The 144,179-nt window shown below is 39.6% G+C and overlaps 1 protein-coding gene across 1 annotated transcript; it reads left to right on the plus strand.

Moving 5' to 3' along the window:
• Positions 1-27,504: 27,504 nt before the first annotated feature.
• On the plus strand, positions 27,505-96,293 carry bcl11ba (BAF chromatin remodeling complex subunit BCL11B a). The gene is made up of 3 exons (XM_036593514.1): positions 27,505-27,688; positions 45,852-46,241; positions 94,198-96,293. Exons 1-3 carry the CDS (start codon positions 27,631-27,633, stop codon positions 96,186-96,188), a joined length of 2,439 nt encoding a protein of 812 aa, XP_036449407.1. The 5' UTR covers positions 27,505-27,630; the 3' UTR covers positions 96,189-96,293.
• Positions 96,294-144,179: the final 47,886 nt, after the last annotated feature.

Below are 144,179 nucleotides of genomic sequence, written 5' to 3' on the forward strand. Positions count from 1 at the left end.
GTTAATTGAATGGATCCCCTCCATGATGGGAACCTGTTGTATGAAGTTCTTCAAAGAATCTTGTTGAAAATGGTTCTACAAAGCACCAAAAAGAGTTCCGCTATCAGTTCTGCTTTTTTGGTACGGTGTAAAACCCCCATTTCTAAGAGTGTAGTGTTCATATAAAATCATGCCTTTGATTTCTCTCATTATACGTTAATACGGTCCTAAAATAAGGAAAATAATAATAAAATAATAATAACATGAGTTTAATTACCTTATATAAATAGCTCATTATTCAAGAGCATGATGTAAAAGGAACATCACATTTGTCCTGTTGAACTGTGTCTGTGTCGTAAGGGGAAAAAAAAAACTCATCAAAGTGAAATCAAATTAGATTGTGACAAACTAATATGACATTTCATTTTTATGAATAATTACTGGCTCAAAAGTCCCCGGCGGCCTTGCCTGAAGGAGATCAAACTTCTAATGCTCTTAAAATTGTCTGCCATTTTTTATTTATGGCATTTTATATACTTTGTTGCCTGAAGATCCCCTGGAAATACTTTATTGTATCTGATGCAGGCTTTCTATAATAGGATTCTGGCTTTTGTAGTTTGTGTAGTGGTGGTCCTGCTCCGTGTGTTTCTTCGTAATAACTGAAGTGTAATCTCTTCACTTGTATGGAGAGAGAGGGGAAAAATGAATTTTGTGTCTATCTTGAGATCAATATATATGAGAGCAGAAAATAGCATGTAGGAACAGTCAGAGACAATATGTGCTCTGTTTGGAGTCTGCACAGAGATTTTTAGTGTGCCTTCAGAGCTGCTTTTCTCTGACTTGTCTGGGGAGGTTTTGCTCACATGAAGGCTTGGACATCTTTCTCCTGGACCCTGACCTGTGAGCACCCAGAGCACGTTTGACCTGGCTGAGGAACTCCCAGAGGTAGACAGCTTTCAGCGCAAAGGGACAGATAGGAAGTGCTGCTTTTTTATGCTTCCTTTTGTTTACAGAAAATGTCTGTATATTTCAGTCTCACTTACTGTCCATCTATACCAAATCATTTAATTCAGTGTTTATATAGGGGAAACCCTCAGACTCTCAGAGAAGGCCTAATGATGTCTAGGAACTAAAAAATACATGTCCGTAATTTTTTTTTCTCATCATACTTGTTGTATCTAAAGTACAAGCGCTGTAATAATTCTCTTATTTCATTGTTATGTTTTGGCTGGAAACATTTAAGATCTTGAAATGCCCAACCAAAAATGGTCCAATCAGAATTTCTCTCCCATTGGTTAGGCCTTCAGGAGCTGGACGGAAGGCCTTATGTGTGAACTTGACAGAGGAATCAATCAATCACATTTTAATTTACAGTGGGACCAATTTTGAGAGAAATGTCACTGACTGTGAATACGAGGGGTATAAGGGGTTTCAGTCAGCTGCCAAAAATAAAAAAAATAGTGGCAACTATAGGCCAGAGCTCACTGTAATGCTGTGTAAATTTATCTATCTATCTATCTATCTATCTATCTATCTATCTATCTATCTATCTATCTATCTATCTATCTAAAAGCTTCATATGAAACATAGGGAATGTATTTCACAAGCTACAAATTTGATCAAGAATGGGCAAAAATGCACCAGCATTAGCACGAACATATTATTAGAAGTCCTGAAGGGGCGCTAGCAGAAATTAGTATTATCATTGGCATGAGGGACTAACTTTAGCTCAACACTGAATATTTGGTATTATCTTTTCTTTATCTTATCTTTATCTTTATCTTTTCTATCTAGATCTTTCTATCTAGATCCACAGGTTTAACATTTAACATTCATACACTGCTGGACACTTGAAATTGTATCTGGTCAGCTGCAACTGACTAGGGTCGAACCATAGCTATCGGAACTAGGACTTTGGATTGGGCTATAAATATCAAATCTCTGTCAAAAACATTTTTAAAAAATTAAATCAAAAATAAGAAAAAAACCTCTGCAATTATGCTCATTTCTGCTAGTGCCCATATGGGATTTCTAATTCTGTGTTATGCTATGATAACACTGGGGCATATAAAGTTTTTTGACCAATCTGATTAAACATGAACACATGAAACATTCCGTATTTTTATTTCAGGTTTGTAGCAGACAGTAACACATATTTTACCTTGTAGAAGTTTTCAGTAGAGATTCTTACCCTAGAGCTGCCACTGGTGCTGTACATTTTTAAAAACTATCCCAAATCTGGTTAGACTATGTCTCAAATTCACAGGGAGTGACTTCCAGAAGGCTCACGATAGTGGTCCCATGCCAACAGATCACAACATGATTGGTTGATTTCACGATTACTTTTTCTTCATGCTGGAAGTTAATCTAACATGTAAGGCCTTCAGTTCAGCTCCTGAGGTCCTAACCAATGGGAGAACTTCTTTGACTGTATCTACCTAGATACCACAGAGAAAAAATCCTGGTTGGAGAAATTTCAGTCGGCTGTTTACAAGATTTTGTCCTTTTTGTTTTCAACCAAAACTTTATAAACTACACATTACAGACACTGAGGGTTCCCCTTTAAACTAACCAGTAAGGTAGAGAGGGAGCTGGGAAGTTATACATGACAACAGATGGCTTACAGTCAGCTGTGTACCTATGTGGTGGCTCTATAGTGCAATAATTAAGAGAGGTTAGATTAGAAGGAGGATAAAGTCATATATGCAGTGTTTTTCACTGTCCAGCCACGACCACCAGCCATGCTGAGATAGTTCAGTCAATGTGATCGTCTGCCCTGTCCTGTCTGTGCTGAGATATGTGTATATATACATAGAAGAGAGAGAGAGAGAGAGAGAGCGCAGAATCAGTTTGGATCAAGTTTGATTCCTCACGCTGTGCCGATGAACTGTACTTTTTGCAGTTGGCCCACAGTGAAGTGGAGATGCTCCAGTGTCCGACCAAATCTCTGTCACTCGCCCCCTCCTCCCTGCAGCCTGACCTAGAAACAGGGCAGCGTGGCGTGGTGGCTGACCGTTGGAAAAGCGGAGGCCCGCTCAGGTGGACGCAGCGCAGTGCGGAGCCGAACGGAGAGTGAGACGAGATGACTTCTGGCACACTGGAGCTCCAGCCGGCCCACTAGCCACACTGTCAGAGCTAATGTCTGAGGAACAGGGAGAGGGAAAAGAGGAGAGAGAGAGTAGGTGATGAGAAGAGAAGGATAGAGAGAAGACGGAGAAGGAGAGAAGGAAAAAGAAAAGAAAAAGAAGGAGAAAGAGAGTGTCCGATGACAGAAAAAGAGAATGATAGGAGGAAAAAAGGAGAGCAGGGTTTGAGAGAGAGGAATGAGAGAGTGAGAGAAAAATGAGAAAGAAAAAGGGAAAAGAAAGGGGGAGAAGAAAAGGAGAAAGACCGAGGGGGTGAGAGAGAGAGAGAGGAAAGAAAAAAAATAGAGAAAAAACAGCGATAAATGAGAGATATAAAGAAAGAGAAAAGAATAGAAGAGAGGAAGAGATAGATGAGAAAATGGAGAGAAGGATAAGAAGAAGGAGAGAGATTGAGAACAGAAAGAAATGAGTGTGGATGAGAGAAAGAGATATAAAAATAGGGGGAGAGAGAGAAAGAGGGGTAGAGATAAATGAGAGAGAACTCATCTCTCCCATCTCTAAGGCAGACCTGTAAGTGATGACTGTACAGAGGTATCAATACAATGTAATATAAGTTCTAGTAAGCACTGTGAATTAGTTTGTAGTGGTGGTTTCAAAGCCAAACAAAGCCACTTTCAACGGAAACTTAAGTTAGTTAAAGAACTCGTGTAGATTGTGGGTAATCTTATCCAGGAGTTACTTCTTTTCATATCAGTGTTTTCTGCATTTCCTGTAAATAAAAAAAAAATGTTCTTATAATTATAAACCTGTGTTATTTTAACAGCAACATGGTGGTGGCAGTGGGTAGCGTTGTTGTCTACAGCAAGGTTCAATTCCCCGAACGGGTGACCAGGGGCCTTTCAGTGAGGAGTTTGCATGTTCTCCCTGTATCTGCGTGGGTTTCCTCCCACAGTCCAAAGACATGCAGTCAGGTGAACTGGAAATACTAAATTGCCCCTAGGTGTGTTTGCATGAATGTATATGTCTATGTGTCTGCCCTGTGACGGACTGGCAGCCTATCCAGGGAGTTTCATGCCTTCCACCCAATGAGTGAGATTCTCTTTTCTATGCTTTGTGTTTTCTTGTGTTCTCTTTGTCTTTTATTGCATTTTGTGTGAGAATCTGAAACCATTCAGTACAACAAATATGCAAAAATAGAGGACATTATTTATTCATTCATCTAAACTGCTTATCCTCTTGGGTCACGGGGAGTGCTGGAGTCTATCCCAGCACTCATTGGGTGGAAGGCAGGAAACACTCTGGACAGGTCGCCAGCCCATCACAGGGCAGACAGGCAGACATCCACAGTCACTCACACCTAGGGGCAATTTAGTATTTCCAGTTCACCTGACTGCATGTCTTTGGACTGTGGGAGGAAACCCATGCAGACAGGGGGAGAACATGCAAGCTCCGCACAGAAAGAACCCTGGTTGCCCGGCCGGGGAATCGAACCCTGTGAAGCGACGATGCTACCCACTGCTCCATTGTGCCAAGGAAATCAGGAGAAGAAAACACTTTTTCACTGCGCTGTGCTACCTATTGTCTAGTCACTGGCATTTTTACCGATTTCACCAATTTCACCAAGCAAACGAGTGCAGTTCGTGGATGCACTGCAGAACTGTGCAGGTCTGATGTTTGTTGAATCCACCCAGCATTTATTTATTTTTTTTTAAACTGAATTGTTATTAGTAAAGCCTAATTACATTACGCTCAGTCCAGGCCCTTCACGGTGAGGGCCTTCTGCGGTAATTCTCTCTATTCATAGCTGATACGGCCCAACGCCTGTTGACATAGTGATGTTCGTTACAGCTTGATTAAAGACTTGTACTTTAACAGGAATTAGGCTGCTGAACTGTACACCGACACTGTTCATCTATTATTCAGCGGCCAATTAATATTTAATTGTGCTTTCATATTGGTGGAATGGCAGCCTTTTAAATGTGGCTGTGCTACCTCTGCTGTTGTTAATTAAATTAAACTATAGGACCAAAACCACGCAGCAGCAGGAGTTCTAAAGACAACAAACATCAGACAGTTCCTGTGGATGACACAGTGGGAATTTTCAGTCTTAGAAGTCTTCGATGTGTAATATGTCATACTGAGCCAACGGTTTATGGTTCTGAATATCAATTTAGCCTGTTTTTATGTGAAATTGTACATTAAGGGAGAGCAAAGCACATTAACACATTTGTGTAATAATTTTAAAAGTGTTTGAGATTAACCCATAGGCAGGGTTATTTGTAACAATCTAGTTCTAACAGTCATTTAAAAGTCTGGTAAATTGTTGCAAACACAGTTAATTCAACATAAATCCCTGAGGTTTGAACCAAACAAGCACTTCTGTGTCAATGCTGGACTGAGAATAGTCCACCAACCAAAAATATCCAGCCAACAGCATCCTGTGACCACTGATGAAGAACTAGAGGATGACCAACACAAACTGTGCAGCAGCAGATGAGCTATCGTCTCTGACTTTACATCTACAAGGTGGACCAAAAAGGTAGGAGTGTCTAATAGAGTGGACAGTGAGTGGGAGCACTGCTGTGTCTGATCCACTCATACCAGCGCAACACACATTAACATCCCACCACCATGTCAGTGTCACTGCAGTACCAAAAGATCCTCAAAAGCTAGACATCACGCTGCGATCCAAAGAAATTCAGGAAAAAATGAGAAACAAAGTAATTGAGATCTATCAGTCTGGAAAAGGTTATAAAGCCATTTCTAAAGCTTTGGGACTCCAGCAAACCACAGTGAGAGCCATTATCCACAAATGGCGAAAATATGGAACAGTGGTGAACCTTCCCAGAAGTGGCCGACCGACCAAAATTACCCCCATGAGCGCAGCGACGACTCATCCAAGAGGTCACAAAAGACCCCACAACAACATCTAAAGAACTGCAGGCCTCACTTGCCTCAGTTAAGGTCGGTGTTCATGACTCCACCATAAGAAAGAGACCGGGCAAAAATGGCCTGCATGGCAGAGTTCCAAGACGAAAACCACTGCTGAGCAAAAAGAACATAAAGGCTTGTCTCAGTTTTGCCAGAAAAACATCTTGATGATCCCCAAGACTTTTGGGAGAATACTCTGTGGACTGACGAGATAAAAGTTGAACTTTTTGGAAGGTGTATGTCCCATTACATCTGGCGTAGAAGTGACACACCATTTCAGAAAAGGAACATCATACAAACAGTAAAATATGGTGGTGGTAGTGTGATGGTCTGGGGCTGTTTTGCTGCTTCAGGACCTGGAAGACTTGCTGTGGTAAATGGAACCATGAATTCTGCTGTCTACCAAAAAATCCTAAAGGAGAATGTCCAGCCATCTGTCCGTGACCTCAAGCTGAAGCGCACTTGGGTTCTGCAGCAGGACAATGATCCAAAACACGCCAGCAAGTCCACCTCTGAATGGCTTAAGAAAAACAAAATTAAGACTTTGGAGTGGCCTAGTCAAAGTCCTGACCTGAATCCGATTGAGATGCTGTGGCATGACCTTAAAAAGGCGGTTCATGCCCGGAAACCCTCCAATGTGGCTGAATTACAACAATTCTGCGAAGATGAGTGGCCAAAATTCCTCCACAGTGCTGTAAAAGACTCATTGCCAGTTATCGCAAATGCTTGATTGCCGTTGTTGCTGCTAAGGGTGGCCCAACCAGTTATTAGGTTTAGGGGGCAATCACTTTTTCACACAGGGCACTATAGGTTTGGATTTCTTTTTCCCTTAATAATAAAGATCTTCATTTATAAACTGCATTTTGTTTTTACTTGTCTTATCTTTGTCTAATATTTAAATTTGTTTGGTGATCTGAAACATTTAAGTGTGACAAACATGCAAAAGAATAAGAAATCAGGAAGGGGGCAAACACTTTTTCACACCACTGTATATAGTGAAAAGAGGCTTTTAAATGCTGAGAAAAGAACTCTCTCTCTCTTCCCCTTTTCTTCAGTTCATGGCAGTGTGAAAGTACAGTATTGCCAAAGCAACAAATAAATTAATTAATAATATCAATATTAATAACTGTAATTGTAATAATAACATTATTATTATCATTACAATTATACTAATAGCAAAATAATGATATATTTCCATTTTTCTTACATACATACAGTGCGTAGAGTTAAGACTCAGTAGCGTTGGGGTGTGGAAGGTGTTTCCGTCTCTCAGATGGTGACAGGTAGTTATATATTTAGCCGTGAGGGGGCTGTGCTTCTCTCCAGGAATGATCCGTAATTTTTCGATTAGTAATTTGTTTTAGTTTTTGTGTTAGTTTTGCAAAGTTTGGGATCAGCTTTTTTTTACAATTGTGAAAACTTCATCTGAATTTTTCACAGTGAAGAAGAAAGTGCAGCCCTGTCTCGACCTTACCTGTCATACAGCGACCTCACAGTCTCCCCTCTCTGGGCAGCCAGGAGGTTTGGTGTCGGCCCTTTTCTACCCCCAGGCTGTGGTCACTGAGTCTGTACCTGGTCAGGATGCATCTCTGCTTTGTATCTCTGACAGTCAGGAGATACTCTACCAATTCAAACTCTGTTTTCAGGGCCCGACAGTTTACACTGAATTCTCATTATCATTTGTTTCACTGTTTTTAATAATGACTCTTACTGTTTTGTGATGATGTGATCAATGTTTAGTTTGGGCCGTAAAGCAGGGCTGGAGCTGGTAGAGGGGTTAAAAAGCGGTGGGAACTCTTTTCAGCGTTCAGCTCTTGGCTATGTAGTGCCTTAAGATGCAGCATTTCTCTGGGATTCGACTTTAAGTGCTTTCAGCAGTACACACTTAAAACGATTCAAGGGTTCTTTAGTAAAGAAAATGGTTCTATATAAAACCATGAACATTCAAAGAGTCCTTTGCATGATTAAAGTGTTCCTTGCATTGTGAAAGTTCTTCAGATTGATGGACGATTTGCTTTAGATGGTTCTCTATAGAACCTTATTGAAAAGGGTTTGCTTTACATCTTAAAAATAGAAGAACCCTTTTTAAAAAAGGTTCTATATAGAACCATATACAACAGATTCTCCATCAGTCTGAAGAACACTTTCATGATGCAAAGAACCCTTTGGTCATGCAAAGGGTTCTTTGAGTGTTCATGGTTCTATTTAGAACTATTTTCTTTACTTAAGGACCCTTGAAGAACCATCTTTTTAGGAGTGTAGACTTAAAGAAAACCAATCTCTTTATTTCAAGTGATTTGATGTGATTTTGTCCTCTTTTATCTAAATGCATGGAAAATGTGTTGTGCACTGTTTAGATGACCCCTCAATGACTAAAGCTTGGGTCAAATACATTTCTGAATCACTAAGTGACAAACCTTTTTGAAATATATTTGTAGTTTGTCTTTTAGAAATGAGTAAGTTTAATCATTTTTCAATGTTTATTTCATGAGAAATCTTGTCAAATATCCAGCAGATGTTATATATACACATATATTATGTTATACACCGATCAGATATAACATTAAGACCACCTCCTTGTTTTCTACGCTCATTGTCCATTTTATCAGCTCCACTTACTATATAGGTGCACTTTGTAGTTCTACAGTTACAGACTGTAGTCCATCTGTTTCTCTGCATACTTTGTTAGCCCCCTTTTACCCTGTTCTTCAGTGGTCAGGACCCCCATGGACCCTCACAGAGCAGGTACTATTTGGGTGGTGGATCATTCTCAGCACTGCAGTAACACTGACAAGGTGGTGGTGTGTTAGTGTGTGTTACGCTGGTCTGAGTGGATCAGACACAGCAGTGCTGCTGGAGTTTTTAACATCTCAGTGTCACTGCTGGACTGAGAATAGTCCACCAACCAGAAATATCCAGTCAACAGCGTCCTGTGGGCAGCGTCCTGTGACCACTGATGAAGGACTAGAGGATGACCAACACAAACTGTGCAGCAGCAGATGAGCTATCGTCTCTGACATTACATCTACAAGGTGGACAGACAAGGTAGGAGTGTCTAATAGAGTGGACAGTGAGGGGACATAGTGTTTAAAACCTCCAGCAGCACTGCTGTGTCTGATCCACTCAGACCAGCACAACACACACTAACACACCACCACCATGTCAGTGTTACTGCAGTGCTGAGAATGATCCACCACCCAAATAGTACCTGCTCTGTGAGGGTCCATGGGGGTCCTGACCACTGAAGAACAGGGTAAAAGGGGGCTAACAAAGTCTGCAGAGAAACAGATGGACTACAGTCTGTAACTGTAGAACAACAAAGAGCACCTATATAGTAAGTGGAGCTGATAAAATGGACAATGAGCGCAGAAACAAGGAGGTGGTCTTAATGTTATGCCTGATCAGTGTATATTACATATAACCAGCTTTGCCATGCTGTCCACAATGCAAAAGGATGCTACTGTTTTTTGGTGGAAGTGATTCCTAATATTAACAAACATTTAATATAACATTCAGGAATTCTTTGCTTTGCTTTTTATTGGTTGTGTTGTATAAACACCTGTGACCAAATCACAGCTGTGATGTTATTGGTGATGCCACACCCCCTCATTGCTTAAAAAATGAAAACATATTCACAAGTGAAGCTAACTAGCAGGAAAGATAGCTAATTAGCTGGATTAGAGGCTTTTAGATTTTTAGATTGCCAAAATGGCCAAGAAAATTAAATCATTATTCACTCACTATAATGATGGTTCTAGCTATCTCAAGCAGGTGGGAAATGACCTAGAATCAAAACTGTAAGTTTTACTGGTTCCTGTTTGGGTCAGCTCTTGTTGTTGAACCTGCAGTGGGAAAACAATTGTGCATCAGGAAAATGACAAGGTACAGGGTTTCCAGTAAAGTGGCCAGCAAGTGTAGATTACCCCACACAAACATGTTCAGCCAGAAGAGGGCAGTGAAGGGCAGTTAATGAGTTTAAAGCATAATTAATGAGGGGATGTGAGTGACCTGTGATCCGCAGCAGCATGGACAGGAAAGTCGGAGTGGAACGTGGTCATTACACACAATGTCAGTCTCTCTGATTACAGCAGTGGTGATATTTTAAAGCTGTGGAGCTTTTCTGAAGCCCACAGTGGGGTTTTGTAGTGAAAAGCATGGAAATAAAGTGATGCGTTGAATTTATTTGATTCCAATGTTTGCATAATTTTAACACTAATAAAATGCATTGTGAAGCAACTTTGTATGTTTGATAACTTTTTGGAGAGATTATGTTGATGTAATCTATTTTATTCACCTTTAAATGACGTATATATTTAAATCAAGTAAATTCTGTGCATCACTTTTATCATTTGGCTGCTCCTGAATGTGCTAATGAATTTAATCACAGAAAAAAGGAGTCTCATTTGTTACTGTGTAGAGGAGGAGGAGGAGATATGATTACGGTTGCTGCGAGCGATGCACACTGTATTGTGTGTTTCCACCTTTTTGGACTGTGAGGCATGTAGTCTGTTGAGGAGCCATTGATTTTAATTCCAGATAACAACGGATTGAAACGATAATCACAATTCTGCCTAAACTAATTTATCAGTCACCTCTGCATAATTAAGGGCGAGCATGGTATTGATAATGGATTAACTCTTATTCAGATACAAGGCTCTACATTTCCTCTAATGAATGTATTAGACGAGCTGCGGCTCCACAGCCTCGCCGAACATCAACAGACCACTAAAAGGTCAACTGACAGAAAACGCCGATGGATCTGCTCCGCAACGCAGCGTCAATCACTTCAGCAGATCATCACAACGTCTACATCTCTCCCTCTCTCTCTCCCTTCTATCTCTCTCCCTCTCTCTCTCTCCTCTATCTCTCTGTCTCCTGTTTTTCTCCTTCTCTCTCTCTCTCTCTTTCTTTTTGCTCCCTTCTATTTCTTACTTTCTTTAAACTTTCTTTTTCTCAATTTTTATTCTTTCTTTCTTTCTGTCTGTCTTTTTCTTTCTGTCTGTCTTTCTTTCTTTCTGTCTGTCATTCTTCTCCCTTCTTTAAACTCTTTCTCTATTTCTCTATCTATATATACATATATTTCTTCTTTCTTTCTGTCTTTCTTTCTTTCTTTCTTTCTTTCTTTCTTTCTTTCTTTGTCACTCATCTCCCTTTCTCTCTCTCTCTCACTCTCCTTTAAACCATCTTTCTTTCTTTTTGCTCTCTTCTGTTTCTTGCTTTCTTTAAATTTTGTCTTTTTTCTCCCAATTTTAACTTTCTTTCTTTGTTTCTTTCTTTGTTTTTCTTTGTTTGTTTGTTTGTTTGTTTCTTTCTTTCTTTCTTTCTTATATATACATATATACACATTATTGTATTCCTTCAATCCATTTTAAACTCTCTTTTTCTTTTATATCGTTGTTTCAGTCTCTCTCTTTATTCTATTTCTCATGCCATCTTTGCTCCTCCCTTTCTTTCTTTCTTTCTTTCTTTCTCCCTCTCTGTTTGTTTCTTCCTACATTCTTTTTTTCTTGCTCTCTCCCTTTCTGTTGTGGCGTATTCAAGTCTACATGCATAATGTGCTTGTTAGTCATCTTTGACTACTAAAAGGCATTAAAGGGTCTCTCTCTCACTCTCTCTCTCTCTCTCTCTCTCTCTCTCTCTCTCTCTCCCCTGCAGTACTGTGGTTGGATGGGACCGGTAGGGGATGACATTGAGATGGTAGATAACGCTCAGAGACGGAGAGGCCCTTTTGCCACCGATCCCGCGGTGATGAATCGAGCGGCCGGGGAGAGACGGGCGAGAGGAGGAGAGAAAGAAATGTGAAACAAGCAGATAGCCGCTGGAAAGGGCCGAATTAAGGCCCTGTCGAGACGGCGGGGTGAGGCGGGACACGGCCGGGCCTGCGAGGGGCCGATGAACAGCCAGGAGCGCTGAGCCGCCGCCGCTGCTGGTGATAAGAGAAAGGTAGAACTTAATCTTCTAAAGTGCTGATGGAGCTGGATGGCGAGGAATAGGGCCAGAAGTGCCGCTTTCCAAAGAGGACACCATTATTCAACATCGGAGAGCGCTGGGCCCAGAGCTGCGTGTGCGTGCCTGTGTGTGTGTCTGGAACATGTGTTTGTATATGTATTATCTTTTCATAAAACACTAATCTCCAGATAGAAAACTCATTCTACAAGCAAAAACATGCTGAGGTTGTGTTGGGGTCACTGCATGTGCCACTGCTGGACTGTTTAACACAGGACACTAAAATACTAGGATATTAATAAGGTCCAGAACAGAGTGGACAGTGCAGAGTGGCACCACTAATGCCATATTCTACTGCAAAAAAACAAATAAAAAAGACATATTGGCAAGTAAAATCATCTTAAACTCTTTCTGCAGGCCACCTAGTGGCCATACTGATGGACTGGAAATAAGCTCAGTCACTTTAAATTAATATGATAATTATCAATAATATCATCACCCTGGCACCCACCTACCCCCCCAACAACAACAACAACAAACATTACGGTGATGTTTTCATAATTCAGCTAACCACTGCGACACATAATCTGTACAGAATATACTGCACACCTGCCATAGACGAAGATCAGAGAAACTTTCTCTTCAGGTTAGAGTTAACTTAGCTGCTCTATGCTAACTTTATGTCATTTTAGTGCATATTTTTACTGCAGTGAGACGATTTGAGGCAAACTGAAGTTCCAAAGCACGTCGGCATTCATTTCAATTCCATTCATGTAAAGTAAATTAATCCAAGAATGCTATCTAAGAATCCATGCTGTAAAGATAGCATTTCAGTTTTATGAAACCTCTGTCTCTCTCTTTCTCTCTCTCTCTCTCTCTGCCTGTCTGTGAAACAGACTACTGGAGTCCACACACTTCTTAAACATAAACCCCAACATATTAATTAAATAAATGAATAAATAAATAATGATCAACATAAATTTGAAGCTGTTTAATGGTAAATTAGTCCACTCTAATTCTCTCTCAGTTCTTTTACCAAAATGCCGATTATCACCTTTCACACATTGTCATTGGGTTACTTGTCCATCATCAAATTGAAATTTTTATATATTTTTTTAGGTGAATTTACCAGTAGAACTACTTTGCAAAGGCTGTTGTAGTTAACAAGTAATGTATATTGAGTGATTATATTATTTTAGTATAGTATAGTATTATATTATATTATACAAGGCTATTATATTATCGATGTATGTCTTGGGTTTTTTTTTTAATCTAGACAACACATCTAATATTTATCTCTGAGATTGATATTTATTGATATTGTAAGATATAGAAGAAGTGAATTCCATTCTAATCAATGAGAACGAATTGGACACTGGATAGATGGACATCTGAGGTTGTCATCACTATCTGAGGTTGTCAATATGAATGCATATTAACACTCCTGCACATTTGAAGGAGAATTCCACCAAAGTTTTTACATTTTCACAAATTCAGAGGTAGAGATACAAACAAAGGCATTCAGAGTGGTTGATTGTGAAATAGTTCCTTGAAGAGAAACTTAATGACTCAGATTTCTTTACAGTGAACCAGGGGTCACAAACACAGTCATTTTGTTTAATAACCAGGGGGAATATTTCGCCTTTCTACGCCCTGCATGTACCACTCTTTATGTTTTAGGCTAAAACCTTTTCTCAGAACAAATGGAAAACAATGTCTCAGGCATCAGGCAGCATTTTCTTAACCCTTTTATATAATAATTTATAGTGATGAGACGTTAAACTCTTCAGATGTCTGGTTTCTATCACCACCACTGTGAACAATTCTGACTCAGTAACTTTCTGTAGAATGGAGCATTTCTCACCAAAGTACTCTAAATGACTTTCTGCACAAGTTTCTTGTTAAGTGTGCTAGTCCAGTGGCTTTGGCAGTAGGAGGCCACAATTTGAAGAGCTGATGCCATATAATTTTGCTAATTTCAAGAACGATTTTTAGAAAGTTTGAAAACAATCAATTTCACTAGATAACATTACTGGGAAAACAATTTTTAAAAATCTAGAAAGAAGTTAAATAATCTTATAATATTTTACGGAGTGTTCATAAGGCTACAGGACAGCTACACAAACCTTTTATAACAATAAAGAGATAAAAACTTGTTTTATATTCCACCAAGTGTCAGCTGTCATAAGACTTACTGAGACGACAATGGACACATGACACATGTTGGAATAAGCCTTTATAAAAGTTTATGTAGCTTTATGTCAGTGGTTATGAAAGGCTTGTGTAGGTGTCATGTAGCCTTATGAATGCCTTTCAGTAAAATGCCATCTCAAAATTAGACATATTAGACATATTGACTAAATTTAAGATGTCAAGATATCATTGTGCCTCATTCACCAACCGTCCTTAAAAAGAAATCTCCTGTTAAACCCACTTATACAGCTTTTATGAAGATTCTGACACTCACCAGTGTTTTCTTATTTGGGATTTGTTCTTAGGTAAGAACAGAATCTACACACATGCAAGAGTACAAAGGTGAGAACAGTTCTGCGGTTTAAGAACACGTCATGAATCTGATGTAGACTTTTTTCTTCTGACCTTTCTCAAGAACAGATTTAAGAAAAACCTTAGGAAGATATTGGTGAATGAGGCCCATTGTTTGCGGTGAAGCAACTTTTGCAGTGTCTGGGGTGAATCTAAAATTTAACAGTAGAGGCGGGGCAGCAGGGTTGCCATGTTTGAGACAATCTTGCATACTGATACATCTAAAATGGCAGGACGAGCATTGCTTATAATTGCATCACAACAGCTCAGCCAGAAGAAAGCCCCAATAGGATCTGAAGGGGCTAATTTGTGTAATAATTAACATGTGCATACAGTAATAGAGGCTGGTTCCCTGCTGAAAGTATGTGATGAGCCTTTTGATATGATATACAGTACGTAGCCTTGAACCTGCCTGCAAGCAGCGTGACGGAGGGCCACCCCCCACACATGCGCGCTCAGATACACACGTTTGCCGTCAGCTCACGTAAACTGGGCTCATGTTTGGCTCAGGAGCGGCGCTATCAGTTTGAACCGGGAGTGGCTTCTGTGTAAGGTCAGCAGGACCTTATTCATCACTGTATTCCTCCTCGCTTTCACTCTGTCTACTCCTCTCCCTCCAGCTCCCTTACAGGCCTCACTCTGTTTTACTGACCTGGTCAGCACTGGAGTGAGAAGCTGTGGAGAAAAAACAGTTACTTTGCTATTTTTCATCAAACAGTCCTTTTAAATCTCATTGAAGCTTATGAATCTTAAAGGGACACTCTTAAAGGGGAACAATAAACAATCTAGCAATTGCTACATCTGTTTTAATATGCTGAACTGCATCCTACAGTGCTGTTCTGGAGTCTCTAGAGTAATATACCACAATTTAAAGACTAGAATAAAACTTCTGATTATGTGTTTAGAGGTGGGGGAAAATGTACTGGTGCTTTTGAATGTTTTTGTGTAGATTTTTTGTAGAAATTGTTTACAAATATTTATTAAAATGGAGAGAGTGGGTTACTCCGATGACAGAAATGACTCCCAGGACAACAACCTAAAGGCCAAAGTTAGCTACCTGGCCATCTCGCTGCCTTTCCTCTCCTTTTCTCTGGTGGAAAGGTTAGAAATCATGTGTTTACTGTGTCCATTTTGTGCCAAATACAGATATAATTGCTGTGTTCTTTACAATTTTGTTTGCCGACTGAGGTCAGAGCTAGCGTGGTTGTGTTTATTAGCCCATATCAGTGGCTTAACTGCATCCTACAGTGCTGTTCTGGAGTCTCTATAGTAAGATTTTGCAATGTAAAGACTAAACATCCCTCTCATTATGCATTTTGAAGGTGGGGGAAATTTACAGTTGCTTCTAAGTGTTTGTTTTTAGATTTTTCATAGTAATTGTTTAAAAGTCTTCATTGAAATGGAGAGAATGGGTTACTCAAATGACAGAAATGACTCCCAGGACCACAAGCTAAAAGCCAAAATTAGCTATCTGGTCATCTCAATACCTTTCCTCTACTTTTCTCTGGTTGAAAGGTTCATAAACTTGTCTCTAGTGTCCATTTTGTGCTCAATAAAGATAAAATTGTGGTTTTCTTTACAATTTTGTTTTCTGACTGAAGTCAGAGCCAGATTGGCTGAATTTATTAGCCCATTTTAGTGGCTAGGCTAGCAGTTAGGATTGGTTGGCACCACAGGGATCCACAATGATTGAAGAATAGACCAACAAAAATTCCCCCAAAACTATATATTAATACAGGGAGATTCACTCAGAAGAGGCGCCGAATATTCTGTAATAACCCTCGCTAGGATGAAGCAATCTGAAGAAAACAATGCAATGTGCACCTCAGTATATGGAGCTTCGAACAAGCCGGGATGCCCCTGCATCGGAGAGATGAGGTAGGCGCAGGACAGCCGTTGTGGCGTTTAACCTCTGTTTGCCTTCCGCGTGCAAACCCCCATACAACTTCATGTGTCTGGCAGAAAATGGAGATCACTTGTGATGCAATTGATTACACATACGTTGAGGTATGTAGCGTATTTTTTTGGTTCAGATTGCTTTATCCTAACGGGAGTTACCACAGAATATTCGGGGCCTCTTTCAAGTGAATCTCCCTGTATATATATTTATCATTAACAAACCTGCTTTAGTACCAAATATTTAATTAAAAACTTTAACAATTACAGTAGGTGAGTTCTAACAAAATCCAATTTTGTGAAATTAGCTCTGTGTCCGACCAAACAGGCTCTGAATCTCCTGCGAGAGGTGAAAATAAGAGGTTTTGTTATTTATGCTCGATATTTGTGAACGTGTAAAAATTCTGTTGGACTGGTGGTTTCATTTAAAGCGAAACAAATGCAATAAAAATGTCTAAAGACAGCAGCCACTCAGGCCACAGACGTAATTTCTAAAGGCCAAAATTGAAATGTTTTCACCAAGGGCACCAGATAATATGTACCTGTGGCAAAACTGGTTTTATACTCATGAAAACAGTGATTCCAAACTTCTGAATGTTATGTAGATGTGAGAGCGAAGAACCGCAGTGTGGACCCACATACAGACTCAGCTTAGGAAGCTCTTTATGACTGATTTGTTTCGTGCTTCATCAGTGACGTACAGCAGCTGCTTATTTGACTGTTTTCATATGATGTTCTTGTCTGAGGTTCAGTTTGATTTAGTTCTAATTTAGGCGAGATAATTCAGTGCATTATAAACACTATAACAGTGTCCCATATTCTCTGGCTGCGTAATCCGATTCAGAAAGCCCCTCACTGTCCCTGATACACACTCACCCCCCTATAGAGCCCGTACAGCTAACACCACGCTGGATCGGAACGCTATTACAGAAGAGTCTGAAACTCCCGCGATCTCCACATCTCCGTCTGCTTCCTTTAATCCCTGAGAGTCATCAGCGCCAACTCTCTCTCTCCTGCGGCAGTTTTCAGCCTATAGTCCGTCACTGTGGAGCATCAGGCCTCAGAGCTGCTGCACAAAGCGAACTCCGCTGATTGTGTTTACATGTTGGAGGTGGGAAGAAGTTGTGTTCAGCGCTGGAGTATTAAAGGCTTATGAAGTTGCATGCAGGAGTTCAGCTTATCTGCTTTAGTCTCTCAGATAGGACGCCACTCTCTCGCAATCTCTCTCTCTCGCTCTCTCTCTCTCTCTCTCTCGCAATCTCTCTTTTCCTCTTAAACATGCTCTCTTTTCTCTTTTTTCTTTCTCACCCTCTGTCTCTCTCTCTTTCTCACTATATCTGTCTCCTTTCATCTTTTTCTCTTATTTTTCTCTCTTTTTCTTTCACTCTCTTCCGCTCAATTTTCTTTCTTTCATATTCTTCTTCTCTCTCTGTCTTAAACTGTCTCTCTTTGTTCTATCCTTCTCTCTGTCTCTCTCTCTTTCTGTCTCTCTCTCTCTCACTATATCTATCTCCTTTCGTCTTTTTCTCTTTCATTTTATTTTTCTCTCTTTTTCTTTCACTCTCTCCCTCTCATTTTTCTTTCTCTTGTCAATGCTTTGTTTCTCTCTGTCTCAAACCATCTCTTTCTTCTGTCCTTCTCTCTCTCTCTCTCTCTCTTTTTTCCTCTTAAACATGCTCTCTTTTTCTCTTTTTTCTTTCTCACCCCTCTCTCTCTCTCTCTCTCTCTCTCTCTCTCTCATTATATCTATTTCCTTTCATCCTTTTCTCTTTTATTTTATTTTTCTCTTATCTTTCTTTCTCTCCTCCATGCTGTTTCTCTCTCTGTCTCAAACCATCTCTTTCTTCTGTCCTTCTCTCTCTCTCTCTCTCTCTCTCTCTCTCTCTCTCTCTCTCTCTCTCGCCTCCTTTCTGTCTCTTTTTCTCTCATTTTTCTTCTTTCATGCTTTCTCATTTACTCTTTATTCTATCTCAGTGTCTCTTTCTTATATTCTTTATCTCTCTTTCCCAATATTTATTCCTCACTTTCTTTTTTCCTTTCTTACCCTTTCTCATTTTCTCTCACTTTTTTACACTCTCTCTCTCAGTATTTGTTTCTCATGCTTTCTCTTTCACAATCTCTCTTTTTTTACTATTACTCTATTTTTCTGTCTTACTCTCTCTTTCTCTTATTACATCTCTTTTCTTCTTTCCTTTTTCTATCTCTCACTATCTTACACACTCACTCTCCTTTTTCTTTCTTACTCTTTTTTCTCAGCATCTCTCTGTTGTTTTTTCTCATTCTCTTTCTCTATCTCTCTCTCTTTTCCTCCTGCACACTCTCTCTCACCATTTCACTCACTCTTTCTCTTTCATGCTTTTTATCTGTTTCACCACCTTGCTCTTTTCCTCTTACTCTCTCTATCTGTCTTTCCTGTTTTTCCTTTTTCACTCTTCCACTTGTTTTATCTTTCATGCTCCATTTTCTCTGTCTTTTGCATTCTCACTCTCTTTTTTTGTCTCACTTCATTTCTCTCTTTTCTTCTATCACCCCATCTCTCTCTCTCTCTGTCTCTCTCTCTCTCTGTCTCTCTCTCTCCTCTACAGACTCAGTGAAGAGTCAGCCGGCTGTAGTGAGTGATGTGAGGGCCTGGCGTTGAAGTGAAAGAGAGCTGTTCCTCTAAACAAAGCGGCCGATTAGATAGCCACCTAGGGGACGGATAAGCGAGGGGCCGGGACTGAAAAGGTAGCTAATTGTCGCGAATGCGGTGCCTTTGGCAACGTTCAACTTTTCAATCTGATGCCAGGATTTTGCGGGGCCTCGCGCGCGCTCTCTCGGGACGAGCGGAATCAAGCCTATGTCCGACTGCCAAGCAAACCGATTTAGTCACACTCCGTTGCCATTTTTCTTCTCAAACAATCGCGTTTCCCTCCTGTATCCACGCGCCTCAAAAAGCAGCCACCGCCATCCCCGAGGGGATCAGTGAGAGGGGCTTCCTGAAGAGAAGCTGCAGGGTCTTTGCGGGGCAGCTCTAAATGTACGCACATGCCCACTTCCAGAAGTTCCATCATTAAAAGAGTGGAGAGAAGAAACTGCTGAGTCTTAAAGCTTCCAGAACAGGGGTGCCTAAAGTTTTTGCCTTGGGGAGCCAAAGTGCAATGTTTATTGTTGGCCAGGGGCCAAAAACACAAAACAGCTAGTTACAAAATCCTCTTTATGTTTTCTCATGTTGCCAGTATATCACTGCTGTCGGAACAAAACCTAGCATCTCCATTTTCCATGTTTTTCAGTTTTTGACACAAATTAAAAAATAACACTATAAAGGAAGAATTATAAGGTAAAAAATAAGAGGTTCTATAAAAATACATGTTTTGTCATCGGCTGAGGGAGTCAAGGATTAGGCAACCCTGGCCTAGAAGCCTCTTGAAGCTGTGAGGACGTCCACTACAGACAAGTCAAACCAAGCGATCTCTGAGGAACATACCTGCTCTTTCATTGACACCTGCAAGAACCAAAAGTCTACAGATGTCTTTGGAGCATTGCCACTTTCGGTTCCCTAAAGAACCTTTAAATAAATGGCTCTTAAAAGGATAATTTTTGTTAATGAGATATGCAAGAGTGAAAAAAGGTTCTATATAGAACCATAAACACACACTAAAGGGTGCATCAAGAAAGGGTTTTTCAGATTGATGGAGAATGCGCTGTAGATGGGGTTCTGCTATTGTTATGATGTCAAGCCTGTATCAATAGATGAACCCTTTTGGGTGAACCAACTCCACGTTTAAAGTATAGAGAGTGTATTAGGCTTCGCAGTATAAGAAGATCTTGACTGGAGTAACATAAATGTTTTGGAGACAGGTTATTTATTTATTTATTTATTTATTCATTCATTCATTCATTCATTCTTCTGTTATAATAACGAGCTAATATAAAACTATTGTGCAACTACTATGAAACTAATATTTGAGTTCTGTAGATCTGAGAGTGAAGAGTTGAAGCGTGGGCTTTCTTAATCTTGCTAGGAGAGGCTACAACAAATGTATGTAATCTGCAGAACTTTTCTGAAATAAAATCAACATAGATTAAAAATGTAAAAATTCAAAAAAAGGTGCTTTATAAAACTTCTTAATCAATTTGTTTGCTAACAAATCAAGACAAGCATTCCTCTTTTAACAGAAAATCACAGTCACAACATGAAAATCATAACACTAATTACAGTCAAACGTTTGGGCATCCCAGGTCAAAGTGCATGTTTTGTTGATTTTCTAAGTGAAAGTAAATTAACACGTCCTTTATGCAGAACACACTTCTGGACATTTTCATGCACGATTACTGTTTATTGGATTAATTTAACATGTTGGGGAAAATAAAGCATAAAAAGTGGTCTGTTCAAAGGCTATAGCACATTTTATATTTTATTTATTTATTAATATGTAGAAAATCAACCAAATGTGTTTTGGCTGGGGCTGTTCATGCTCTGCATTAATAAGGTGGAAGCACCTTTATTCCAAACAAATAAATAAATAAATAAATATATATCACAAGACTAGTCGAAGTAGGACATTTTCATAAATAATAATTTTAACACAACTATTATTACTTTTCAAGTTTACAGAGCTGAAGGGCAGCCAGTCTTTAAATTGGCCTTCAGTCCAGGGCTGAATGATACCAGGAGGCTGTTACAGTGCAGAGGGCAAAACAATGCCTTTCAAATTTATCTCTCTTCTTTATTGAGAAGCAATTAAGAGTGACATTCCTTCAGATTCTGTGGATTAATGCTTCTGTCTCTCCTGCTGAGAGGGACAGAGAGTGGACACTCAGACTAACTAGTAGCAAATCTACAGGCGTATATTATGTTTAATGTCTGCATTTTTAATAGGAGTAATTGAGTCATTGAGCACCTGGGTGGGAGCCTGTATGTGTGGGAGTTTGTACAAGAAGTGAGAGGAGAAACGTGACTGCATTCATTATTTAACATGTTAAAATCTTGATGACGCATATTAAACTAACAGAGTCTAATGACAGTTAATGTATTTATGGAAATACATGTTGGTTCATCTGCAGTTCATTTAAATCACATGTGCCTCAGCTTCATAGTGTCTGTGCACAACTGTAACTCAGTGATCTATAAAATAGCCTTGTTTAACAGTTTTTTATACATAGATAGATAGATAGATAGATAGATAGATAGATAGATAGATAGATAGATAGATAGATACAAAGTACAGTAAAGAGCAAAACAAGAGCAAAAGTATTGTTGTGCACTAGTATACAGATGCATACATAGAAGAAGTAAAGATATATACTAAGGTATCCTAACACAACCATAAAATATAATGATATAAAATCATATAAATATTATGCAAGTGACAATGCAGTGACGCATGTCCAGTGGATGAACAGAGTGACTAAACACTGTAAATGATAACATATGTTAATAGTTGTGCAATATGTATGGATGTATAAACAAAGTGGCAGTGCAATATGCAGTATTTATGAATGTATAAACAAAGTGGCAGTGCAATATGCAATATTTATGGATATATAATCAAAGTGGCAGTGCAATATGCAATATTTATAGATATATAATCAAAGTGACAGTGCAATATGCAGTATTTATGAATGTATAAACAAAGTGGCAGTGCAATATGCAATATTTATGAATGTATAAACAAAGTAGCAGTGCAATATGCACAGTAGCCATAAAATGCTATTTCTAAAATTTCCTACCTGTTTTGGTAGGAAATTAATTGAATTATGCATTTTTTTTCTTCAATAATGTTCCCAAAATATATTTCGATGAAAATGTATATGATTTCCAGAACAAACTGGATGTTCATCTTCATAAGTCAACATTTATAGTATTTTTATTGTGTTTAAATACTATTTTTGTGTCAGTTCTACAATATTTTGATATAAAGAAAGTTGTCTGTTTTATCTCATCATGGCCATCTCATGGGTTCTCACTCCTCCTCTTACACTCTTCATTGCTCACTAGCAGCTCAACACAGTCACCACATCTCACACACAGAGAGACAACAGCGTGCTAGTTCATCTGATAGCAGAATAATGGGGAAGATGTTTTAATTGTTGATATTAATTAAGAATATCTCCGTCAATGACGGGCTGAGTGGCCACTAGAGAGCCTGCAGAAAGAGGCTGAAAGGGGAAGAGTGAACATTGGAGTGTTGGGTGCTACGTTTTCGCATTTTCTCTTTAAAAAGAGTCACTGTGACTTTAACGTTTCTTCTCTAAGCTTGAGTGTGCATTTACTGGTACTTTAATGTGTCAACTTCACAAAAAGCTAAGGTGTGAGAACATTTCAACATTTCACAATGTTGTTTTTTTCCAATAGGGTGAAATAAATCAACACTGTTGGACTGCCAATTAGTGCTCTGCTTTAAATAGAATTACATAAATCAACAGTTCACACAGGTTGGACAGATTATTCATGTAGATGTAGTGTAAGAATAAAAGAAGGTAAAACATATGAAGTGAGGCAGTGTAATCTGGCTTCTTCTTACTTTTATTTTTATTAGCCGTAGTAGCAAATGGTCCTTCATGGGTTGCTCAGTAAAGGCAATGGGCATAAATAGAACTACGAACACTCAAAGAACTATTTGAATGCATAAATAATTCTTTGCATGTTTCTATATTGCACCAAAATGTTCCACTACAGCCCAAGAACCTTTTTTTTTACTACTATATTGAACTGTTTTGATAAAAGTGCAGTAGTAATGGCGGTGTGATCAATAGTATTATTAATATTTGTTTTATTCACTGTATTTGGTGCTTTAACAAAAATTTGGGCGGCCAAATTACATGTTTTGTGAACAGAAGCTAACACATCCTTTGTAGAGGGTGTTAAATGCACAATTATGGTTTATTTGCTGAATTTAACATATTGAAAAAGCACAAAATGTGGTCTGTGCAGATTTTAGAATGTATGCTTCAGAGAAAATAAAATAAATTATACAGTAATATTTGCAGGAAAATGCCATATTAGAGTTTGTATGTATTTTTTGACTTTTCGCTGCTGTCAGATCAAAACGTCATATCTCCAAAATGGTAACTTTACAGGAGATGGAAAAAACATACTTTACTTTTAATGTAAGTCAATGGAACCAGATTTTTTTTCCCAAGTCGTTTTGGGACGTTTCTTTTGGTCCGTTCCTCATGAAATTTACACATAATGTAAAGGACAAGAGGTATTTTCAAATTATGTCAAAAACTGAAAAATGTTTTTTTCCGACAGCAGTGATATGTAATTTGACCAGGAGTGTTCGCTACACATGATATTAATTTAACAGAACAATTATGTGTATTATATTCTGTCAGTGTATTATCTGAAGTTATATAAATTTTGTTGGAGGCCCTCATTAACTTATTTTTTTCAGTTAATAAATTGGATCACCAATTTTGATATTATTATTATTATTATTATTATTATTATTATTATTATTAATAGTAGTAGTAGTAGTAGTAGTAGTAGTAATAGTAGTAGCAGTAGTAGTATTACAATTACCACTACTATTAATAAAACAATCAATCTTTTTCCACTCATTTGGAGCACACACTATTTATATTCACTTTCTATATTTTCATTTTGGGAACATACTAAAGTGACTGGTCTTAAAAAGGGAGACCAGCAGTATTCAGTAGATGCATGTTGTGCTCCTGCAGCTGAAAGCGCGTGTCTCAGTAAAGCCGGCCCTGTGGTTTACATCTGACACACTGCTAGCCAACAGAGGGTACTGTTGCATTACAAGTCAAGTACACGTGGAAGGGTCCAACAAAGCAGCAGCCTGCCTAGTCTGACTGCAGCGATGTGAAGGCCAATCAGTTCAGCTCTTTCACAGCCCGCTGAGTCCTTTTAATTCCTGCTTTTGAAACCATACTAAGCACATCACTCAGTATGAGTGTCACTTTATTCAGAATGATCATATATGCTGTTTACTGGTAGCCTCTATCATATTTTTATAGCATGAATCAAACCAAAGGACAAGGATGTGAATAGACTCATCTCTTCCAAAAGCTTTTAATCAAGTAATCCAATGTAAACTTACTTCAGTGATAAAAACGGCTGTTTAAAGCTGTGAGTGTGTGGATATGTGTGAATATGTAGCACATTTTGGGCTGTTTTTCATCTTTTAACATTTTTTTTTCAACTGCAATGCCACCTAAAAGAGTCCATTTTCAGAAACAGTGTGTGATCTTGAGAAATGAGAAGGATTTGAGGCATTAATGTGGAGAAGTGAATAAAGCAGCCTACTCTACGCATCATATAGAACACACTATGATTCTCAGCTGGGGGAATTCACTGCTTTTCATATCATATTTCATCTATTTTCATATTTTTACAGGGTAGCTTTTACAGGGAAGGGGAGATATTACAGCATCACAATATATCAAAGCAGTGAAGTGCTGTAATATTTGTTTAAAAGGTTGAAACTTGTTCTAAAACAGGAAGAACGTGTGTTGGAAATGTACATACTGGTCTTCTTTTGTATCTAATAGCATCTATATGAATACATATGATAATATAAGAACAAAAAGGGACTTGTGACTCCCATTATGTCAGACAGTAATGTCACTTTAATGTAGAGTGACACTCAATTCTTCTGGATCTCCTATAAACTTTTCTTCATCTGTCTAAGGCTTGAACTTAATAGGCTCATACAGAAGCATCAGTGATACTGCAGAAATGTTCTCAGCTCACAGCAGTCCTACTAAAATAGACTCACTTATGCCCACTCTAGCTCATCATGCCCCCGTTGTAGATCTGACAGTGGGATATGCTTGCTTGTGTTAAAGTTTAGGCTCCTAAATGGATTGCTGGACATTGTCAGCAGATAAACACATGCAGCCCAGCTCATCTAGGTTCTCTATGATTTTCCTGATCCCTCTCAGTCACTTAAACAGGGAAGATGTCCGTGATCTTCCTCCTGCTCTGGCTGGCACTGCTCAGACACCACATGCTTCACTCCTTCAATTTTTTTTAAAGGGAATGTTGTACATTTGTATTAAATAAATAATGCCAACTGTTACTAAAACCTAACCTGTGGGAAACATTTCACTGCGGACCTCTGAGCTTCCTTTCAGCCAGTTAGTCAGGGTTATTGACAGTAATGTCCACTCCTAAATAGCCACTAATATATCAAGACCTTAATCAAATTATCATAAAGACATTTTTTCATTTCCAGGGTTTTATATGAAGGGGTGCGGTGGGTGCTCTTGTTTAGAAGCATTTCCCTCCACATCACAGACTTTAACTCTTACAAACAGCCTGAAAGGATGAACATCCATTCCTTTATTTGGTGCTCCTTCTTTAGTTTAAGGTTAAACAGTTTAAGAAGTGCCTCAGTTAGGTTTGCAATTAGTGCCTTATTCTGGTAGAAACTGGATCACGTTATAACATCTAGTTTTTTATGTATTAATTAATTAATTAATTAATTAATTAATTTTTTTTTATTTAATATTGCTATTTATTTTATTTAGCCTGAATATTTGAAAGTGTGTAGGGATCTGTCTGTCTGTCTATCTATCTATCTATCTATCTATCTATCTATCTATCTATCTCTATCTATCTATCTAATTATTTATTTTCTTTTATGTTGTATTTTATTTAGCCTGGACATTTCAAAGTATGTAGCATCTCAAAAGGAGGTTAAAAAAAAATTGGTACGTATCTGGTGCTCTCACTAAATTTCTTTCTTTTTTTCCTACAAAAACTACAGACTTTGAAATGTAATGTCAGCCCATGACTTGAATTAGGTGACATGTGGATAAAAATAAATCACATTCCACAAAAGTCCAGACTGACCACACATACAGGTGACCCCCCCTTCGCCCACTTTTAGTAATGGTCAGTAGTAACACGCCCCACAACAAACCCATACACTTTTATTCCGTTACCATTCCCTTCCATCACCTGTATCAAGGTACCACTAACCCCTCACCCCACCCCACCTCCTATTATAGTCCTTTTTGTCCGAAACACCCCTTTAGGTCACTGTAGATTAAGTATCGTGGCCGTTTTTGTGCAGGAGGCCGCTCGTAACTATGTTTGGAAAAGTAGCGCCCAAGCGTAAAAGCGCGTAAAAGCGCGTAAAAGCGCGTACAGCAGCTTCGCTGTCCGCTCCGTCCCACAGCTGCAAGGAGCCACCGCTAGTCGCCCCCAGTGCACTTGCACACGCACCACTCTCCCTCTACTCTATCTCCCTTTCTCTCTCTCTCTCTCTCTCTCTCTCTGTCTTTCCCACCGTTGGACTCAAACGTCACGTCCGCACTTGAACTTGAACGGAGGCAGCCCTCACACACACACATACACACACGCACGCACGCGCACGCACACACATGCACACACACACACAGAGGAGGAGGGGGAGAAGGAGGTGGAGGAGGGGGGCGAAACGAGCAGGACCGAGGGACTGAGCCGCCGTCTTCAGAGAGAGAGAGAGAGAGAGAGAGGGGGAGAGAGAGAGAGAGAGAGAGAGAGAGAGAGAGAGAGAGAGAGAGAGAGAGAGAGAGAGAGAGCGTGTGCAGGTCTGCTTTAGCCAGTCTCGTGCGCCACGCGCTTTGGAGAGGCTGCAGAGGCGAAACTCGGGGCCATAAGAAGACTCGCCCTCAGCTCGCCTCATCCCTCACATAACACGCGCACACGCACGCACGCACACACTCAGCCTGATCGCTCAGCCTGCCTGGCACCTCTTTCTCTCTCCGGCACCTCCACGCAGACCGGCTTGGTTGGCACCCACCAACTGGCACTCGAGGGCACGAGGATATTTTTGAATTGTTTTTTTTTTTCTTGTTCTCTCTCTTTTTGTGCGCGCTGTTTTTTTCTTTTTCTTCTTTTTTTGTTTCTTCTTCTCCTAAGATTGAATTGATGTCCACGGGGCAAAGAGTTGCAGCGCTCGTGCCACTCACGTTGAGCTGAGTGTGGGCACGGGGCAAAGAAAAAAAAGAAAGACTCTCGACTACTACAACTCTCGCTCTCTCTCGCAAGCGCGCGCGCTCTCTCTCTTACTTTGCCACTTTTTGAGGTGCTGCTGCGCGTGCCGGGGCTGCTTTTTTGTTTTTTAATTTTTGCTTTTTTTTCGAAAGTACGAGGAAAAAGTGAGTGAAGAGGAGAAAGAGGGAGGAGAGGAGGACAGGAGGAGAGGAGGAGGAGGAGGAGGAGAGGCGGAGGAGGAGGAGGAGGAGGAGGAGAGGCCACCTCGCCGTCCGTTGCGCACCGTCTCCGGGCGATGCCAGTGTAAATGCCAGGGCAATGTCCCGTCGCAAGCAGGGAAACCCTCAGCATCTGTCGCAGAGAGAGAGCAGGACGCGTGAGTAGCTCCGGGCTTCAGTGCCTTTCCATGCACTATCACTGCTATCAGTAGTAGCGTTACGGGGCTGTTATTAGTGAGGAGGGGAAGTGCAGGTTTGTTTTGTCGCGCCTCATTTTACGAAGAATTAAAGTGAAAAATCTGAGCAGTGTGCTGTCGTTTTCCTCGCGTCTCTTAAAAGGAAGTTATACACTTAAAAAAAAAGAAGAAAAAGGAGAGAGATGGACAGGCGAGTGAGTTTTGTGTGCTGCAAAAAAAGTGGCAAATAATTGCTTTCACTATTAGCACTACTTTTATTTATTTGCTGTTATTCTTGTTCTTATTTATATTTATATTTATATTTAAATTATCGCAAGAATCAGACAAGTTTCGAGCTCGTCTGCACGGTGTGATTCTGTGGCCACCTTAAAAAATATAGCGTTTATTTTTAAGGACAATTTTTTTGAAACTTTAATTTTGAAAAAAAAGTCCCCTTTTTCAAAACCCTAATTTTTTTTTTACAAAAAACTTTAATTTTGTAGAACAGCGTGTTTTTTAAACCTTAATTTTGAAGAGTAGCACCTTTTTTTTAAATGGTATTTCTGCGCGCACCGAGTCACGTGGAGAAGTTTGTGTGTTAGTCTATGTGTAAATATGAAGCTGGTGAAGCGCTGGAGGTGAATTAAGATCTCTATATACACGAACAGCGCGTTAGACTCGTGTAGGCAGCGCTACGTCCCTCTTCTACGGCACTGTGGAGTGTTTTGGTTGCAGGTTTGATTTGCTGCAGCCTTTATCTCACCTTCATCTCCCGTGCTGAACTGGCTGGACGCTCCGGCACGTTTTAGTAGATTTCAGAGAAGTTTTGCTCTTCTTTCCTCCCCGAGGGTGGCACTTGCAGTGCTTGCAGTGGGAGAGGGTCCCCTGCAGCTTTGCTTGTAGGATTTACACGACTTGAATGGACTGAAATGCAGGGTGTAATGGAGCTGGAGCTCATCTGCTCAAAGGTAGAGGCTCCTGCCTTTTCCCTTTTTTTTCTCAGTATCTCAGTTGTCATGTTTTGCTATTTCTCTCCCTGGTTTAGCAAACCATTCTCATGCAACCGTGCAGTTTTTTTTTAGAACTGAGAACTGAGGCCTGCTCTTACCTCTCTGCACCAACACAAAGCACCTTGATGATTAAACGATTAAACCCCCCCCCTTAAAATGTGCAAATTTGCAGCCGTAGGAGAGCCGCTATGGACGCTGCACGATGCAAGGCAAAAGTGGTCACTGATTCAAGAAAGAAAATGCTTTACAAAGTTTGTGCATCACTTTTTTCCACCCCCAAATCGGAGCACACAACCTCAGGCCACTTTTAGCCAAAATATTCAGCTATGGCAAGATTATAATGATTATAGTAAAGCCATAGTAGCCGTATGTTAAACAGCATACAAAGGTATACATTTCCCAGACCACCTACTTATACGGATTGTTTTTTTTTCTAGATTTGATCTAAGGGAGGGTTAAAATAACAATGACTTCAAAGGCAAATGTTTTTTTTTTCCTTTAATATATTCCAGTATTTAAGTATAGTCTTCAAGCCTTAATCCAGCTAATTCATAACAGAAAGCAGTGATGTAATGCCACCCAAATCTGCTTTGTGTTGTGCAGTTAGGACTGTGTACGCTGCTCTCTCCCACACACCGTTCTTTCACTAACGGCCTAATCATTTTCTCTAAGCGTACGCACGTGTAGCTTCATTGGGGAGCCTTTTTTTGTCGACTGGTTCTATTACTGACATTTATGCACTTGAACTGTAAACATTTTCTACAGCAGAGTTGTCATGAATTTAGCTTCAGAACAGATGATGAATGAAATTTTTTGGTGCATATTCCATTAAACTCATACAGAATAACAGTCCAGATTTACAGAAATGAATTACAGTCTGCTGTATTTGTCATGTGCCCTTGCACCCTTGCATGAAAGTGAGCATATGTCTTAATGGGAACGAGCTCTTGATAGATTTGACGTTATAGTAGCGCTCTCGGTCCATCATCATCATCCTCATCAGCTCGTACGTTTGCTGCTGTAACTAATTTGGCCTTCGGATACCAGAACGCTCCGATTACACCGAGCAACTCGCCTCTCACACACACTTACACACGTACACACACACCGCAGCAGTCACCAAAACTGACACTGAGTGTTCTTTTTTATTTTGAGAGGGGGAGAGTGGGGAGAGAGAGAAAGAGAGAGAAAGAGAGAGATAGAGAGAAAAAGTCATATCAGATACTCTTACTACATGTCTTTTTTTTGTCCGCTGTTAGAAGCACTGAGGGCCTTCACACTGAAATGAATGAAGACCAGCGTGTTTTATTTTGAGCAGGGCTCACGCCGGCCAGGTGCTGGCAGATACTCATCTGGGCTCAGGAGTGTGTTCTTCCTGAGAGTTCATTGTTCTCCTTAAAGACTTCATGTGCGAAAGAGAGAGAGAGAAAGAGAGAGTGAGAGAGGAGAGAGTGTTGTTAGGACAGATGTCATGAACGTCTTTGTTTATAGTGTGTAAGATAGATGTAGGATGTAGACTTACATGCAAAATCGATTAGACCACACACACATATATATCTATATACAGTGAGCATGTATGTGTATATCTATCTATATATCTATATCTATCTATCTATCTATCTATCTATCTATCTATCTATCTATATCTATATATATATATATATATATATATGACATGTATAGATAGATATATACATGTGTGTGTGTGAAGTCTTAGACACATAAGCAATTTATTTTATACCATTTATCTTGCCAGTATGTATGTTTTCTGCCTGTTAAAAAACACCATATAACTTTAGAATAAATACAAATGATCATAAATAAACCTAGTTTTCTCCTCGATGCTCCAACTGTCACATAGTTTTGTTCAAATTCCTTATTAGCATATCAGAACCATGTATTGTATAATAGCTTGACGTAATACTGAGCTGCTTTCGGGAGACGTTTGTAAGTTGGTTAAACAAAAATATTGACAGTACTTTTCGTGCTAATGTTTCTTTTATTTGTAATTATTCAAACATAAGTACAGCTTTCTAAATGTAGTTTAATCAGAATCAGGTGCCAAAGACTTGTGCACAGTACTGAATACACATTGTGCTCAGCTTTGCCTCGACTGAGCAGATTAATAAGGAAGTGTATACGTATATAAATAAGATGATTTGTCAAAATTCACATTTGCTCTTCACTCCGTCTCTCATGGCCCGGTTTAGTTCAAAAAGATGGTGTAGACGAGTCTGAAATAGTGTGGGCTCTTTATGGGGACGTCTTTAGAGTGCACAGACTGTGTGAGTATGAGAGAGAAACTCTGTGTGTGTGTGTGTGTGTGCGTGTGTGTGTGTGTGTGTGTATAATGTCTGGTAGTCAGCATGTATTCTGCGGTATTTAGATTCTGTTAACCGCGTGCCGTTGCTGGATTACCCCATGTCAGTAAAAGGCAATTTCTCTGTGTGAAAGAGGTTCAGTAGCAAGTTAATTCAGCACGAGTGACAGCAAAGTTTGCACTGCTGCACATCAGTAGTTTTACTGGCTTAGCATGGAGGTGGTGTGTGTGTGTGTGTGTGTGTGTGTGTGTGTATATATATATTTTTGCTCTTGAATGTGGTGTGAAATATGATCAGCGACTGTGTGAATGTGTTTCGCATGTCTGTCAGTGTATCTTGGAAACTTTAGAAAGGCCTGTGAAGGAACCACACTGGAATCTCATGTATTTCTACCTTTTTTTCTTTCTTTCTTTTTTTCTTAGAACAGGCATGTGCTCATGTTTAAGGTCACTGTCTTATGGGCCAGCATGCGTGAGCCTTTGTCTTTTTAAGAATTTCTTAGGCGTAACAACGTTATCAGGTGTACATTTTACTGTGAGGGTGGTAGTGTGAAGTGTGGCCTTATATACACTACATTAAAAAAAAAGTTTTTTTTTCTAATTTTTCCTAAATTTGATTGATTTGTTTTTATAAAGCGTGCCTTTTTCAGCTCAGTTAAAAAAAAACAACAACAACCAGAAGTCAGTTCACAGATCTCATCCTCAAACGCAGGAAATCAGCTGAAAATGTGCGAATGTTTTCTAGCGCGGAGTTATGAAGTTGTTCTGTGAATTTCAGATTCATGTTTCACGTTGGATCCACTCGAAACTCCATTTTTAATCCTTAAATATATTTTAAATAGATTTAAATATGTACATGAACAGAATTAAGCATAATTGACGCTTCATGGTTTGTGTTGTTGAGCCGTTTATTTCCTTCATTTCTGATTTTTTCCTTTTTCTGCATTCTGTTTATGTTGTGCCTTTCATCGTAACCTCATGATTTAAAAACGACCCGGTAGAGATTCATACTGACACCGACGCCGACAGACCTGTGAATCGTCAGCCAACAAAACGTACAGAAAACGAGTGTGTCTAGAAGCCGAGTGGAAGGTGTACCATTTACACTTTGCACCATTTGCATGGCTGGCCTGTAGGTGAGAGACACAGGGAGCATCTTGAAAGACTTTGTGAATAATTTAGTGCGGGCCAGCGGCTTCGGGAAGCACGTCCTCATGTGCCTGAACTTGTCTTTGTTAGGGATGTTTTGTTGTGTGCTGTTAGAATCAATCTTGTGTTCTGTGTTTATTTCATTATTTTCTCCCGGCGGAGTCTGGCTGTGGGTTTGCTGGATCAGACCTGCTAGGGGGAGCTCTAAGTCTGTCACAGGGGGGGTGGCAGGGAGCTGTGAAAAAACTGCAAAAACATATTTCCTAAATGATCTATAGTGGGGGGAGGGGTGAGGGTAAGTTGACTGAACTTCTGGGCGGTGGCTTTTGACGACTCTGCATAGATGTTTCAGATGATATCACCATTAACAGCCATAAGTTTACATCAAACTGTCAACGTCTTAAAGCAGCAGCTGGTCTTACAACATTCAAAATCTCTCTCTTTCTCTCTGTATCTCTCTCTCTCTGTATCTGTGTCCGTCTTTCTCTTCTTTCTTTTCATCTCTGACTGCAACTTTCCACTTTGGTGCAATAAAGGACCAGTTAGAAACTCGTTTTATGTATATATAATGCTCTGTTTACATATACATGATACTAATTTTCTACAAATGGACCTATAATATTAATGTGAATAACATTTCAACAGCTTTAAGTAAATTAAAATTCATTCTTATTCCCTATGAACAGCATCCCACCTCTCATTTGTTTGGCTGAGGAGCAGGATGATAAAGTGGGCTTGAAAACTTGAGGGCATTTTGGAGTGAGGGGCCCATTGTTCTCGCTATCTAAATAAATAAATGTGGCTCTGCGATGTAAAAAAAAAAAGAAACGGGCGACTCTGTGGAGTACATGCTCTCCCCTCTAACAATGGATGAGACGTCCGCCTGGCGATTTTGATTAATACGCTTGCAAATTCACTCCTCTAGCTTTCAGGTGCCTTTTGTTTGCATGGAGTGGAGAGAGTGTTTTTTCCCCCTCTCTCTTTCTGTCTCTGATGTTATGCGAAGGAGTCTATGCTTGTCTGTCAGTGTAAATACGAGCCAGCAGAGTCCCCTCCGACGCTTTCAGGAGGGTGCGCTGATGTCCACGCGTGTTTTTTCGTTTTTTTTATTTTTTCCCCGTGGTTTGATTTACGAGACTCCGAGGCTTTTAATAACGGGCCGGCCGTTTGACATCCCACAGCTGGCTTAAGGCTGAGTGCCCCTCAGCGTGGAAACACACTGCCTCCTGAGCTGCACAGATTTCTATACATGTAATGCTTATATGTTTTGAGGACAGAAATCTTTGTAAAGATCCGCGTTTCATTTGTTTTTTAAAAAAGCTGAAAGAGCAAAACCATTTCTTTTTCACTCTTGAGGTTAAGATTAGGGTTAGGCTTAGAAAAGTCTTACATATGGGTAGTTACATATGTATAATACATATATGACATTCTTATTACATATAGTTACTTGTAATTTGAATGGGATATATTATGTATAGATAATTGCATATATAATACCATTTCTTTTTGATTCTCAAGGCTAAGATTAGGGTTAGGCTTAGAAAAGTCTTACATATAGGTAATCATGTATGCATAATACATATGTGATGTTGTTATTACACATAGATACCTGCATGTAATTTGAATGGGACATATTTTCTATAGGTAATTGCATATATAATAGCATTTCTTTTTGATTCTTGAGGTTACAATTAGGGTTAGGCTTAAAAAAGTCTTACATATGGGTAATTACATATGTATAATACATATATGACATTCTTATTACATATAACTATTTGTATACAATACATATGGGTCATATTATTATTATTATTATTATATATGATATGTACTTACTTATGTACATGCATGAATGCATACCAAAATGCTCCACTGCCTCTGTTATTAGCTCTGTAATGTCTGCCATTTGCCAGCACTGTGTTGTTATCTCTTTTAGAAGAAGACGTAGCTTTCTTGGCATGCCTTAACCTTTTGGTAGCGTTGGTTGCCCTCTCTGGCTGCATGTGAAAGTGATACAGTGGTAATACCCCTTCTCTCTCTCTGTCTTTCTCTCTCTCTCTCTCTCTCTCTCTCTCTCTCTCTCTCCATATGAAAATATTAGGTAATGCCTCCCTGATGAGATTTCCTGATAGAGGGTTAGCAATGCTTAGACTGGCTCCCAGTGGACGCCTTCGTGTTAATCTCATTTTACCTGCAAGAAGACTAATTTCCCTCTTCTTTTTCTACTCACTCTCTCTCCTTTTTTTTAATTACACCGCACGGCCATGTAGCCTCCTGTTAAAGCTCCACCGCTGCATTCTTTAACGGCTTCATTTGCACATTCAAAGTTTCGCATTTCACACTGCGCAAAGGTTTTCCCATCCATAGCGGATGCATGGATGTTGTGCATGCTTTTTTGCAGTGCAACAGCCATTCGCCTGCCCTTTTTGGAAACGTGTGCTCTGTGTATTACATATTTACTCAGTAGTAGGCAATGCAATTACATACAGAGATATGATCGTCTTAAGCAGAGAAAGGAGAGGAAGAAGCAGCTTTCTCTGAGCGCGTCAGCTGCGCGGCGACTCCGCCGCTTTTGCTCTGAGTGCCGGCGTGCTTTAATGTAGGTTACAGATTAATGACAGCCTAATTAATTCCTGATAGATTCCTGCGAGCAGCGTGGCCGTGTTTGATGAGCGTGAGCGTGTGCCAAGGCCTGTGCGGTGGTTTCTGCACACATGACGGACATGTGGAGAGAGAGAGAGGAGGCTTACTGCTGCTGCTGCTGCTGCATGGGCCTCGTTACCTCTGTGTTTGTTTGTTTGTTTGTTTGTTTGTGTGGAACCCTGCGTTCCCCCTGCATTTCTCCAGTGTTCATTGTTAGCACTGGGCCGCTACAGCAGTGGTTTCAGTCAGCGTTTCACCCTGGAGCAGGAGGAGGTTTAGGCTGAGGAGACAAAGAGGAAAACTAGTGCACAAACAGTAAACTGCAGCCTTTTATTGTTTGATTAAAGTTTTTTCTACGGCTTTCATTCTCCGCAGACTCTTCCCTCAGAGCACAGGCCGCTCTGAATGGCTTTAATTGGCGTGGGGGTAAATCTTTATATCTGGACAGCATTGTAAAGGCTTTCAAGATTTAAACGGGGAAATTTATGGAGCTAGTAAAAAAAAACAGTGTGGAATGGGTAAAAAATGGTGTCTAATTAGCGCTTAAGAGTCTTGAAAAAGTGAACAAAAAAAGCTCTAAAGTTTAAATGTTATCAGATTTGGTCTCAACGGGTTGCTGTCCTTTTTTTTTCTTTCCAAGCGGAAAGTCTCGATAGTTTGGTTACATCACTGCCAGATAGTGGAGAGTGTTAATGATGGGTTTGCGAGGTGATAGTCTCTCCGAGCGAAACTTCGCTAAGCTAGCGCTCGGCGGCGTTATGTCACGCAGAAATCTGTAGGTTCCTTTGGACGGCGAGCCAGACTGTAGTCCGATCAGCCAAATACCTGTCAACAGCAATTTCACTCCCCTTTCAGCCTCACAAAGCCTCACGCAGGTCTGAGGAATTAGAGCGGCCTCGCCACAATGGCGCTCCCGTCCCAAATGGAAATGTTAAGAGGTGCATTGTGAGTTGTTCGTTTTTAGATGCTCAATTTGCCTTGCTTTTGTTCTTTGCACCAGCAAACGGAAATCCTATTAGAGCGCACTCTGACTCATCTAGCCTTATTAGGTAAATTAGGACATCGTCAGGAACCGCTCACATCTATCATTCGCGACGGGCCGCGAGCGAGAGCGGCCTCGTGCGACTGACGCTGCGATGTTTAGCTAATTACGTGGGAGCATGCGAGAGCTTACCGGGACCCTACTATATGTTTTAGAAAGGAAGTGTATGAAATGAAAGCTGTGCGTTTGAAATAGAAGCACAGCTGAGTCTAGCTCTGCCTCTGTCTGCCTGGCTGCTGGAGAGAGTGCTCGATAAAGACAAATAACATTTGACATTTCCGTGGCCCTGATAGAATTATATGGAGTATTTGTTGAGGGATCAGAGAAAATGATGAGCCGTAATGTTACCTTGGTGACAGCATTGTTATCGCTGGTGGATGAGAGAGAGAGAGAGATGGCACACTCCCTGCTCTTTGGCTAGACCAGTGAAAGGGAACACATACTCATACACTGGTGGATAGGAATTCTTTTGGCTCCTTTGGAGAGAATAAAATAAAAAGAAGGAAGAAACATATTTATTAAAGTGCTTAAACACTTTTTTTCAAGTATCTGTATTTTTACTAAGGATTTCCATTTTTTCATTTCACAGTAAAATATCCAACTTTTTTCTCCACTGTGAAGTAGAAACTAGATATTACTCAATACACAAACATGATGCATTTTCATTTTCCTTCAAATCAAACTAATCCTTGTGCACCTTTCACTAAATCCCTCCCCTTAATACTTAGCAACAGTTACTAGGCCCATCAAGCTTTCAGAGTAAAAAAAAAAAAAGTGCCATAATGTTGTGAATTTCAATTGTTTAGTACATTTAAAAGCAAGTACTTTTTGTACTTTAATAAATAGCGCACTTGTATATTTGCTTCAGTAATATTACGTCTCTGCTTTTGCACATTCTGGATTTGTGCACAAATTCCATTGCTATTTTTTCAATATATTTTGGAGCTACACAATTGGGAACATAGCATCACAACCAACAAATGAGAACTGTTCTCAGTCTCAGGGTTGTGTGTAAAATGTGTGACGTAGCGTTACAACAAATTGCAAGGATAAGGATTGCAGTATATCTTTGCTGTTGGAAGAAAACCTTGTAATTCCATTTTTGTATTACCTGGACATTACTGGTTCCATTGACTATATATATATATATATTGGAACCAGTGTATATATATATATATATATATAGCTTTTCTGTGTAGAAAATGAAAACGTTTAGTTAGCCTGTACAGAAAAACCCAAAGGAAAGCTGATTTTCAGTTTTTCATAATGTATCTCAATATTTCATTATTTAAATGTGAGTTCATTAGAATTCTGTTTGCACAGCCAATCAGATACACTACTTTGTTCATAATTTATCGCTTCTCATATTGTCTTCGTGATAACCAACAGCTTTATTGAACATTACATTTTAGGTCCATATCGCTCAGCCCTAATACATTATACTGCCAACTGCCAGTGTCTGATTACAACACCTGGTATGTGCATGTGCGGAGTATGTGTGGGGTTTGGGTTTGGGGGAGTTACGTATTTTCTTTTAAAGTGCATAGTGACAGCACTGCATGCTAGCAGTGTGCTTCCTGTGGTTGGCAAAAAGAGAGAGAGAATTTGAGCTGCACACATTTTTTACCGGTCTGGGCTTTAGCTCCTGCTGTCAGTGTGATTTGGGCCTGTGCTGGACCTGTGACACATTAAACTAATGCTTTCCACCATAGCCTCACTCACACATTCTTCTGCGGCCTCATATTCCCTCTGCACACACTCGCACACACACACACACACACACACTCTCTCACACACACACACACACACACTTTGAGCCTGCTTATTAACAGTGTGTAAGAGCTGATTATACCCTGAAAAAAGAGGTGCGTTGAGTTTACTCTTCTTTTCTACATGAATATATATATATATATATATATATTGACGCAGTCATTGTCAAAAGAAAGTAAACAGAAACACAAAACTGTGTTGGTGTGTCTTATTCATGTGGAAAATTTGTAAAAAGTTGCATAGTTCAGTACTTTTGAGTTCCAGTGCTGCAGTTTGGCGAACAGTTCACCTTTAAAAAAACAAAAAAGAGAGACTGAAAATAACATGTACAAATATAATGGTTGTGATAGTACACGTGGTGTCGGTATCAAAACCAAAATGGTGGTACCGTGACCACCGTACTGTATACAATTCAGTCAAGTAAATTGCTGCTGTTGGAACAAAACCATGTATTTCCAATTTTGACGTTTTTCAGGTTTTGACATCATTTGAAAATGTCTGTTGTCCTTTATATTACGTACAAATTTCATGCTGAATGGATCAAAAGAAACGTCCCAAAATGACTTGGAAAAAGGTCTGGTTCCATTCACGTACATTAAAAGTAAACTATGTTTTTTCCTTCTCCTGTAAAGTTACCATTTTGGAGGTATGAGGTTTTGTTCAGACAGCAGTGAAATACGGTGTATTACATCTTTCAATGCACATTATCGTCGCTGTCACTGTCACTGTCACCCCATATCAAAACCACATGTCACATGCACTGTTCAAAAATACAAAAAAACGAAAGATGTATCTAATTCTATTATTATTTTACATCATTTAAACACAGCATCCATCCTTTGAATTGCATGAAAATTTGGTTATGAATGGACCAATAGAAATGCTCTAAAATTACATGGTATAAAATATTGTTTAAATATCTTTCATTGAAAGTAAACTAAAGTTACCATTTTAAAGATTCAGTGAAGATTTTTTTCCACCTCATTTGCAAAAGCCAGCTACCCTGAAGGCTTCACAGTGAATGGACCAATAGAAAAGCTCTAAAACATTAACTTACATTAAATGTTAAGAACATTTTAACTATCCACTTTAAAGTTACCATTTTAGATGTTTTAATTGTTATATATTTTCATAAGGCTTTTATTTGTCACTTTTTAATTTTTTATTAGAAAACACCAGCTGTCCTTTACATTGTGTTAATGTTATGATGAATGGACCAGTAGAAATGGTCCAAATTGACTTGGAATTGTATGTTGTTACATTAACATACCTCAACAGTAAGATTTTAAACCCTACCGTTGCCTTAAAGTCACCAAGCAAGCTTTCTTCTAATTTGGAAAATTGCAGCTTGGAGCTTTTAAATGCATGGTGAATCCTGTTTTTCTTTTTTTGCTTGTTTGTGTAGTGTATGAATCTATCTATCTCTGACGGAATGATGATACACACACACACACACACACGCACGCACGCTGCCTCCCCTCCCTTATCTTGCTTTTGCTTCGACGCTGCTGCAAGTTCCCAGGATGTACACACACACACGCACATACACAGTGTATTGCACATGCAAGTGCTCACAGACTCATGCATGAGTTCACAGGTGCACACTTAGTGAATATGTAGACAACAGCCTCTGCTTTTTGCTCCTTTCTGCACAGTCTAACAGTCAAGTTCATCCTCGTTTTCTTTACATTAAAAGATGCTTCGTTACAGTATACGTTGGGCCGATATCTGCACTTGTTCAGTGTAAGCAACTGCGTGCCTGTTTATTTCCATAGATGAACTGCTAATTTAATGCACAGATGGGCTGATTTTGCCTGAAGGGGGTCTGTACGCTCCCCCTATGTCCCCCCCCTCGTATCTCTGAGTGGGGGCAGGATTAGTGGAAGATGCTCTATTGCTCATCATAGGTTAGGCCTTTCATTATAACACCTGCACCTGAGGCAAAAACTACATGCACACCAACATAATCACCCAGATTATTATTATTATTATTATTATTATTATTATTATTATTATTATTGTTACATGACATTTTAAGCTAGTCCCTTTTGGGTCTCTATGTGGGTCTCTCTCTCATAGCTGCAGAACGTATTATAATAACATATATTATCACTTTCACGACAAAACCATGTATCTTATAGTAGATCTCCATAATAGGAAAAATGTTCTTAACTTTAAATGGAAGTTAATAGAACAAAATTTTATTCCAAGTAATATTTGGAGCATTTCTGTTGGTCAACTCATCAAAAAATCTTAAGACATTTAAAGAGCAGTTGACATTTTTTAACTATATAAAAGACACAAACAATGTAATAGTTATATAAATATATTAAATGTTATATGAAAATTCATGAATAATCTTAAGATTAATGACAGAATACTGAGCCTGAAGATTAAGGGGTTTATGTAATAAAAAACAATTATGTTCAATTTATGGTTGCACTGAATATGAATTTTGTGAATTTTTATGGCTGACCGTGATTTTCTTTACAGTGATGGCTATTTTTTCGGCCAATTTTATAAGTTTTAAAGTTTTTAAGCCCAAAGCTCACGCTGTGTGGACAAAAAGTACACAAGAAACAAACTAGCGCACTTCCGGCACATTCTCTTGGCCAAAGCTGCAACATACGTAGCTTTTATTTGCTCTTTAAAGGATGAAACTGCCAATGAAAAATCAGCTTCCTGTGTAAATCACATGAATCAAATAAAGCCCTCCATCGAAAGTAAGAGGTGACTGGCTGTTTAGCACAATGAGTCATGCATAATAATGTTATGACATTTTGGTAGGTGTAGCATCGGCATTCACTTGGCTTTATTTACGTCAAGAAACTGCAACACATTTGCCAAATTATGTCAAATTTGGAGTAAAACTTTAGCTGCACGTCTTCACTGTAAAACTTTATCAGGACCCTCCCTAACAGAAAGGTGGGGTTATCACATTCTCAGGGCTGTCTGACATTACAAATCTGTCCACATTTGTAATTTGGACCGCAGACAAATTGCAGATGGATGCGCAGGCTGCTCGTAATTTATCATCCAAAATTAGTGGTGAGGCGAGTCCTGTGGGAGATGTAAACATGGCTACCTGTGTTACGTGCAAAGTCGTCCGTGGCTCTGTCTGCGTCTGTGTCTCTGTAAGAGCGCGTCTCTGTGACTGATTGCCTCATATCACAGCATCGTTGCCTCATGCCGTCGCACCTGTGCTGTGTCCACTTTCAGAAGCTAGAACTAGACTCCAGACTGAATGGTGGACCAGAGACATGGGGCTGTTCTTGTACAGTCAGGTACTGCAGTCCTGCTTGTACTTTCCTCTGCATTTTTAAAGGGCACATATCCTGCATTTTTCTTATTTAGGTCCACTTATAACGTTTGAATGTTTTTTTTTCTTTGGCATTTTTTTGTGGTCATAATGCATTTTTTACATAGACTTTAAAATAACGCTGTTCTTGTTATTGTGCCTTTAAGGCTGTATGCGAATAAGCTCTATTTTGATTGGCTGTGCTTCATTCAACAGTCAGAGCTGAAACACTCCTTAGAACTTCAGTGTGATGGGTGATGGGTGAAGGGTGGGGGTGGCCTAAACTGCTGTATGCTGAATAGGCGGAGATATGTAAATGAGCTTGTGTGACATCACAGAAACAAGAATTCTAACCAGCATAGTTTCCATATATTGATGGGTGGTGAATGGTATGTTTTGAAACTTTAACAGTGTTTACATATTAGTTCAAAGTCATTTATTGAGAAAAAGAGAGAGAAAAACAGGGAAACTGTGCTATTTAGAATTCTTGTTTCTGTGATGTCACAAAAGCTCATGTGCATACAGCCACCCATTCACAGTACAACAGTGTAGCCCACCCCCCACCACTCCTCCACACCATCACACTCAAGTTCTAAGGAGTGTTTCAGCTCTGAGTGCTTTCTGGATGTAGCATAGCCAATCTTATGTGACGTCACAGAAACAAGAATTGTAAACAGCATAGTTTCCGTATACGGACGGGTGGTGAATAATATGTTTTGAAACTTAAACAGTGTTTACATATTATTTCACACTCCTTTATTTAGAAAAAAGAGAGTGAAAAACAGTGAAATTCAGTGTTTCCATGATACAGACCCTTTAAAGACAGAGCCCACGCTGATCTCTGTGTTTGCTAATTTCCCCGCTTCCCCTCTCTCTTTCCTTCAGATTTATGTGCGCATCAAAGGTCCCCACCTGCTCGTCGCCTTCATAGCTCACATCGCTGCTGTGGTAGATTTTCTTTTTCTTTTTTTTTTTCTTTTTCTGGTTTAGCCCAAATCATGCAGCGCGGAGTGAGCTTGAAAGCGGTGACAGGAAGCCGAAGAGTGTAAAGTGGCAGTCAGAGAGGTGTTTGTCTAGATCGTGTGATTAGTATGGCACAAGGATAAGCTGTCACATGTAACATCAACATGGCCTGTCTTTGCGAGGGTCTCTAGGGGGGCTTCGTCAGGGGCCTCCACTGTCTTTGATAAAAAAGCAAAGAAGTGCTATAGCAGAGGCAGCTCTATAGAAGGCCTGCGACTACAAAGGCCCGGCTGCGGCCGAGCTCTGAAAGGTGTGGGCTGGTATTTCAAAATGGAGGCTGTGAGGGTGTCCGGCGTGCCTGTGGTTTCAGACCCCGCCTGAGTTCACTGTTTATCTAAAGGTGACATCGCCCTCGCCGATATCTGCGAAGCCTCACACTCTCGTGGCTAAAGGGCTCTCAGGAGTCATGCCAAGGAAGTAGGGTTGGGCAATACACCAAAAATACAATATCGTGATACTTGAAGACGTTCTTTCAATCACGGTATTTTGTGTTTTTTATGGAGGGTTAGATTTAATGTTTCTGATCGAATTGTTGCCCCCTGGATGCACATTTTTAAATTCATTGCCTATGGAAGTATCCATAGAGTTGCATTCAAAAACTGGGTTGAACTAGGAATTTTGGAAGAGGTTATGTAACATGAGCATATAGAATATGTTTGATTTGCATGGGGCCCTTGGCTCATGGGGGGCCCTAGGTGGTTCCCTACCCTTACTCTAACCACCCCTGTTTTTATGAAGTTTTGATAAGTTGGAGCTGACAGACGAACAGTATAAGCACTTTTACTGAATGTGTGTCCACATTGTAGCATCATAAGAAAGTCTCGTGAATCAGACACAGACTACTTCTTCTGTCATTAAAGGTGTCAAATCTGCATTTTTTTGATGTGTAATAGCCACTGTGATGTAATTTATCACAAATGATAAGACATTATCACACCTAACACCCCTACAAGAAAAAAATAGGCACCACTTTAAAATAAGACCTTTACAAAGAGTTCATGAACGGTTTAAAATGAGTTGATTAATGGTTATTGATTAAGTCATAAAGACCTTCAAATCATTAATATAGCCTTTACAACACATACATAAAAAGGGCCGCAGTGACCTTTTGTTTGGTTAATAGTGAACGCTCATACATTTATACTCAGATTTTGATGTTTCCTGATCTTACTTTGTCTTCCTCAGTCAGCATTAAAGCTGTCAGCTTCATCACACATTCATATACATCAGATGTAACAGCTCACTTTTGCCCTTTTTATTAATGTGTTATAACTGCTTATAAATGATTTTTGAGTGGTACCAAACAAAAAAACCCATAGATAAAACTAAGTAGCTTTTAATTTAAAAAATCAAAATAAAAAAAAATCAAACAATTAGTAGAAATAAATAAATGAAATAAGATGATGTCATTATAGGCTGGCAGCCAATCAGCCACTTGCTACTTTGTGGTTGATGCATGTATGATGCATGCAGTTGTTTGGTGTTCTAGAAGTACTGACAGTAACCGTTCTATACTCAGAAAAACATATTGTGATGCAATTCATCACAATAACATTGACTATATGTCATAATTTTGCCCACCTGTACACCACATAATGTAAAAGTTCTATGCGGATGTGTTTTTTCCTCTACTTTCTTTAAGAAAGAGGGTCTTCAAGGGTTCCTTAGGAGAGACAATGCTTATATATAGAACCACGTTTACAATTACTTTGATGCTCAAATGGTTCTTCGTTATTATTGTGTACCTGTTCTATGTGGTTCTTTAAAAAACCTTTTTTTTTGTGTGCACCAACAACCGTTCCCCTTTTGTTACAAGCCAAGGAGCCTATATTTGCTACTATACAGAGTATAGAACCCCATATCCGAGCCAAGAACCGTTTAGGAACCTTTATTTGTTTAGTTAAAACATATTCAAGGCAAATATTTCCCGCACCCAAAGCTGCCCCTCACCCACTGTCTCTCTCTCTCTCCTTCTCTCTTTCTTCTGTCTCTCTTCACGTCCTCTTCTCACTCCTATCATAGACCGTCCCTCTTGTTTTTTCCCTCCACTCTCGGCCTCACAGGCACTGTATTGTGTATTAATAACAGTGTGGTTGGGTCCTGGCCCCACATATGGATGTTTATCAGGAGTTGGCCCAGAGCAGGACGGAACATGCCGGAGAGCGAGCTGCGCCGTGTGTGTGGCCGGCGGGATGATTAAGTGGGGAGTCCCTTTTTATTCTCCACTCTCCGAGTTTAGAGGGACTGTCATGGGACGGAGGTGAACTGTAAAAGCGGCCTGGGCATTCGTTCCCTTCATTTTAACAAGCTGCCGAATAACTAAATGCTGTACGAACTGGACCTGAACCCGGGAAAAATGTGTGATTACGTCTCGAGTTCCACATAATTTATGTTTTATTTCAGTTTTCCACTATACGCTGAGATGGGCCTCTCGTATGTGAGCCACACTTGTTTCAGTTCGCTTATGTATTAGTTTCATAGTAGTTGTCGAATAATATGTAGTAGTTATTTAGAATAATTCAAAGGCTTTGAGTGTATTGACTCTAACATTGATACACAGAGCCCATATCACTGCTGTCGGAACAAAACCTTATATCTCCATTTCTGTCGTTTTTTAGTTTTTGACATAATTTTAAAATGCCTATTGCCCTTCACACTGTGTGTAAATTTTATGATGAATGGACCAAAAGAAATGACCCAAAATTATTTGGAAAAAATGGTTCCATTGACTTGCATTAAAAGTAATGAATTTTTTCCTTCTCCTGTAAAGATACCATTTTGGAGATACGAGGTTTTGTTCTGACAGCAGTGATATCCTGCATTCTTGTATTTTCTCTTCCTTAAAGTCTGCTGATGATGTCTGTGTGGGTTTATGACCATTGTCCAACCTCACTTTATCCATTAGGATTAAACTGGCTGTTTCTGTTACTGTGAATGTAAGACTTCTTTTAGCTATGGGCTGAAATATCTACATGTGCTGTTTTTTGTGACATCACAAAAAACAATGAATACAGATGAGTAATTGATACATTTTGAAACTTTAATAATATTTACATACTACATTGACTTCATGTAAAAATGTCCATGATATGGGCCCTTTAATCTGAAAGTGATGATCTAACACCACTGAATAATAATAACGCATTCATTCATTTTCTTGTTATAATTCATATTGCCTATATTCCACATCTGTTGCATAAATAGTTCATGTCTATTCAGTGTTTTCTATTTAAATAATTCCAAATCTTAACAAAATAATACAATTGAATAAATTTGTGGAGGAATTTGAGATTTTATGGTGCACTTAATAGTTGTCATTAATAAACATTCAATAAAGAACCATAATCGAGAGTTTCACTTTCCTAGTAGTGTAATAATTCATAGTAGCTGCGGAATAATAAGTCTCAAGGTAACTGAATAGTAAGCTCAGTGTTTAAAATGTTAAAGGGCCCATATAATGGAAAACTGACTCTCCTTCGCTTTTTTCTAATCAAAGAGTTTGATATAGTATGTAAACATTGTTCCAATCTGTACAGTCCATATATGGAAACTATGCAGCCCATTTTAATTTAATTGTTTCTGTGATGTCATGAGAACCAACTCATTTGCATATGTCTGTCTATTCAGCCTACAGCAGTTTAGCTCCACCCTTTCACACTGAAGTTATAAGAAGTGTTTCAGCTTGCACAATACAAGGCAGCCATTCAGAACAAAGCTCATTTACATATGTCTATCATATAGAGATATAGAGGTTAAATCCAAGCAGGAAGGTGCAGTTTATGCTAAAGCCCTGCTTTAGGATGATATATTGAGACATATTGCTGCTTAGCTGGACGTTGAGGTGATGGGCAGTGCCCACTAACGCTGCCGTGTGTGTTTGTGCCCTGCAGCGGACGCTGAGCATGTGGATGCGGGAATGCCCGTGGCCGAGCTGCCCCCACATCCCCACACGCTGCTGGAGCCCAGCATGGCCGGCACGCTGCCCCCCGGCCTGGGGGACCACGACTTGCTGACCTGCGGCCAGTGCCAGGAGACTTTCCCCCTAGGGGACATCCTGCTCTTCATCGAGCACAAGAAGAAGCAGTGCCACGGCCTGACAAGCAGCCACGGCTGCTACGACAAAACGGTGGACCGCAGCAGCCCCTCTCCGCCGCGGGCCGAGCTGAGGAAGGTGGTGGAACCGGTCGAAATCGGAATCCAGGTGACACCCGAGGAGGAAGATGAGAGACTGTTGACGCCCCCGAAAGGAATTTGCCCCAAGCAAGAGAGCGGCCTGCCAGGTAGGTCCCATATTTCTCCCCGAAAAGCAGCCTGACTGTCTTAAAGGAGGCTTTATTATGGACACTGAGCAGCTAGAAATTATATTAGCAGCCTTGAAACTTGAATTTTGTTCATCTCAAAACATGAATTTTGTTCCACAGAGGGTCAGACACCACATAAGCAAAGCACTGTTGAGATTACTTAAGTTTTGAGGCAAGTTTTTGATGATTTAGGCATGCAGCACAAAGCTAGATAAGACAGGAGTATTAGTTTCATTTACTCGTTAGCTGGGTTAGCGTTTTTCCTGTGAAACAAATTAAAAAAACTTTAGACACTAAACATGTCTAGGCAGATGGATTATCTTTTAGGTAAGGGAGACATTACGAGATTTTTTTTTACCAAACTATTCCTTTAAACCTTTATCCCCCTGATAAAGGAGGCTTTAATATGGACAGAAAATACACTGAATAGCTAGCAGTTGGCAAAGCAACCATCTTAAAACATGAATTTCGATCCACAGAGTATCAGAAGCCAAATACGCAAGTCTGTTTGAGATTACTTACCATCTCAACACAGTTTGAGGCACGTCTATTATGATTTAGGCATGAAGCACAATGCTAATTAGGCCTATTAGCTTACGTGGTAGATAGCTTAGCCTAGTAGCTCCACAGCAAACCAAGGTAAAGAAGCAAACTTCAAAAAACATTGTGTAAAACTGATTTTTCTCTATCACTTGAAGGAGGCATTAACATGGATAGAAAATACATTGATTGGCAAAAAAACTGTCGTAGCAATTTTTTAATTGGGATTTTTAATTGGGATTTTTTTCCAATGAGTATCAGTAACAACATAATCAAGTCTATTTGAGATTACTTAACAAGAGTATGATGACCTAGGCATGCAGTTTTCACAGTGCTAGTTAGGAGTATTAGCTTCCTTTTCCTTATTCTTTGGCTTAACCTTGTAGCTCCTGTGCAAAAAAAACTAGAGAAGCATTATAGGTGGCTAAAACCGGTAGCGGCAACCATATTGAAACATAGTGAGTGACAGAAACCAAATAAGCAAGTCTATTTGAGAATATTTAATGAGCAGATTTTAATGCAGACATGCAGTTTTCACAATGCTACTTTGTAACATTAGCTTCCTTTACGTGTTAGTTAGCTTAGCCTCATAGCTCCTATGCAATAGACTGAAGAAGCAGGCCTCGGACAGCAAACATGTCTATTCAGATCTGCTGCAACAGGGAGGAATTTGTGTACATTTTATTTTTCACCAAACTATCCCTTAAAATCTTTAAAAAGGAGGTTTTAACATGGACAGAAAATATGTTGAGTAGCTAAAAATGGTAGCGCCAACCGTATTGAAACATGTTGAGTGACAGAAACCAATAAGGAGGTCTGTTTGAAAATATTTAATGAGTGTATTTTTAATTTAGGCATGCGGTTTTCACAATGCTACTTAGCTTAGCCTCATAGCTTCTATGCAATAACCGAAAGAAGCAGGCCTCAGACACCAAACTGTGTCCATGCAGATCTAGTACAGTTGGGCTAAAGATGAGCTTGTGTACATTTAATGTTTTACTGAACTATCCCTTTAAACCTCGTTATTTTACACCTGTACCGTTGCCACGAGGCACCGGGTCGGCGCACATGCGCACGCCGAGCCCGAGCCGCAGCTTCAGACAAAGGGAGATGCGCTCATTTCCCTCTGCAGGACTGTGGGCATCCTGTAGTGATTGTGATACTGCTCATCTGCGAGCCTCGAGAGAGATTGTTTTTTTCCTTCAGCTGATTTCATTAGGGGAGCCTGTGCCGTGCAGAGTGAAACATCACATTACCCAGTCAAAGCCTCCAAAAACCCCCTGAAGGACTGTGGTAGTTGAAACAAATTGTGCAAAAACGTGACAGAGAGAACTCACCCTACTTTTCATGGAGAAATCCAGCCTGAGCCATCTGCTTAAAAGGTGAAAAGCTCATTAAAATTCAAATACTCAAAATGAGAGAGAGGAAGAGAGAGAGAGAGAGAGAGGGAGAGGGAGAGAGAGGGAGAGAGAGAATAGAGTAGGATTAAAAGAGCCAGTTTGCTATTGAATAGGGGTAAAGAGGCAGTTTAGCTCGGTCCAGCTGCAGGGGGAGAGCTCCCTCTCTCTCTCTCTCTCACTCTCTTAGTTATCTTGCGAAAAACAGCGCAGTCAAGTCCCTCACAAAGCAGCCGGAGGGATCTTGGGAAATGGGCCTCATAAAATAATATTCCGGCTTGGACAAAGTTAGCACGGGGAAAGGCTTATGACACTGGCTCTGGTTTTAATAACCTCTTTTTTTTCTCTCCGCATTCCTTGTTTGTAGAGGTTTCTTGCGGCATCAAAGACAATTTATTCGGTGGCACACATTTAAATGGCCTTAATAATCAGGACTAAGCTAAATTAGTTAGAACCCCACACAGCGCCGAGCCCAGGCCGACCCACGGCGCGCACAGAGAGCCACCGACGGCCCTAATGACGAAATATGATGAAAAGGCTCGTCTCACATTTCAAAGTGTCCCGCTACATACCACTGAAGTGCTATCATTCGAAAGCTCAGACAGATTCGCTTAGTAAGAGCCACAAACGTGTCTCACCGGTTCCCTCACTGTGTGTGGACGAGCAGTTGTGATGTAGGCTGTTGTTTCGAGTTACTTTTTGATTTATGGCATGGAAGAATATCATGTTTATGTATATGTATGTGTATACAGGGGAGGGCAATATGAAGATGTTATTGTTATCATGCTAAATTTTGTCATGAATGCTTCTCTGAGTATTTTGTGGAGGTTGTCAAAGCTTAAAGAACACAGGTCAACTGTGTGTATCATTACAAAGAGAGCGTACTGAGTCCTGTTTAATAGGATTTATTGTAGAACTGTATTTAATGTTGACTGATGAGAAGCACTGTGCTTATTGATTTTCTAAATATGGTGGGTTTTTTATTTTGTTCCTCAACAACTCAATAAGCATCAGAAAAATGAAATATGAGACATATTGTGTATTGTGAATATCTTAGGTATTGTAAAGTTTTTTTTACTTCTCTCTCTCTGAGTGTGTGTGTGTGTGTGTGTGTGTGTGTGTGTGTGTGTATATATATATATATATAGTATATATATATATATTTTAATATATATATATACACACACACATTTTGTCTGTCATATAAATCAACTAATTAATATATATATATATATATATATATATATTAATTATGTATATATGTGTGTTTGTGTCTATACATATATATATATATATATATATATATATATATATATATATATATATATAATAGTTGATTTATATGACAGACAAAATGTGCACAAAAAATGTAAACTTTTTCAAATTTTTGTGTTATATGTTACTGTATCTATCTATCTATCTATCTATCTATCTATCTATCTATCTATCTATCTATCTTTTTTTTCAGCGGGCAAATACAATTTTCCTTGTATTCCGGGAAATATGAATATATATATTTAATACACAATACTCATATATCACAAAATCTATTTTTACAAACATGCCAAGTCATTCAATCTGTCTGGATTTTTAAAATTACTTTCATAATAAGCCAAATTCTATTTTAAACTGCTTTCTTAATAAGCTGTGATTTGAAGGGGGATAATTTTTAATCTTATTTAAACTTCAGCGTTTAAATAATGGCTTATTGAAATGAAAGATGAACATTTGCCTTCCCTGAATCATATTGCAGTTAGTGCGAGTAAATTTTACTCCTTTCATTAGTTCAGGTTTGGAGAGGGAGAGAATTCGCAGGCTGAGAGAATAAAGGCACAGATGAAATGTCCTCCGAAAATGATTAAGAAGCTTGAATGTCAGCTTGGGCGTGCAGCTAAACATGTGCAGGCCGCCTTGTATTCATAATTGCCTCCCAGCAGGTTAAAGTATTCTTTTATGCTAAACCTTTCCGCACCCATTTGTTCTCCACGTGAAATAGAAAATGACACGCTGAAAAACACTCTGCACCCCCCCCCACTTTACCCTGAATATAGCAGAGCTGTTCATACTCTCAGAGCACAGATCATTTTTCATAAATTTGTTTTTTTTTCCCTTTAATATATCCATCTGTCAGCTTCAAACGGAGAAACAGAGAGAGACGGAAAGAGAGAGAGTGAGAAACAGAGAGAGAGAGAGAAGTAGAAAAAATGAGAGAAGCTAAGAGAGAGAGGAAAAAAATGAGAAAGAGAGAAAAAATAGATATAAAGAGAGAAGAGGGAGAGAGACAGAAATAAATAGAAATAGTGTGAGAGAGGAGAGAGAGACTAAGAAAGAGAGACGGAGAGAAAGAGAAGAGAGAAACAGTGAGAGAGGAGAGAAACAGAAGGAATGAGAGAAAGAAAGCAGAGAGATTTGTAGAGACAAAGAAATAGAGGAGAGAGAGACAGAGAAGAGAGAGGGAGAGAAGAGAGAGAGAGACAGAAAGGGAAATAAATAGAGAGAGAGGTGTAGAAAAATTGAGAGAAAGAAACAGAGAAAGAGAGAGAGAAAAAAGATGATCATAAAGAGAGAGAGAGAGAGAGACGGAGAGAGAAGGGGGACAGTAAAATAAAAAGAGAGAGGAGAGGCAGAGAAACACAGTAATAGCAGGGAGAGAAAGGGAGAGAAGATGAGAGAGAAAGAGAGAGAGACTAAGAAAGAAAGGGACTGGGAGAAAGAAAAGAGAGAAAGAGCAAGAGAGGAAAGAACGAGAGAAGGAAAGAGCGACTAAGAGAGAGAGAGAGAGATAAGAAGAAAGAGAAAGGAAGAAAGTGAAGAGAGAGATGTAGAGACAACAAAATAGAAAAATAGAGAGGAGAGAGAGACAGAAAAAGGGAGGAAAGGGAGAGAAGAGAGAGAGAGAGAGAGAGAGAGAGAGAGAGAGAGAGAGAGAAGGTATTTATTTGTTTCTAAGTTTGATCTTTTCTCTCTCTGTCTGTCTCTGACATGTGAGCAGTGTTTTGACAGGCGTTAAACTGCGCTGCTTCATTCACACACGTCAACCTGCATCACATCATAACCTACACACACACACACACGCACACACACACACTCCTCCCTAGTCTTCACAAGCAGCTGGAAGAGGAGGGGCTAATTCTTGACATCACTTCCTTCAAAGCGTAGCTAAACAACTCAGTTTAAGGGATTATTTGCGGTTGTATTTGATTGACAGATCAGTCACCAGGGATATTCACTGCTGTAGTTAATACTTTAAGTGCCATATCACAGAAACAATAACATTACGTAAGCATTGTTAAAGTTTCAAAATGTACCATTTGCGTCCCCGTCTGATTTGAATGCTCTGTATTCACATATATTCATACTGAAGTTATAGGGAACATTTCAGCTCTAACTGCAAAGAAAGCTCATTTGCATAAATCAGTTTTAAAGGCACAATAACAAAAACCGCCTGTTTAATTCTGAGGGATAAAGTGAGGTTAAAAACTAAATATTTGATGTAAAAATGAATTATGACTCTTCTCGGTACATAAAACCACGCAAATGTTATAAGGGGACCTCAGGGAAAACATAAACTCATGAAAAATGTAAGATATGTACCCTTTAAATAAACAAAACAAATCCACATCGGACAGATGTTTATTTCAAATTGGCATTTGTTGAACGAGCAGTGAAACGTTTAGGCGATGCTACTGCGCTAAAACATCTGCGTTTTATTCATTTTACTGCATCTGTAACCCTACAGAAACACTGGCTGTGATGCTAACCCAGATAGACGGAGCTCCAGCTCCTACATATTAGAAATGTTAATGTAATCGGCGTCGGCAGATACGTACACAAAAAATACTGGATATTATGACATATCGAGCCCGTAGTGGTGCATCCTGAGAACACACTTCACAATTCAGTGGCATTTTTTTTGTTACTCTGGTGAAACAAGTGAATAATAAGTGTTTCCATAGTGATGTGAATTGCATTTTAAATGTGTGTGTATATGTTCGCTCGGTGCATCCAACTATAAAGGCAGTGAAGGAAAACACAGCAGCTCACAGAAAGCTCCAGTTCCACATGCTGACCAGCTACTATGGGGGCAGATTTTATCAGCGAAAAGAGACCAGCACAGTCTCTAACTGTATCGCTAGTGAGAAGTGAGGTAAGACAGGGTCGGCTGCTTTTTTACACATATAGTGATAACAAAATATGCGATCTTGAAGTCTTATAACCAGGAAAAAGTAGCAAATAATGAAGAAAGATATACAGCAATTACTCCAAGCCCCTCTCAGATAATCCCCCTCTTCCGTTTATTAGTGCCTGTGTGGGAAAAGTCAATGTTATCTGTGAGAATATGGGCCAGCCAGTGAAGAGGAACCACTCGAGGGTTGAATCCAATATTTCTCACCTAAATATCAGCAGGACACAAGCTTTCCTGCCACCGCACTGTATTGCCACTTAGCCGTCTTAAGTTCCAGCTAAATTTAATTATATTTAATAGCCCTAATTAAATAAAATATGACATTGCGCATAGCCGTAGGCTAGAGGAGTAGCTGCTGGGGACAAAAGGGGACGTCTCTGGTTGTGTGTGCGTGTTCGTCTCATGTATCTCAGCCAGGTTAAAGCTGCACTGATTAGTCTCAGTCACACAGTGAGGACGGCCTGGATGTTCCACTTCAGCCACTGTGCTTTAATGAGCAGTTCAGAAGAAAGCAGTATATACATCAGCTCAGTGCATATAGGGGATTTGAGAGGGATTTTTTTTGTTATGGATGAACTATTTCAGTAAATGAGATGTAAAGAACCTCTTTAAAGTTGAAAGAACCTCTACATAATGTAAAGGTTCTAGAAAGAAGCTCGAAGCTGGTGTAGAACCTTTTGGTTTCTTAAAAAAAAACCTTCATTTAATGCTTCTTTAATACACCGTATTTGTAAGTGAGAACCTCTTTAAAGAACCTAAACATGCTGTGAAGGTTCTGGGAGGAGTGCTTGAGTTAGTATTAAACCTATTCGTTATGTGAAGGTTCTTCAAATCCTTAAAGTTTCTTCACACTTCACAAATTTCGTAATAATAAAGGCCCCACAAAGGGTTCTCTGTGATTTCATAAAAGAACCCCATTTGGCTCCCTAAAGAACCTTTCAATGGATTTTTGTACATGAGATGTACAAGTATGAAGAACCTTTTTTAAAGTTTAAAGAACGCTGACATAAGGTAAAAGTTCTAAGAAGGCAATCAAAGTTTGTATAGAACCTTAACAAACATTTAAAAGATTCTTCATGCTCACAAATTTCTTGGAAATAAAGATGCCAAATAGGGTTCTCGGAGCCATAGAACAACCAATTGATTTCGTAAGATACTTTCAGTGTTCTTTAATGAACGATGCAAGCTTGAGGAACCTTTTTAAAGAACTTCCACATAATGTAAAGGTTCTAGGACAGAGACTTAAATCAGTATAGAAACTTTATATGAAGGTTCAATAAACATTTACAAGGTTCTTCACACTCACACATCTCTTTTCAGACGTGGCGTCGCTCAAATGGTTTGATCTGTGATTTTAGTCATGTTGACTGGACTTTTTATCCTTTAAAGCCTCAGTTATGGGTGATGATAACAAAAGCACTATATGAATTATTTCTTGCTTGTAGCTCATTGACTCAAGTGGTGAAACTCTGTATGAAGTGCAGATTCTAAACATTTATTTGTGGTTGTAAGGAGGAGGAGATGTTTTATTTTGATTAGAATTTGTGCAACGTCCTTCATTTTTGCTATTTCTTTACAATGATACAATCAGAAAAAATTAGAAGTGTCACTTTTAACCTGGTAATATGAAACAAAAGTCTGAACCTCCCTGGTAAAATTGCATTTTTGTTGTCTACAGAGTGCTTAAATAGGCATTTTTCAGTACATTTTAATGCATAAAATCTATTTATTTGCTGAGTTTAACATATTTGGAAAAAAAATAAAACAATAAATGTAAAATGTGTTTAAATTTTTGCACAGACCACATTTGTTTTATTTATTCCCCTTTTTTGTTAAACTTTCCCCCAGTATGTTAAAGTCAGCAAATAAACAGCAACTGTACAGTAATTGTACAGAAGTGTGTTCTCTGTAGAAAATCAAACATGTCATTTGACCGGGGGTGCCCAAACCTTTGCATACAACTGTGTAAAACAACAGTAACAGTACACAGTGATAACATGAGGGTTAATGTATGGAGGAACGCTTTAAAGCTGTGAGATCTTGTGACTCTTAAGCGAGCGAGTGGAGGCTGTAAATAGATAAATCAGCATGTTTGGATAAAACTGATTGTCCTGTTGTTGCTGGCTGTAGACCAGTCGGCTTTTTGGCAAGGATTATTTCAGAGATACGCACAGCAGCACTGGTGGTGGAGCTGTTCTGAAAGAGAAAGCATAAGGAAATCCCACTCAGCATCTCCGAAATCTAACTCAACTCGACACGTTAGTGAGTAACTGTTAAAGACTTGTCGTCTATTATTATATTCATGCATTGTAAGTGGAGTGGGCGGGACAAAAACTAAAAGTGGAGCCAAGCTGGAGCAGCTACTGTGGAAGCAAAGCTGTACATTATGCAGCATTTTGGGGTTGAATTCTGTGCTGTTCACTATGATGAAGCCCTTGTTGGTTAGTTTGTGTGCTGATTCTTGTCATGCAACTCTGGAATGATGCTACACTTGCGGTCGGCTTTCAGAGACACTGCAAAACGAAAACTTGAGAGCACACATTTCACAAAAAATTGTTTTGATTGATTCGGTCTGAGCCGATATGCCGTATAGATGGAGTTCCTTGAACTACGTTGATGAAAAAGCATCCACACGCTTGAGAACTTGGGTAAAAGCTATTGTTCATTTTAAGTGAAAACAGCAGAACGCGATGAGCTTCCAGACAGCATCAGATTGGCGCTAACGGATGCGCTAGACAGGTAGAAAGTGGCGTCTTCTGAATCAAAACAGTGGAAATAAAATCATCAGACAAAAAAGCTTTAATGTCGAATGTTAAAACTCTCTCTCTCTCTCTCTCTGCGTATCGCCATAGGAACGGCCACGTGCTGACATCGGCGGAGCTGTAGTTTGGGGAGAGAGGGCCTTGTTCATGTCAGTTTTGCGATGTTTCTCTCTCTCTCTCTCTCCCTCTCCCTCCCTCAGTGCTCGCCCCGGCTTGGCTGGCTCACAGAGCTTTACACGTCTAACAAGTGCAGCGACAGGGGGAGTTATTTCTGACCCTTGGCTCGCCAGATCGCTGTGGTGAATATTTCATGAGACATGCTATATTTATAAAGATATTTACCTCAAACACGCTCCGCTCTCCCCCAGCAGCTTCGCTCCCAAATCCCAGCCGCTCTCGCTCGCTCTCAAGCCGGGGCAGATCATCACCACCACCACCACCACAGAGTGGCCCTTAATAGTGTTAGTTAGCTTTAATAAACCCACTGGAGATAATGAGCGGACTGAATTATGTCAAAGCTTCCAGGCTCTTTTTTCTTTTTTCACTTAAACTATTATTTACTTTATTATTAATCATTTATCTTAAGGCGTGTTATGCAGTAAATACTGCATAGCTGTGGTTATATCAAAAGACCAGCTGCTCTTTGCACCTCATCACATCACATTAATACTCAATAAAGCTAAGAATGTCCTTTATTTCTTCTATAGAGTTATATTATTTAGTAACTGCTGTAAAACTACTCAAAACCTGCTATAACAGATGTTTAAATTTGGCCAATATTTCAGTCTGATATGATGAAGGAGGAGACCCTCACTTGCTCTGCAATAGTCCAGGATGGATGTTAAAGAGCACTATCTTCAATTTAAAGGAATGTACTGGCAAAATAAATCAGATTTAGACTACTGGTGCACATTAATATCGAAATCATATCAATATTGGCTGAGAGTTTTTAAAAAAAATGACCGATATTTCAAACCGATATTTGATGATGCAATCCAGAGGAGCAAAAAGTTTAGGTGACACTGAGCTACTTTGCTAAAATATCCATTTTGCTGCATTTTTAACTGTACAAAAAATCAATTCTATGTCAATTTGTATCTTCACTGGCCGAAAATGTAAACAAAAAACACTGGATATCAGCATTGGCCCATAATTCCCATATTGGTACGTGCTTAGTTCAAATCAGCCCTAAAGACATCCTTTTTAGATTGATTATCTACTCTAGGACCACTTCACTCTGTGTCTGGTATTGGTTCCCAGAATCTTTGCTAAAACATCACTGAAATTGGGACTGATCCCAAGATTGGACTGTCTGAGTCCAAGCCATGTTTTTGCTACCTGTTTTTGAGCTCCTGTCCAGATAGATTTCTATCAGAGTGTTTGCTAGAGAATCCATGCAGACCTACTTTGAGGAATATGTGTAACTGAGTAGAAGATTGTTGCCATGTGTGTGGGATATTAGCATGTCATACACACAGAGTGTTTTTAAAAGGGACCCTGTTTCTGGAACATGGGCACTAAAAATATGTCATACTGCTTGTAGCATTTCATTTTTGTAGTATTTTCTCTTATTTTGCTTCCAGTTTTTTCTCTCCTCTCCTTAATGAAATATCTGAAAGGGCACCATGCTGTGTGTGGCGTATACTGTCCTGTAAACAGAAAGGAGGAGGTTTTAGTACAGTTATTAAGCAGACAGTGCTTTGAAAACAGAGCTGGATGTAGGGAAGAATAAACACATGCATGCATATGTGTATACAAACAGACACAGATTTGGTTTTAGGGAATGTCAGGACATAGGATATGTATAGTTTGTCATTATTGACACTGAAAATGACTTGTAAATGTACGAAAACAAGCACAAACAAACACACACACATACACACGCGCTGGAGCGAGTTCACAAACACGATCACAGATATTTTAACCCTCACTCGGTGCGGAGGACATCTCAGTTGAGAGTGCGTGTCTGTGTCTGCAGACGCAACACGTTCGCTCAGAGCGCTCTTCAATAAGTAATGATGCAGCGCGGGCGCGGGCACAGCGATATTGAAAACATGTTTCCATAATATGACACACATGCCTTTTTCCAATTAAAATTCACAAAGGCCTGGTGGGGGGACGGCCTGGTGCCGGGGCCACGCCAGAATCGATGTGAGGAGATTACGTGGTGAGGTGAATGTGCGTTTGATTTAATGTGCTCTTTTAGAGCCATTATTCCTGCTGGTCTTCTTGTTTTTTTGTTGTTTCAATAAAGCCAGGAGAGCCGGGACCAAGCAGCCGCTTTTGAAGTGGTAATTGGCCACTTTTGTCTAGTTATCCGTCTATCTCTCTCTCTCTCTCTCTCTCTCTCTCTCTCTCTCTCTCTCTATCTCTCTCTATCTCTATCCATCCCCATTCTCTCTCTCTCTGTATCTCTCTCTATCCATCCCCATTCTCTCTTTCTTTCTCTCTCTCTCTCTCTCTCTCTATCCATCTCCATTCTCTCTCTCTCTCTCTCTTTCTCTCTATCCATCTCCATTCTCTCTCTCTCTCTCTCTCTCTCTCTCTATCCATCTACATTCTCTCTCTCTGTTTATCATCTCCATTCTCTCTCTCTCTATCTCTCTCTATCATCCCCATTTTCTCTCTCTCTATTATCCCCATTCTCTCTCTCTCTCTCTCTCTCTCTCTCTCTCTCTCTCTATCTTTCTCTATCTTTCTCTATCCATCCCCATTCTCTCTCTCTCTCGCTTTCTCTCTATCTCTCTCTCTCTCCCCTCACTCTCTCTCTCTCTCTCTCTCTCTCTCTCTCTCTATCCCCATTCTCTATCTCTCTGTCAATCTCCTTTCTCTCTCTCCTCTCACTCTCCCGTTTCTCTATTTTCTCTTTTTTCTTTTCTTTTTTTCTTTGCTCTCTCTCATCTGTCTGTCCTCTTTCTCTACTCTCTCTTTCTCTCCTTTCTCTCTCCCGCTCTATCTATCCATCCACATTTACTATCTCTCCCCTCCTCACTCTCTCGTTTCTCTATTTTTTCTCCTTTTTTCTGTCTCTTTCTTGCTTTTCTTTCTCTTTTTCTCTCTCTCTCATCTGTCTGTCCTCTTTACCCTCTCTGTCTCTCTGTCTCTCTCTCCGTCTCTCTCTCTGTCTCTCTCTCTCTTTCTCTCTCTATCTATCTGTCTCTCTGTAGCCCCTTTCTTTTTTCTTTTTCTCCCCTTTTTCTCTCTCCTCACTCTCTCATGTTTCTGTTTTTGCTTCCTTTCTCTCTTTCTCTCACTCTCATCTGCCTGTCCTCTATCTCTACTCCCTGTCTCTCCCTCTCTCTCTGCCATCTTTTCTCTCCTTCATCTTCTCTCTGTCTTTTTATCCTTTTAGCTATTCACACTCTCTCCCTTCTACAAAACTGTTCTATTATTATTATTACTATTGTAATTATTACTATTAGTATTATTTTTTTTTATTGTCTATTTTTATATTTAATGTTTCAAATAAAAGATCATCATGCTTCACTCGATGTGAAGGTTATGAGGATGTAATTGGGCCAAAAAGGCTCAGCCTAATGTAGCTGAACCCAGAGAGGGAGATGGAGAGGCAGTCAGAGGTAGACTGTAGATTTCGGTTCATATTTCTTGGCGTTGCGATGCTCGGTGCTGCGTTTAAGCCTGCGAAAAACATGTAAACATGGCGGAGCGGCTGTTTTAAGTGACATGTCTGCTAATCGGCATCTGATTGCGCAGCCTTGGCTCTCCTGCCTGTGCTAAGACATCCTCCCGCGGAGATTAGATGGCCTTACACATCGCTACACTAGTTCCCTTTGGTGAAAACATACTTTAATTTCTCCCTCCTGTGTGCTTAATCCACAACTGCTCTGAAATTCAGCAAAGTGCTACCTTTACTCCGGGCTTCAAAATGCTTTCCAAAGCCTCGCTCTTGGGCTGTGTCCAGCAGCAGAAGGAAGAGCAAGGAAAGAGACAGGAGAGAGAAAGGAGGAGAGAGAGAGAGAGTGAGAGAGTGAGTGAGAGAGAGAGAGAGAGAGAGAGAGAGAGAGAGAGAGAGCAAAACAGTTTTAGCCATTAATAGAGCGTAAAAAGCGAAAGCTGCATCTATGTACTTCTTAGCATCTTCAAATCCTTTTCAGATTTTTGCCTCGTTGCTTTTTTCAGTTAATCACTTTGCATGCACTCATTTAAATATTAAAATTTTCTTTAATCATCAAAGGCAGGGAGCCTCATGCATATTCATATCTTCAGCACCCCCCAACACCCCCCCTCGCACTTTCCCCAGAATTACAGGTTCATTACCTCGCTCCAAAGCCAAACAGTCATTACCAAGAGCCAGCTTTTTAATTGCTGATGCCTGGCCATCATCGCCTTACCGCTCAGATTTAAAGTTCCATAAGAAAAAGAAAAAAAAAAATAAATAAAAAAAAAAGAAAAATCCCAAGTTTAAAATAACTTAACATTCTTGTTATACATCCTCTGTGCCGGGAGAGAGAGAGAGAGTGAGAGAGAGAGAGTGAGAGAGAGAGAGAGAGAGAGAGAGAGAGAGAGAGAGGGAGAGAGAGAGAGAGAGAGAGAGAGAGAGAGAGAGAGGGAGAGAGAGAGAAAAACCTGTTCTCTGGCTGGAGCTCTGAATATTTGTCAAGAGGCTTGACGAAAGTTGCATTTGCATAATGACTTTGTAGTTCTGCATTAATAAAATTTGCATATGAAGCCGTGTTAATTACTCCTGATCAGGCTTTTTTGCATTCATGCATGGTAATTTTCTGAGACTTGCGAGAATTGATGTCCTGGCGTCAGGGCTGTGATTGGTGGCGGTGGCAGTTGTTGAGGTGGGGGTGTGCGTGTCGGGGAGGGGGTCATAAGGAGAGAGAGAGGAGGGGAGGGAGAGGGAGAGGGAGAGATAGTGCTGGATGGAGCTGGAGAAAGAGAAGATGGCATGTTTTGTGTGTTTGTGAGTTTGTTCTGCTGCACTGCTTTCTTACCATTTACTCGTTTACTCAAGTAGGTTCTGGTGTCCGATATCAGAAAAGAAGCTATAATAAACGCAGCAAAGCAAAAAGAATAAAACACCCAATCACAGACTGAATGGACAGCGTCATGTTCTCCTCCTCTAATTCTTCATTCTCTTCATTTCTACCTTCTTCCTTTTTATCTTCCTCTTTTTCTGATTTGTATTCTTTTCGTTTGCTTCTTTTTCTTCTTTCTTCTGCATATTCATCTTCTTTTTGTTTACTTCATCTTTGTTTCCTGTTGTTGTTGTTCTTCTTTTCATTTACAACTTTTGTTTTCTTGTTCATTTTTTTCTTCATCATTTTCTTCTTTTTTCTCCTTCTTCTTCTTATTTTCATTTACTTTATTTTCTTGTCCTTGTTCTTTTTTTTTTTTACTTCTTTTTGTTTTCTCCTTTTTCGGTTTCTTCTTCTTCTTCTTCTTCTTCTTCTTCTTCTTCCTCTTCCTCTTCATTTCATTTTCTTCATCTTCATTTTCTTGTTCTTGTTGTTCTTCTTATGTTTCATCTTCTCATTTTTTGTTTTTGTCTTCTTCTTCTTCTTCTTTTATATTTTCATCTTCTAATTTCTCATCTTTTTTCTTCTTTCTTCTCATCCTTATTCTTTTCCTTTGGTTGATATTTGCTGTTGTTGTTGTTGTTCTTCTTCCTCTGATTCTTCTTCTTTTCATTTATCACTTTTTTGTTTTCTTATTGTTCATTTTTTCTTGGTCTTTTTCTTCATCATGTTTCTCTTCTTGTCCTTCTTTTCATTTACTTTTTCATTTTCTTGTTCATTTTCATACTTTTCCTTTTCTTTCCTTCTTCTTCTTTTTGTCTTCTTCATTCATTCATTTTCATCTTCATTTTCTTGTTCTTGTTGTTCTTATTTTTCATCTTTGTCTTTTCATTTTTTGTCTTCTTCTTCTTCTTCTTCTTCTCTTTCTCTTCTCATTTTTCATCTTCCTGTTTTCATCTTATTTTGGCTTTGTTTTCTTCATCCTCTTCTTCTACTGCGCAGAGCAGCTTTGCTTTTCTCTGTAGGCTTCAGTTTGTCCTGTGTGCTCTGTTCTTTTTTGCTCTTCACAGTTTCATGGTACCTTTTTAAGGCCGGACCTTTAAAGTATACAGTTAGATTGTTAGATTTAAGGGTGTAAATCGGGAGTCCTGAGGGGATTAAGGATTGCCTCAATTCTTAATTCTCACAGGTCAATTTGTACACCTTTAACTGACGCTGCCTTTTTTCCACTGATATTTTCCCCTCTTTTGTAAAGACCCTGCTGAGTTCAAGCGTTTGCCTATGGAATTTTGGCCCCTCACTTGTGGTTTGGCAACAGCATCACACACTACCCTGTGTGTGTGTGTGTGTTGTGTGTGTGTATGTGTGTGTGTCGGCACCAGCAAAAGCGATATGTGTGTTTATACGTGTGTATGTGTGTGTCTCTGTTTCTCTTTTTTTCGTAAGCCGGCGGTCTCCTGGTCGTTTTAGTATAACGACAGAATTAAACACAGAACTTTTACCAGCGTGAAGATTCTGGGGCGGCTTCCAAAACAAAGAGATCGTTCCGAGCACACAGACGCTTAGCACATGAGTGTTGGAGTGTAAGCGCATGACAGCTCTTGGCACGGCTTCAGCCTGGCTGCTTTTAAACACCGACATGTGTGTCATCAGTGTTGTGATAATTGTGGAGAAAAACGCACAGCACCTTTAAACCTTTAAAGACGATCTAATCATGTCTAATCTATAAGCCAATTCACATCACATCCTTCAGAGGAGACGAGGGAAGGCCGAGCGATCACGTCTGCTGTTTTCTTTGGACTGTTAAGGAACAGATCTCAGCGGTGTCCTTTGGATGGTGGATTAATACAGTACTCGGCCTTTTTCAATCCTTAATTTGTCAAAGGGAGACGACAGCGAGTAGTGTGTGGTAGACAGAAGAGTTGCTATGAACACAGATCCCTGGAAGATGATTTAATAGAGCCTGTTTTTGTCTTTTGTGGAGGATTGGAGTGTTATTGTGTCTTGTAAATCTGATTTGTTTTGTGTAAGTGGGAGATATAAAAGTATACAGTGTATATAAATGTATCATCACTGTAGTAGCAAAACCTCAAATCTCCAAATGTTCATAATTTATAATGAAATAATGTACTTGAATGTAATGAGAAGTAGTTTTGGAGCATTTCTATTGGTCCATTCATCTTACAACCTTCACGCAATATAAAGAGCAGCTGGTGTTTCCAGTTAGGTAAAACAATGAAAAATAAATCGCTGCCCTCAAAACAAAACCTTGGATCTCCGAAATGGTAACTTTACAGGAGAAGGAAAAAACCTACTTTACTTTTAATGTAAGTCAGTGGAACCAGAATTTTTCCCAAACCATTTTGGGCCATTTCTTTTGGTCCATTCTTCATGAAATTTACACACAATGTAAAGAGCAACAGGCATTTTCAAAATTTGACAAAAACTGAAAAACAACAAAAATGGAGATACAAATTTATATCTTCATTTTTGTTGTTTTCCTTTTTTTCCTTCTTTTTTTTAAACCATAATATGAAAATGCCAGTTTTGCTTAGCATTGTGCTAAAATTTCATGATGAATCGACCAATAGAAATGCTCCAAAATTGATGGGAATTAAATACTGGAATAGCTCTTCTTTGACAACTTTATTGGAGACTGAATAAATGTTTTTAACTTCAGTAAAACGTTAATAAGAGATTTTGAACCATTTCTGTTGGTCCATTCGACATGAAGTGTTCGCATGATATAACAGGCCACTTGCAGCTCCAACAAATCCATTAATAAATAAATAAATAAAAAAATAAAAAATGAAGTCTTATAAGTCATAGCGTGTTGAAAAAATCTAATTCAGAAATTACCATATATTTTTTTAAACTTCATGGAAGTTTTCCTAAGCAAACATGCTATTACAGGACTTTTATTTTGTCATAAAAATGAATTGAGCAAACCCTCAGCTTCATTGTGTGCTAGCCAATATGTTCAAAGTGCAAAATGTCTCTTTACTGTAAAGTTGCTAAGCACATTTTCTGAAGCAGTGAGAGTTTAACGCGTCCCACATGAAGACATCAAACGCTCCCTGTGCCACTCTGTGGTGGCGGCCTGACGGCGTTTCAGTCTCTCTCCACCGCAGGCAGGGAATAAACTTGTCGCCGATTTGGATCGTGAACGCTGCCGAAGGACTCTACACACGCCCGTGGCTTTTGCCCTCGCGCTGATCCCATTTCCACCCCCTTCTCCCCCAAAAAACTCTCTCTTCTCTCTTTTTATTGTCAGCGGAGATGTACTGCGAAGCAGACACTCGCCGACTACACCACTGCGCTTTTGCAGAATTATCCAAGGTAACTCGCCGTTTTTAAATCCTCTTAAGGTTCAAGAATTGAAACCACTTCTCCAGAAATGACACAGTCGTTTTTTTTTCTTCTTTCTTTTCCTTTTTCTTTTCGGCCCTGCCAAAAGCTCGCCTTTTCCTCAGCTGGTTTGAAGGCAGGCCTTCTTTGCAGAGCTGGAGCACCTTCGCCGTTCGGCTTTTGCATGTCGTTACAGTGGCTCCGTCGGCCTGACACTGTTTGTGTTTTTTGCGCGCTAGTCTAGTGAGCATGAAAGATTTGAATTTGTAAAGCGGGGGAGAGTCTGCGGAATTGTAAGCCCCCTCCGGCAGGGCCCTAAGCAGGCCTAGACGTCGGGCCTCTATACCTCGCACTAAAGCGGCTTTGGCGAGAGTGGATCGGAGCCGCAGACAATGGCACGCGTGTAGAAAGCAGTGGACAGGATGGGATTACCAGGTTAGCGCAGGTTCCTCGCCGCCGCTCACACGCTCTCTTGGGTCGCCTGGGCTTTTTTGAGCTTTTTTGACACGGAGAGGCTGAAGGAATTAGTCCATCTCAGGCTGCTTTAAATCCTAACTGTCTAATGGAGCCTCTCAAGCCTGGAGTATTCCCGCAAAAGGGGGACGTCGCTATTTAGCGTGAGAAATCACCACTTAGCCCGAGCTAATTTTTCACTCTGTTAGTCCAGGAGGATTAAGGCCCAATGCAAAGTTTGGGATGGCGCTGTAGAGAGGTAGCGGTGGGGGGAAACGGTTAGCTGAGGAATTAAAGCCCAATTACAAGCGACGGAGGGTTTGTTTGTTAGCAATGAAGGTGGGAAGTGTGTCTGAGATCGTGCGCTGGTGTGTGCTGGAGGGCGATGCAGCCTGACGAATGCGTGTTGATCCTCTTGTTTAGGGGGGTTTAAGGCTGCCCAATTTCACATGCTAACGGCTGCTGCACAAACCCCAGACGCTCTGCCCAGACCCAGTTACCACTCCAGAGAATTAAAGCCGCGACGCAGCCTGCAATATTGATATTTGTCCTCTGTGGTCACTGCCTGTCTCTTTCTCTGTTTCTCATCCTTTTAACCCTTAGAAGATGCAGTTATGGATAACAAAAGCATTGTTTATCACTCGTAGCTCATTGAAAACAGTGAAGAAATTCTCTGGAAAGTGCAGATTCTGAACTTTCAATCTGTTTGTGTTTGTAAGTAGATGAGGAGATATTTTATTATGATTTGAATTTTGTTGAAAAGTGAAAAGTTGGTCTCGTGTGGAAAGTAAAGAACTTGTTTTTGTCAAAAAAAAACAAAACAAAAAACTCTCAATACAGAATGTAAATGTAATTGCTTAACTCATTATGTAATTACTACGTAATTACTAAATCAAATTTCAAGTGACTAGGAAAACGACAGTAATAACTCTTGACGTCTAAGGGTTAAAGTCCCCTCAGTGCGTAAAGCAAGAGAATGCCAGGCCAGTGTGTATATAGGAGCCCTGTAATCACGCTTCTCCTGTAGTAATTGCTCACGTCTGTGGAGTTTGGAGAAAGTGCTCTATCAAAGCACAGGCTGAAGAGAGGGATCACTAGTTGGCATTGCTCGATCATCCAAGAGAGTCACTCTCCTTTGGTTTAACCCCTTTAACTGCAGGCTTATTATTCAGTAATTACTTTTAATTTTTAATTTTAATTTTTCTAAAACTATTATGTAACTAATATGTAATGTTGAGAATTGGGGAAAAAAGTGGCACATCTGAAAAAGTAAGTTTTGTTTGGGGATTGTTTTGCCTACATGTGCCTTTTTGCCATGGATGTATTTAATAAATATGTTTTAGGACAAAACTTTGTATCAAAACTGTCATAAAACAATATCTTAGGCTTCAGGCAGTGTATATGTTACTATTTCTTGTTATAGGTTCCTGTTAGGAAGCTTGTAGAGGCTTTGGATGTCTGGTTCCTATCACCATCACTTTGAACAATTCTGACTCTATCGGGCTTTCTAGAACAGAGACTCAAGTGATATATATATATATATATATATATATGTATACAAAAAGCCTGGTTCCATCAACTTACATTAAAAGTAAAGTACATATATTTTTTCTGTCTCCTGTAAAATGACTATTTTGGAGATATAAGGTTTTGCTCCAACACCAGTAGACTGTATAAATCTTAAGATCTTCAGTCTTAAGTCTTAAGGTCTTTGTTCTTGTGTTATTCTATTCTAGTCTGCTTTTTATCAGGGACTGAAATCATTTTCAATCCCCTTTCCCCATCCCTCCATTCTCCCAGGCCCTCTTTCTGAATTTCCACACACAGCGTTTAATGTTCCTCCCATCATGGGACAACATGGCAGTGACTGTGGTGTTATTTTCTGTTTACTGTGTACGCTGAGTGTTCTGGTCGGTAGTTCTGTAGTTCCGAGTGTGTGTCTGCTTTCAGTAAGGAGCAGATTGAGTTTCTCATCATGGTTTTAGGCCTGAGCGTTTACTCAAAACGCCACTTTATCAAAACACGCCGCACTCACCAAACACAGCAAATTATTCACCCCGAACAAACGTAATCACTGTAGTGCACTGGTCCTATTGATCTAAGCAAAGAGGGCCGCGTAAAAACGCATGACTTAAGGAGCGTTCGCTGGCCAAAAAAAAATCAATCAGACTTCTTTATGATTAGGTTTTAGCTATTACATAAGAAATCAGTAAGTGAAAGCTGCGTGAGTTTGATAATTTTATTTCAGGGACAGAAACAGCCCTTGTTGCAACCTGTTGGAAGGCCAGACCAGCCCACTGGCACGCTAATTTATTTGATAGCTAGAGGACCTTTAAGCTGTAAACAATGCTGGATCTCAGCCAAAAGGGAGCCGTCTGATCAAAAACAAGCAAAATAACTCACTGTTTGGCTTTCGCAAAGCCAGAGGAGAAACCTGTGATCGATTCCAGCAAAATCTCAAACAGTTCCTGAGCAAGGAGCAGCAGCGAGCTGTTGTTGTTTTAAGATAGCCCCCCTGTTGTCTGTATGGAAAGGTGTTAATGTAGCTGGCATTGGTTGAAGGCGAAACAGGAGATGAAAGGAATGTCTTTGAGAAAATTGCAGGTTGGATCATTTATTTATTTATTTTTATTCCTTTTCTTCGCTCTACCCTCTCCAACCTTTAATTAGGTGAGAGTTTTCGTTCCTGTTACGATGGCATTAGGGCAGTGAGCACTAGATTAGGCCACCCATGCTCTTAATCCAGCTTCTGCTTCTCTTGCCGCCTACATTCTTTAAAAATGAAGGGTTTTTTGGGTCCCTAAAGAACCGTGTTTAAAAATTAGTGTGAATTACTTTTTGCAAGTTACATAACATGAGCATCTGTCCCAGTTTGAGAGTTTCTTCATGGATAGAAAGTGAGATATGTGAGTGTGAAGAACATTTTAAGAGTTTAAGCATAATAATGTACATAAGATAAAGGGCCTTTATGTTCTTTAAACCTTTTAATGAATCTTCAAACTCAAGTATCTCACTCTACAAAGAACCAGTCTTAAAAAAGTTCTGTATAGCACCAAAAAGGTTTCGCCTTTATCACAAGTCAGTGGACTTTTTCGGTACTATATAAAGCTCTTTTTGTTAGAGTGTTGGAAAAATGTTTGCTAGAACCTGGTGTAGAACCTTCACCTACATCACATGGTGGTTTCATATAGCTTTAAACGGACAATCACACATCAGATTCTCTAATGAACCATCTATTGAAAGGCTTTTTAGGGAACCGAAAGTGGTTCTTGCTTGGCTTTGCACAAAGAACCCCTTTTGCACTCAGTGTACTCTCTCAAAAAGGGGTTCTTTTAGGCTTTAAGTAAAGGCAATGGTTATATGTAATCATGAGCACTCATCAATGTTTTTTTTTTTTTGCATAGTTCTTGGACAGAAAACCTACTGTATATGGTTCTTTTAGAGAACATGCTTCTGTATAGCACCCAAAAAGGTTCTGTCAAGAAAGTCAAGGAATGTTTTTTTGGTACTATGCCCAATCCGTTCTGCTAAGAGTTTAGGAAAAATGTTTAATAGCACATGATAAAGAAGGTTTACGTCACATGGAGGTTCTTTAAGGTTCTTCGCTCTCACACAGCTAATCAGCACAAATGATTCTTTGAAAAACCATCCATTAAAAGGTCATTTAGAGAACCCGTGACATTACTTCAAATACTTTTATTTTGTTTACACAGCTTCTTAACGTTCTGGCTGGCTGAGGTTCTCTCTCCATCCTGAATTTGAAGGAGAAAGCTGGGGATGTCACTCCGTCCACAGTCTGTGGACCCCTTGTTGTTGAAAAGGATGCCATTCGGGCTTTTGCCGCTGGCGGAACTTTGGCCATCTGCCTAATTCGAAAGTGAGAGGTAGCATGAGAAATTAAATTAAATGGAGGCCAGTGCACCGGCCCAGTCTAATTGGTGGCTTCAGTGCTCTCTCTCTCTATCTCTCTCTAATCCTGCCAGACTGCTGTTCTCGGTGGCTGAGAGGCAGGCTGGACGCAGCATCCCTTCTCACCGCTCACACGAGCCCAGAAATCCGATAAGAATCACAGGGCCAAATGAGCATCATTAAGGCTAATCAGCGGCGCTGAAACAGAGGGAAAAGGGAGCAGGTCTACGTCTGTGGATGATAGTGATACCAATCAACCACGTTAGATCCAGAGGTGTGAAACGAATATGAAGCCTGTCAGTGAAATCAAGAGGCAGCGGTTGAGGGGAATATTGCTTTCTGCAGCCCTCTATCTTCTTATCTAGTCTATGATACGATAATGCAAACAGATCATATTGTTATTATGGAAGGATAGTAGGGCGGCACTATATATTGCTTGTTAATCATTATCACAGTAACGCCTTTTGCAGTGCTGATATACGCTAACCAGTCGCGAGAATCTGCAGTGGTTCCACAGTTTCTAATGAGTCGAGAAATTAATAGAATCCAACATTAGCAATTTTGGTCAAAATAACGCAGGCTGGTCTTAAACCATGTCTACCAGTGTGACTGTAGTGTTCAATACTATTTAGTTCATATTTTTTTCATTATTTGTTCATTAATTGGTTCATTTTATGTCACAATATGTAGTGAAATGTGATGTTTGTCTGTATATTTTTCCCTTTTAGCAAGAAAAAATTTTACACCATAAAAATTGATTTTTCCTCATGCAGTTCCTCAAAAGAGTTCTTTTAGTGATGCAATAGAAGAACCACTTTTTGTTCCCTCAAGAACCATGTGTGAAAAAGTGAGTTGTGAGTGTGAAGAACCTTTTAAATGTTACATAACACAAACGTTCTGTACCAATCTGGGAATGTTTTAATAGATGATTTAAGAAATATTCTTAGAAGGTTCTTAGAAAATAACTCTTAAATTGATATAGAACCTTTAAAAGGTTCTTCACACACACAAATCTCTTTGGTTCCAAAAGTGGTTCTTCTCTGGCATTGCTCAAAGATCCCTTTTTAGCGCCTATATTTTTAGAACCCTCAATAAAAAGTGGTTCTTCAAGGGATTTTTAGTAAAGACAATGGGTCTATATAGAACAGTAAACAATGAAGAACCATTTGAATGCATAGATAATTCTTTGCATGATTCAATGGAAAACCCAGTTGTATATGGTTGTTAAAGAACCTTTATGAAAATGGCTCTATACAGTACAAGGAACTCAAGTAAAGGTTCTAGAACTGTAGACTTAAAATATACATTAAGGAGCCGTATACAACAGGTTCACTTAAATGAGTGGGTGTCACCTAGTGCAGTACCACTCACTGCTCATGGTTCCTTCACTTCAAAAGAGGTTGACCAGTCAGCTGACCCTGACAGCTCATTGCTGCCCAGTACAATGCAGTCTCTGCCAGCCTGTGAAAAAACTTTCCCCTGCCCTCTTGGCTGGCACGTCTCCTGTGCCCATGTTCCTGCGCCACACATAACAGGGACCTTTTATAGTGCCCACTTCTCTTTGTGGAGGGGATAGTGAATGCCCAGCTTTTTATAGTTACATTTAAAGGGGAGTTGGATGCCTGGCCCAGCTGGGGCTCATTATGGTATACTCCATCCAAAAATGCACGTGTAATTAATTCACTCACACAGACCCCCCCAATCTCGTCTTCCCTCCACTCCCAGGACCCTCTCGGCCCCTACTCCTTGTACGAGAACCTTGGAGGAACTCAGCTGAAGCCTGAACAGGGATCAGCAAGAGATCAATAACCCGCCTCAGGGATAACAGACAGCACATACGCAAGCGAACCCCTTAAATCGGGCTCGCTCGCCGTCGTCTCCGTTTAATTTCCGGTCGATGTGGGTTAAAAATGGAATGAATTATCGTCCTTTCATTTTAAACAATGTCCTTTGTCTGTCATTTTCTGCTCTGTTTTGTCTTTGCGATCCTCCGCCGCTTGGCGTCCTCTGCCAAGGCTCTCTGGACTGCGTTAGCTTAGCGGCGGGGCTATCAGAGAGAGAGGGGGGGGGCCCTTTTTAACTCCCACTGCCACCACTCTGCACCCAGCCACTGATGTAAATCCACTCAAATGAAATGAATAGCTTTGCTTATGCAATTTTCTGAAGTCCGCACTCCAGTGAGGCAATGCCAGGAAACGCTGCTTGCTCTTTGTCGGCCGTGAGGTTTTTCCAGTTCTTTTGCATTGTCTCTTCACTCTCTCTCTCTCTCTCTCTCTCTCTCTCTCTCTCTTTGTGCATGCTGGCAAGCTCAGACTCAACTTTAGACCTTTTAGTGGGTTTACCTTCTCATTTGCTAGCGCTACACTCACTAATTTGACCTGCGTGTAAAACCAACTAAAAAAAAAAAGCACAGCTTGAAGAAGCAGAGCAGCGTCGTGCTGGCACGTTTCCGCCCTGTTGTTCTAGATACTCATTAATGTCTGGGACACAACACCTTAATTACCTTTTCTAACATTTATTTAAGCATCTTAGGTCACTCAGGTCGTCTTTGGCCCTCTACGACCAGCGGCACCAAGCGTAAAGGTGAAGTGTTGGTGTTGCTGTGGCCTCCCTGTAACAGTGGTGGAGTTTTGAAGTCTTCCCTCGACTGAATATGGGGGCTTGCGGAGGGCTGGCGGTGGAACAGCTCTGTTTCTTGCAAATGAAAACAGATTGGACTGGTTATGGGAGAGGGCCTGCTTTCAGTTAAACTGGAGACAGGCGTACTGTGTGAATGCCATACCCCCCACTACTACCACCCTCTCCTCCGTTTACAGCTTCTGACATGCTTTTTCCAGCACTGCTTTCTGCTGCGCTTTTTTTTCCTCTTTCAAGCTTCCCTTTCTTCGTCCCTTTTCTGGCCCATATTTTTTTCGCCTGGGAATTAAACAGAAGGAGAGTACCATACTCTCGTGATCTCATTTACCGTTTTAAAATCATTTGTTTTGATTGTCGGAGGGAACGTTAGCACAGGTAGCATTGAACAGTAAAATCCAGAGCAGTTTTTGGCATCGTAACGTGGTCTTTGAGACTCGTTTGAGGGCCATCTTTGTTACTTTGACATCAGAAACAGCTAATCAGAACATAATCCTTGCTTTGTTGAAATGATAGTTTAATGGAGTATGTAAACAGACCATATATGGAAACAAAGCTGCATTCTGAATTTTTGTGATGTCACAAAAACAAACACATGTACTAACATCAACCTATTTAGTCCATAGCAGTTTAGCCCCTCCCACTCAGAAGTTATAAGGAGTGTCTGAGTCTCAATTGCATTTTAAATGAGGTGCAGTACAGAGCAATCAGAGCACAGTTCATTTACACATATCAGTCTTAAAGGCATAGTAACTGAAAAAACAGCCTGTTCAACTCTAAGGGATAAAGAGAGATTGGAAATTTGTCATTTAAATCGTATTATGATAATGTAAACAATCCATATATTGAATTAAAGCCGCATTCTGATTTTTTTGTGACGTCACAAAAACAAACTCATGTACACACATCGACCTATTTAGTCTACAACAGTTTGGCCCCTCCCACTCAGAATTTATAAGGAGTGTTTGAGTCCTGGCTGCTTTTTGAATGAAATGCAATACAGGGCAATCAGAATACAGCTCATTTACATATATCAGTCTTAAAGGCACAGTAACTGAAAAAACAGTCTGCTTAGTTCTAAGGGATAAAGAGAGATTGGAAAATGGCCATGTGAAGGGAATATGACTGGTACATAAAACCAACGAACATCACAAGTGGGGAAAATATAAAATATAAGAAAAATGTTGGATATGGGGCAATTAAGCTCTTTACAAATAAAGAACTTTGTTTAGAAAGATTCAGACCCCCAGTGGCGCTTATTATTTTGAATAGAATAGCAACCAGGCTGGACTCCTTCAAGCTGTGCTTTCCAGAAATTCCAGAAAACAACTTCTTGTCAGAAAACAAACCTCTGTATTTTGTTTACTAATTACAGCTACATTATCCCCCTCCTGCCTCGCGGATCTATAAAAAGCCTTCAGTTGGAGCATTTTTTGTTGCTTTGCCCTAAAATATGCACCCAGAGTGCTCGGGAGTGCGAAGGAAATCGACTGATTGTGTAATTAGTGTTATATTTCCGGCCGTTTCCCGGCCAGGCTGAAGAAGCGAATGGGCCGGGGCACAATGGCTGGCACCGTTATAGGGTGCATTTGGTACGGCTGATTACATTTTACAGGTGCTTGTTAAAGGGAGCCTTTCACACTCGTGAGTGCTTGATGATGGGAAGCACCTCGTGTACCGGTTGTGTGTGTGTGTGATTTTATGTGTGTGTGTCCAGCAGCCTTAGCTGTCCCTCGTCTATGTGTAGTCCATCAGTTGCAGCTTGTGTGTAATCAGAGCCTTATAAGGGCCGTTTGGGATGGCGTTGCCCCTGTTCTCCCCCCGTCTCTGGTCTGGATATGTTCATCCAGGCCACAGCCTCGCTCTGCTGCTGCAGTATAAACACATAAACCTGGGCCAGAATGCGCAGGGGTTCCCAATCCTGGTCCTAGAGTATCCCGGTCCTTCACTTTTGAATAATTTCCCTGCTGGAGCGCACATTGTCTGTCCACAAATGCATTCTTTCATAGCAACTGTTGCCAGGTTGGACGAGCTTTATGCAACGTCAGTAAAAATCCCAGCCAACTTCATGAGAATCTTAGTTTTTCGCTGCTGTTGGGACAAAACCTTTTTCAGTTTTTGACATAATTTGAAAATACCTGTTGCCCTTTATATTGTTTGTAAATTTAATGATGAACGGATTAAAAAAAGAAGCTTTTTTCCTTTTCCTGTAAAGTTGTCATTTTGGAAATACGAGGTTTTGGTCCGACAACAGCATTTTGTCAGATTCACCTAAATGATTAACAGACGTTTACAGTGCTTGTGCTGTGAGTAATGTTCAGCGTACAGTTTAAACCTGCTGCACTACTTATACAGAACTCACAGAAGAACCATATTTGGTTCTCCAAAGAAGCTCACAATGAATGGTTCGTTAAAGGCTTCTTTTTGTGAGTGAAATGTGCAAATGTAGAACATTTACAGTACCTCCACGAAATGTTAAGGTTCTGTACCAATTAAAAGTTTTCCCTAGAAATTTACAAGCCAAGAACCGTTCAGGAACCTTTATGCTGTGAACCTCTGATATAGACTCGACTCACACACCTCCTGCTCCTCCTCCTCCTGTAGTTGTACGCTGTTCTCAGGATCAGTTCAGAGGCACAAATGCCAATAAGCTGACATGCACATCAAGGCTGGTGGTGTATGGTGCTCTTGTTCTGCTCTGACTGTGGCTGTTTCCCCTCAGCCCCTCGGCCCACCGCTCCGCTCTCCGTTTGATAGTAATGAAGAGTGCTTCAAAGGTAATAATACCACCAGGAGGCTGAATGAGAAGGCTGCATATTTATAGGATGCTGACATCACTGGACCCTCTCTCTCTCTCTCTCTGTCTCGCTCTCTCTCCTCTCTCCTCTCTCTCTCTCCTTTACCCTACCAGTCTGTAAACCCTGATCTCTCTATCTCCCCCATCTTTCTCCTGTTGTTCTCTCTCTCTCTTTATTTTCTCCACCACTTTCTCTGTCTCTCTCTCTCTCTCACTCTCTGGTTTCTGCTCGATTGTTTTATCTCTCTGTCATTCTCTCTTGTTCTCTCTCTCCCTCTCTCTCTCTCTCTCTCTCAATTCTATATTGCTCTAACTGTTTCTTTCTCTATCCCTCTGTTGTTCTCTATTTTCTTTCTTTCTTTCTTTCTTTCTTTCTTTCTTTCTTTCTTTCTTTCTTTCTTTCTTTCTTTCTTTCTCAGTTTTCTCTTCTCTCTTTCTCTTTCTTTCTCTCTGTTTTTCTCTATTTTCTCTATTGGTCTTTCTTTTTTTCTTTCTTTCTTTTTTCCTTCCTTCCTTCCTTCTACCTTCCTTCCTTCTTTCCTCTCATTTCTTTCTTTCTGTTTCTTATCAATTCTTTTCCCTTTTCTTCTCTCTCTCTCTCTCTCTCTCTCTCTCTCTCTCTCTCTCTCTCTCTCTCTCCCTCCCATATTTCCTCTGCATGGCGTCTGTTACTCTTACAGCTGACTGCTGGGTAAATAAGTTTGCCCAGCCTCGACCAAAAACCTCATTTTTACTCTTCAGCGGGAGTCATTCTCGCCTCGCGGACTCACGGAGGAGTCCACAAAGCAATCAGCCGGGCAGTGAGTGCGGAGGGAGGAAACCGTCTGATTTCGGGGGTCAGCTCATTCCGATGCTGCCCAGACAATTCCCACTGTCAGCAAACGGCTTGGCAGCTCAGCCAGTGTATATATGACAATTCCGAGGCCTGGTCCGCAGTTTAAAAGAGTAATTCCATATTATTTAGAAAATAAGAAGTGGAAAAACAGCCTCTATATATCGCTCGATGCCACAGGTTATACTGTAAGCCCTCGTGTTGCCAGTTCTGTTTGGCTAGCCGAGCGCAGCGCTGTTACATCAGAGATGGAGAGGAGAGCCAGAGAGGGAGGAGGCTCCAGGCGTGTGTGATGTGGGGATGCACCCACTTGGCCCAGTCCACTTTGGACTCCCTCACTAAAGGAGTAGTGGGGGTGGGGGGTTTGGGGGAGCTGGTGATGGTGCTGGACTGGAGAGGCTGTCCAAAAATCTGTTCGCTTGCCATGCCGCTCAAATCAGGCTCATGGCACGTTCACGGCGGATGCACCAACGATGGCACGCAAGCACCCGTTTATGGAGCTCTCTTATTTAGATAGCAACATGACATCATATGGCAGCAAAACAAGCAAACCCCACCACCCAATTAGACGTTCGGCTTATAACAGATGACAGTGTTTGCAAAGATGATGAGGCAGTCCGTGTTTGCCGAGAGACCCTGACCAATCGTGGGTGGTTTTGGTTCCAGCTAAAAACATCCCAGTTCCAGCCAGGAAATGTAATAAATCCCACCTTATGCTGAGTTTGGGCATGAGTTATGGGTTGGAAACTCAAATGTATAGAATTTATTAGATTTAAATGTGTACATTATTTCCATGTGGATAAAATATATCACATCATACACAGTTTCTTACTGCCAAAAGTAACCGACAGTCAAAATGTGTTGATGTAATTTGTTTTCTATATGTGGAAATTGTGTATCACAATTCAGTACATCATTTTTTTTTTCAACGTAATGATCATTCTCTAATTAGCAAAGTTTCTTATTTTATTTCATTTTATTTCATTTTATTTTTTTTGGATTTTCCCCAATTTTTTACCCCAGTTTAGTCATTTTCAATTCCCGACTACCCCAATCATACGATACCACCAGTGCTAGGAAGGTGAAGGGCCAACGCTTAGATGGTTGCGCTACTCAGGAGCCCCTAAGTTTCTTATTTTTAAGGAAATTACATCTTTTTTTTTATTTTATGCAATAAATTTTAGGCCAAAATTTCATCTCACAGCTGTTGTTATGCGACGTCTCAGTGTATTCATAACCATTTCATGTAATATCTTTCTATGAGGGAGATTTTAGAGGCGATAACCAGCAGTTCTGACTCTCTGGAACATATTTCACATCAAACCACTCTGTTTACATCTAAACCATTTAATTATACAGAAGGAGCAATGGAAAAAGAAAGGCCCTGTCGCCCCCTACGCTTCCTGTAGTGTACTGCAATTTGTCTGAATGATAACACGCATCATATGAGCATATATAAATTATATAACACCTTTATTTTTTAAATTAGTGACGTATCAGCACATTAACGTTTTTCTCTAATCAGCATCTCTGGCAACTAATTGACTTTTTTGGCTAGTAATAAAGTCATTTATTCATTGGCTTGCTTGAATGCAGGTAGTGCAGGTGGAGCAGCATGTCTCTCGCCACTGCGCTCTGTATAGCAGGATTAGTGTGCAGGGGGGCTTGGATTATTCCCCCCTTCCTGCCCACTCCAACACCCCCCCAACACACACACACACACACACACTCCCCCAGTGCTGACCAGGCCCAGCCTAGCGCCACAGCTAAGCCACGTCTGGCACTTTCACTTCTAATCCTTTTAATTTGTTAACATGACACAGGCCTTTTTAAGGCAGAGCTGCTGACATAGGCCTTCTATATGAACCAGTGGCCCTCATCCATAAACTCGGGCTGAAAGCTTCCACCTTTTACACACATGCAAGTGCGCGCGCACATACTTATGATAATTTTAAACCTTATTTGAAAGCTCAGTTCACTGATGTTCAGTGGTTGGAATAAATCCAGTGGGCTGGTGATGACAGTTAGACGTTTACCTTCGCACAGCTGTGGAGGGGATGAAGGCCTGAAATCTTCTCTTCTCTGTGACCCACTGGGCCATGGCTTTCTGACGTGATCCTCAAACATTAACTGTCTGAATCTTGCCCCCCCCCACACACACACACTTATAACCTCTCTTTCTTTCTCACATGCACACACACACACACACACATTTGCACACAACGCACACACGTACACATGCGCTCCTTCTTCATCTCCCTAGGCTGGTTTTGGAGTGACATGCCCTTATTGGACGGAACTGCCTAATTCTTCTCTCAGCCCTGCCACTTTCCTGTCACCAGGCGAGGGGTAATGAATTTAATTCATTCTGATTTTGCTAAGCTGCTCGGTGTTAGCTTAAATTCATAAAAAAATAATAAAATAATGCCCCCACCCCTCAACCTCCTACTTCTTTTTACCCCCTCCCGACCTGCTTAATCCATGCCTCTTTTAATCTCACGTGAGGAGACAGGCCACTGCTGCCATAGGCACCGGCCGAGAGAGAGAGAGAGTGAGAGAGAGAAGGGGGGAGAGAGAAAGAGAGAGAGAGAGAGAAAGAGAGAGACTGAAACTGTCTTTGTCAGTCAGGAGGAAAGCTTTAACACAGACACTCATATAAATGTCAGTTCTCATGGTCACACACTTTCTCTGTCAGAGATGAAAATAAAGAAGGTTCCTGCGAGAGAAAATAGGAAAAGACAGCCGGACTGCGTGAAGGATAGAAGTACAGGAGCGTTTGTGCTGTTTGCAGAACAAATCTTGAAAATAAACTTATAAAAAATAAAAAAAAACTAATTTTTTTGGAGTGTTGCCATAGAATAACCACTTTTGGTTTCCTAAAGCACCTTTCAGTGGATGGTTCTTCAAATAACCAGTTTTGAAAATGAGAGAGAGTGTAAAGAACCTTTTTAAAGTTTAAGCAACCTCCCAGTAGTGTTAAGGTTCTAGGAAAAGCCTTTCGATTGGTATTGAACCTTTATGTTATGTTAAAGTGATTTGATTTTTTTTTTGTAAACAGAAGCATAATGAACTTTTTTAAAGTGTGAAGAACCTCAACATGAGCAAAAGGTTCTAGGAAAATAAAACCTTTATATTCTGTGCAGGTGAATCAAATTCTGAAAAGGCTTTTCACATCTCTTTTCACGAACTTTACAACGGACGTGTGAAGAATATTTATAAAATTTGAAGTTCCTCAAATTGTACCTGTTCTAGGAAAAGCTGTTTAATCGGTATAGAACCTTTACATTAAACTCTCACGTCTTTATACTTGCACAAACAAAGTTTAAAGAACCTCCACATAATCTACAATGTCTAGGGAAAGACCTTTGAATTGATATAGAACATTTACATTAAGTGGAGGTCTTTCAAAAGATTCTTCACCCTCACACATGGACCATTTTTGTGAAATGTAAAGAACCTCCACATGGTCTGAATGTTAAGAGAGACATTTAATTGGTCTAGAACCTTTCATATGTGAAGTTTCTTCATACTAAAAATGTTCACACTTGCACATCTCCTTCACAGCAATGGTTCCATCCTTTGAAAGGTTCTCGAAATGAGATGTGAAGCATGAATAACCCATTTAGAAGTTCAAAGAACCTCGACCATAATCTGAAAGTTCTAGGAAAAACCCTTGAATTGGTAAAGAAACTTTACAACATGTGAAGGATCTTCACTCTTCCACACCAGCACGTCTCACAGAAAGGTTCTTTACTGACTCAAAAGTGGTTCTGTGGCATGGCTCCAAAGAACCCTTTTGGCACTCATGCTTTTAAGAGTGTACTGTAATGGACTGTAAAGGACTGCATTATTACGTTATGGTGTAAAATTATACATTGCTCCAAATATAAACGTCTGCTCTTACAAAACGAGGTCACAAAAACATATTAGTCAAAATGCGAGTCTTGTGGTGGCTTTGCGGTGGCAAAACGCACTTGTCAGCATAGACTGAGTCTGGGTGTTTGTGTGTGTGGTTAAGGAGGCTGGCGCATTGTCCAAACTGCAGAAGTATATTTTATCCTCCTGAAGAGAACGTGTCCAGTCGGGGATTTGGCCAGTTGGAGGAGGAGAATGCAAAGCAGATGTTGCGTGTGGGAAATAGCTGTGCGCTGTCCACTCCGGCTCTGCGCTAGTATGTCAAACAGGCTGTAAAAAAACAGCTGCTTCCAGATTCCGTCGCCTCATTTACACTTAGTAAATCACCCATGATTCCCTGCTCCCTCCGATCCGCCCACCGCCTCTGTGGCAGACGGCTGTGTTGCTACTGAGCATGCTCAGTACCCGGTCTTCTGCTGAGATACTGAGATAGTAAGCAAGCGAGTCTGCAAGCATTTGTTGCTGCATAGATGTCTGGAAACATACTGGCACATAATGTACAGTGTACACTAGGGGGCGTTGTCACATTTATCGGAAACATAAAAAAGGCAAGTTTTGGACCTTACGAAAAGTCTGACATCGTGCTAATTGGATTGTGAAAATGGTAAAATGGAGAGAATGGATAGAAGATGGACTGTGATGTAATGTGACAGTGCATCGTGAGTAGAATAGGGATTATTATACCATCAAATTGTTTCAACACTAGATATTATAAACAACCAACACCAATAAGCATCTATCCCAGTAAGTTCACGTCATACGCCACACCCCTCCCGCTTCTATCTTGTAATTAGTAAGGTGTGCAATATTTTACTTCATGCAAGTGTTGCTCAAAATATAGTGAGAATCGTGAACCCAGTATTGTGAACCAAACAGTGGGCTGAGTGGATCAATACACCCATAATAGAAGAAGTAAAGCAGTGGATACGATAAATAAGATATTAATCATGCCGTATTTTGTTTAGTTCTGTTTTGCGTCAGCACTAATGGGTATACGTCCCTTCTCAACCGGTCAGCGCTGTCATAATGAAATCTCAGGAAACCTCTGAAAATGAAACTTTATAGAAAGAAAAATGTTCCCAAATTTAAGGTATGTTTACGCGATGGGATTTCACTTCAACCAATTTTAGACCATTTCTATTGGTGCATTCAATGTGAAGTGCTCTGCATGCCCTATTTTGACTTCAGACCTTTTATTTTACTTCTCTTTTTAAAAAGGTACAGTCATGTGCAAAAGTTTTGGACATATTACACGATTTGTTGAAGTAAAAATCGGAGCTCATCCACTACAGAAGGCAAACTTCTGCACATTTTGATGCACAGCTGCTGTTTATTCACTGAATTTAACATATTAGGGGAAAAATAAAGTAAATCTAAAAAGTGTTATGTGCAAAAGTTATGGTACTTTTTCATTTTGTTTTATTTTTCCCCCATATGTCAAACTCAGCATACAAATAGAAGTTGTGCACTAAAATTAGCAGAAAAGTCAATTTCAACGAAACAAACTTTTGCATACCTGGGAAAGTGAATGTAGTGCACTGTAATGTACACAGTTGGCCCAGTTTGTATCGTGTAGGACTAAAATGCACCTGCGCAGTTCCTTTTTTGACCATGTGTGAGGTTTCGGTATGACAGCGATTCGTATGAAGATGTCTACGAAGGCCTTTGCGAGCCTCTGCAAGCTATGATCACTCATAAACCCCCCTCCCATGTGTTTATAGTGGAGAAGCGGGGAACTGCACGTTCAACTACAGCCGCCTCTTGACTGAATCGACCTTTGAGAGCCGGTGCGTCTTTATCTGCAAAGCGCACGTGATTATCGTAGCACGTATAAAAGCCAACGTTGTTCTCTCTGCGTGCGAATGCGAAGCAGCTGCGGAAAAACCGGACTCCTTGCTGCTTTTGTTCGCAGCGGCACAATGCGGCGGGAGCTGATTTGCATGTAATTGTTGCCTCCGATTTGCTATGATAGTCATAAACAAGACATTAGCAATTCAAGGTGAGGAATTAGAGGCCTGGGAGACTTCCAGATCACACACATGGTAATGAAGCCCCTGGCTTAATAATGCAAGAAATGTCAGGAAACTTTCCACAAGCCGGGCGGACGGAGGGAGCAGTGGAGGGAGGGAGGGGAGTAAAGGGGAGGGGAGGCTCCGTGTGCCTAGGGCTCGTGTCATCTTTGTTCTAAATGCAAATCAGTTTGTCGTGACATTGACTCCATCAAATATGGAGCATCGGAGGCGACCCCAGGCCGGGGCAGCCAGGGGCCGGGCATCGTCTCGCCCCCCCTGTGTGTTGCACATAATGGCTTTTTCAGGTTATCAATACGTTTTGCATCATTTTTTTTTTAGCTCAGCAGAACTCTCATGGAGGTGAGCATCAGCCTCCTCAGCCTCTCCTGGGCTGGAGAAGGTATGAAATATAATGAATACAATCTTGACCTTAATAATTTAAGAACCTTAGTGCTGGAAGTGCGGCGCGGTTCAAAGCGTCAGGCGGCTGTGGCTTAAAGAAGTGAGCTTCTAAGGCTGGGGAAATTCCAAGGTTATCTGAATAAGTCCTGGTTAACAGGATGTCCAGTTTTGAAGTGGGATTTGCCGTCCCATGTGACCAGTTTCTTTTGCTCTCCTTTACTGGTCTCTGGCATGAAAAGCCCGAGCCCCCCAAAAATAACTCAAAAGGTTAAGATATTAATTAAGCGCGCGAGGGCTGAGGAGGAGGATAATGAGAGACGCTCTCCACAAACAGCGCTCCACTCTGAAAGCCCGGGATGAATGAACATACCAAATCAGTCCGCTGCTAGTCTCCGCAGTCATTACAGGAATTACCTTCCAGCCCCTACTAGCAGCCTGCACCTCTTACAGCTGTCATAAGTAGCCCTGGTCATTAGAGCACGCTGCCTAATCAGACGGAACAAAATTCATCCTCGGCAATTAAAAAACACCTCCAGACCGGTGCATGCTAATTGAACGTGTCTCCAAGAATCTGGACCTTCCAAGTTTGCTGAACTGTTTATATATGTGCGCATGAACTTCTTGAAATTCTTACTTATCATGAAATGATATTATGACGAATGTTTCCGGCGTTCAGCCCGGCGTGCGATAAATAACCTTTTGATTTAGACGCAATAAAGCCAGAATACATTTCTCTTATTTTTGTTGTGCGGAGCCTGGCTGGGGGAATGAATGTTATAATTTGATGGCCTTGACACTCGTGACATTAATCGTAAACTGTCTGGCGATTGGCACTTCCCCAGTAATTGTACGTGGAGTGGTAAGTCTGTTTCCCTCACAGAGCCGTGCAGCCTACCATAATAGCCATGATTTAATTTAGCTATTTAACCTGTAATTCCGGCAATATTTATTGAAGAGCGAGGGGAGAAAATTGGGCCATTAGGCGGCGAGGATGAATACATTGAGATGAAAATGAACACGCCTAACTGGTAGTTGACCTTCGCATTTTGTAGCAGTTTTTTATTAGCATGGGCCACGGTAATTACTGCAAATTGAATCATAGAGAAAACTGAAATCATTCGGTAATGAGCATTTTTATTCGTTATTGCACTTTGCGACTGGGCTGCGAGGTGTGACGTCCCCGCGCGAGGCCCGAGCGAAATCCGGAGAGGATTGGAGTTCATGGGCACTCTAATGAACGCGGCTGAATATCCGGATGTGTTTGCCGAATGCTGTTAAAGAGCTTCTCGCGGTTCCACAGTATGAAGGCGGTCGTTACTGCCATTTCGGTTTAAACTCTACTGAGTCTACCTGAGTTTTTTTTTTTCTGCTTTTATTTGTTTGGTCTGGTTTTGAATTTGTTTTTCTTCCATTTTTAACCAGCTTTGTCTTCTTCCCTCAGTTGTTGTTTTATTTATTATCTGGCCGAGGACGGGAGGGGGATGGGTAGGCTGCCAATTTATTTGTGAGCATTGTCTTTTTTGGACGACATATGGCACGTCCTGTAAGACGTTGTGAGATGCAAATTCAGGGGAGTCTGACTTTAAATGAGGCAGCGACAGTGACATGAGGCCTTTTGAAGAGCACACATCACAGTCCTCCAGGGAGGAACAGCAGGGGATCACCCACAATGCTGTGCGCCTTTCCTTCTCTCTCTCTCTCTCTCTCTCTCTCTCTCTCTGCACCACCCACCTCTTCCCTTACAGTACAATAGCATTCATCACCGGCAGGCCGCCGCTACTGTATGCATACGGCCCTCCTTTAGCGGCTCGTTCAGAGAGAGTCTGTGTGGAAATCCTGCACTCATAACATCAGCTTACACTAAACCTGTATTTATACTGCGCTGAAGAACCCCAATTACATCCACTTTCTGTTTTCTCACCACAGTACTGTTTGTCACAATGCACATTCCTTCGCTACACTAAGAAAAGGTGCCAAAATGGGTTCTTTTCAGCCACTGAAGGACCAAATTTAGGTGCATGAAGAGCCTTTCAGTGTTTGAGATGTGCAAGAACCTTTTTTAAGTTTAAAGGACTTCCACATAATGCGAAAATTCTATACCAACTCAATTTTTTAAGGATTTTTGTTGATTATTTTGAGGTTCTTTAAACTTTTAAATGGTTTGTCAATTAAAAAAAAACTGCCATCCATCGAAGGGCTCGTTACATGATTTGTGAGTGTGATTTTTTTAAAGAACCTTCACATAAGGGAAAGGTTCTGTACCAACTAAAATTGTACAAGATTTTCTCTACTGTTGGATTATGTTGAGGTTCTTTAAGCTCTAAAAATGTTCTTCACAATCTCATTTATGAAACTGTTCCTGTCCACTGAAAGGTTCTTTAAATGTAAAACTTTTAAAAGTTTAAAGAACCTACACACAATGGAAAGGATGTATCCAAGTTTAAAGGTTTTTCCTAGAACCTTCACATGACATGGATGTCCTTTAAATTTCAAGAAGGTTAAAAAATGGTGCCGTCTGTTTGAAAGACAAACTTTAAAGAGCCTCCAAATACTGTAAAGGTTCCTTTACAATTGAAGGTTTCTCCTAGAACCTTTAGATTGTGTGGACATTCTTTGCACTTTGAAAAGGTTAATAAAGATGCCATCTATTGACTGGTTCTTTAAATGCGATGTGAGAGTGTGAGGAACCTTTTTAAACGTTTAAAGAACCTCCACATAATGTAAAGGTTCTATACCTATTAAAGCGTTCTCTTAGAACCTCCAATGTCACAATCTCAAGGACCCACAATCGCAAGGTTCTCAGAGATACATCTCCAGTGAAACCTTCTTCAAATGAGATGTGTGAGTGTGAACCTGTTTAAAGTTTAAAGAACCTCCACACACAAATCTATTTAAATTTTAGGGTGTTTCCTATATCCTTTAGAATATGTGGAGGTTCTTTTAACTTCAAAAACCATTAAGCAATGGTGCCATCCATTGAAAGGTTCTTTACATGAGGTGTGCGATTGTGAGGAACCTTTTTAACAGCTGAAAAAACTCTACTTTTTTCTGGAACCTTTAGATCATGTGGAGGTTCTTTTAACTTTAAAATCATTAAGCAATGTTGCCATCCATTGAAATGTTCTTTGTGTGATTGTGAGGAACCTAAGATAAAAAAAAATCTGCATTTTTTTTCCTAGAACTTGTAGATAATGTACAGGTTCCTTTAACTTTGAAAAGGTTAAGGAATGTTGCCATCCTTTGAAAGGTTCTTTGCATGAGGGGTGCAGTTGTGGGGAACCTTTTCAACAGCTAAAGAAACTCAATGTTTTCCTAGAGCCTTTAGATTATGTGGAGGTTCCTTTAACTTTGAAAAGGTTAAGAATTGGTGCCATCCATTATAAGGATGTGTGAGTGTGATGGATGTTTTTAAACCTTAAAGAACCTCCACACAATGTAAAGCCTCTACATCAGTTAAGGGTCTTTTATTACTGTACACCAAAGCTGAGAACCATTTAGGAACCTTTATTTATTTATTTTTAAGTGCGTAGAGAGGAAAAACACTGGCCACTGGGTGGACAGGGATGCAGTGCTATAGACGTATATCTTTGTCACTCTACAGCCTGGCCTGGCAGTGTGAAGCAGCCGAGCATGAGAGGCCTGAGCCACCAGATTCAGATAGACAAGCATTTTGCCTGACAATTGCGTCTCCGTTTGATGCGCTCATCTGGTTGAATAGAGACGCGTGGCGATTCTTCACAGTCAAATGCCCGGTCCTTTACTGCCAGACACCGAGGCTGATTGAGGCTGCCGCTGTGTGCTTCACAGGGCTTTTCTCTCGCCGCAAAACAGCAGCTTGAGCCCTAATTAATGGGACATACGTCTTTCTGCATATCTGTCCGAGGAGAATCTAACTTAATTTTCGAGCGGCGTGTCCACACTAATAATCATTCCGCGGAATAGTCATCCGGAGGCCCGTGGTGTGTGTAGTCCCTGTAAATTATCATTAAGGGCCAGACTGCACTTAATCAATATAAAAAAAAAAGAGCCTGGGAGAGAGTGATAGAGAGACATAGAGAGGTAGAAAGAGGGAGAGAGAGAGTCATAGAGACAGAGAGAGAGAGAGGGAGTCTGTGGTCTTAATAAAGAAGCTCAGATGGCAGTCTGCACTCACACGTCAAGGCTTTACTCGCCTTGCTCGCGCATTTCAGCACGTAATGCACCTTTCCCTGCAGTACACACTCGCTCGAGCCATGAGGCGGCTTTATTCACAGCTAATTTGATCTGATAAAGACCAGCTGGGATCAGAAAAGGGTTTGAATTCGCGAGGTGTAGCAGTATAAACAGTGGGCATAATTTTATTTAAAACCGCCTCCACCATTAGCTTCGCCCTCACACCATGAAAATCCTGATTTCTACGCAAAGGTAAGCTTATGCACTGCATTGATAATTATTCCGCAAAAGTTTAGGAATTCATTACTGTCCAAAAGTCCACCCTTGATTTATGTAATTTCCAGTCAAAATGACCATGCAAGTTTATTTTCCACCATTGAGGAAGAAACAGTAGAAATATATTTTTAACAGAAAATTACACAGAAAAGCTCAAAAATGAAATAAAATAGATGTTTCGTACACTGTTAGAAGGTTCTGTACAGGTACATTTTTAAATCATGAAAGTACAAACTGTAAATGTTCCCTCAAAGGTACAACAGTGGTTTTAAGCTCTAATTATGTATCTTAAAGATGTTTTTCCTGGTGAAAAGTACGTATTTGTATCTTTTCATAACCGAATGTTTTACAACAGAACAGTAAAATAAAAGCCTGGAGACGAGACGGGGTGTGTGGAGTCAGTACAGCTTAGAAAATATCATTTCAGTGGATTATGGTTCAGTTATGTTCCCTGACTAAAGGTACTGAGATGTACCCTTGAGGGTTCCACCCCAGTGACAAGAGGGGCACTGCCCCAGTGACGGTATAGCACCTTTTTCTGAGAGTGTATTTACTGTATCCACCCTTGTCTTAGTCACATCATCCATTGTTTTCGGGAGACGTTCAGTTTTTCAAAGGATATTTTTTTCACAGCTCCAAAGTTCAGTCTTAGAAGTTGGTTGCACTTTCTGCTTCTGCTTGTTGTGTTTTCTTTATTTTATTCCTTTTCTCAGTGAGGTTCTTCTTTACGGCTACACATCCTTTCAGACCCACAGCGCTGAGTCGTCTTCTCACAGTGGAAGGATGGACAGAAACACCTGTGGATGTTTTCAGATCTGAAGCAGTTTGATTTTCTCCTCTCTCTCAAAGATGAAAGATTTAAGTGCTTGTTTATCTGATAGGGGCAGATTTGGTGTCTACCAGGTCTTGCATGGTTGTTAGGAGTCCTGCTTTCTTTTTTTGAACTGCAGTTTTGGAAACTCCTGTTTTTTCCACGTATTTCCCTTTTAGTCTTTCTTGTTCAAGTGGATTACATCTAATCTCCTCGGGAATCTCCGGTCTCCTGGAAAATAATTAACTTGTGCTTAATGGCAGTTTTGACTGGAAATTGAATAAATGCAAGCTGCATAATTCATATTTTCAATTTTCAAATGCTCTTTGAAAAGTGTTATAATTGTTTTACTGTAACACATGACATTGACACCTTACTCTGGTGCAACATGTTTTTTTTTGGATTTAAAAAAACAGCCTTCAGGACGTTTGTAATGAAAAATAATGTGATTTCACACTTTTCTGCAGCTTTTTCATCTTTTTTTTTAAACCTAAAAAATGTTTCCAGACAGAACATGATGAAGCACTTGTGTTTTGGAGGCGGTTCGGTCGGAGGCATTATCCTTTCCCTCGTCTGGATCTGTTTTTACTGTACTATGACAGGAGTTTCTGTTGGAAATTTGGATGCCATAACTGTAAATGCCAAAAGCAGGAAACTAGGCTCTCTTATAGGTCCAGTGAGCTACCGTACACGAGTCTCTCTCTCTCTCTCTCTCTCTCTCTCTCTCTCTCTCTCTCTTTCTCGCTCTCTCTCTTTCTCTCTCTTGCGCGCACTTTCCCCTCTTTCCTCTGTAAGCCATCCAACAAGCCTCCTGCCAAAGCTGTGTGTGAACCACAGCCAAACAAAACACAGGCAGCAGTCCAGGCCAGCGCGGCACGCTTCCACTAATAGAGAGAGAAAAGGCTTCCAGACCCAACACGCTACTTACAGCACGGCAAAATTCTTTACGCTAGATAATAGCTTAATGACAGCCTAAATGAAGTCCCCATAGTAAAAACCAATGTCAGCCAATGAGCACCTCATTAAAGGATGCTATATCCCTCCTCCCTCCCTACCCCTTCAATCTCTAACCAGCCTTTATTGTGCAAAAAAATCCAAAATTCCTGGAGATTTTTTTGCTCCTTTGTCCTCGTGATTACAATTCGGCTCCCTCTTTCTCTCTCTCTCTCTCTCTCTCTCTCTCTCTCTCTCTCTCTCTCTCTCTCTCTCGCATCGCTCGATTTCAAAGCGGCAACACAACAAACTAACGGCTTACGATGACAATATATAACAATCTGCCAAATGAATGAAAATGAGAATGCCTTCTCTTCCCTCTCGCTCGCCTCGCTCTCCTTTCTGGGATTGAATTGGGGATGGAATAATGATTCCAGGGTTTTATTTTTTAATCTCGTTAATGGTATGAATAACAATCGACCGCCTAGCCACAAAGCCAGGTGTATATTTTTTTTTGATCAACTCTCTGCTTCGCTGCTTTTGAAAACAAGCAGCAAATAAATAAATAAATAAATACATAAATAGTAATAGTAACAATTGTCAACGACACTGATAATTAGCCATAACTACAGCAGCGGAATTACAAGAGGTGATCGCTCTGGTTCTTTTTATTTTGATGCCACGTATGAGGGACAGCATTCAGACGGCCTGTCGCTTCACCTGTCAATCAGAAATTCCTCAGCCGTCTCTGATCTCACCTGAACCAGTCGGTGTCTTTGTTTAGCTTTAAGTCTCTTCGGCTGGTGTGCACTCCTGGATGTATAGCTGTGGAGGTGTGTTCAGTGCTGGAGCTGTCAGTAAGCGTAATTTCTCTTTAATGGATTGTGTGCACGCAGAGTCTCACCCCTAGCACACATGCTAACACACTTTCACACGTTTTTGACTCATTCTGCAGCTGGTTCTAGCCACAAAACTCAGCATAGCCTCAATTTCTCCACAGAATTAGTGCTATGCGATTTATCATCTACATCAGTGTTGGTGTCACATGACAATATTGATTTTTAGTGTTTAGTGAAATTGGCAGACTTAGCTAACTGTTATGTGTATCATTTGGTGGATGGTTCAGATTGTTTTGAAAGGGCAGTTTGAAATTAAGGCGCTTCAGAATACATTCATTAAATTAATATTACATTTTCTTTACATACACCAGCATTGAAAAGTTTGGAATCACTGTTTTGTTGCAGGTATATGTATAAAATTATTCTAATACAGTGATGATACTGTACAACGTTATTTGAATGCTTTGTAGGAAGCTGTAAAAAATAATACCCTATACATGTGTTCAGTGCTGTAGACGATCCATAAAGACAGAGAGAATGAAGTAAAATTGCCTGATGATCAAATCTCATGGCAGTTAACTTGTCACAGAATTGCTATAAATAAATGGTTACAGTATATTTCTACACTGTGTATGTTATTGAATTGAGTTATTATTGAAATGACAGTTTTTGCTATGACATGTGATTCCAAACTTTTCAGTAATAATGTAAGTCACTTTTTTGCCTGGTTAACTTTTACAATACAGGTTTCATTTGGTGGTATATTGAAAGAAACAAAGCAAAACAGATGAATAAATTGCTGCCTCATATCTCCATTTTTGTCGTTTTTCAGTTTTTGACATAATTTGAAAGTACTTGTTGCCCTTTACGTTGTGTGTAAATTTCATGATGAACTGACCAACAGAAATGGCCCAAAATTACTTGGAAAAAATTCTGGTTCCATTGACTTACATTAAAAGTAAAGTAGGTTTTTTCCTTCTCCTGTAAAGTTACCATTTTGGAGATACAAGGTTTTATCCCGACAGCAGTGAAATACAAGCTATGTCATGTTTGTGAGACAGTCTTTCAGTGTAGAGCAGCAAGCATGGGTTTGTTAACATTAAACCAGACTTAAATCTCATCAAATGTCATGATAACTGTGATATAATAGGAAAATACTGAATGTTATCAGTACCACGGAGCACCACACAGTGTTAAACCGAACTGAAGAAAATGAGGAAGTACACAGGGGCTGTTTGAAAGGCAGTAGAACTTCAGTGATTATGTGATGAAACATTAGTGTCACTTAAACAGAGACAATGTGAAGAGAGCAGCGCTCTCGTCTATGCGTACCTTGTTTCTGAAGGAGTTGTCTGTTGCTTGCTTCGTCTCTGTCTAAAGGTGTATATTGTCTATAGGTGTGTATACCAGCCATGTGCATGCATATGCTTGTTCATGTGTTAGTTCCTGCATGCGTTTGCATGTTTATGCATGAGCATGCGCAATATTCATGTGCGTGTCATGTGTATGCATGCATGTGTGCTTGTTTTTATACAGCGGGGTAGAATAATCTGAGAAAAATGGGGAAAGGCAATAAGTTCATGAAGTGCTTTTTACTTTCAAGGATATGCTTTTAAGGAAGGAATTAAACCTATCATATGTATATTTGTGTGCGTGTGTGCGTGTGTGTGTGTGTGTGTGTGTGCGTGCGTGTGTGTGTCCATCAGCATACATTTTAGGATATTTTATCAAATGCTCTTACACACATAAAACACCACTAATGTACAGGTACTTGTCATATGCATATGTATATATTATATACGTGTGTGTGCGTTCATCAGCATACGTTTTAGGATATTTTACTTACATATGTGTGTATATATGTGTGTATATATGTGTGTATATATATATATATGTGTGTGTGTGTATATATATATATATATATATGTGTGTGTGTGTGTGTGTGTGTGTGTGTGTGTTCATTACACATGGATACCTATGAATGATACATACAGGACAATTTATGATTGCATATAGATACTTACATAAATAACAGATTACAGTTACACACACACACACACACACACACACACACATTTGTAAATATATGGAACGTTATTGTTGCATATAGGGACTTATGAGACTTACACATTAGTATACATGGGACATGTTTTATGACCCCAAGTCCAAAGACATTTTTTTTCAAAGCCATGTCCAAAACCTGTGTGTGTGTGTGTGTGTGTGTGTGTGTGTGTGTGTTGTGTGTGTGTGTGTGTGTGTTAGTACACAGTCTTACTGGTAAAAAGTCACAGCGCCCCATGCTGACACTAAGCACAGGGACATGGACCCAGCAGCTAGAGAACTGCTGCAGGATTTTCTTCTATCTCTCTCTCTCTCTCTCTCTCTCTACTCTCTCTCTCTCTCTCTCTCTTTTTCCCTGTCTCTCCCTTTTCTTTTTTTTTTCATATGGAAATGTGAAATAATGGGGTGATTAAATAGAGCTGTATATTAAAGTACAGCTGACATTAGAATTAGCATAATGTGCTCTCGCCTCAGGCTGCATACTTTATTTGCCATCTGCGTCGGACTCCAATCCCCCGGGGAGGGCAGACGCTGAACACTTCTCAATAAACTCACGCCCTAGTCCCTTCAGCACGGCCACAAACACCGTCGCAGGCAGCGGCCATTGATTTGTCTTAATTGTGGGGCAGAAATGAACATTCGGTTCCCCAATGACTTCTGTTGGTCCGCGAGAAGTTTAGCTGGTACAGTAGTCTACACATTTATACTCGAGCGGTTAGAGGAGACACAGACACTTGTTTTTATACCTTGTTGGGATATGGGGTCATGCATATTTTTTCTTTTTTTTTCCAAGTGACTTTTGTATATTTTGTGCTGGTCCATTCATGTATATATATATATATATATATATATATATATATATATATATATATATATATATATATATATATATATAATATGAAGTGCTTCTGAAGTGCTTCTATAATAGTGGTATGTCTCATGTGTGTTATATATGTAAATACCTATATTAATAATAATAATACTTTTGTAAAATATCCTGAAATGTATGCTGACAAACACACATACACACACACTCAGACAGCACAGCAGACAGAAGCTGGTAAACACAGACACAGCTTGTTTTCTAGACTTTTGGGCCTCTTTTACATGGAGCATTAGCTTTTGAAAGCCTCTGCCATAAAACAACAAGAAGGGGGGGGGGTGAGTGAGGAGTGTGTGAATAAGTATGAGTGTGTGTGTGTGTGTGTGTGTGTGTGCGTGTGTGTGTGTAGGTCTCAGAAGGCTGGGGAAAAAGGATGGCCATTGTGTGTAAGCGTATGCTCTGTCCACTGTAATTAAGTCAAAGGCTGTACAGGACAGGGCAGCCCACAGAGGAGAACAGCTGTGTTCCCCGCACTCGTTAACACACGTCACTCACATAACACACATCAGAAGGAAACCTTTAGAGTCTCTGTGTTAAGTGCTTCTTCCTTTAGATCTGTTTTTAAGGTATTTGGCTAAGCTTTCTTTTTTGCTGACAACTATTAAATAATGTAACTTAGCGTAACCTAACATAACACGAGTTATACTCACTTCATTTCAGCTTATACTAGTACACCAGTACAGCATGATGAAAAGCTTTCTCACGGTTCTCTTCAGTCTATCATACAGTACATTGTAGACACTGGACATTTAATAATAATAGTGCTAATAATAAAAAACTAAAATAAAAAAAATAGGTGCTAAACTGTTTTATATGGGGTACTAGTTTTATATAGTGTCTGATATATAATCTAATGCATTACTATTATAGTAGGCATGATTATTGCATAGTCAGTCCTGATTATGACACATTGCACTGGTACAGTGCTATATAATTACAGTACTGATATACTTATGAGACTTATATAAGACATAATTCTTATTTTTATGCAAGATTTTTTAAGGTTATTATTGCGAACATTTTCTTGCATTGCACACTCTTTATAGATGCTCTGTAATATAGTAAGATTAGAAAATATGATGAAAAATGTAGGTCTTATTTCAGAAGTAAGTGATGTAAGCCACATGTCAGTGCATATACAGTGTCTCAAAGTTTTGTGTTTTATAAAATGATATTTGTTTATGTCTCTGTGGGTTGATTTCTCAATTAATATTGCATTTCTATAAATGCTTAGTCTAGACATACACTTATGATAGTTTATATCATATTGTCTCTGTCAAAAAACACATTTTAGTTTTTCTATATCATTTATATCATTTGAGCACAGCAGCTGTGTGAAAATGTCATAAATTCCATAAAAATTAATTCAAGATTTAACGAATTTGACGAATGGGATAACAAAACTGCTCCAAAAGATTTAAAATCAGATCTCTTGACTTTATCTTACATTAAAAGTTAGGAACTTTATTGCTTTCTCCTGTAAAGTTGCTATTTTTTCCTATTTTTGTATTTTTAAAAACATTATTATTAATATACATCACTACCGATAGATGTTTTAAACATAGATGAAGCCTAGTCTTGGGCTGAATTGCAAGGTCAAAGGCGTTCCACCATTAACTTGCTAATTTTTCTATAATTTCTATAGATTTTGCTCTAGGTTTAGGCTTAGTCTGGGTCTGTGTTTAACTGGGTATGTTTTAACTAGTAAAAACCAGCAATAATGTTCTGTTAATAGACCCGAGGTCGTGATTAAAGTCTCGGATGAGAATAATAACGGTGGTTAACCTGTTTTGTGTGTGTTTTCCAGGCCCCCCAGTCTTTTTCCTTGTGTTTCCTCCACATGAATAAAGTGTCCTTCCTTTAGCTTTACACATCAGCAGTGTTCGGAGGAATGTAGGGGCAGAGCAGAGTCATTCAGCAAATCGGCTGCTTTTTGATCCCACACAATGGCCGTGTGTGAACCAGCTGAGTGTGTGTGTGTGTGTCTGCAGTCCCATCGTTCCCACACACACGCACACACACACACACACACTGGAGGAAAACCCTCATAAACGCACACACGCACAACCCTGAGACTCAAATACCCCAACAATTACGGCAGCATATGTTTTCCCGCGTATCTCAAATTGCTGTATTAGGTCAGAACACCAAGCTTTCATTTAATAAATAAATGAAACTCGTTTCCGAGTACACAATTACCATTTCCACTCTGTCTTTCTCTTTTTTTTTCCCTCGGCAGTCCCTCAGGACTTTGCCCGACTGTTTAGCATCCCCCTTTTCCGCTGTATACTCGCTATAGCGGCCTTGTTTGCGCTGGCGCGGTAACGAGTCCCCTTTGCATTGCTGAACCTGTGCAACAGTCCTGCAGCTGCATCAATTAGTCATGTGTAGTTAAAGGTACAGAGTGATGCCAAGAGCAGGGGCCTCTCTTAACACACCTCACAACAGATTAAATAGTTGATCGCGCTTTTTCTCCCCTGCCGAAATCCTACTATTCTGTAAAGGACATCACAAAAAAAAATAGAATAAAGCTTTTTAAAGGAAGAAAAGAGTACCAGGTCGATTAATTTGCCATTCTGTATGGAGGAATTCTTCTGAGCAACGTTTAGTCAAAGTTTAAACCTGCTCTCGGTGTGTTTGGTTAAAAGTGCTGCCTCTGTGATGTCAGTAAAAGCTGGAATGGTGTTTTTAGAGAGAGCAATAATAGAATAGGGGGAAAAAAAAATCTGAGAAATTCTTAATGGAAGAGCAAATAATACCCTTAAGCTGTTTTAAATGCCACAGACTTTAACACTGAATAACAAACTCAGGCCATTTTTTTTCTCCCCTCAGCTTCTTAAATCACAGGCAGTATTTTCACTCTTTATTAGAAACCATTTATCTTGATGTGCCCATTTTTTCCTCTTTTTTTTATTTGTTTCCTAGAGGGGACGAGTTTATTTGTTTGATAGCGATAAGAGTCCCTTAAATCACACTTTAAGTTGTACTTTTCCAATTTAGCAGCATATTACTTTGGCATCTTAGGACAGCCTCGGTGCTCGGAGGGTTTCCGAGTTTAGAGCGCTTTTGCCTGGCATTGTGCTGCTATAATGATTCAACCATTTGTAAGAGGGAAGATTAAAGACTAGTTGAAATTGGAGATGCCACGTTCTCGCGGTGCTAACCCGTCAGAGCTGAGTATGGAAATGATCTTGTCACAAGCTTGTTAAGTATGTGCCGCACTCTTCACGGGACGGCATGATGAGTGAGGCCGCCGCTTAAAGTGCGAGGCAAATTTCGAGGCATGTCAAATGCCCCAGAGCAAAGTTTGTTCTGCGAAAACATGTAATCGCTCCGTGACCCCATGTTTCGCAGTGCTGAAGTCAGGCCAGCTGCATAGCACTTCATTCTACTGAGTTTTTGAGATTTTCACAGTTGTTTGCTGTGTAGTTTTGGGGGAATGAGTGACAAGTCCTGCTTTATTTAGATTTAAAGTGAGTGTCTCAAGCGAAGGCATTTGTCTTTTACTTGCTTGCAAGTAAAGATGAACCTTTGAAGCTAATTTTATATGTTACACTGCGTATATTTTTTCTGCGTATTCCGTTCTTTATAAACATTTAATTTTAATATCAAATATAACGTTATTTCTTTTAGAATAATGTAACAAAACAAGAATATTTGCAAAATGCAACAGATGTACAGTACACGATGCAGGCCATTATTTACCAAAAGTAAGGTGCAGCTAATGTACATTATGGAAAAATGTTATTAATTTTGCAAGTAACATCTTTAGTAAAAAGACCTTTGTTGTACCTTTACTTGCTTGCAGGTAGAGACGAACCTTCGAGCTACATATGCACGACATGCAAGCAGCCGTTTGCCAGCGCGTGGTTCCTCCTGCAGCACGCCCAGAACACACACGGGATCCGCATCTATTTGGAGCCCAATCCGTCTAACACTTCGCTCACCCCGCGGATCGCCATCCCTCCTCCAGTTGGTGCTGAATCCATACCCCAATCTCCTCTCACCAATTTCCTCGGGGACAATAACCCCTTCCACCTGCTTCGGATGACCGGGCCTTTGCTCCGGGACCCCCCTCCAGGCTTTGTGGAAAATCGTCTCCCCAATACGCCCCCCTTTGTCAGCCCGCCGCCCCGACACCATTTAGACCCCCATCGCCTGGAACGCCTTAGTGCAGAGGAAATGGGTTTGATTTCCCAGCATCCCAGTGCCTTTGAGAGAGTGATGCGCCTGACACCCATGGCCATGGAGACCCAGTCCATGGATTTCTCCCGCCGCTTGCGAGAACTGGCGGGAAACACCAATTCCACCCCTCCGCTCTCTCCAAGCCGCGCCAACCCTATGCACCGCCTGCTCAACCCCAACCCCTTCCAGCCCAACCGCAAGTCTCCCTTCCTCAGCACTCCTCCTCTACCACCTATGCCCCCAAACAGCACCACTCCACCTCAGACGCAAGACAAGAGCAAGTCCTGTGAGTTCTGTGGCAAAACATTCAAGTTCCAGAGCAACCTGATCGTGCACCGACGGAGCCACACTGGAGAGAAGCCTTACAAGTGCCAGCTGTGTGACCATGCCTGCTCGCAGGCCAGCAAGCTCAAGCGCCACATGAAGACACACATGCACAAGTCGGGATCCATCACGGGTCGCTCGGATGACGGTCTTTCGGCCACCAGCTCGCCAGAGCCAGGTACCAGCGATATCACCGGGGAGACAATGAAGGGCCGGGATGGGGACTTCCGGGGCGAGGGACTGGGTCCTGACAATGAGGAGGAAGAGGAAGAGGAAGAAGAGGAGCTGGAGAATGAGAGCAGGCCCGAATCCAATTTCAGCATGGACTCGGAGCTGAGCCGCAACCGAGAGAATGGTTCCAAACCCCCTGTGGATGAAAAGGGACTGTCTCTGAGCAAGATGGTAGAAAACGTGGGGTTGAACTCCATCCAGCAGTACAATAATTTGATCGTCGACAATCAGAAGAGGCTTCCCTTCTCTAAGAGGGGTTCTGATGGACAGAGGGACACTGGAGACGAGGATTCGGTGGTCGGGGAGATGGACCAGGTGGAGCGGGCCACCGTCAACGGCAGGAACTGTGGCTCGGGCGACTCTTTCTCAGGCCTGTTCCCCCGCAAGCCCACGCCCATCACCAGCCCCAGCCTGTCCCACTCCAACAAGAGGATCAAAATCGAGAAGGACTTGGACATGCCCCCAGCGCCACTGATCCCTTCCGAAAACGTCTACTCTCAGTGGCTTGTGGGCTATGCGGCCTCACGGCACTTCATCAAAGACCCCTTCCTAGGCTTCACCGACTCCAGACAATCTCCTTTCGCCACGTCATCCGAGCATTCCTCAGAGAACGGCAGCCTGCGGTTCTCCACACCGCCCGGGGACCTGTTGGACGGGGGACTCTCCGGCCGCAGCGGCACGGCCAGCGGGGGCAGCACCCCTCATTTAGGCGGGGGCCCAGGGCAGGGCCGGCCCAGCTCCAAAGAGAGCCGGCGTAGCGACACCTGCGAATACTGCGGCAAGGTGTTCAAAAACTGCAGCAACCTGACGGTCCACCGGCGCAGCCACACGGGCGAGAGGCCCTACAAGTGTGAGCTGTGCAACTACGCCTGCGCCCAGAGCAGCAAGCTCACGCGCCACATGAAGACGCACGGGCAGCTCGGTAAGGAAGTGTACCGCTGTGACATTTGCCAAATGCCCTTTAGCGTCTACAGCACGCTAGAGAAACACATGAAAAAGTGGCACGGGGAACATTTGATGACGAACGAGGTCAAAATCGAACAAGCTGAGAGAAGCTAAGCCAGATGTTTTTCCTATTTTGCCTCACAATTCCTTGAATATTACAAACAAAAGGGGTAGCTGGATACTCTGTTTTTCCTTTTTCGAATAATAATAATAATGATAATAATAATGTGATAATAATTTGAGTTAGAGTTTGTGTTTTTGCCTAAGAAACTGCCATCTGAGAAAAAAAAGACAGCAGCAAAGGGAAGTTGTAATTGGAGCGGGTCTAAACTGCCTAATCTGGCGTTTTATTTCAGTCTATCAGTCTATCAGTGGAAAAATTAGACGATGTTTAAATGGAGCCTTTAACTGTGCAATAATTTCTGTATTTATTGGATTTCGTAATGTTCTGGCATGTGCAGGTGCATTTTATTTCCTATTTTTTCATTATTTTACTTATGATTTCAAATGCTGGGAATTTTATTTTATTATTATGTGTTTTTGTTTTTTTTGTTTTGTCACCCAGAGAGAAAGACAACCTGAGATTTTTGTTTTTCAGAACAGAGAACGAGTTGAGAAACCTTTAGGCCGCTGCTTATAAAATTGTATATTTAAGCTACATGTAATTTCTTGAAGAGAAGCCGAATTCAATCTTTTGAAAAGCGTAACTGAGAAAGCTATTATTTTTTTCCTTTTATTTTTTCTGCTTTGTTTATTAGTCATGATAGCATGTAAGCGGACAACAATCCTTAGACCTTGTCGTGTAAACTGATTTCAATCTAATTGGGTATGTAGCACTGAATGTCAGATGTGACAGTAAACCTGGAGGATCCTGCTTTCTCTCCTGACCGTAAATCAGGCAGGAGAGATGGTTTAAAAAAAAAAATGATGATCACAAAGGCAGCTGCTTTCAGGTACCTAGTACCAAACCGAGACAAAGCCAGTCAAACAATCTTTTGCTTCTGGATCGTTTTTAATAAGTCCTTTAGTTCACGCTCAGACTGTTGATCCTGAAAGGCGCTCGCTCTCATCAGCCGCCGTGTGTACGAGCTTAATCACAGCGTGCCCTTCTCTTTTTTTGCTTCTTTATCTAATTCCGGCTGATGGCACGTGGCTTCCTGACGCTCGCCGTGAGCTTTAGACCATTTAACACGGCTCCTCCTGGTCACGCTCTTATCAAAGCTGAGCCGTTCGCTCCGATAGTTCAGTCCGTTCAGACCTGGTGTGTTTTTTTTAGCCAGATTTAGCCCAGATACAGGGCTAAGACCTCCCAGCTCCAGCACTGATTCCCACCAACTACCTGTTTACCACGGCATTTACATATCTGTACCTGGACAAATGCACTGCTGAAAGAAATAGCCTAATTTCTAAACATAGACACGCACACTCGGCCATACAGTCCTATATGGGTCGCTAGAGAGTTATTATGCAGGGTAGCTGATTTTTTTTGTTCACATATCTGGCCTATTTAAACATTACAGTCGTGTGCAAAAGTTTTGGCACCCCGACATTGTGGTTAGTACACATCCTTAACTGGGAGCGCACATTTTTTTAATGTATGTTTCTTTTTTGTTTGCTCATTTTAACATTTTGGAGAAAGTAAATGAATAAGGTATACAATGAAGACTGTGCAAAAGTTTTGGCACACTTCATATTTGATTTTTTTTTTTTCCCCAACATGTTAAACTCAGCAAATCAATGAAAATGTGCACTACGATGTTGACTGGGGGGGGTGTTAAAACTTTCCCACATGACTGTATGTGCTTCCGTTTATGTTTGTCATTGTAGAGTTTGCATCTGTAGCTGGGTGTCACCAATTTAACCAGATTCCAGGGTGTGTTCAGTCTCCACATTCGTTTACAGTGGTCATATGACTATGCATATATTTTTGCTTCCAGTCATTCTGAGAAATTCATACTGCATTATACAATTGCTGAACTCTGCGTATGAGCATATCTGGTTAACTTGGTCACCGTGTGTACCAGTCATGGGCAGGTATGTAGACTATTGCACACTAAGAGTGTCTGTCCTAATCTGTTGGGCTAAAACAGTAAGACTTTCTTTTTTCTTTCTTTCTTCTCATTCAGGACTTCCTGTGATGTGTAGTTGAACGCATTCTAAGAAGTAGCAACAATGCACAGCAGAGTTTTTTCTCCCCTCCTTTTTTTTTCTTTATTTTTTTATTCCTTTTTTTATGTCTTCAAGCACTCCTTTTGCCTAATTCACAACTTGATTTGTACCACACGAGGGCCAAGCCACCACAATTGATAGAATTGAGGGAATATCGTGAAGACGAAGAAGAAAAGCAAGCAAACAAACAAACAAACAAAAACAGCCTCAGCTCTTTGCAGTTGACCCGCACTTTATGATTTTGTTTTACGAACGGCTTCTGAGCAAGAAATTACGCTGAAAAAGGAGTTAGTGGGTGAAGGGAGCATCTGAGATTCAAGTGCCAGCGTTCGCTAGGCTTGGCTTTCACAACGCTGGCACTATAAAAAGTGAAATTAATTTATTTGGACAGTTTTTGTACTGCCATTCAATTTGACATGAGTGTGCCTTGAATACTGATCTTCCTATTTATTGTCTTGCAAGACAAATGCAACCTTTTTTTTTTCTTTCTTTCTTTCGGTGAAGCAAAGAATTGAACAAAATAAGGCGAAAAACGTCCGTGTAGTTTTAATCTGCTTCTAAACATACACGAATCGGAGATCACCTCGTTTAAAAGTTGAATAAAAGGTAAAGTAAAGTAGCCAGCACAATACTGATGTGTCTGTGTGTGTATATATGTATGCATTTGTACATATAATGGCACAAACACACACGTTATAGACGTTATATATGTATAATTCCTCACTTCAGGATGAGACTGCGTCCCTTGGTTAATAAAAAAATAAATAAAAAAAAAAAGAAAATTGTAGATTCTTTTCCAGAAGATTCTTTTGCTACAGAATAGATAAAGGAAGAGACTGGACGAAAAATCAGGAAACTACAGAAACTTAAAAAAAAAGACTTTAGTGCACTCTGTCTTAAAATACGTTTACAGTATTGAAACAAGTACAAGGGTAAAATGATATTTCTGTGTATGTGTGTTTTAAACAAGTATTTTTTTTTCTTTTTTTCTTCTTTTTTTTTTTTTTTGCTTACAAAGTTTCTCTGAATGCCATAGTGGCTATGTGTATATTGGTTTTTTTGGTGACGGGGTTTTAGTATATATATAAATATATAAATATAAATATATATATTACATTTTTCTTGTTTACTGTAAAAGTATACCAGTATTTGTAATATTGGAGAATGCCTGGGCATTTTACAAAAAGAAAAGGACAAAAAAAAAAAAAGACTTTTTTTAATTATCTTTATTTTTTTTTTATTTCGCAGTCCAATTTAAATTGTGGGTCTCTAAAATGTTTTTTGTCACTGTAACTGTAAAAGTCTTGAGTTTTAGTAGCTTTTTTTCTGCCTTGGGTGTAAGAAAATAACAAATTGATAAAAAAAAAAGTGAACTGCAAACAGAGCTTGTGGCTAAGGGTGCCAGCTCCCTTAGCACAATGTACGGAAGATTCCCCCACAAAAAGTCTATTACTGTTTTTTTTTGTTTGTTTGTTTTTTGGTTTTCAGAAGAAAAAAAATGCCTATTTCTTGTCATCTGTATCTGTTTTTGTTTCACCTGGTATGGATTCTCTTAATGGCTGGATTGAAATACACGTGTAGACACGATGTCTTCTTGTACTGGAGCTTGTATTTTGGAACTTGTATGTGCATCTCTCGTTCAGAGAGCGGACGATGAGTACCATTGTCATTTTTTTTCCTAATCTAAACGAAGGGTGCAGATTAACGAACGAGTCCGCGAAGCTGCCACGGTAGATCCATTTCAATTTGGCAGGATAAAAAAAAAGGGAAGAATTTACATTTGTCGAAATGAAACTTGTATAGAAGGGATTGAAAGGTTGTCTCGGCAGCCTTTTACTGTAGCTACATATATGAAAGTAAATGTTTTGTTCACTATTATATTGGTTGTAAATAATTTTTTAATGCTTACCCAGACCTTGTTTCATTATTGTTTTCATTTTATTTGTGCGTGTTCTGACTGGCACTGGCAGCAAAACTGTCTTTTTTTTCTTTTTCTTTTACCCGTCTGCCCCTTCAACCCCCACCTCCCCCCACCCCCCCACCCCCGAGCCCTGTCTGTTCGATTCTGAGTGTAAAACCCGGTTCTTTATGGGGTCTGCAAAGTGCAGCTCTCTTAGCATGAGAAGAATAGAGCACAAATACAAACTGTTTTACTTGTCTAACTCATTATTGCTCATTTGTGTCATCATTTTGTTTCCAACAAGTAAAAAAAAACTCCAACCTCACTCCACGTGCACTTGTCAGTGTCTAGACGGATCAACTCTGAAGGGTCACAGTAATCAGTTGTGGTATCACAGTAATACATAATGATCTAGTAGATTCCGTCTTTCTTTATCTATCTTTCTCAGTCACACACACGATTAGGGTTGCCATTATTAATACTATTAGTAATCAAAGAGTCTACATATTGTACTGACAATTAATCATGTAATCAGAGTAGTTTACAAATGACCAAACAGTAAAAATGAACTTAACTGAACAATAACAACCTGTGTACAGCCTGTATATATATCGCTGTTGTCAGAACAAAACCTTCTACCTCCAAAATGGTAACTTTACAGGAGAAGGAAAAAACCTGTTTTACTTTTAATGTAAGTCAATGGAACCAGACTTTTTTTCCAAGCCATTTTGGGTCATTTCTTTTGGTCCATTCATCATGAATTTTCAACACAATGTAAAGAGCAACAGGCGTTTTCAAATTATGTCAAAAACTGAAAAACAACAAAAATGGACATACAAGGTTTTGTTCCGACAGCAGTGATATAAAAGTTAATATATAAGTGACACCAAGTGAACACTTTATTTGCTGAGTTTAACATACTGAAAAAAAGATAATGTAAAATATACACATAAAATATGCCAACCTCTGCACAAGCCACATTTTATATTTGTTTCCCACAATATCTTAAACTCAGCATGTCTATGAAACATTATCATTGCTCTAATAGAGTAGAATAATATGAAATATGAACTATCATCATGCAAATTGCCAGATGATCATTGCCAATTCATTGAGAAGGTAAATTTGAATCTTAATTTTTTTAAATAGAGTAATGGCTTATCACAACAGGCCTTTCTACAATACATAAATACATAAATTAATAAAAAAGTTCTTAACTAAACAATAACAAACCTTTACACAATTGCAAAATGCCTCATTGGATCTATGGAGCCTTTGGAAACACATCACTTGCCAATTCATTGAGAAGGTAAATGTTTATGATTTTTCAATACAGTAATCATGTTTAATCATCTAATCCTGACAGCTCTACCTACGATATACATCCAGTTATCAGCTAAACTTTAAGGGAACTGTTGGCATTAAGGGAACAGGACTAACCATCTTTAGTCTATATGTGTTTCCCTAACATATGTGTATCTAACATCAAAGCGCTCGCCTCCAACCAAAGGCTACAATTAGAGTCATTTAGTGCCACGCAGACTGACCACACTCATACAGGAACATATCAATCTGCCTGTCATGCTATGGGTGTTTTCAAACTGCTCCCAAAATGTATCAAGCCCTGATAGCTAAAAATGACTCCCTGAGAAGAGTCGCTTTGAAGAGCGCTCGGCCTGCCTGGCCCATCTGAGCTGAGCTTCTACGTTCACTCTTATTCTCCAGGGTCCTGCTTAAATGCACTTATATACATAGATCTTAGACCTACTTTCATTCCTTCTTCTTCTTCCACGGAGTATCAAGAGACAACTTTATGTATGGAGGTCAGGAATAATAATAATGAAAAAATGCTGTTCGGACTTTCACACTACATGATGGGGCAACTCCTTTTCTTAAGGCACTAAACTCCAAGGGTCAGTATGTGGGTCCACATTACATTTCTCACTCACATGATTAGTACTTACACATTAGTTACATAGTAGTTACTGAGTAATTGATGGTAGTTACTGAATAATAAACCCTAAGGTCAAAATCTGGGATCTGGGGAAACCTGTTGTTCCTTAAGGATGTTCTGCTGTGGGTGAAGACATTTTATTTCTTTAATAATTTAACCCATATTTCTTCAACACCTCGTTTAGTTGCTCACTATCTTAACTACACTCTTAAAAATAAAGGTAACCAAAAGGGGTTGTTGGCTTAATATTAAAATAATTAAGAACCACTGATGGTTTCCTATACATCATTTCTGTGGTTGTTTTTGTAAATGACATGCAATAGAAGAACAGTTTTCAAAGTTTTACTCATTAAATCTGAGGAAGACTCAACCAGTTTGCACTGTTGTACATCATCATGTAGTACAGTCATGGAATAATAAGCCTTATGATGTAATATGGCTTGATCATTTGTGATAAAAACAACCTTATGTAATACAAATTATTATTAATGTCTAATTTCTATGTAATAGTAATCTATCTGAGGTGGCCAGGGTAGAAATTACCTGAGCAATTGTACTTTGTTTACTGTATTTAAATATCATTTCAAAGAATTTGTGGTTTACTTGAGTTATTCAGGTACTTTACTCAATTGCATGTAATAGGGATGTAATAAAGTATAGGGATTAAGGGTTTAAAAACCTCTACTCAATGTAATTTTTCTATACCTGTTAAGACTTTGTCTTTGAATAGTACATCCAAGTGGAGAGCCATTTAAGAATGTGTATTTCTACAGTTTCTACATAATGTATGTATTATAAGATTCCATAGTAGTTACTGAGTATTTTACAGTGGTTCCTTAAAGCCTGCAGTTCAGGAGGTTAAATGCACTGATTCCACTGGTCATGTTGACTACAGTGTTGTTACAAAGCTCAGGCGAAGTGGACAGAACAGCCATCAGAAAGGAGCAAAATGCAGCCACGGTTCTGACATTTCATACAGTCTACACATCCAAACACGTCCGAATCCCCCGCTGAAAGATGCATTTGAAAAGCCTCGCTCAGACTCACACTGAGGGAGCTTGGTTGGTGTGTGAGGCGGGGTCTTTTTGGTGGAGAGAGTGGCTTTGACGTGAGTGTCAGTGTTCAGCGGTGGGTGAGCCGGAGCCGGAGCTGGAGGGATGCGGATCCCCTTCTCTTTCGGGACCTGTCGAGGGTGGCTAAGCTGAAGCTGAGTGACGGCCGGCTCCGCAGGTGCCCGCTAGGCCTCTGGGCGCTGAATTAGCGCCGCTGTCATTAAGCCCCTGCTCATGCTCAACTCTCCGCGGTGTTAAATACCGCCGTTCCCCCGGCCAGCCATCAAACAGCCCTCCAGCTCAGCCCACGGGGCTTTCACACTTCACTCAGCAGCATAAAAAAAAAAGAAAGAAAGAAATGGCTGAGGTTACAAGTCCTCATCTAACATCTGAAGCAAATGCAGGGAAAGAGGATGGCAAAGTGAGAGAAGAATCTCCAGATACATCGTATTTGTTATTCTAACATACCTTAAAATTTTGAACTAATTGAACTGCTAGGATCAATGCTGCATTCTGTTAACCTATACTTTAAATCTAAATTTAAAGTCAACCAAACAACAAACAAAGTTAAGGCAAATTATTCTAGTTTTTAATTAGCTTTAACAAAAGAGTTTTAATTAACTAAACAGGTTATGATACTTGAGTATACTCTATTTATATTTCATCGCGGTCCGAAGAAAAACAACTATCTCCAAAATAGTAACTTTACAGGAGAAGTCAAAAACTCTCCTACCTTTCAATGTAAGTCAATGTAATAGATTTTATTCCAAGTGATTTTAGAGCATTCCTATTGGCCCTTTCATCAAGAAATGTTCACATAACGTAAAGGACGGTGGGTGTGGTGCAATTACATTTCCAAAAGAAGAGAAAATACTTTTTACTCTTCAAATTTTCATGTAGACCATCTAAGATTTCATTACAAACCTCAAAGCTCAAGAAATCTTTTTCTTTCTCTTTTGCCAATTGGTTGAGCTCATGTGCATTAGCATGTATTGCTTTTATTAAACATCCAGTCACATCAGTGAAAAATAAAGCTAACCACAGCTATGCTAATTTGTCTCTCTACCATCAATAACTAACTGTACCATGGATGGTTGTTGTAGTGGTTGATGGGTAACACCACCCTCCATGCGGCAGATTGGGATTCAATTCCCTGCCTAGGCAAACACACCTCATTATGCCAATGAGAGTTCCAGGGCTAGACTCCCAATGCTGCATTCACTCATCTCTGTAACATAAGGTTGCTCTGAAAGAAAGAAAAGCATTTAATTTCTTTGCTTAAATGTTCACTTTTAACTTTGATACACTTGAATCTGTTGAAATATCAATATTTTTTTAATTATACTCACTTGATTGAGTATGAGTTGAGTCATACTTCCACTGAAGCATAATCACTGCGTACTTTTTACTTACTTTTATTCAGATGAAACATTTTTTTCTTCACTGAGTAGAACAATTTTCTTATTCTAAAGTATATGTAATTTGTCATTAGTAATGACTAATCTAATTGCCCAGGCCATAAATCATGCATAGAGATTGTTGACCTTAGTTATTGACTCTTACATGAGAGCTAATTTAAACAGTGTTTCGTTGGCTTTTTCATCTCCCATAAATCAGTAAAACTGGAAGAAGCTTATCAGCAACAAATCAATGAACACTGAAAGGATCATTAAACGTGATGACTCCTGTGGGAATTCCATGTATTTATATAGATTTCTTCCAAAACTATATAAAATGGATTCCAGTGGCAGAATTAGGCTTGTTGAGACAGAACTGAAGCAGACCAGGACGAGTTTTTGATTTGGCATCAGTTTCAAGGCAAAAGGGTAATTAAGCCTATCCCTGACTGGCCTGCTCTTTGAAGTCCCCCGTAGGGGGGATTATTCCCAGTGAAGGGGAAAAGAGAGAGAGAGAGAGAGAGAGAGAGAGAGAGAGAGAGAGAGAGAGAGAGAGAGAGAGTAAGGGGGGTTTAAGGGGACTTTGGCTCTCTCTTTACATTCCAATTGAGTCATGTGTAAACGAGAGCAGGCACAACTTATACTCATCCAGACGAGGACGACATTCAAACAATCAAACTCGCTCTTCTCCACACCTTTTCACCCCTTTAATATGTTTAACTCTATCTTGCCTAGCGTATCATCTGTGACACATTCAGTGACTTTGTTTTTGTCCTCTGGTCGTAGTAAAATGGAGCAGCATGTGGAATTGGAGCTTTCTATGTGCTACAGTGTTGTCTATCACTGTATACACCAGGGGTGTCAAACTCAAGTTTACTTAACATTTTGCCTTGACCCCAACTGGCCATTGTTTATTCAAAATATGCCAAAACTACAATGGCAAAAAAAGGCACCGAGTACTTGAACGATTCAAAAGTCATTTAAAATAAAAACAAATTGTTTTATACAGAACAATGGACTACATTAACTGCAGATAACCACAGATAACTGTTAAATATCCCCTATGTACAGTAGGTTTTTTAAAACTGCCCATTCGCTTGAACTAGACACCTGGCATTGGGAGGTATTGGGGATGGGAGCACATGCTATGTTGCAGTGCATACTGGGAACTGTAGTGCAGCTCATGGTAAAATGGGCTAATATTAAGAGAAAATTAAAATAATTTTGTGGGCCGAATGGGATTGTGCCACAGGCCTGATTTGGCCCGCGGGCCTTGTGTTTGACACATGGTGTATACAAAAAGCTCCATACTGCCTTTATTGTTGGATTACTGTTAGTGTGCACCCACATTCGGAACCAAAATTCGGAATACAAAAGTATGTGGACACCTGATAATCACATTTATATGACTATATGACGACATGTAACTTGATATACATCCCATTCCAAAACAATGGGCATTAATGTGGCTATAACAGCCTCCTCTCTTCTCGGAAGTGGAGTTGGAGTGTGTCTTATAACAACTCACTAGGTTATGTTTGTTCAAAAGGAGTATGTTTATTACAATATATTAATAAGGGTGGGTTACCATCCAAGGAAATAAAACAAAAACACAAATGGATGGACATGCAGGTAATTAATTACCACGGTGACTGTGAAGCTGCACTTGTAACAGTCTGTGGGAATTTGTGGCCATTCAATCAAAAGAGCATTTGTGAGGTCAGGCACTGATGTTGGACAAGAAGGCCTGGCTCGCAATCGATGTCCCAGTTTATCCCAAACACATTCAATGGGGTTGAGGTCAGGGATCTGGGCTCTGTGCTCTGTGCTACTGGAGTTCCTTCATGCTAAACTCATCAAACCATGTCTTTCAGGTACTCACTTTGTTCACAGCCATACTGGAACAGGAAAAGGCCTTCCTCAAACTGCTGCCACAGAGTTGCATTGACTAAAATCCAGAGTCCAGTGGTGCTTCACACCACTCCAGCTGACACTTGGCATCGCACATAGTGATTGTAGGCTTAATTGCAGCTGCTCAGCCATGGAAACCCATTTCATGAAGCTCTTGACACACAGTTCCTGTGCTGGTGTTGCTTCCAGAGGCAGTTTGGAACTCTGTAGTGAGCGATGCAACAGATGCTATTGGGCTACGCACTTCAGCACTCAGTCTGTGAGTTTGTGTGGTCTATCGCTTTGTGTCTGAACTGTTGTTGCTCCTAGATGCTTCCATTTCACAGATCTAGCAGGACAGAAATTTCACAAATTCACTTGTCACAAAGGCGGCATCTTTTACAGCACCATGTTTAAAGTCACTGAGCTCTTCAGTATGACTTATTCTACTGCCAGTGTTTGTTTATGGAGATTGCATAGATATGTGCTTGATTGTTTACAGCTATAAGCAATTGGTGTGGCTGAAACACCTGAACTCAGTAGGAGGGCTGTCGACATATCTTTGCACATATACTGTAGTAGCTTAAAACTCAGAAACTGCCTCTGCATTAAAGGGTTAAGCCCTCACGTCTTCATTTCACCTCTACAAACTTTCTGAGATCCAAATACCACAACTTTCTATTTCTCTTCATCTAATTAATTCATAAACTAGCATAAGACAGACTCCAGCCAAAGCTGTACATACTGTTACATCTGATCTTTACCAGCAGTGTAAGACAACGTAGAACGTCTTTTTTGTTCTTTAAACATGTTTCAGACCGAGCCCATATACAGTAATCACCATGTAATGAGCATGAGCAGATAACTCAGGTCAGTGGATGATGCAATAATTTTAAAGACGAGGCTCCAGAGGAAAAGCGTGAAGCGCAGCGATTAAAATGTTTTTCTACCATGAGAAAAGAAATCAGCGGGGTGCAATAAAAGTTCAATAACTGAGACAAAATCTATGCGTAAAAGGACTTTATTTGTCAAACGTGGCAAAGAGATAGCTGAGGAAGAGGGGGAGCGAGGCCGTTAATATTTCATTTAATCTCTCTGACTGAAAAGGCCTGTATTTCTATTAGGCTATCCATTCACATCATAACAGGAGGAGAGGACGAGTCTAACTGCAGAGGATCAGAGTGTGTGTGTGTGTGGGAGTGAGTGTGTATGCATTCGTGCTTGCCTGTACGTTGCTGTGCAAAAGTCAGAGACCACTTTTTATTGATTTTATTTCCTGTCAAAATGGCTGTTAAGGACATATTCATTTTTCAGCATCAGGAAAGAAGCATAAAACAGATATTTAACAGAAAATTAGAAAAAAAATCACAAAAGCCTCAACAGCTAAATATAATGTTTTATTTTCAGTATTTAGTTTGTCCAGCCTTTGTCTTTATTACAGCTTCCATTCTTTTCAGGAGACTCACTTTCAGTTTTTCAAAGCAGGGATATTTGTCCACACCTCCAAAGTTCAGTCTTAGAAGTTGGTTGCACTTTCTGACTCATAATTTACAATCCAACACTGCGTTTCAAAGCCTAGACTGCAGCCGAGGTAGGCCGGGTCCTCGGTAGGACTGTCCTATGAAGACTGCTCCTTAGTGGCCTATTGGCCACACAAATGGAACAGTCCTAATGAGGTTGCGTGGTGACATCACCAGAAGGGTCGGGAACTGGTGAGAGAAAATGAAGACTCTTGCATTGTGTTTGTCGCTTTTTCATTTCTTCATGGAAATGGAGGAGATGTTCTTATTGTAGAACGATAAACTACATATATATAAATATCTCTAAATAAAATATGATATTTGGACGAATGCTTTAATAAATCAATCATTTCAACTTTTAAGCTAATGAAGTTAATTCAAGGACATGAACAATGTACATTTTTTTTCATATTATTTTTTTCAATTTTTACCCAATTTAGTCGTCTCCAAACCAGCCACCGCATCTTTTCGAGCTGCTGCTCACGCGACGTCATTGGACAGCCGAACGCGCTCGGAGGAAAGCGCCAACTGCCAGATCTGTTACGTCAGCTAACAGACGCCTGTGCTGACTAGCATCGCGCTGAGTGAGTGATGGGGGGAGAGGGGCAGCCATCCCACCCACCCAGAGAGAGCGAGACCAATTGTGCTCTCTCGGACTCCCGGCTACGGATGGCTGTAGCATCATCAGGTATCGAACTCGCGATCTCTGGGAGCCCCAACAACTTACATTTTAAAACAAACTCCGCTCCAACAACTTCGTTTTCCATCATTTTCGTGATGCCGTTTTTTTTTTTCTTCATAGCAGAGAACCGTGGGTAACCGAAGGCTTGGAAGGATACGTCGGTTGCATCCTCGAAATCACTCAGACTGTAGGCTACATTTCTAGGCTGTAGATGAGGGTCCTTCACTTTGGAACAGCCTTCTATGACCTAGCGGCCGAGAAGTACAGCCTACCTTGACTGCAGCCTAGGCTTTGGAACGCAACATAAGTAATACCAAACACATTCAGTGATGTTGAGGCCTGGACTCTGGGGTGGGAAATCAATTTTTCTGAGAAAACCAGCAGCTTTTTTGTTTGATTTGCTAATTTTGTGTCCAAAAAAAGTGACTTTACCTACTTTAATTTACTACAATTATCATGCGCTGGTTGCTGCTGTTGATTAAATGCACTGTATAATTGGTCTAAATCTTATTGAGGTTATCAAGATTTCGAAAGGCATATTTGCAGTTGCGTAATGCATACAGTCCATATAATAAATAATTGTGCAGTCCTAATTCCTGTGGTCAAAAGTGTCAATTTATCATTGGTCAAAATCAATAATCAATCCACAGCATGTTAGAAATGTTCATATATAGCATCTACACATCCTTTCAGACCCACAGTGCTGAGTCGTCTTCTCACAGTGGAAAGATGAACAGAAAGACCTGTGGATGTTTTCAGATCTGAAGCAGCTTGATTTTCTCCTCTCTGTAATAGATGAAAGCTTTAAATGCTGTTTATCTGATGGGGACAGTCTTGTTGTCCACCAGGTACCCAGGTGGTTGTTAGGAGCCCCATTTTCTCTGTAGCTTTTAATCATTTTTGACCTCCAGTTTTGGAAACCAGTTTTCCTCTTATTTCCACTTATTTGAATGACAACTAAAGGAATGAATTGTGGTCTCTGACTTTTGTACAGTACTATTATAGATTATAACCCTTCCACTAATGAACCTGCTTTTGCTTATTTCCATTACATAAACAGCAGTGGGATTAAAACCACAGGAGTTATTATGGTATGGAGTTATTTGTGCTTCATCCTGACGCCGTTGCGCCCCCCTGCCCCCCCCGCCCCTCTCATTAAAAGGCAACTTCGAGTGACTTAAGCCACGGTTGTGCGTCTTAAGAGCACGCATGTTGACAGGTACAGTGCTGCTTAAGGCTTCCAGATCAACACAGCTATTCTCTCCCTCTAAATCCCCCCACCGGGCCTGGAGCGACGGCCCAGGAATTTACCGTCGGACAGGAGGGAGGGAGCCCTTTTCAAAACGCTTTCAAAGAGACCCTGAGTAAATAAAACTCAGCCTAAGGTTTGGGCTTTTTTTTTCACCATGTACATACCTCAAAGAGGGTGGGGGTGGGGGTAGGGTGGTGTGCGGTTGGCTCACTTCATTATTATAGTAGAGGAACAGTCTCAGTGGAGGATGGTTCAATGAGGGAGTCATGGCGAATCAGGGGATTCCCCAGACTTGTGTTGTAATTATTACCATTATTATTCACCCAACTTGTCCTTGTCCAATTGATTGGCATGGCTGTTTCATGGCTGTTTCCAAAAGCGCTCTCTCTCTCCTCCTCCTCTTCCTCTGACAGCTCCAACCGCATGACAAATGACAAGAAAACTAATCAAAGACATTCGAATCAATTTGAGCCTCGACAAATGTAGCATCTCAAGTCGAAGCTGTGGAAGAATGACTGCTGGTGCGGAAACGTCGGAATATTCTTCATCCGACCAAGTGTGCCCGAGACATTTTATTGCAAGTGCTGAAAAATCTAAAAACAATCACTATTAACCTGTTTTATCCCCAAACGTTTGCTGGCATATGAGTACATAAGCTTTACTCTTTGGATAACCCCATGAAACAAACTACATACTGTTTGGTCTTCTGCTCAGTGTCAATGGGAGTGTGATGGTGGAGGGTTAAAATATCAGTACCGAGATAACAGAAATATATTCAAAAACAAAAAGAATTGGTTTTGATCCATATGAAGTCACACATAGTTATTGGTTTAAAGTCTTTAACATCTCACTGGACAATACACTGCCCTTTAGACAAAAACACTACTGCTAAAATAAAAAACAAAAGTACTTTTGCATGGCTTCTCATGGTACTCTTGCCTACCACAATAAATCGCAATGGATAAGAGCATCTGCTTAAAGTAAATATAATGTTTACAGACATACAGTGCTGTTCAAATGTCAGAGAACCCCCCTTCATTTATTTCATTTCCAGTCAAAATAACTATTAAATATAAATTATTCCTTTTTCAGAGTCGGGAAAAAAGCAGAAAACTAATACATTAATTTTTTTCAGGATTTAGTGTGTCCACTCTGAATTTATTGCAGCTTCCATTATTTTCCAGAGACTCCCTTTAAACCTTCAGGAACATTTTTCCACACATCCAAAGTTCAGTCTTAGAAGTTGGTTGCATTTTCTGCCTCTCACAATCCAAGTAATCCCTATAACACGTTCATTGATGCTGAGGTCTGGACTCTGGGGTGGTCAGTCCATTGTTCTAAAACACCAGCAGCTTCTTTTTACAAACGCTTTTAAAGATTTTCATACCAAATATGGCAGTATGTATGTAACATGTTTTATTGACTTCCTTCTATAGAGCTTTGATACATTTTTCTCAGGTGCACAGTTCAAGTAATTGGCTCTGGTCACGTGACCCGTGACACTACCCGTACAAAAATGTTTATATAAAATAAAGACGACCTATCATTTCATTTATAGTTTACTGTTCAGCAGAAAGCACATTATAGCACTTACAAACATATTTTAGTCACCGTTGTGACTGTTGGGATTAAATTCAGCTAGTGGAATAATAAGGAATGAAAAAAAGGCACCACTGTTTGAATGAGAAAAAGTAATAATCATAGAAAATAATAAAAACTGTAAAAGCGCACACAAAATGAGACAAAGAAAGAAAACTATGCTGTTTCTTGCAGGATTCCTTTTAAGTGCGCCAAGGCAGTCACTCAAACTTCCTCCTTAAGTGAGGATGGGGTGAGTTCTTTAAAAAAAAAAGGAAAGAAAAAAGAAAAAAACAGCTGTGAACAACTGAAGGCACTGGCGAGGTGCGTGGTGCCTTTTTGATATTCAGATTTGCCTGCCTACACAGAGCATTATGACACATTTGGATGATCGCATTGTGGGATTAGGAGGCTGCCTTGTCATTTTCAACAACAATACGGCGATTTAGGGATGCTATTTCTCACAGTGCGCCACGCATTAACGCCGGGCCCAAAGATTTACATAAATCTTTGTCTTAAGATGAAAGAAAGGGTTTGAGACAATGAAGTTAAGCTTTAGAAATGGGAGAGAAAGTGAGTGTGTGTGTGTACGAGGAGGGGTTTGGCGACCGGGAGTAGGGGGGAAAAAAGTTTTTTTTTTTTATTCTAAATCACCCACTGTACTTTTGATACAAAGATACATAATGCCCTCTTTTTCATGTCCTCATCATAAAAAAATGAGCAGGAAAAATAAGCATTAGCTCCGCGGTGAGGAAGAAGAGAGAAAGCAGGCGAGAAAAAGCATTCCTTTCAGGCCGGGTTAGTGGTGCGTCTTTCACTGAATTGCTGTGCTCCTTAATCTTATTGCCTGTGGCAGTCATTTTGAAAACTGACCTAGATTGTTGCACCACCCTCTCTGATTGGATTCATCCTGCCTGATTGTGAATTGGTTTACAGTACATCTGAGGCAAGAGATTGCAGCCGCAATCTGACCACTGACAGTAATTTCTCTGAGGTTACCGCGGAATGCAGATTTTCAAAAGTGGATTGGAAACGCAGGGATGTTATTATGATCAGTTTGCTTGTTTGCGTGAACACCTACATGTCAGAAATTAAGCTATGTGAAAAGTCCTGAAAGATATTCTTCCTTAAATATTTTCTCAGTGTCTTTTGGAAGTTTTGAATACTGAAATGATGGTAAACATCTCGTCGCTGTTGAACAAAAGTGTATCTCCTTTTTTTGTCATTTTTCTTAAGATTTTTGACGTAATTTGAAAGTGCCTGCTGCCCTTCACATTCTGCGCACATCTCATGACGAATGGACCTACAAAAAGGGTGCAAAATACCTTGAATTAAAGCTTATTAAATTGAAGGGCAATTTCACCAATTTTTTCAAATTTCTGCATAATTGAATCTTTAAGATGTAAACAGTCACTCATAGTGGTTTCATGTGAAACTGGATCTTCATGTGACTGGAACCTGATGTCTAACCTGATATTTTAAAACAGAACCATAAAATGAAAAACCTGGAGACGAGCCGGGGTATGTGGGGTCAGTATAACTTATATAATATAACTATCATTTCAATGGATTATGGTACAATTACGTTCCCTGACTAAAGGTACTGAGATGTACCCTCTTGTACCTTTTCTTCTGAGAGTGTATTTGTATTGTAGTCATGGTGACCCCTGGTTCCTATCACCACCACTGTAAAGAAATCTGAGTCTCTATAGTGAACCATTTCACACCAAACCACTCTGAATGACTTTTGTTTACATCTCAACCACTGAATTTTGCAGAAATTAAAAAAATAATCAGTGGAATTCTCCTTTTACTTGCATTTACTAACATTAAAAGTTAATAATATATTTTTTTATATTTCTACTATTTTGGAGATTAGTTCTTATGGCAGCAATATGTTAAACAGATTTATTTTGGGTATAAATAAATGGATAGTAGACAGTATACGCATATTTCATGCTATAAATTGCATTTGTTCATAAGCAACAGAATTTGCTACATAATTTCTATGAAACTACCCTATCCAACTAAACATAACAAGCAATAACATGTACTGGTTAATAAAGTGATATTTGGTCATTTTTAGTCATAGCACACACGTAAAGTGGTCTGTATCGGGAAACTTTTAAGAACCGGTACAGTTATAGAAGACGGTACCAGTAAAAACAGCATACATTTTTATTTATTTACTTTAAGCTCTGCACTATCACATATGTAATGTGTGATAGATATATACGCCAGTTACCCCATAAAATTGGCTGTAATTTCCCACAATACTCATCGTGTATTGAGTTGTAGCCACTCTTTGCACTATCTCAGCCTCTTTTCCTCAGCATATGCAGTAGCAGGCCAGGGCAGGGTCCATATGTCCTGCATATGATTGGATGCTCCCCTGCCGTTCAGAGCAAGAACGTACGGAGTTGTGCCATGGCAACACTTTGGTGATTATAATTCCAGCAGAAAGGTCGTTATTTATTGCTTTTCTCCGCCTGGAGCAGCCAGTGGTGCCCATCCCTCAGTCTATGGTAATAAAATAAACAAATGGCAGTGGAGCAGCGGCCCACCTTGAACCGCTGAAAAAGGTTATTTACATGTGTGGAAACGTACAATCGGCCACAGCTAGATCACTCAGAGCTGACAGCCACGACACACCGCCATCAGATAACAGGGAATGGGGGGAGAGTGAGGGAGGAAGAGAGAGAGAGAGAGAGAGACAGAGAGACAGAGAGACGGAGAGAGAGAGAGAAAGAGAGAGAGAGAGAGAGAGAGAGAGAGAGAGAGAGAGATGTGCCTTTATGTATGTATAAAGTACATATGCGACTTATTATTATTTATGTACTTACCTATAAACATATGGGACACTTTATGTCCCATAAATACTTTATATGTGCTAGTACTAATATGTTATAATAAAAACACATTTCACATGTTTTTCATATAAATGTAAGGTCCTAAATGTACTAATATGCGCTATCTTTATTTTTGTATCATGTTCTTAGTTTTTGATGTAATGTGAAAATGCCAGCTGTGCTTTTTACATCATGGGCATTTTTCATGATTTACAGACCAATGGAAATTTTTCTTCTTCTGTAAAGTTGCTTGCTTTGTTTCAACAGTGAAGATATATATTTAATATAAATGGGACATTTATGCAAATGTAATGCATAAAGGATATATTATTATTAATATTACATGTTATTATTACATTTAGGTATATACATATATGCAATATTTATGGAGCATGTTACTATTACCTATAGATACATATGTATGTACGATGCACATGGGACATGTTGTCACATTTAGGTACTTACATATTGTTGCTATTGGGACAAATCCTTCTATTCCTTGTATCTCCAAAATGTCCTACAAATCCTAATTGTAAGCCAATGGAACCAGCCATTTTTGTCATTTTGGTCTGTTTCTTTTGGTCCATTCATCATGAAATGTACACACAATGTAAAGAGTAACAGGCATTTTCAAATTATGTCAAAAACTGAAAAATGACAAAAGTGAAGATACAAGGTTTTGTTATATATATTGTAACTATATAAATATAACACATGGGTCATGTTATTATTGCAAACAGTTACTTACATATATGTAATACTGATTGTTATGATTACATATAAGAACTTGCATATCATCGCTGTCAGACAATGCCTTTGTACATCTTATATGGTAGCTTTCCAGGAGAATGAAAAACATTCACAGTCTTTAATATGATGCTACAAGAATTAAAACTGAGCAATTTTTATTGATGCATTTATTATGAACTTATCACAATAAAAAGGGCATAAAAGGGATTTTTCAATTAATTCCAATAATGTAAAATGTCCGTATTTGTGTTGTAGTCATGGTGACCCCTGGTTCCTATCACCACCACTGTAAAGAAATCTGAGTCTCTACAATGAACCATTTCACACCAAACCACTCTGAATGACTCTGTTTACATCTTAATTACTGAGTTATGTGGACATTTAGAAAAATCTGTGCAATTGTTAAAAGTTTCTAATGTTTTTTTTTCCTTTTCCTAACCATTTTGGAGAAACTAGGTTTAGTCCTGACAGCAAGGATATGTTAAACGGATTCATTTTGAATACAAAAAATAGACAGTCTAGACATATATGTCAAAAAATTCACAATCTTCAATATAATGCAACAAGAATGAATTCTAACCATTTTTTTGGTTCATTTATTATGAACTTTTATCACAATAAAAAGGGCATTAAAGTGTTATTTCAATTAATTCCAATTATGTCAAAAAATGAAAAACAGTAAAAATGCAGATGCAAGGTTTTGTTCTGACAGAAATTATATACATAATGCATATGGAACACATTAATACATATGGGTACTTAAATATATATATAAAATACATATGGGACATATGTGTGACCTCACATGATGACACCGTATAAAAACAAGTGTGTGCATGCAAGCATGTGTGTGTGTGTGTGTGTGTGTGTGTGTGTGTGTGTGTGTGTGTGTGTCTGTATGCACTCATTGCTCTGGGATGTTTTTGTTCATTCTGTTGTGATCGGTTCTCAGGGTCTGGAGTCCTCAGGAACATGACATTGTAATCTCGGCCATGTTTTATTTATGGACCTTACTGAAGCAGATAACGGCTGTTTTAACAAACAAAGATGATTGCTTCAGGGGCCACTCGCTCGTCCTGAGGTAATTAAGACAAAGTAGCTCCCAGGGTTAGTGGGCGGGATTCATACAACCAGCTATCTATTATTTCTCTTTAAAAAGGCTGACTGTGTGTGTATGTGTGTGTGTGTGTGTGTGTGTGTGTGTGTTTGTGTGTGTGTTTGTGTGTGTGTGTGAGAGTGGGGGGGTGAGGGTGTAGTGGGAGTGGGTTAAAGGAGAGCATTTGATTCAAAAGGTCTTTTGTCATGTTTTATCTGTGCTTAAATGGTCCCGCTGTAGTGCTATCAGAGGCTCTGAGGCTAATGAAATATAAAACAGGAGCTAGCGTGGATCTGTATGAATGCTAATGAACATCTTCCAGTGTAAAAAGTGGAGGGACTCAGGTAACATGCAGCGTTTATTTAGCCCATGTTAGATTCAGTATTCAAAAAATGAACTGAAAGAATACTTCTGCTCATGAGATACTTACATATTCTCAATGAAACTCTGAATTTTTCTACCAAGTTCTAAAACTGTTGTGATATTCATGGAAAAATCTTTGACCACTATATTGATAATAATAAAAATGATACTGATACCAATCTTAACAAGTAATATAATGTGAATATTAGAGCTAGGCCTTTAGGTTGGGCCATAAGTGTCAAGACATAAGTGTCAAGAAAAAATAAGTAAAAAGGAAAAATATTACACTTCTATAAATGAACACTGAACATGGAGAAGCAGTGTTTAGCTTCTATGCTGCTCTTAAATGGAACCAGTTTACAGAGAACATTAGAAGAGCCCCAACACTGGACCGTTTAAATCCAGGCTCAAAACATTCCCATTTGAGCAGCTTTCAGCTCAGTTTAAAACACTGTTAGCGTTTTTAGCCCTTTTCCTCTGTAACGGCACTTTTTTTTATACTAATCTAACTTTTAATTTTTGATTCTTAATTTGATTTTTAATTATCCAATTTTAATTTCCAACTTGAATTTAAATTGAATGATTTTCTCTGTTGTTTTAATCATGTTTTTCTTTTCTATTCTCCTTTACTTTTTAAAACAACTCTGTATTTTCTAATTTGTAATGCACTTTGAATGACAGCATTGTATGAAAGGAGCTATATAAATAAACTTACCTTGCCTTGCTTATAATATTTTGCTTATAATATCCCCATAGTACCATCTTATAGTAGTAACATGTAATACTTGAATGTTGACCCCTTAAACCACTTTAACATATTATTATTATGTTCAGTAACTACAAAGAATTGTTCAGTAGCTATGAATTATTCAGTATCTTCTCTGAAACTCACGTAAGTTCTGTAGTTATTAGCGTGAGGATCTGAAGTGTGGACCCACACACAGAGCTTAAGACTTTAAAGGGTTAATTCACTGCAGGTGGAGACCGGAGTGCGTGTCTTTGGCGGAGGTGGAGGGAGAGAATGGAGTGGTGTGAAGAAGCAGTGTGCTCTGCATACATCACGGCTTGTCGGGCACAATGACTCGGGCTATCTGTTTGTTGTAGGCCGCATCCCCAGCCATGTTTATTTGTAAACTGAGCAGACAATATGAAAAGCTGGGCTGTACAAAGAGTCCAGGCTGCCAGCTGGCTGGCTGAGGGTATTCATCAACATCTACCCCACAATGCCAAGCCCCTCAGCAGACGCCTGGATGCGCACACACACACACACACATAGGCACACACACACACACACACACACATACACGCACATGCATATATAGGCGTGCACACACAAAACACAAAAACACAGCACTCACAGACTAAAATAGAAAAACATACAAGTGAAGCTCAGACCGGCTGGAAAATACTTGAGTAACTGTACTTAGTTAGTATACTGAAGTATTAGTTTGCATGATTTGTACTTTACTTAAGTATTACACACACACTTAATAATACTTGAGTAAAGTACAAATCTTACAGAACAATAATTCAGTATACTAACGAAGTACAGTATTATTGTAATTGATTTTTTGTACTTTTACTCAATTTACTCAATTCAGACCTTGCCTTCTTCATGAATTGACATGGATTGATAAATATTTGGCAAGTTTAGTGATGAAAATGCATGTTTTATATTATTATGCTGCTCATTTGCATTTTTCTCACATTGTATAAAGGAGTTTTATGTAAAAGTAATATAAAATAAAAAGTCTTTCAAAAGCTTCTGTGTTTATAATTTTCTGATAAAGTATTTTGGAAGCTTTGAAAAGTTGTAATTGTTCAGTTTGTTCCATTTTAATTTTCATGCCTTTTTAACTTGTTAACGCTTAGGCAAAATAGTCTTTTTAATCTGCACTTCTCACATCAAATCTGCAGTTGCGTTTACTTTGATATGTACAGACTGTGGTCTAACAATCCAGCATTTTCTATCCAGTTATGTGTCACAAACTACCTTTTGGAACAAGAAAATGCTTAAATAGGAATTTAAGCCACACCAGTCATGTTTTATTGTTACTCTAAATAAACAAAACAATAATGGACTCTTACTAATATCATGCATCCCTCCGGCTCTGAAGCTCCCATGAACTCCATGACCCTCCACAGCACTCCAATCATCGTTCACACTCACCTGAATACTATTCTGGTTCACCTGTTCTTCTGGTCATGTGCTTAGTCAGAGTTAATATAAAAGCCTGGGCTTTTAGATCAATTTCTTTGAACTACTGAGTGTTTTTTCTGATTGCCCTTTTATATTTTTTGACCTGCCATGGATTCTTTTACTTTGCCTTTTTGTCTTTGACCTTTGGATCTGATCGTCTAGTTTTGTTATGTTTGTCCTCCTTTGTATTTTGACCTCTCTGGATTTGACCATCGTCTGTTCGTCGACTTCGAGTTTTGCCAAAGCCCTTAACAACAAAGCCTCATTTTTCATTTTTAACACGAGCATCTAACTGGTTTGATTTCGTTACAGCTAAGCTGAACTGCATCCTAAATGAGCTCATTTAGAAATAAACATTACTTCCAACAATGAAGGAAGCCTTGTGCATCTTTTTTTGCAGTGATAGGAAACGTAGGGTCTCACATAGAAAGCTCTACACTCTGAACTTTGTGAAATGACATAACTGTTGCAAATAGGGATGCATGCATCATGTATGTCCTCATATAATTTGCAAAATAATTATTACATTACTTGATTACCAACATAAGTGATAGCAACAGCCCTAAAGAGCACTCGTTCTTTTGTCCAAACGTCCCTAAGAACTCACACAACAGCACATGCACAGGTAGCCTCTGGCCTTCTCACTGACAAGCCACCATCCTGGAGTGCCAGCCGGCTTCCTTACACTCAGCGTGTGTGTGTGTGTGTGTGCTTGTACAACCCAGCTTCAAGCCCCCCAGTGAGAAAACAAATTGGTCTCTGTTCCTGTTCACATCAATTGATGTTCTATTAAGACCAGATGGCCTTGATAGGCATAAACCTGTCTTGCAGAAAATACATACAGAACGTCCGTGTCTATTCATTTTCTGTCTTTTCCACTGCTATGCCAGTTTTAGCCATAGGCTGATGGCACCATGACTGAGAGTCAACCACTAACATCTGACATCCATCAGGGTTTTTTCCTGCTCGCTCAACTCTCATCACACTTTGGTGTGGACATTAAAAGATGGGTTTGCGATAGGGAGAAGCCCTGGTCAGGATGCTAGCCTTAAGGCCCGAGGAATGACTTACTATTAATAGTGGACCAAAAGCTTTTATAACATTGAGACTCTTTGCAAACCTGAGGCTGAACATTCATCAAACACAAAAAACACAACCAGATGGTTTTATAAGTGATATGGTAAAATCTCACAGTCTTATGTCTGACAGTATGAGGTCACTTGAATTCTATTGGCAAACTCATGTCTGCAATTGACAGTGGTGTTTTAGTGAAGTATGATTGGAAGTACCAACCAGGCACCAGACAACAGAGCTCAAAACTGGACACCTGGTAACCATAGTTTGGCATATGTAGGTGTCACACAGTGACCTTTAGATATAGAAGTTTTTGTTGAGGTATAACAAAGTAAATAAACTGACTAGACCTGCTAAACAAGCTAGCTATCTGTTTCTAACATACCAGGCTACAGCATTAGTGTTTTTTAGTTTACTTCACTTTTAAACATCCTTGACAGTCTTGAACATTCGAAAAGTGGAGCTGCTCAGTCTGTTGCAGTAAAGGAACATGAAAGATGCTGACTGTATATGAACTGCGTTTCCCATGAGTCTGTGCGCAAGGACATATAGTCATAATTGGAAATATGGACATAAACCAAAGATCCTCCAAGATACACTATATTGCCAAAAGTATTTGTTCATCTGCCTTCACACGCATATGAACTTGAGTGACATCCCATTCTTAATCCATAGGGTTTAATATGATGTCTGCCCACCCTTTGCAGCTATAACAGCTTCAACTCTTCTCAGAAGGCTTTCCACAAGGTTTAGGATTGTGTTTATGGGAATTTTTGACCATTCTTCCAGAAGCGCATTTGTGAGGTCAGACACTGATGTTGGACGAGAAGGCCTGGCTCGCACTCTCCGCTCTAATTCATCCCAAAGGTGTTCTATCGGGTTGAGGTCAGGATTCTGTGCAGGCCAGTCAAGTTCTTCCACACCAAACTCGCTCATCCATGTCTTTATGGACCTGCTTTGTGCACTGGTGCGCAGTCATGTTGGAACAGGAAGGGGCCGTCCCCAAACTGTTCCCATAATGTTGGGAGCATGAAATTGTCCAAAATCTCTTGGTCGCTGAAGCATTAAGAGTTCCTTTCACTGGAGCTAAGGGGCCGAGCCCAACTCCTGAAAAACAACACCCACACCATAATCCCCCCTCCACCAAACTTTACACTTGGCATAATGCAGTCAGACAAGTACCGTTCTCCTGGCAACCAGTGGCGGCGCTTGACACCACTGCATTCGACGCTTTGCATTGTGCTTGGTGATGTAAGGCTTGGATGCAGCTGCTCTGCCATGGAAACCCATTCCATGAAGCTCTCTATGCTGTTCTTGAGCTAATCTGAAGCCCACATGAAGTTTGGAGGTCTGCAGCGATTGACTCTGCAGAAAGTTGGTGACCTCTGCGCACTATGTGCCTCGGCATCCACTGACCCTGCTCTGTCATTTTACGTGGCCGACCACTTCGTGGCTGAGTTGCTGTCATTCCCAATCGCTTCCACTTTGTTATAATACCACTGACAGTTGACTGTGGAATATTTAGTAGTGAGGAAATTTCACAACTGGACTTGTTGCACAGGTGGCATTCTATCACGGTACCACACTGGAGTTCACTGAGCTCCTGAGAGCGACCCATTCTTTCACAAATGTTTGTAGAAGCAGTCTGCAGGCCTAGGTGCTTGGTTTTATACACCTGTGGCCATAGAAGTGATTGGAACACCTGAATTTAATGATTTGGATGGGTGAGTGAAGACTTTTGGCAATATAGTGTATATACACTAAAGACATATATTGTTGCTCTCCCAGTCCATGCCTGTAATCTGAGCTATCCATGTGCCACCCACAAGTGCAATCTTTTCATAGCAAAGGTTATGAGATTAGATAAGCTTTGAATAATATTAGCAAGAATCTCAATTCAGTTGTTATTAAAATAACTACATTTCTCAATTTTATCAGATCCACCTACCACATACTGTTGTATGCAAAAGTATAAAAACCCCTAATAAAATTACATGCTGTTGATTTTGACATGAAATTACATAAAACCATAAATTGGATGCATTGTAAAAAGTGGCTCATCAGATCTACCTAAAAAAATTACTTAATGTGGTAACAAGTAGATTAACTAGTTTTATTCTACTTAAATAAATACGTTGAATCAATGATTCTTTCAATCAATGTAGTTTTTTAAGTTGAATAAAACTAACTAGTTCAATTGCTTTTTACCACATGAAGTATTTTTTTAGGTAAATCTGACGAGACACTTTTTATGGCATTTTCCTGCAAATTTTAGTCAAAATTTATATTTATTTGCTGTGTTTAATATATTGGAAAAAAAAAAACAAAACAAAAAAAAAAACACTAAAACATAAAATGACCATACATTTTTCACAGGTCACAATTTATGTTCTATTTTTTTTTACAATGTGTTATGTTCTGCTAGAAAAAAAGAAAATAACAGAAATGGTGCTTTGACCAGGGTGCCCAAACTTCCTCACATGGCTGTAGGTGCACTTTGTAGTTAGCCAATTACAGATTGTGGTCCTTCTTTTTCTTTGCATGATTTGTTAGACTTTTTTTCTCCTGCTTGTCAATGATCAGGTCCCCCAAAGGACCACCACTGAGCAGGTATTATTTGGGTGGTGGATCATTCTCAGCACTGCAGTGTTATTGGAGTATTTAAACACCTTGGTTTCACAGCTTGACTGAAAATAGCCCACCAACCAAAAATATCCAGCCAACGGCTGATCACAGATGAAGCACTAGAGGATGACCAAAACAAACTGTGTAGCAACAGATGAGCTATTGTCTCTACAAGGCAGACCAACAAGGTAGGTGTGTCTAATAGAGTGGACAGTGGATGGACACAGTGTTTAAAAACTCCAGCAGCACTGAAATGCTGAGAATGAACCACAACCCAGATAATTCCTGTTTAGTGTTTCTTTTGTGAAAGGTCACACTGTTACGACACATCAAGTTCAGCCATGCTAAAGTCAGCTTGATGGCAAATGCATCTTATTGTTTCCAAATGGCCCAGGTTTGATTACATATAACAACATAGTCCAGCTCATATCAATTTAAACAAAAAATGCAACAATATATACTGACTCAAGAAAAATCATGTAAGTGTTTTAGAATCGATTAGCCTTCAGTGCTACAAGTTGTCATTGGACTGAATGGGACTTTTGCTCTGTAAAGCTTGTCCAACCTCATAAAAGTTGCTAAGAACAATACATTTTTGAGGGTGGAGCATCGATTATTACTCATTATATTGGTTTTATCTGGGACCTTTAATCACAATGTTTTAACCCTTTTTGTTCCTCCATGGTGTTTGGGCCATAAAACACATCTTTCCTTAAGGATTTCTTACTTCTAGCTTATTAAAACAATAAATTCTGCAGTAATTGCAGTTCTAATCATCCAGTCTTTTTGTGCCTGGAAGTGGGAAAAAAGGTGTTTAATTAGATATTTAATAATGTTATCATTATGTGTACAGTCTAATTTTAGAAAATGTATTTAATTAGGCATTTAATTGTTATAATTGTGTGTACAGTCTGATTTTGCCAAAGTGTTTTACATTTTTGGCATGTTTTTGTCATCGTTCTACTTGACAGAATGTAATACCTGTGTAACTACTATGTTATTAATTAAGTGATCATGTAATTCCATATAAACAACTATGCAACGTTAAATAAATGTATAACAAATTGATAATAAGGGTTGGATATCATAATGCTACAGTTTATGCTCTGTATGTGTGTCGTTATTCCTTATATTTTCTTGTTTTACCTGCGTCTTCAGTAAAGCTCATTTAGTTTCCATTCAGTGCTGTCACAGAAGCTGTCTACACATAATCTTAAAATGAAGATGAGCTATGATTAATTGAGCTCTAATTTACAGTGGAATAGATTTGTGTCTGAGAGGTTAATGTTGTGGATTCCACAGCAAATGGCTGGCCTATCTCTGTACATGTTTTTATTTTTTCTTTCCTCCCCGGAGGGAACTTTAACATTTATAATTACCCACTGGAGCATGGGGCCTGAGTTTTGTGGGCCTTTTTATTGAGTCTCTAGATTGAGGTCAGTGTGTCCTGCTTTAAGGTATGCCACAGGTCAGGAGAGAGCTATTGTTGGAATATCAAAATGTAGACATGCAATGTAAATTGGCTAAATGAAAATATTATACTTTCTTTCTTTATCTCTGGCACATTAATTTTGTTGTCATACCCTGCAATCACACAGGAGGGGGCCTATCAGTCGCCCTGATGTGAAAGCGTGACGAGCGCCAGAGAAAGCATCCCTCTCTGACTCAGCGTGGAGGTGGTCAGGCTGATTTTAACGGCCATCTATACTGTGGCCTCTTGGGCTGACCGCAGGCTTTTACCGAGGCTTTACCAAAAGGCCCTTTAGAAGGTCTTTGGAAGTCTCTTTCTTGCTCCAGTAAGAGGAGTCCCCTCACATTTTCCAAACACCCGTTACTCAAGGAAGCAGACTGAGTGAGCTGTGAGGGAAAAAAGGGACATTTCTCTCCAAAGGCCGCGTCAGTGGCCCAAACGGCTGTGGAGTGCAGTGGGCTGACCTAAATGACAAGCCTCGGTAAAACCAAGACCCTGTTGAACAGGGTGTTCTTTAGGCCTGTGGCTCAGAATTCAACCTCTGAAAGCTGTGGTTGAGAGAGAGAGAGAGAGAAAGAGAGAGAGAGAGGGGGAGAGAGAGAGAGAGAGAGAGAGAGAGAGAGAGAGAGAGAGAGAGAGAGAGAGAGAGGAGATTGAGCTGACAGGGCCCAGTTGGCTTCCACACTCTGTATCAAGTTACTAAACACGCCTTTCATGGCCAAATTCTCTGACCAGTCTATGATCAAAAGGCCACCAAATGAGAGAGCTGGCAGCCAGAGCTAAAAAAGCTGCGAGAACTCAGCACACGTCCAAGAAAAAGAGAGAGAGAGAGAGAGAGAGAGAGAGAGAGAGAGAGAGAGAGAGAGAGACAAAAAGCAAGAGAGAGACAGACAGTGAGTAAAAGGAGAAGAGTAAAAAGATTCAAGGGACAGTTTGTGAGAGAGAGAGATAGAGGGAGTGAGCATAAAAAGAGGGAGAGAGGAGAAGGACAGTGAGGGAGAAAGATAGAGAGAGTGAGCATAAAAAGGAAGAGAAAGAGTGAAAAAGAGTCAAAGCCAAAGAAAGAGAGAGAGAGAGAGAGAGAGAGAGAGAGAGAGAAAGAGAGAAAGAGAGAGAGAGAGCGAGGGAGAGAGCGAGAGAGAGAGAGAGAAATGAGGTAGAGAGGGAATAAGAAGAGGAAGATAGAGGGTGACAGAAAAAGCAAAAGAGAGAGAGCAAGAGAGAGACTGACAGTGAGTAAAAAGAGAAGAGTAAAAAGATTCAAGGGACAGTTTGTGAGAGAGAGAGATAGAGGGAGTGAGCATAAAAAGAGGAAAAGAAAGTGAAAATAAGTCAAAGTGAAAGAGAGAGAGAGAAAGAGAGTGAGAAAGAGAAAAAGAAAAAGAAAGAGTGAAACAAGGAAAAATGGAATAAAACTAGGAGGACAGAGGGTGACAGAGAGTGCCGAAGAGAGAGAGAAAAACAGAGAGAGACAGAGAAAGGGAGGGAGAGAGACAGACAGTGAGTAAAAGGAGAAGAGAAAAAAGAAGGAGAAAGAAAAGGAACAGTTTGTGACAGAGAGAGATAGAAAAAGCGAGCGTAAAGAGAAGAAGATAGAAAGTAAAAAAGAGTCAATGCCAAAGAGAGAGAGAGAGAAAATAAGAGTGAGAGAGAGCAAGGAACAGCAAGAGAGAAAGAGATATGTAGACAAGAACTCATTTTTCTCACAGACTGGTCGGTTTACTTTTGCTCTCCACTGACCTTTGGGTTCAAAGGTCAAGTCACTCACACTGCACTTGACTGGCCGGTCCTTTTGTTCCAGTGAGGACGGAGGAGACAAACACAGCTCAGACAGCAAAGGGTTAAAACTCACACTCAGTGTGAATGAACTGCACTGACCTGTTCTGATGGTTTACATACCGATCAGTACCAACCAGCTCAGCTCACCCTGAGGACACTGAGAGAGAGAGAGAGAGAGAGAGAGAGAGAGAGAGAGAGAGAGACAGAGAGATTCAAATCCCTTCTCCTCCACAAATCAGCAGGAGGAGACAGTAAGAGGACTCCTATCTTTTCTTTTTGGTACTTTTTCCTAATGTCTAAGTTGATTGCAACAGAATAAGTAACACCAGGACAGACAGACAGACAGACAGACAGACAGACAGAAAGACAGAGATAGATAGATAGATAGATAGATAGATAGATAGATAGATAGATAGATAGACAGAACATGTTGACTGATATAAAGGCAGACAGACAGACAGATAGACAGACAGACATATATATATAGATAGATAGATAGATAGATAGATAGATAGATAGATAGATAGACATTTTTGATACAAAGACAGATAAACAGACATATAGATTGATACGCAGTCAGACAGATAGACAGACAGCAGATTTCACACATAAGTTTGCAAATGCTTGAATGTATATTTGCATATGACATAATTAATGTTGTTCATAGCTTATTTAAACATGTGTTGGTGTATTATATACACATATGAGTAAATGGACAGCAGTGTGTGTAACTGCAGAGATGCTGAATGAGGGGAAAAGACCCCCTGTAATCTGACTGAATTGGAGCTGGTTTGGTCTAAAAGTGTGAAGCTGTTCACCTCTTCTTTCAGTGCCAAATGAGCTGATGAAAGGTTCCTGATGGAGGAATGGAAGTAGGGGAGGACCTGCATGAGGGTGTGGAGGTGTGGTCAGGTGTGTGTGTGGCGGTTAGTGAATTGTGTCTTTCTATCTCTCGATTCTTTTTGATAAGCGTAGCATTTCCCCTTGCTGTGTCAGATCCAAAACCTGTTCCTTTCTTGCTGTATTTTATTTAATGATAAAATCTTTTTTTCTTCCTCTTCTTCTCATGCGCTTTCATTGTCTGAGCGGGTGAATTATCATTACATGTCTCGTCCCTCCATCGCTTGCATATGTGTGTGCAAGAGATAAGTTGACCTTTCTGAAATCGCGGTGCGGGATCAGATTGAACGGTTATTGCAATATGCTCATGTAGCAAAGATTAAAAAAGAAAAAAAGGGCAGTTTGTGAATGCTTTGTGGTATTTGTACATACAGTACAGGCTATTAAAGAGAGAGTTTCCCTGAGCACATTCATGCCCCCCTCACCTCCCTCCCTCCCTCCCTCCCTCCCTTCCTTCACCCTTCTCTTAGAATACTGCATACCATTTTCTCTGGTTGCGACGGCATTCCAAAAGAACAAGACCAGACAGCGGTGCTGGGATTTAACAGAGCTTTGGTATTTCTTTCGGGAGAAAATGTTTTGTCGACAAGCCCAGGAATTTTCACAGCGCATTTTGTTTGAGCGTTAGAACCTCTGTGTATGAAGTCAAAAGAAAGAAAAAGAAAAAGAAAACCCACCATATACTTGAGGGCAAACTGTATGGTTGCCAACATGCAAACACCAGCTAACCACTGCAGACCACCTCCTGTCTAAAGCCATTGTTCTGAAAGGAAACTTTCTCTCTAGAAGATTTCCAAGCTCCACAGTCTTCCTCTAAGGCATTTTTTACCGCCTGCTGGCAAACATGGGGTTAATACTGAAATTGCCATGGGTGATATTGAGATTTTGCGCACGAGACCTGACCATATCCCAGCCATCTTTGGCATTATATTCAAAAGAAGGCCAGCGAGGGGTCAAACAAGCCTAGATATTGGAATGAGGGTTTACTCAAGTGGACCATTAGTCTTCATAATAAAACGCACCCTGCATCTGCAAGCACCGGCCGATTAATATTCACCCCCTCCGCGCCCCTCTGTTGTTTTTTCCCCTTAGTCAGACTGTCCTGGTGCAGCCGGGGCCTAAACCTGCCTACTGCAATTAGAGTGATATATAGGCATAAGCTCTGTTTTCTTTAAAGCCAACCTTCTACCAGGTCATTATCATGGCTAGTGCTGGGTAATATTGATTCAATTCAATATTGCAATATATTCTAAATGAATCACAATATCAGACAATATTTAGGCTTGTCATTTTTTTGTTTCACAAATATGTGTTAGTGATGTTAACACAGGTAAGGGACATTGTTAGGCACAATGTGACATGGAATAAATTTACTGTAACACATGGCCTCATTTGGATTTCTACTTTTAAAATACATCAGTACTCAATAAATAATTCATTTATTTATTTTTGAAGTCTCCTATGCCTTTCAAATTGTTCAGCCTGTTCTTCCAGATCTGTTTGGGTCTGATCTGGAATAGTGCTTGTGGGTGAACATCGAGATTCATCACCCTTGAGCGCCCCCTCTGGTACAGTACCAACCACCTGTGGTTCCCTTCAGTAAATCTGATCTGTCACTCATCACCACAGTGCTGGAAATCCCAATAAAATGCTGATAATCTGTTTAAGAAAGTGTCACATTCCATAATGACACTACAACAACCAAACATAATGTCGGCAACAAGCAATGTTAATAACTTACTACACCAAGTTTTGATTGTTATAAAAACAACAGATGTTTATACAAGACGCACAGGTAAGGGACATTGTTAGGCACAACGTGACATGGAATAGATTTACTGTAACACATGGCCTCAAGTGGATTTCTACTTTTAAAATATGTCAGTATTCAATAATATATATATATATATATATATATATATATATATACATATATATATATTATATATATATAATCTTCTATACCTTTCAAATGGTTCCGCCCATTCTTCAAGATCTGTTTGGATCTGTTTTGGAATAGTGCTTGTGGGTGAACATAGAGATTCATCATTCTTGAGCGCCCCCTCTGGTGCAGTACCAACCACCTGTGGTTCCCTTCAGTAAATCTGATCTGTCACTCATCACCACAGTGCTGGAAATCCCAATAAAATGCTGATAGTCTATTTCAGAAAGTGTCCCATTTCATAATATAGTTATTTTGAACACAACCAAACACAATGCCAACATTAAGCAGTGTTAATAAGTTACTACACCAAGTTCTCAAACAAGAATTTATACAAGACTCCATGGAGCTCTTATTACTCAATACTATGCAGTGAATAAATAGTGTACAGCTTAATGCTGTGCCTTTACATGCTGGTGACTGAGGTTCAAATCCCTGCATAGTTAATAATATTAATGATTTGGCCTATGGAAATACTCAATGCTAGAATTGTTTGTATCTGAAACATGATTATGGTGTCTCTCTTGATACAAATTATTGTAATATGCAATAAATTGAATTAGGTTTCATGTTCATGTTTTCCCCTTGAGCCCCCCAAAATATCTTTGCACAGGCCTACACCTCTATAGAGCACAATACACAATAGGGAAGTAGGGATCCATTTCTTCAAACCCATCCAATTTTTCATACCTACAGTATCAATACAGCTAAAACTAAAAATCGCTATTGTTGAGTGACATCAATACTCGTGTGATTTAGATGATATTTCCCCCAGTAATCATCATGGCTGAGACTGGAGATTCTCATACTGGTCCAGCATGCCGTAAGGTCTTTCTCTCCTCTTTTTCTCAATCTGAGCAAGAAGTTTTGCCAGAAAAAAAGCAAGCGTGAGTTGATTCAGGAATCTGCTCTCATCAGGTGAGAACATGTTTAATTACTACCGGGCTGATTACCCAGAGCTTTAACAAGCATGCTGCATCCTCCCCTGTTTTGGAATGTGTACTGAGAGAAAAACGATCAGTCTCCTAGAAGACGTTTTAGGCTACCCACACATGCAGATCAGATAAACCTGTGTAGTGCACAACATCTAGAGGCGCTTCTGAAGTACTGAATTATTTCCATCCTGTGGGAGGAGCTGCTAATGGAGATATCAGCATTAAATTAGAATTTTACTGGTCATTACTAAGATAACCCTCACTTTTTAACCCTTTAAAGCCTTAGAGATCAACTGTAGAATGTATCAATACAGATAACTAATCTTAAAAGAACCATATCATAGCTGGGCAACCAGGGTCCATTCTCCTCCTATATATATATATATATATATATATATATATATATATATATATATTGATGTTCTCAGAAGAAAATCTCCAAAATGGTACAGGAGAAGAAAAAAAGAAAAAAAACTACTTTACTTTTAATGGAAGTCAATGGAACAACAGCTATATACATAATATATATATATATATATATATATATATATATAGATATAGATATAGATATAGATATAGATATATAAAGACAGATAGATAGATAGCTGCATGTGTGGGCCACTTAAGATAAAAAAGTAAAGAATAAACACAGCGTTCAGGGGGTTCAATGGGAACACCTTAGATTTTGGTCTGTCAGTAAAGTTGTATGTGACGTTACGTTGATCAGGTGATTTAATTTTGTATATAATGTAAATCAGCAATAAATGTTCTCCTGGTTCTTCTGTTACTGCTGTATTTCTAATCACCAAAACATGATGGGGTCCACTACATACCTGCAAATCTTTTTTTTCTTTCTTTTGCTTTGTGTTTACTGTCTGATTTTGTGTATTTGCAGGAACACATACTCATGTAAGTGTTGATTGGGTGGAAGGTGTTGATTATAGAGTGAAAGTCCTTGAATTTTTAGGAGGGAAAAAAAAGAAAGTTGCAGGTAATCCTTAAACACAACACCGCTTCTCTTTTTTCAGAATCTTCTCAGAAATCAAATTATTTTTTAACACTGTAAGCCATGTTAAAATTGGAGAGGAGACAGACATAAAAAAAAATCTTCTTGAAAACAAAAAGTTTTCAAAAGCAACAGTAACAAGTAAAGAGAAATGGCCATATTGCAAGCCTATGGTATATAACTGTTGCTGTCTAAATCGTAAACTGACAGCAGTGTTGTGGTTCTACATGCAAATTTGAATTTGCATTGAGATCCTGTTTAATAAAGGTAATAGCCGTAGACTTTTGAATGGGCTTGGGGCCAGTTAGATGTGAATATGAAAAACAGGTCATCTAAATATCGCCGCTTCTGCATGATGGCATACAGCCACGAGTTTAAAAGGCTTAAGTAAATATACTGCTCAGAAAAAACTTGTGTTAATTTAGTTAAACAGCCATTATTCCCCAGGCAGTACCCAGCTCAGCATGCAAGGATTACATTATAGGGTCTCAAATGCTTAACTAGACTGATCTAATCTCTTCATGACTCTACATACAATGTGACCCCTGCTGCACTTGACCAAACACCTATACATTGAATGGCAGTGCTCTTTTATGAATTTAATTTAGTTAACCCCTAAAAATCCCAGGCTGATTACGTAATAAGGCTTATTATTCAGTAACTAATGAAACTATAATTGGTTGAACTGTTCTTATGTTATAGAAATGTTTAATAAAACTTAGGACCCCACCGGCAAGCCCTGGCCTTTAAAAGGGTTAACACACACAGTAAGTATTATATATGTGTAATTACCTATATGTTGTAATGACATATCCTGCTTGTGTTATGTAGGAGTATCTATGTGTAATCATAATACTGTGTATTATAGATTTGGACAAATTCTAGTTCCAGTGACTTGACCTGATTTGTTGAAAAGCATTTCATCACAAAAAAAAAAAGAAAAAGAAAAACAGCTATTTGTTTCACAATAACTGTACAGTTGTGTGCAAATGTTTGGGCATCCCTGGATGACATATTTTGTTCATTTTCTGTTTAAAAAAAGGGAACACACTTAAATATGGAATTTTTCTGAAATATTAGCCCACACTTTCTATTAATTTGTTAAGTTTAATATATTTGAAAAAAATAAAAATAAAATAAACGACATCAAATTTTCCATAACTTTGCCCAGGCAACGTTTTATGTTCTATTTTTTCTGCAAATTTGTTAAAATCAGCAAATAAACAGTAATTGTGTATTAAAATGTGCAGAAGTGTGTTCTCTGTACTGGATGTGCCAACTTATTTTCCCTTTAAAATCAATAAATCTGATCATTTGACAAGGAATGATCAAGCTTTTGCATATGACTGTCATCCTGTTGACCAGTAGGTGTTAATTAACTGTTCCCACATTTCCATAATGCACTCCCTCCTATAGTCTATTGCAATCTAAGTAATTCATGATTCAAGATTCTAGATTGGTTTATTGTCATGTGTTTCTCAGAATATAGGGCATTTAAAAATACCAGGAAATTCTTATACTACAACAGCCTATCTCTACATATAAGACTATGAGTATATTTTCACATATCACATTTCAGTGCCTATATGTACTAATAATATGACCCATTTCTTATATGTATATATTTATATATGAATGGGTACCTATTTGTAATAATGATATGCAAGACCTCCTTGGAGCATATTAGCATGCTTCACTTCCAGCATGTAAAGACATACGCTACTCCAGTTCCAAAGGAAATGCAACTGGACAGGACTTATGTGTTTTTTTCCATACGGTCGTCCAGATGATTGGACGGCAGAATGGAGAAAAAAGAAACAAAAAAGCCAAGGGAGAACCCAAATTACACATTCACTACATAAGAAGGTAGGCAGACAGTCTGTGAGTGCAGCTGCCCCTTTGCATTCCCAGGCAGATATTGATGTCAGCGGAAGAAAAATAAAAGCTGGTCTTAAAGGGGAGGCATTGAGGAGAGAGAGAGTGAGAGGGCGAGCGGGCTTTGCCCATAAGGGTCTCCATATGGGACTGTGCGGATAGAACTCCTTCATCATCCTTTCACCTGCGCTCCGACAGATGGACGGAGAGGGGACCGCTCGGCCGTTAATTGCCCTTTTCCCTGCTTTTGTAGTGCGGTGGTCCTCAGGTTCGCTGGGCCCACTCTAATTAAAGAGCTTTGAGAGCAAGAGCTGGGCATCTGGTCACTGCCATTCTCATTTCCACTCACCAAACAGAGCCGGCCAGACAATGATAGCCAATTATCTCGTTTATTAGAAAAAGGAGGAGGCCTTGGTGGGTAATGATTAGTGCCGATAGGGGTGTGTCACATCATCAGCAGCTTGCTGGAATTTGGGGACACAGCCAGGGTCTTTGAGAAAGACAGCCAAGCAGTTAATCATGCAGCACGTCAAAATAAAAGAGACGAAGTGTTAAAATGTCTTGGTGATTTATAAGCTGTAAACCAAAAGGAGAATGAACTTCACTATGACTTTATAGGTGTTGACCACTGCATGATTTACATCCTGCTTTTGATAAACTGTAAATTTTAAGTTTTCCTAAAAAGGTTGGGAAACTGATTGCCCAATTCGTTTTGGTCCCACTTTGTATTGTCACTAATATACATATTAACATACATTCAGTAAAAATATAACTACCAGTTGTTTATTCACTGTTACAGATGTTTACAGCTTAAGTAAATACACATATGCATCAACAACATACACTTATCAATATACATATAAGTACAGAGCCCTGCTGGTGACATCCTGTATAAATAAAAATAATGTGTGTTCATGCCATATTAATGTGTAGGACCAAGATCCTAATGCGTGGCCATAACTTACTAAGGCGTGGGAATGAGATAATTAGGTCATGGCCTTGCATTAAGATCTCCTTCCCATGCCTTACTAAGTCATGGACACGACTTAATTATCTCATTCCCATGCCTTACGAAGTTGTGGCCATGTATTAGGATCTTGTTCCCACACATTACTATGATGTGACCATGCATTATTTTTTTATAAATACAGGATGTCACCAGCAGGGCTCCGTGCATAGGTATACATTGACACAGCACTTTTTCTCTTATGTACTTATACATGTGTAATAAGGCAAACTGCTGTTTTTCCAACAAGACCTTTACTTATTAATTGAAACATAACTGTTATACATTTTTTAACAGTCATTAATAAACTATTGGCTAATGATAGAGGTGCTGTTTATTGGGGCCTGTTATTATATTGTGTTCACACAATATGGACAGCTGGCATTTTCAAATTACTTTAATAACGTTAAGTAATGAGGTTTTAATACAACAGCAAAGATTTACTGAACAGCCTTGACTTTGTCAAGTTTAGTATCGCAAATTATCAAAGAAACCCCCTTTTGTTTTGAGTTAAATATGGAAACCTACGTTGCCTCAGCGGTCAGTTAGACATCACATCGCTCCCTAAAAGTTCTTATTCCAGAGGAGAGGCCATAAAAATGACCAATCTGTGAGGAAAAGGAAGGTTATGAGAAGGTTAAAGGGAAGAGAAGCTTAGTTTGGTAAATGGTGCTGCGCCTGGGTTTTTATTTGCTCTGAACGTAATAATCTTTTTTCCTCCATTCTAATCATGATCAAGGCCTGTGCGTGCTTATGTAATGCCCAGGCTAACGCTAATCTCATTTAGAGATGCCCTTCCTTCTGCCCCAGTTTTGATAACAACATTAAAGTAGAAACTGTTACAGGCTTAGCTGAGCCCAGTGTAGATACACAGCCCTCACGCACACCAACCGAGCCCCCCACCACCCAACCAGCCACCCCCAAACACACACACACACACACACACACACACACACACACACACACACATAGTACAATATAACTTGATGAGAATACCTAATTATTGTCTTCAGGGAGCTTTAGCGACAAAATTTGGTAAAGTTAGTGCCAGTGAATGAAAAAAAGTAGCATTTTCTCTGTAAATTACATTTTAGATACAGAGGATTTGTCACTTTTCATAACTTTCTGTTCACTTCTTAGAATTTTTATTGAAGGTAATATTCACGCCTTAATGACACATTTCAGAGCGAATAAGGGAAACAAGCCTGATACCTGTGTTTTTACTTTCCAGATATTTTCTCATGCAGCATCTCTCTTTCCTAAGCCTTAAACAAGACCAGCTCCCAGAACCTCAGTTCCTAAACACTTTGCAATACCAGCGTCCTCATCTCACTTTATTTTCCATTACCGCTGTTCTGGCTGTGCCGTGATTATGAAGAAAATAAAAAGTAAAAACTGCCAGCCATTCCTGTCACTGTTCATCTGATCACATTCAAGCTTTTTCTTGTTTCTCAAAAAAGTAGTGATGCTCTGCTACCCTTAGAAAGTTAAGACAAATTGTAGGTTACATTAATTCTATTCTATAAAATAAACCATATGGGAACCATTTTATTGAATCCGTCCAAATGGTGGTCCCACAGTAAAACATCTAATTAAAAAAAAAAAAGAGCATTCAGACCTTAGATATTTACGAGGGTTATGTTATGATCTGTTTAAATCCAAGGCATCAATAGGGGCAGTAATAAGCCAAATATATATACAGAATTATTGTTTATAGGATGATTTGTTTTGGTAGGTGTCTGTCCCAAACCCTAACCACTAAATGCACACTTGAGAAAATAATGCAATAACACTTTATTTGGATAGTCCACTTTAGATGCTTTATAGATACTTAATTTACTTTCAAGTTACATTCAACTAAATATCTACTAAATTGACCATAATTTTCTTTAACTCAAAACCTCTAATACTAACCCTAACCTTAACCTCAATCCAAAACTTAAACCCAACTCTAACCCTGGTCCAGATCCTAACCGCAACCCCACCACTGTTTGAATCAACTGAGTTTCAACAGATAGTTTGTTAACAATTTGAACAGCTGTAGATAATCTATAGGGGACTATTTTGGACTATCAAAATAAAGTGAGACCAATGATTCTTCTTCTTATATGTTTTTTTTTTTAAGAACTTTTTGCTGGTTCTGAGTGGCACAACTGTGTAAGCATTCACTCTATCATCAGGAGATTGTGATTCATAACCAGGGGTAGAATAAATGCTGAAAATCCCTACTTAAGTAGTGCTGTTAGTAGTAGTAATGTAGTGATAAATAACTTGAGTACAAGTAATAGGAATAAACAGGAAGTTACTCAATTACTCAGTTAAGAGTAAATAAGTTGTTTATTGGAAAACTAGTTGAGTTAATTTTTTGTATGTCCGAAATCACAATCTGAAAGTATTCCCAGCTGCATTATTGGAAACTAAACTAAAGCCAAATGATTTTACATGAGGAAAAAAAGTTTTGAGTCCTGAGACTGATCACCGGATGTTCTCCTAGTGCACATTTCCTCTGCTTCATCACAAATGCTGTTAGCATCTCTAAAAGCAGCTCAAACGGGGCACAAATCGTATGTGAAGAATATGTAAGCTATGTCTGAAAGATCTCATAATGTTCCAGCTGCTGAATGAGGTGGTGAAACTCTCCAAACTTACAAAATGGAAAGCTGCCCATCCAGTGTCATTGTTTGCCTGTTTTGTAGAGCAAAGGATGTCTTTGTCATTTAAAAACATTCTGCCTGCTCGTTCATCATTGTTGCAAGATCAATAACAAGGCAAAATTCTAAGAAATCACATCTAGTTTTGAGTGTCCAATTTTCATTTCTTTGCATCTTGTTTGGTGTAAAATTGTGTGAAGTTAAAAAAAACAGAAAGTGAAAAACAAATCAACAGAATTATTGTCCAGAGTTTGTGAAGAACCTGTATTAGACTAATTTGTCCTGGTTCACTGTCTTACACAGCCTTACACCTCCAAAAATGCCACAAATCCATGTTTTATATGGCTAAACAGTCAAAGTGGACACCTGTTAAGTAGTAGAGAGGCACTCACAAAAAAATACCCAACAACTAAACCCAACTAGTTTAATAGCCACCATTTTATTCTAAAGAAACAAAGTAAAAATCAAATAGCATAAAATAACACAAAATAACATTGTACTTGTTTTGTTGGGTTAGATTAGCCAGTCAGCTAATGCCTGTTTCCTCAAGGCGAAGGCTGAGTTGTGAAAAGCAGAGATCTTTGCAGGTTTTAGGAGGTGTGTTTAGCAGCTGATAACACTGTTTTCTTTAATTCATCTGAAAATGAACAAAGACAACATTTGGATAAAATATGTCCCTTACTGTGTTTCTACTTTGTCAGTTTTTAATATATAAAGTAGTAGAGTGAAAGTATGAAATTAACTCAGGTAAAAGTAAATCGATTTTTTAATTCTACTCCAAAAAGAACCATTACAGGGAAAAATGTTGAGTCCAAGAGGAGGAAATGTGTCATAGTTTAATGAATGTCAGAGTTTGGTGAATTCAAGTTGAATTAACTCAATTAACTGTCTTTGTTGGCTTGTAATTTTAAGTTAAACTGACTTTTGAATTTTTACATTGTAATTAGTTATGAAATAGACCAAATTTGCAATCATATTCACATTCTCTATTGAGAGTCTTTTAGTGATTATAAAATTATGAGAAAACATAGCAAAAATGAAAAAAAAAACTAGTCTGAGAACTTCTAATTATTAAAAGCTCACTAAGTTGGTGAACAACACAGCGTGTCCCTTGTCTGATCACTGATTTGTTTCCACTTGTATTGTTTGCCAACTGTCCTCAGCAGCTGAGGTGGCTACAAGCATTTAATCAAGGAATTAGCAGCGTGGCGTATGCAGAGTGGGCCGGGGGTCAGCACAGGATGAGCCGAGGCTCTGAGTTATGCGATGAGTCCGAGAGCAGGGTTGCGCTAACAGGCCGTGTCGTAATTTGCTTAATAGCTCTTCACGTGCCGGCGTGGGGATTTGAGGAATCACATGACACTTTGGGGAGATGAGGGACAGTGACCTCGCCATGATAAATTGACATTCTGTCTGGTGAGCAAGAGACAGAACAGACTAGTCCATTCCATGCTGCTGGCTAGTAATCGTACTAATGGATACCCAGGCCTAGATAACCTGTACCTCCTGACCCTCACAAGCCCCTGGTTTGGCACAAGGCCGAGGTGGTCAGAGTGACAAGGCTATGGAGGGTGAAGGACTGTGCACACCATTGCATCTCTCTGATTGATTAATCTTGTGATTTTTATCGATCCTTCATGCTAGTGTTTGGTATGTCTTTCCAGTGCTCTGTCTGTGGATGCGCCATATAGGGCTGTCCATTGACAAACTTAATTGATTACACTAACTGATCAATTGATTAAACTTACTTACTCACTGTTGATGTATTGACAGTGATTGGATGGCATTTAGCATGATAAGTAAGAAGAAACAGCAAGAAACATAGCCTGATTTGCATTATCATATGAAAGCATATTTGGTAGTTTTTATTTTTTAATGAAATCTTTTTACATGCTTCCTAGATGATGATGATGATGATTATTATTATTATTATTATTATTATTAGTAGTAGTAGTAGTAGTAGTAGTAGTAGTAATATTTATATAGCACTTTTCTTGCTGGTGGCAGCTCAAAGTGCTTTACAGACAGATGATAAATCTTAACAATAATACAAGAAATCGTAATTATTAATGTAGAATCATACAAGAAAATGACAGATCAAATTAAAAGATAAACACCATGAGATATAGAGTTTTAATTAAATGCTAAGTTAGAGATACAATTTTAGATGCTTCTTAAAAGTGAGCACTGAGCTTGACTGTTCTAATAAAAGATAGAATTGAGCTCCACAGTTTAGAAGCTGAACTGAAAGAGTCTCTCCACGTTTTCTGTATTTTGCTGAAGGTGTTTGTAGAAGGTCAGTATTTGCAAATCTTAGATCACATGCTGGAACATAAACAGACAGACACTCTGTGATGTAAGCGGTGCTTTAAGGTCATTTAAAGCCTTAAAAACTAGTAGCATAACTTTAAAATCTATCCTGAGTGATACAGGCAGCCAGTGCAGCTCTTTTAAAACAGGAGTGATCTGACCTCTCTGTGTTGTTTTTCTTAGGATGCTGCTGCATTTTGTATGAGTTGTAAAGGATGGATTGTTTTCTTAGGAAGTCCAGTAAGAAGATCATTACAGTGATCAACTCTGCTTGTAACAAATGCATGAACAAGTTTCTCTGCATCGCTCTGAGATAGAAAAGGCCGACTGTGTTTACATGTGGGATAAAACAGAACTCAGAGTCTAAGATCACACCCAGGTTTCCTACTTCAGGTTTGGTGTATGAAGCTAAAGAACCAATTTTCTCATGAAGCATTTTTCTCTGAGTTTTGTACCAACAATCAGTATTTCCATTTTTTGTGATTTGGCTGTAGAAAAGTTTGCGACATCCACTGAGAAATATCTGACACACAGCTGGTCAGTCTGGTCAGCTTGATCATCAGATTAAAACATTTTGGAATCTTTGAAAGGCTCTGCCTGACTTGTTATCGTTCAGTTATTGTTTTAATGTTTAGCTGTGTTCTACAACTTCTTATTACTAATCAATTACTCATCAAAACAAGTCCTAAACTTTTAAACTAAAGATAGCACAGAGGGTTCCTTGAGCGATGCCATAGAAGAACCACTTTTCCTTAATGAACCATGTTTGAAAAAGAGATTTATGAGTGTAAAGTACTTTTTAGAGGTTTAAAGAACCTTCATATATTGAAAAGGTTCTTTACCAATTCAAGGGTTCTTCCCAGAGCCTTAAAATTATGTTCACATTCTTTAAACTTTAAAAGGGTTCCTCACACTCAAACACGTCACATTCTTTAAGGAATTTTCTATGGGATTGCACAAAGAACCCTTAATGTCTTTATGGATTTAATTTAATGGTACTTTTAATGCAAAAAATACTTTTATCAGGAAAATAAATAACATTTTCCTCTATTAATACTACAGTTCCTATCTCTTTTTATAGCATTTACTTTCATTGTGTCGGTTCAGCTCCTGGGCTGCTTTACTGTTGCTCACACCTCTCACTTTGGAGCTTTAGCATTTTATTTTAGACCGAAAGAGAAGAATACAGTCTAACAAACTTCACTTCCTATGCTGATAGATGCTGGATGTGTGAATATGTTCTATTGAAGATCTATAAGAACTCACTGCTTTGGGAGATTTTTGGATCTATTACTTTTTCAGTCCTACTCAAGCTTTTTTCCTGCTACTTTATTCTGTTACTTTTACTTATTGCTCCACTGAAAGAGAAGTTTCAACCGTTCTGCTTATTTTCCTGCTCCCTACTTCGTGATCATTACTTGAAGCACAAGTGGATGCTGAAGAGTCCTTTGTGATCTAATCTAAGGCTTACTGAGTGACGAGATCCATCATTTAACGTCCAATGCAATTGGAAATCACCACAATGGAGAATCTGTTTGAAAAGCAGCAATCAGGAACTCCATATAGGTGACAAAAACAGGAAAAAAGTTCTAAAAAGTTGACAAGGTTTACATAAAGTCTGGCTGTGATTACCCATTGCGATTTGTCAGTGCTTTACTGAAAGATTATATGACATGTATTTATGTTTCCCGCATATGTTCAACATACACACATCCTGCTGTTCAACTCATTCGACATCTACTACAGGAACGGTGCAAAGGAGGCATTGCGACTGATGAAAGGCTCCAGAAGATGCAGTTTTGACAGATTTCCAGGGAAGCCAGTTGTTTATGGTTCAGTCAGAATTTCATGCAGAGTTTATCTCTGTGCTTTTTTACGTAGGTGACCCACCACTTTTCTTTGTGCATGTTCTGTTACAGCGGATCAGCAGCAAATCACACTTCGATTTAGAGTATGCAACATTTAAATTGGATTGCATGGTTTCTTAAATGAAAGCAAATAATTTCACAGCTAATGCGCTTAATTTGAGGAAATAATTCAATATTTCCACAGTTGTTCCTTGCATATAATTCGTACGTTGGGGTTACCAGTCTTGATTAAGAGGCTTTTCCACAGTATGTTTTTACAACATAAAATTAGAAAGCAGATATTTCTATGCTAAATCCTACAGTACGTTTCACTCGTCAAAAGAAATCTGGGAGTGTTTGCTTCCATGCAATTAGCAGAGCAAGGTCTTGCTTCACCACCACAAAGCCTTTTTACTGTATAGCATTATTTTTCTCTCATTAGAAATAAAAATAACTGTGTTAGAAAACAAGCAAAGAAATCTGTCCATGAACAAAAAGACCTGCACACAAGCGAGTGTTGGAAGTGCATTGTTTGATTGGACAAGGACATACACAAAGTGTAGAACTCGACTGATTAGAATAAATAAATAGATAAAAACCGAGTTATATAATTAAATGATGAATAAATAACTTTATAAAAGCTGATTGATGTCCGTGGATGCTGGGCTTCCTAATGGTTGGCTTTGACAGTGATTGCAAAGGCCCATTTAACAGCTGATGTTTTGTTATGATTGGACATGTCACTCTTCCTCCACTGATTAAAAAGAAGCAAAAAACCAAAATGTGCCCGACGTGCAAAGTCCCCCTTTTTTTGCCTCAGTAAAACGATGAGTGCATATTATTTTGTCAATCCTGAGGAACCGGTGACATTCAAAGTGATGCCAAAGATGAGAAGTGCCCTTTTCTCCCTAAGAAAATATGATTTTTTTTCCGTTGGAGGAGTTTACCATAAAAACGACAGATTTGCATAGATGAATGGCAAAGAACTGACCTGAAATATCCTGAAGATTGGCTTGTTTAGTTGTAAGCTCGTCCACTTGTGTCCATTTGAGGTCCTTAAATACAACTGACTCCTGAGATACTGCCATATAAAAAGCATTATAATTCCATTTTTTGCCAGTTTTTATGTTTTTTACATTTGAAAACATCGGCTTACCTTTACACTGTTCAGTCAGATGCAAAAGTCTGTTCACCCTGAGTCAAATTACATGTTTTGTTGAACACGTCCTTTACAGAGAACACAGTTCTGCACATTTTAATGCACAATTACTTACGTTTAACATATTGGGGGGAAATAAACATGTATACTGTACTGTGTAAAAGTTATGACACCTTTTTATATTTTGTGCTGTATTTTTTCCAATATGTTAAATAGAAATTGTGCACTAACAGTTGGAGAAAAGTGCCATATTTAAGTTTTGTAGAGGGTGTGTATTTTGATCCTGTAACTGTTTACTGAATACTTTGGGATGAATGGACCAACACAAATGCCTCAACATGACTGGGAACAAAGTCTATTTGCTATGTTAACAAATTGTCACTGTTGTAACAAGATCTCATAACCCTGAAATGGGAGAAGAAAAAACATTCCCAATCATAATGTACTTTAATGAGATTATTCCAATTTTGGATCCTGTAGATCCATCAATCCAGAAACATTAAAATGTATAACGTGTTCACACCGACAGTGATGCGACAAGGCAGCCAGAGGTCATTTATTTTCAGTGATAGCTGCCGATTTCCTGCGTCAGGAGGCAGCGCGAATGTTGGCGTCGCAAAGTGGGAGGAGTCGGCAATATGACAAACTTGAGCTGAGTTTAACTTTATGCAAATAAATAGCAAAGCGATGTGGTGACTACCAATAGCAATTGAGCACTGAGCAATGTAGTACACGCTTTATCTCCACCACTGTGAAATTGTGTGCTTCTATTTTGGTTCCCGGATAATTGTTCCTACTAGAGACAGAATAATTGTGGTGGTGCGTTCGTCGAAAATAGACAGAGATCACAAAGACCAAATACTGTTTTCCTTACAAACTGACTGCACGGACACAAGGATTAAATAAAAATAAGCACACAAACGATTTGTCACCTGGATTTTTGATTTTAGCAGGAATGCACCTGATTTGTGTCAACCAATGGTCAGTTTGAGTTCAGTTTGGGTGAAAAGAGGCGAAAAGTTGCTGCCGATGTGAACGCAGGGTTAAGGGCAGCTGACATTTACACATCTAGAAAAGAGAGAAGAAAAGAAAAAATATATTTACAAGGCGTTGAGATGGCAGTGATGATATGGTGGCCTCTTCCTGCAGGTCCCCTAATGGAAATCAACCCTGATATTTTAATAAATCTAATCAAATAATACATGTTTTCACTGAAATTCTGTGCTAATGAGAAATGATGGATGGAAGAGAAGGGGTGAGAACTCTCTGCTGTAAAATGGACAGCTTTCTTCATATCAATAAACTGTGTAAAACTAACATGAAAAAATAGCAAAATGGGACAATGTTTCTCCAGAATGTCCAGTCTTCTCTTCGGTTCTTTAGGCTTCTTAATACCTTGCTAGTGACATCTCTGATTGTGTCGTCCATCTTGCTGCTGGTTGTCCTCCTCTTGTTTTACTTACAACTATTCCAAGCATCATTAGCTTTTCCAATGAATTGATTCTTCTCATAGTATGTCTAAAATGAGACTTTTGATGGGTCATCAGGGCCTTGAGTGAGAAGTGGGGCTTGATTTGGTCAAAAATCCACTTGCTTGTTTCCTTTGCCATTCAAAGTACTCAAAAACGTCTTCACCAGCACCAAAGTTCAAAGGCATCAATATTTTTCTAGTATGAAACCTACCAGTAATTATAAAATCCAAGACCAGAAACTGGCCTTGAGGTCAGAGAGTTGAAGACCTCCGCAACAGACCCTTGTCCACTCTGTTAAGGTTTCCTGTGGTTGGATAAAGCAGACTGACACCTGTGTCTAATACAGACATACCCTGTCTCTGAGCTGACTGCAGAAGTCTGCTTGTCCTTGTTATCAGGTGCCTCTCTCTTTCAGACTGCTGGAGTTTCTTGTTGGAAGCCTCTATGTGTGTGTGTGTGTGTGTGTGTGTGTGTGTGTGTGTGTGCGTTACACACTAGTGTAAAGACAGACATGGGCCGACGCTGGTGATAGGCCCCTCACCTTGCACACTGCTGGCACCTCGGGTAGCTGTCACTGAATGAAAGAGCTACTGCACAGGCCAGGCTGAGGAGAGTTGTTTCCTCCACTGAATGTATAAATATATTATTCAGATACGGACCGCTGTTTACCTCTGATGCTCCCTGCAGCTCTACAGCGCTGGATGTTGTGTTTTTGAGCACCAAGTGCTGCTGATACTTCCTAACCCAACATGTCAAGGATCATGCTCAGCACCGCCTCCAGCGTGACCTGCCGTTACGGTCTAGTCAGCCTTATTTTGGCAGATTGACAACTTCATTTCTAGGTGGATTATTTGTTAAGTTTTCAGTAGGAATGTCTAACATGAAGCACAGTGTAGATTTAATTCTTTGTGTTAAAATGGTTGACCCAAAAATGCTAACACTGTGAAAGCTGAATGAAAGTGAGTAGATCCTGTTTCCATCATGAAAAGGAATCATGCATATTAGTAGATAGTACTCTTTATTCAGTGTTAGTCCCTATAATACCTCCACTGCCCATCAAAATTTTGGGACAGACCTCAATTGGGGCCAACAAAAAGGTTCCTGTCTGTAACCTCAGTCTCTTCTGAAGCTGTGCATCATTTTGTAGTGACACTCCTAAAAAAGGAACTTTATGTCTGAGCTATTTTTATCTATGAGATAAATGACTTCTTGAAAATTGCTCATGGTTTAATAAATACTAAAGCTTAAAATTTCAAAATTTTAAACCTGGCCAAATTACGTTTTGTTTATTTTCTAAGTGAAAATCCTCACAAAAAACATAATTCTACACATTTTATTGCATTGATTATTGGCTGAAATTAACATATTGGGGGGAAAAACATAAAATGTGGCCTGTGCAAA

Source organism: Colossoma macropomum, unplaced genomic scaffold, assembly GCF_904425465.1.
Source record: "Colossoma macropomum unplaced genomic scaffold, Colossoma_macropomum, whole genome shotgun sequence".
NCBI classification, from domain to species: domain Eukaryota; kingdom Metazoa; phylum Chordata; class Actinopteri; order Characiformes; family Serrasalmidae; genus Colossoma; species Colossoma macropomum.

What these genes read in the sequence shown, in the direction of transcription:
- bcl11ba (XM_036593514.1), top strand. Translation starts at nt 27,631, where the DNA reads ATGTCCCGTCGCAAGCAGGGAAACCCTCAGCATCTGTCGCAGAGAGAG. An exon ending in GCAGAGAGAGAGCAGGACGC is followed by an intron (nt 27,689 to 45,851) that starts GTGAGTAGCTCC and finishes TGTGCCCTGCAG; the next exon opens with CGGACGCTGAGCATGTGGAT. An exon ending in GCAAGAGAGCGGCCTGCCAG is followed by an intron (nt 46,242 to 94,197) that starts GTAGGTCCCATA and finishes ACTTGCTTGCAG; the next exon opens with GTAGAGACGAACCTTCGAGC.